At 43.5% G+C, this 144,179-nt stretch overlaps 2 protein-coding genes across 5 annotated transcripts; one reads left to right on the forward strand and one right to left on the reverse strand.

Moving 5' to 3' along the window:
• The first annotated feature begins 15,810 nt into the window (after window positions 1-15,810).
• PFKP (phosphofructokinase, platelet) lies at window positions 15,811-77,393 on the forward strand. Of its 4 annotated transcripts, XM_053409459.1 has the most exons (24): window positions 15,811-15,927; window positions 21,198-21,680; window positions 34,555-34,628; window positions 41,829-41,906; window positions 44,340-44,529; window positions 46,323-46,488; window positions 47,744-47,788; window positions 47,877-47,985; window positions 49,180-49,275; window positions 51,117-51,209; window positions 52,128-52,253; window positions 53,048-53,112; window positions 54,167-54,236; window positions 59,399-59,545; window positions 61,709-61,779; window positions 62,426-62,513; window positions 63,420-63,572; window positions 68,026-68,178; window positions 70,845-71,009; window positions 71,704-71,765; window positions 73,239-73,350; window positions 74,130-74,229; window positions 75,816-75,921; window positions 76,815-77,393. In XM_053409459.1, exons 1-24 carry the CDS (start codon window positions 15,918-15,920, stop codon window positions 76,951-76,953), a joined length of 2,901 nt encoding a protein of 966 aa, XP_053265434.1. In that variant the 5' UTR covers window positions 15,811-15,917; the 3' UTR covers window positions 76,954-77,393. The 4 variants fall into 4 exon arrangements, with proteins under 4 accessions (XP_053265434.1, XP_053265431.1, XP_053265432.1 ...); XM_053409456.1 differs by lacking the exon at window positions 68,026-68,178; XM_053409457.1 differs by lacking the exon at window positions 63,420-63,572.
• An 851-nt stretch (window positions 77,394-78,244) lies between these two features.
• On the reverse strand, window positions 78,245-108,616 carry PITRM1 (pitrilysin metallopeptidase 1). Its single transcript, XM_053409455.1, has 27 exons — window positions 108,484-108,616; window positions 106,496-106,604; window positions 105,221-105,327; window positions 104,715-104,866; window positions 103,261-103,375; window positions 103,067-103,163; window positions 101,459-101,619; window positions 100,410-100,536; window positions 98,794-98,882; window positions 97,394-97,522; window positions 95,919-96,032; window positions 95,640-95,736; window positions 93,821-93,955; window positions 93,459-93,597; window positions 92,834-92,950; window positions 91,669-91,801; window positions 88,871-88,991; window positions 88,517-88,593; window positions 86,728-86,893; window positions 86,274-86,374; window positions 84,938-85,058; window positions 83,437-83,508; window positions 81,986-82,098; window positions 80,879-81,004; window positions 79,934-80,079; window positions 79,420-79,522; window positions 78,245-78,808 (listed from the first exon to the last, which is right to left on the reverse strand). The coding sequence occupies exons 1-27, from the start codon at window positions 108,612-108,614 to the stop codon at window positions 78,715-78,717; spliced, it is 3,192 nt and encodes a 1,063-aa protein (XP_053265430.1). The 5' UTR covers window positions 108,615-108,616; the 3' UTR covers window positions 78,245-78,714.
• Window positions 108,617-144,179: the final 35,563 nt, after the last annotated feature.

Here is a 144,179-nt window from a genome sequence, read left to right on the forward strand (position 1 = left end):
TTATTGCTTATTTTATTTCTAGTATACTGTGTTTTATCGCATTAGAATTTGAATTCCATAGAGGCCAAATTGTAATAATGTAAAATTCAAAAGAAGAAATAAAAGCAGCAATAAAAATACAATTAAAGACTCAATATGAATATTTTATGCAATAGATGTGGTGTCTCCACAATTTTCAACCACAAATGCACAGACACATCATGGACCACCAGAATGAAACTCATGGACCACAGACTGGGAAGCTTTCACTGATGTTTTGCTGCCACCTCCCACTATACTGCCTCATCACCAGGGTTTTCCAGATGACAGCTCATTGTTTTCATATGGGGGCTGGGGGCAGGGATAAAGTGTGCCTGTCCCTATATCTGCATATGAGGTCCTTTAAAAAGAACAGGATTGTTGTTATAATATGATTTTATCACCCACCCTTTGCCATAAGGATGTGTTATAACAATTTCAAATACAATATTTAAAGCGGTTTTAAACAAACTACAGTCACAAGGATAGAGTGGGTCCTAAATATATAATCCTACCTGATTTCAGTAGTGTACCTGAAATTCCCAAACAAAAATTAGGAGGGAAATTGCTCTCCTAATCAGATCCCAGCCTTGCAAAGCCATGCAGGGCTGGTTTGGGGACAGCGGTGTGAGCATTGCACCCCCCAAAAAAAATGCATTTGGCAGCCCCCCCATGCTACACCCCTGCTCTCAGCCTAGCCTACCTCAATTGGGGATTCAGATGGGAGGAGAACTATGTATTGAGCTCATTGGGCTATAAGTACCAAAAATAAATAGCAAATGAACCCAAGAAAACCTTTACCATTCTTCCTTGTTTTTAGACTGTTAGCGGTCCTGGGAAAGTAGGATATAAATGTTTTAAATAAATAAATACCGTATTTTTTCCATGTATAAGACTACAATGGTACCTCGGGTTAAGAACTTAATTCATTCTGAAGGTCTGTTCTTAACCTGAAACCATTCTTAACCTGAAGCACCACTTTAGCTAATGGGGCCTCCCGCTGCCACCATGCGATTTCTGTTCTTATCCTGAAGCAAAGTTCTTAACCCAAGGTACTATTTCGGGGTTAGTGGAGTCTGTAACCAGAAGCGTCTGTAACCCGAGGTACCACTGTATATTTTTTCCTGAATTTTTGAAGTTTAAAATAAGGGATCATCTTATACATGGATAGTGCCTGGTGCATTTTCTTAATTTTGAGCCCCCCCAAAATAGTCTTATACACGGGGGCATGTTATATACAGAAAAATGTGGTAATACCTGCAACAACATATTCCACCAGATAACTAAAATGGACCCTTGACTATATGGGAGTAAACAAACCACCTGCCAGAGAGCAGAACAGTATATAAAGGGCTGTAAAGCGGGTAATAAATATAGAAACCCATTAACGAGGATTCCTTTTTTGTGTGTGTGTTTGCCTCGCTTGAAACAGGGGAGCAGTCACTGCACTTGGCAAGTGGCTCGCGAAGATGTCATGGTGGTTTTCCAACAACTTGAACTTGACATTTCAGCTTCACGGCATCGACAGCGTAGAACTGAGGTGAAGAATCTTCTGCTTCCATGAGTCGGCCAATGCTGCCGCACAGCCTTGTAGCATTGAATATACCTGTACAATAATATTTGTTTCCAAAACTAATTATAATAAATGTATTTTGAATAGAACATCAGGTGTCACTCATTTGCTCCATTTCAGGGCTGGGGAAATGTTTTCATCTCAAGGGCCGCATTCACTTCTGGGCAATTTTCCGAGGGCCACATGGCAGTGGTGGGTGGAGCCAGAGGGGAAAGTGGGCAGGACAACAAATGTGCAGTTTACCTTTCTGCAGTACGCCAGTTTCTACACAAACTCTGATTGGCCAGAAGATATACTGGCAAGCTCTTTGACTATTTCTTACTTGTGTGCATTGAATTTGTTTGCAAACTACTTTTCCCAGCAGCAGCATTAGCAAATTTTCAAGCAACTTGTTGTTACTGCTGCTGAATTTATTTGCAAAATACTTTTTTTCTTTCATCATAATTGTTAAGTTCACATACAAAATATAAAAACTACCTTTTTTATTCGAAGTGCACAAAGTGATGTACAATCAACTCAAGTTAAAACAACGCACACATGCACAACCAGAAATCCAAATGGAAGAAAAATGTATCCTAATGTTATAAGAAAAAAACTGCTCCCTTTCCCTTATGGGGTGTTCCAGAGCCCTTATAGCGGGGTCAGCAACCTAAGGCCAATGGGCCACAAGAGGCCCATGGGGGTCGCTTAACTGGCCCATAAGCTGCCCTCAAACCAAGCTGCCCACTTGGTGAGTCCCCGGGTGCTGCACTAAACCGGTGCGGTGCAATGCGGGGACTCGCTTTTGGGGTGCTGGAAACCACAGGCACGCATGCGATCTGGCCCATGGAGTGATCTCCACTGGAGTGAACCAGCCCAGGCAAGGTAAACCTTGCTGACCCTTGCCTTATAGAGTCCTTAAGTGGGTTCCCTATCAGTAGGAGAAAAATAACAGAGGCCAACCAGAGTATATTGAGAAGCAAAGCTGCTAGTAAGCCTGATCTTTATTGAAGGGAAATAAGCTGTTGCAACATGGTCCTCACTCACCACACGCAGGAGTATCAGCAACAATATGAAAACAAAGCAAGCTAAGTACAGTGGTACCTCGGGTTACAAATGCTTCGGGTTACAGACGCTTCAGGTTACAGACTCTGCTAACCCAGAAATAGTACCTCAGGTTAAGAACTTTACTTCAGGATGAGAACAGAAATCGCGTGGCAGCAGCGGGAGGCCCCGTTAACTAAAGTGGCACCTCAGGTTAAGAACAGTTTCAGGTTAAGAACAGACCTCTGGAATGAACTACGTTCTTAACCAGAGGTACCCAAGAAAAGCTCATTTGAAACAGCCAAATTGTAATTCAGTGGGGGGGGGGAGCATAAAATGATGGAAATAAGTTGCACATTGCAAAGCTCTGTCACTGTTGTTACTGGTTTATTGCTAAAATGTTCAAAGCAGTTTCTTTGTTGAGTAAATGGTCCTAGCTAGGTCTGTTAAATATCTGCTTTGTTATGTAAAAACTAAATAGTTGGGAGATAAACAGAAGGGGGTATGCGTTTTCTCCTTCCCCTGGCTGTGGTCATCATGGGTGCGAGTGTATGAAAGGGAACAACAGGCTGGTAGTCTTGTCATGGCATCGGCTTGGAAACAGAGAGACCTGATTCTCTCTCTGTAACCATCCAGTGCCATGACATTGGGGAGTCCACTCCTTAGACACCTATTGGGAGGTATCTGCTGTAGTGTCAATGCTGTGAATCTTCCACCTTATGTTCAGCCCATAGATAAGTGTAAACAAGCTATATATCACAGGAAAACCCCATCTACCTCCAGTGACCTCCATTCCAAGGAAACCCAACCCAACATATGAGCTTGGACTCTTGAGATCTCTCACCGCTTAGAAATTAGGGTACACCCAATTTTATTTTGGGAAATTAATTAATAGCACTTAAGGCATATTGGTAAAGGACAATATTAGGCTAAGTGGGCAATCGGATGGAGATGGTGTAAGTAAGGCAACTCATAACTTTGTTTGGAACACTGTCCTTAACACTATGCAAAGATTTGTTGGCTCCCAAAACTTTTACTGAGTTTGACTCTGCAGAAATTGTTGTGCTCCAACTCCCATGGGCCCAGCTAGCATGCCAGGGAAAGTAGGAGCTTAGTTCAGCACCTTCTATCTAGAGGGTCATACAGTTTCCCTAACCCTGCTCTAAGTAAGTAATTTTAAAAAATCGGAAAGCATAATTTTGTACAATATGACTTGTTGTAATGCATGTCTATTGATTTTTCTAGCAAGGCCAATAAAATAACATTCCAAACTTGGCTAATGTGTGTGAAAATACGGAAGGGGGTCATGAGAAGGAAGTTTTGACCAAATAAATCAGAAATACAACATCTACTGGACTGCAGATTACAATAAGCTCATCTTTCCTGCGCCACCATGTGGTTTCAAGCAGGAGGGAAATCTGGAAAAGAAACCAATGTCGCTGTTTCAGAGCCAGGCTATATATGAAATTCACCACATGAGAGCAGTCTGGAGCTGTCTACTGAGAATGACTTCCCTGCTGAAAGAGAAAATGAGAGGAGACCACAATAAAATACCAGGATGGGAAGAAGTCACCGGCTGCTCTGTTCTTTCTTATACAGTGGTACCTCGGGTTACAGACGCTTCAGGTTACAGACTCTTCAGGTTACAGACTCCGCTAACCCAGAAATAGTACCTTGGGTTAAGAACTTTGCTTCAGGATGAGAACAGAAATTGCGTGGCAGCAGCAGGAGGCCCCATTAGCTAAAGTGGTACCTCAGGTTAAGAACGGACCTCCAGAACGAATTAAGTTCTTAACCCAAGGTACCACTGTACTGCTCCCCAGTCCCCCCCAACATAGCAATTTGAATTCTATAAACAACTCTAAACCAAGAAAAGTGTAAAAACTATTAAAAGTGGGCTCATATATTAAACAGTTAAAAACAACTCCATATGCAAAATTTTAAAACAATTCCACATAAAAAAAGCTTAAAAATAAGATCCAATACTATTACGCACCACTCTAAGCTCCAAGTGGTGTGAGGTTCAGGGTTTCTCAAACTTGGGTCTCCAGCTGTTTTTGGACTAAATCTTCCACCATCCCTAGCTAGCAGGATCAATGGTCAGGGATGATGGGAACTGGATTCCAAAAACAGCTGGAGACCCACTAAGCTGTGACAACATTCACATGAACTGCTAACCGTTTCTTACATTATCTTTTTGGCAGTTTTGTGTCCTCAGTGGTATTTCTCCACTTCTTCCTAAGACTGGATTTTTCCCCCTCCCTCTATTGATGATGCTTCACTCTTCAAAAATACTGTACTTCTTTTGACGAATTAACTTTCTCTTGCTTTTATCCCCTCTGACATTTCTCTTCTTTGCGTGTGTGTATTGCATATATCTCAACCAAAGGAAATTTCCATCAATTTGTAACACTGCTTGTCCATTTTTCTGAAGGCATTTGCTTTTATAAATTACGCATTATCTCCTCCTATACTATCTGATTCCCCTCTCTGTTCTTCCTGCTCTTTTCCAATTGTGTCATGACTATTCTTAGATTGTAAGCCTTGAGGCAAGGGAACAGTCTTTCTGTAGTATTTTGTTTACTTTAAGCACCATCTCCTGCCAACCTAGCAGTTCGAAAGAACAAAGTGCAAGTAGATAAATAGGTACCACTCTTTCCGTGCGCTGCTCTGGTTCACCAGAAGCGGCTTAGTCATGCTGGCGACATGACCCGGAAGCTGTATGCCAGCTCCGTCAGCCAATAAAGCGAGATGAGCACTGCAACCCCAGAGTCAGTCACAACTGGACCTAATGGTCAGGGGTCCCTTTACCTTTACCTTAAGCACCATCTAGGGTCCTCAGCCTTGTTGGGTGGCAGGGGGGGCATTTTGAAATCTTAAGGAACTGTAAGGGGTACCACAAAATACCCATTTCACAGAAGGGAAGCAGGCAATGCTCAGATTCCTCTCCCCCCACCCACCCAAAACAAAACCCCAAGAGGAAGAACTCCTACATCACCCACAAACAACAAGTAAAATACAAGGGAAAGATTACTGTATTTTAATATTTTGTTGGAAGCTGCCCAGAGTGGATGGGGAAACCCAGCCAGATGGGTGGAGTATAAATAAATAAATTGTTGTTGTTGTTGTTGTTGTTGTTAAATAGGCAAGCCCTCCAACAAAACAACAACAATAAAATTAAAAAGAAAGACAAATAAGAATAGGGGGTTTTGTCAAGTTCCAGTAGTGTGTGTGAGGGCACTGTGGAGCCTATGGTTGCCACACTTGGGACACCAGCACTATAATTTGGGTTGCCAGATCAGGAGCATCCCAAACCCTGAGACTTGAAGGCTCAACCCTAAGACGTGAGGAAGCTCCTAGCAATGTCATGGGGTGGGCCCTGGAGATGGAGGTTAATTGGGAGAGGGGAGCAGAGTAGGGCAGACTCCTCCACCAAAGTGTCTGACAATGTAAGATGCTATTTATGGTGTCAGTTATAAATTATGACAAGGCATTTTTCTGACATGTTTAAGGGCAATGTTTGAGGAGAAAGTGCTGCTGGGACAGCAGAAACAGCATTGAAAAGAACTGATGTTATATACTTAGGAGTCTTCTGGGAGAACTACATGATTCAAAAAAGAAGATAAAGTAGCTTGAGCTCAAGTATAACCACATCTTCCTGCTCAGGAGTCTCACAAAGAAAACCGGAAGAGGCAGGGCTTCCTGCTTCCTAAGTAGTTGACATTCTGACACCCTTATCTGAATGGAATAGGAATAGGGATAGTAGATTTCTTTAAACAATTTACTTGTTGGCCTTTAACCAATTAATCACTTACATGCAGACAAATTTACATGCAGTACGTATCACGTAACCTAAATAACTGTCTTTTCTAAAATCCTGACAGAAGGGGACAGCTTCTGTTACTAGTGAGATAATATTCAAATTTAACAAAAAGAACTACACTAATCTTTTTGAAGAACAGGGCATCTTTATAATGATCATTTGCAGTTATGAGGTATTTTAGTGTTTTGATTTCTTGTTGAGACTAATAGCCACCTTATTCTTTCTTATTTCTGATTCTATTATATTCCTTGAGGCAAAAGGGCCTGAAAAATAAAACAAAGTCAAGGTCCATCATTGTGAAAGAGGGACATTTAAATGGCATAAGAGAACAGGCAGCTTCATCTACCTGAAGTTGTTATAAGGAAGGAAAGCAATGGCACTTTTGCCAGGAAAGGCAAATTACATTCCACCCTCTCTAAACCGGAAAGGTGTTTTGGCACAGAGCAGCTGGAAAGAACCAGCGCTTCTGGCTGATTTCCCAGGATGCAACTGTGCTCATGGGGAAAAATAGGTCCTGGGAGAATTCCTGTGCTCCTAATTGTACACGGTACCATCCAGCAAGGTTTGTGAGGAGCTATCTTCTTGATGTACCCTTTAAAAGGAAAGTTCATGGTCACTTAATGGAGAACAGGTTAGTTGTCCTCAACACACTATAACAAAACTTTTGTGGTCATATAATTGGGGTGGTGATCAATCCATGCTAACAGGTGAAGTAGGGAGTCGAGTATGCCTTCCTGATTGTGAATATAGAACCAAAAAGGTATTTGCTTTTTCTGGCCAAATATACTGGACCTGATGTCTGTGGTGTAAGATTCGGTGAAGCTGGAATACTATGAGGAATGCTATCCCTTATTAAAGAGGTAATAAATGTTTAAACCACAGAGCCTAGGACTTGCCGAACAGAAGGTCAGTGGTTCGAATCCCGGTGACAAGGTGAGCTCCCATTGCTCGGTCCCTCCTCCTGCCAATCTAGCAGTTCAAAACACGTCAAAGTGCAAGTAGATAAATAGGTACTGCTCCGGCGGGAAGGTAAACGGCGTTTCTGTGTGCTGCTCTGGCTCGCCAGAAGCAGCTTAGTCATGCTGGCCACATGACCTGGAAGCTGTACGCTGGCTCCCTTGACCAATAAAGTGAGATGAGCGCCACAACCCCAGAGTCGGTCACAACTGGACCTAATGGTCAGGGGTCCCTTTACCTTTACTAAACATTTCAGAAATCTGCTGAGCCATACATTTCTGTCTGTTTCACTCTGCATTTCTAGACATGCAAGCGATTTGAAATCTTTGCCTTGTCTGTGTCACAGAGGCAATCATATTTTTTGGCATGCTTTTTTAAAATTTAAAAACTCACCCCATTCATGAAGGCTGATGTTTGGAACAAAAAAAAAAATGTAACACGGCACATTAAGTGGCCTGGCTTGTTCAGCAGCACAGAAGGCAAGCTTAAAATAGCACAAGATCTTAAGATGCACTTGAATGAACACATCCCCCAAAGGGGACAATTTTTGAAGTTTTATTAATAAGTGATGTGGAATATTTAAACGACCAATGCTGGCATGATGATGTGTCTTAGTGAAAGGGATTTCAGGCAGCATTTATAATTTGCACTACATTGTAAAAGTAGGTGTGAAGAGAAAAAAATAGTAGGATAGGTGGGTAATAAGGACCAAAAATGCCCCAATTAAAAAGACCAAAAAGGACAATCAGGTGATTTTTGAGGTTGGTCTTGAAATTTACTGGTAGATTTCAGATTTCTTTGATGTTTCCTATTGTGTTCTTCATCATCTAAGAGAGCCTTTCTCAGCCTTAAGCTGCCCAAATGTTTTGAAACTACAATTCCCTTAAGCCCCATCCAGCATGGCCCATGGTGAGTCGTGATGGGAGTTATAGTCCAAAGCATATGGGGGGCACCAGTTTGGGGAGGGCTGAGTTAAGCATGAATGGTATATTATGTCCTACCTCTGCAGGGAGCAAGGGTCATTTGGCACTGGTTAGCCTTATCAGGTGTCAGGCAACAGGATGCTAGATTCCAAATAGCAGGAGTTTGCAGGACCAGGGAGGGAGAGATCTCAGTGAGAGCATCTCTGCAAGACAGATGATGCTTCCACAAACAAAAGCAAGTCTGAGATCAAATAGCTGAATTACAATGGAGACCTGCTGAGTGTCCCTTAGATGCAAGCCAGCAGGAATTTAAAGAGACTTTGAGCTGTGAACTCAAAGATTGCTGGGCTTTTCCATATGCATGTCAGGAAGATCTTTCAGAAGAATGAGGGTGGGGGACATTTAGTGAGGTGGTTCCTCAGTTGAATCTGAGCCTTGGGTAGACTCTGGTGTCACATCCTTTTCCACTGGCTTAGATTCTGCACAGTAAACATTAAGGCAGACTCCTGCTGACCTCGGTCAGATGTCTTTGCTTTGCTCACTGTCCAAGCATCCAGGAATTGAGACATGCAGACACTCAATGTTCACTGCATTTCCAACATTCCACAATGTGATAAAACATATTGGTACCCCCTATGGGTTTTCACTGATGAAAATATACTCTGAAAAGTGCACTGTGAGATGCAGCACAGCACATAATGTAGATTTCACAGGCAGGATGCCCAGCCGCAAGCAAAGCTCTTTATGCACTTGTCTGTGCTCTCTAGATGCCTCAGTCGACAAGATGTCTCTCTCCTGAAGCTGAGTCATCGCAGATCCTTCCTTGAACTGCCATGAATGACTCTGAAGAGGTCTTCAGAAGCCTTGCCAAGGATGCTTTAAAAAGCAGTAAACAAAGTAGCAAGACAGTGTATTATTGATTTGATGAATCTTGACCACTGTTTCTCTTCTGGAGAACTGACCATTACTAAATGATAGGTGTGATCAGAATGGAGCATTCCAGCAAATATATTGAAAGCTAGGAATTTCAGACTTCACATTTTAACAAGTCTAAAATGGGGCATTTCACATTGTTCACATTTTATTACAGAGCAACAAACGTCTTATGGAGAGGCTAATGTTATCCAGTCTTGGCTATTTGTGTATTTCATACATCCATGATTGTTCCACTTAAATGCAGAATCTGGATACCGAGAATGTCAGCTTTCATTTAGAGAAAATAACGAGATTCAAGCCTTTGTGTTATGGAGATAAGCTTGTAGACATATTGGTTTGCCGGTGCCTGATAAAATCTCAGAAACCAGGGAAGAGCTTGGCAGGACTTGCATTGAAAGGGGGATTAGGCTAGCGATAAAATATTGTGCTCTCCAGATGTTGTAAGGTGATGACTCCCATCAGTTCCAAGCAGTGTTGCCAATGGCTAGTGCTGATGTGAATTGTGGCCTGCAACACCTGCAGAGCATCATGTCAGCTGGATTTCAAATTCAGTGCTTTGGCACAGCCATAGCACCTTGCTGTTTGTCATGCCTAGGCAAATAACAATACATTGTGGAGAACAAGTGTGCATAATACACAATTGCTTAACAACTCAGCCTTGCATTTCTTGCTCATCATTCTGGCTATTATTGTTGTTGTTGTTGTTAATAATAATAATAATAATAATAATAATAATAATAATAATGGTAATAAATGTATTTCTAAATAGCTCTTCATCTCATGATCTCATGCATGGCATTCAACAATGCAGGAATATGCAGCTGTCCTTTACCTGCAACCTTGGTGTTGTCCTATTTTTTTTCAAAAGTCCTTGCATTCATAAGGACTAGAAGATTGCTCTTTTTTAAAAAATGAAAGTGGACATGGTCACGCCACCTTTTGTGCTCATGAAAATGATGGCATATTCACAATCCTCTGTATGAGTAACAGCAGCCAAAGAAATATTTCCTTGGGAATGATGTGGATAGATGACTCCCCCCCCCCACTAGTTAGCTGATAGGTTCTTGGCCTCTGTAGTGACATCTGTATGCACAATTGAATTGCAATTGTGATCGTAATTGAGTATAATAGATTTCCCCCTGACAGGTGACATAATAAAAGTAACCTTCTCATTTGCTGTTGTTTCTGGTCAGTGCAAGACAACATAATTTATTATAAAATGAACCTTTCCATTTGCCTTACATAGGATCAATACAAGATACTACTATCCATTCAGGTTTTCGTTGCCAGTTGGAACCATTGTAATAATTCCTTCCTAAACCGTGGGAGCAGCATCTTCATTCTAAAAAGTTCCAAATCCTTTGCTTTGGAAGATCTCCAGTAAAGTAAACCAAAGGGTTGCCTGCTTATTTTTAAAAGGTGATGAAAGGCATAAGCATCATGGTTGTTTTCCTTCACTGTTATTAGGCTGTTACTTGGTCCTTTTCTTCACTGAGTGTTTTTACCACTAAAAGGATCTGGAAAAGTCATTTTGGAACAATGCAGGTTGGCTTTTAAGAGCCAGCTTAAAAGGAATCTCTGCTGATAGCACCTTCAACTGTCAGATACTTTCTCTGATTCTACAAGTTAAATGTTTAACGCCTTGATTTTTCACTGATGCTCAATAAGAACTATGAAAGCTCTAACACTAAACAGAGAAGAACAGCTACACCTGTTTTAAGATGCATTACCTTAATTATTATTTTCTTGAGGAGATCTATATCCCTCCTTTCGTTTTCTAAAAAGAAATACTCAAGGCAGATTCTCGAGCAAACCTTATAGTTAAACAGAAAATTACCACTGGGTTCCATACAATGCCTGCAAAAGTTATGGGCATATCTAGCAGGAAATGAAAGTGCAAATGTAACTTAGACTAAGTATTTTTTAATACTAGATCAAATTAAGTACTTGACATTACTCAGAGGTAAACATTGTGAACATGGAAATCCAAGCCAGTGTGAGACAAGCTCTAAATATTGTGCAGACCGTTAGTCAGGTAAAATAGATATGCATTCATAATCCAATAAACATTCAAGGGATGCATACTTTGATATGCAGAACCTCCTCTTCTATCATCCATGTTCCATTATTATATTCTATAATTCAACCAGAAAGCTTAGTCTTGTTGCTGCAGCAGATTGGTGGATATGTGAAATGTGTTGCGGCCACATTGTGCTCTGAGGGGCTCTTATAGTTCAATGTCTTCCACTGAGTTGAAGGTGCAGAATGAAAATAGTAAACACAGACCAAGTGTTGATTACAGGTTTTGGACTCTAAATATTGGGTTAGTTTTACCTCAAAATGTTTGCTTTGAATGACTGTTGTGAAAATGATAGAACAGAGAGTTGTTTGTCCACTCCCTCCCAGACTCTTTTGTTTCTACAGCAAGCTGATAACACTCAGGCTGCAGCAACAGTGAGTCTTAGAGGATGTTGTTATATGTAGCTATTAAAAAACACAGAAGCCACAACTACGTCTCAGAGCCAGACTCAGGGCAATATTGGCCTAAGTGCTTTTCCTTATGATTATATATAATTGAACATGGAAACCTCGGCTGGTGCCACTTTTTATGATTCTAAGATCGTCCTTCCACTGCAAATGGTTTCTCAGTCACTGATCTTCAGAAGACGTGTTTCTCAGTCTCAGTGTGTCCCTATAATAAACTTGCCAGACCGTTTAGAGAGCCCTTTGCCTGGCGAAAATGCGTCCCTGGACTCTTTGAATGGAAGACTGAGAGGGCTGTGTGAAGACAATAGGTATTGCTGTGTAGAGATGAAACTTACATTTGTTGCTCTGATCACCGCTGGCAAATGACCTTGATGCTCAGGCCTCAACAGCAACCTGTGAACCTAACAGGATATTATTATAAATAGTTAGGAGAGGAGAGGAGAAACCACAACAAAAGGGGAGGGAACTTTTTCCAGCCTGAGGGCTATATGGAAAATATACGGAAGACATGTTGGGATCACAAGGAGAGAGCTGGCATTTCAATGGGTTTAATTTTTGTGAGCCGCCTTGAATCCTGGTTCTGGGGAAAAGGTGGGATGATGATGATTTCATCTCTCTGAGGCCTTATGCAGCTAAACCCCAAACTAAGAAAGAGCTAATAATAGACTCTTGCATCCTACATAAGTTGTGTAGAAATGTGTGGTCTTCTGAGGAAGGGATGTGGTGTTCTGCTAAGACCACAGTGTGAGAAAGTGCACTCATAATGGTGGTGTGCTCCCCTCAGAGACTGCCAAGATAAGGCACCAGAGAGCTGCCCAGGCTTCACTGATGCACGATGACAGCGTAGAAGTAATGAGCCACCCTCCTTGGCCACTGGCCAGGCCTCTGCAGTCCCCTGTCGGGAGAGTGGGAAAGCTTGGTGATATCGTCATAGGATATTTAAGAACAATATAAAGCCCAGTAGTATCCTTGCTTAATTGAAGATCCTACTGCCAGCTGCAGTGAAGGAATAGGAAGACATGCTGCTGTTCTGGAAGAGCTTTCCCAGAAACTCAGAGGGCTGTGAGATCTCTTCTTTCATCCTTATATGCTTCTTGTTTAGCAAATAAACCCTGTTAAAGTCTCCGCTTGGTGTTCCCTTTCTTGCTTGCCCTGGTGTGAAAGTCTCTCACACAGAGTACAAACGGTCAAAAGGAAGCAGCTTGCTCCTCTTCAGCAATGGATCAATTTTTTAGGTCCCATTGGAATTTTTGCACATTTGAGATAAATGATATCTGTATGCACACTATGTCCCCTGTGAAAAGGAAGGACAGGCAACATCAGGGCCTGCTCAGGTTCGACTGTTCCCTCCTAGAACACAACGGCCGACTTTACATCTTATATCCTTTGTTTTGGTATTTTAAAATGGTATACCTCCTTGGGTGCCTTGGCAGAAAGGTGACTGGCAAGTGCAATAACTACTGAAGTAAAATGTCTTTGGGTATATAAATTATGCTGTTGGAACTTGCTACATTAGGGGCCATATCTTGTGGCCTTCCGTGGGCTAGAAAATTCCCTCTATTCTCCTGTCCCAGTAAGGGAAAGCAAAAAAAAGGAAAAAGGGGGGGCACCAGTTGTGGCAGGTGGATTAAAGTCTTTTTGGTGGGTTGTACAAGTTGTGCAGACCCTGTATATCTTCACATATCCAAAACAATCTCATGGGAAAATTAGCTAGGCAGAAGCTTAGGTGCAATGGGTTTTAATAAAAGGTAGATTTATATTAAACATCAGGGGGGAAATGTCTAAACTAGGAGTTAGCCAATAGAAAGAAGATCACTGAAGCTTTTCCCTCTCTTGAGGTTTCAGAGGAAATGTTGGGCCACAATTGGGGCCCACCCAACTCTAGAGTTTGGCATATTTATATATATGCAACACATTATTTCAGTTCAGTAAACACGTTATACAATGATTACACCCCCCCAAAAGGCAAGAATTTCTGCTGTCTCAGGCTGAGTGCTCTTATGTAAGCGCCAACATTGCCTTTCACACCCACTCTGTGTGGATGGGCCAATTTTCCACACACACACACACACACACACACACACCCTCCCTGCATCATGCGCCCTATAAAAAGAAAGCATTGTTATGTGAATTTGGGTCTCTGACTTGCAGAAAACCAAAGCTTTTCCTCTGGTTATTTTGTAGCAAACTGGGGTGGTCATTTGCTTCACTGTTTATATTGTTTTTAAAGAAAATATATAAACCAAAAGTCACAATTCTCAGCTACAACGCCTCACTATCTGTAGTGCAAGGCAATACCAAACAGAATTGTTGCAGACATTTCATAGTTAATGTATGTGATTGCCTGTACTGTATGTAACATTTAAGGAGGACAGGAGGCAAATGATCCTTTGGACCATTTGTAATTATTCCCCAGGCGAATGCTAATATAGCCTATGCAGCTTTTTAGTAGTGCGCTTTTGAACATATCCAAAACAGCCTTTTGGACCTTGCACCTTAAAGCTGTCATATAAGTATACATGTATAACTTCATTTATACTATCATACTGCTCCTTTATTAACCTGGGACTTAATCCCTCACTTCCTTCTCCCAAGGGAGTGTTTATTTTCATTTTTAATTAATTTCACCCACCGTTTTTTTACGCTTAAAGCATGACTCAAGGAGCCCAAGTAAGCAGCAAAGGCCTTGTAGCTACGTCACAGTAAACTATAGTTAGCAGTTTGCTGCAAGCACACTGAACTAGTTCAGTTTGCTCCTCTCTGCTAGCGTGACAAAAGAACCATAATGGCATTTTCCTCCCTCCCTCCACCATCGTTTTTACTCTCCAGGAAAACGGCTATGCAGACCATACTCCTATCATGCATGCTGGATGAAGCCCCTTCAGATCCTGTCCCATGGAAGGCAATAGCCCATTGAAGCTAAGGAAGGCTGATTCCTCTCTTTAAAAGGCCATTTCAACCTGCTGCACAAATGACAAAATAGGGTTGCCAACTTCTCAACCTGCCTCCTGTAACTATGCCTGCAACACTAACCTCATCTTGAGAGGCAGACAATTAGCAGGTGGATAATGTTTATTTCCATGCAGAATCAGCTGCTGACAACTGGCCATCAAGCTGCAGTTCAAGAGAAGGCCAGGCTAAGTGCCCTCCTTCCCCATCTGGCAACCATATTTGCAAAAGGGCTCCGTGGAACATATTGCAGTCTGTGAGCCAAATGAATTTCAAACAAGACAGCAAAGTTTATGCTGTATAAATATTTGCTTTCCCTTACAGCGTTATGGTTTCATAAGTGAGACACGGAACAATCCTATCCACAGTCTCCAAATTTTGATCAATGAATGCTCAGGTTTTGTAGTTTTTTTAAAAATTTGGTGTGAGGATAGGCCTGGTATCCTGCTATTTATTACATTTATGCCCCATCTTCTCCCCCAAGGAGCTCAAGGTGGCATGCACAGCTCTCCCTATTTTATTCTCACAACAAACCTGGGAGATAGGTGCGGCTGGAAGACCAAATGACTAGCTGGAGGTCACCTAGTCAGCTTCAGGGCCCGAACCACTACACCCCATTGGCTGTCAATGTGCTCAGTGCTCGTTCACACCATGAACAAGACACACATATAATATGAATGCAAACGAATCCAATGGAGTAAATTAAAAACGCTTAAAAATCTCCCCTCATTGGTGACCTTACGCACCAACCACCAGCCACTGCAAGACAAGTGGCTTTTGTTGGGTCAGCAGACTCCCTAGATAGGCAGAAAAATGCTGTGTGTTTTTTTTTAAAAAAATGCAAATAATAACTATTGCTAACACACACATACATACACACACCTCCCAATGAGGGCTGCCCATGAGAAAAACTCCACATGAGCTGAATATTGGAAACAGTGTATTTTTATTTTATTTTATTTTATTTTAAGGCCTGGTTTATGCTCACAACAAGCCTGTGAGGTAGGTAGGTCAGGCTGGAAGACAGTGATTGGCCCAACGTTCACCCAGTGATCTGACAGGGATGAAATGGAGGGAGGGCGAGTGAGAGCAGGGAGATGGCAGTTGTGACAGTTGATGGCAGTTGGTCTGGGGGTGAAATCCCAGCAGAGCTCAATAGGTCTTGTAGGGTTTTGGAGCAAGGAAAGGTATATACAGCAGCAGCAGCAGCAGCAACAACAGCAGCAAGATGTCGGAAAGTAAGTCCATAAGGAAAGGTTTTTAAATGATGTAATTGGAAAGGAATGAGTGATGGAGTGCAGCATTAGAAGAAGGAAGGTGGGTGACATTGTAGCACAGAGGAAGAAAACGGGGCCCTGGCGGTTTCAAAGCCATAGATATGGCACCTGTGTTTGGGGAGCAGTAATTGCTCGGCGTTAGAAAGGAAACCAGAAACCCAGGTAAAGGAAAGGTATGGATGCAAGTGGCAGAACAGAAATTTTGTGAGGGGGAAAATGAAGGCAGTTGTGGAACAATTAGGTATTATACAAAGTATGAACTTGTATATGTGTGTGCAAAAAATAAAAAGGGTTTTGTAAACAACTCCACTCCAACATATAAAGGCAGTGTTGTATAGTGGTGAGAGGGTCAGACTAGGAAACCCGGGTTCGAATCAGCAGTCAGCCATGAAGCTCACTGGGGTGACTTTGGGCCAGTTTGCTGCCCGTCCGCCTAACCTACCTTACAGGGTTGTTGCAGGGATTAATTGAGGAGAGGAAGAACCATGAAATACCACATTGAGCAACTTGGAGAAAAATAGCAGGATATTAAGGCAAACCCAGTGGGAAAGAAGAAGACCAAAACCAAAACGGGTTTAGTTTAAGTTCAGTTACTGGCCGCTAATAATAGTCCAATAAGATATTTCTGGGGCCCTCCCGGAGATTTCTAAAACAGATCAAAGTGATATTTGAGAGCAGATTGTCAAAACTACACCCAGAATCAAAATAATAATGGTGAATAATTTCAGTTTATTACCTGCCTTTTACCATAAGGCCCCATGGTGCGCTACAGTAATTTAAAATACAATATTAAAAGCAGTTTATAACACTAGCTAACTCTATGTAGGTTAGCAGACCTGTTGCCAGTTTAGTAACTGTAAGACAATGCTTTACTCAGCTGTTTAGTATAGCAGCTCTCTTTGTACACCTGAAAAGGAGATGCCTAATTTTGGCCCTGCTGTAAGGGATTTAAAATCGTGTTTCCACTTCTACTCAACAACTTTTGGAGTGTCCTGGTTTTTACTTTTTGAAATATGGAAATCCTAAAAATGCCAGTTGTCATATATTGGGACTTGGACTGCGTATGGCTTGGACTGCAGACTTTTCTGCTGTCAGCCCAATCATAACCATGCAAATTCTCCTGAATTCATTGAGGCTTGCTCTCAGGTAAGTAGGGTTAGGATGGCTGTCTTAATTCATGAGTTTTTCCTTTGCTAACTTCCGAAGAAAGGATATAATAGCAAAGTGACCATAATCATTTACTTTACTGAAAGAAGATTTAATTTGATGGTAGATCTGATGTTACTATAGTATAACTGCAGCTCTAAAACGTACAAGTACATTTGCTATCATGATAGGGGAGAGGCATGGAACGGAAGGGGTGAAGGACATTGCATGCATTTCCCTTCATGCTCCCTGGGGTCAATGTCCATCCTGCATTTACTAACTTATTCTAGGGACTTTTTGGCAGGGGGGCTGAAATCTGAAGAATCACAACTCTAGCAACTCACATGAAGAATTTTTTTGGAAGAAAGGCACCCTCAAATTTATCCATAACATAAAATATGGACCAAGCAGGTATAATGATTTATCAATACAGGTACCAGAAAACAGGGACTCTTACCTGGTAAAGGGATGATACAGATCATAGACTCCAATCTAGTTAGTCTGGACGAATCTCTAATACTTAATTGGGCTATCATGCAAGGCAGGGAGTGGAGAGAAGGTTTGCAGGCTCTAGTAAAACATATAAGCCCAAGCTTCAACATATTTACTAGGGACGTGGGTGGCTCTGTGGCTTAAACCACAGAGCCTAGGGCTTGCCGATCAGAACATCGGCGGTTCGACTCCCTGTGACAGGGTGAGCTCCCGTTGCTCGGTCCCTGCTCCTGCCAACCTAGCAGTTCAAAAGCACGTCAAAGTGCAAGTAGATAAATAGGTACCGCCCCAGCGGGAAGGTAAATGGTGTTTCCGTGCGCTGCTCTGGTTTGCCAGAAGTGGCTTAGTCATGCTGGCCACATGACCCAGAAGCTGTACGCCAGTTCCCTCGGCCAATAAAGCGAGATGAGCGTGCAACCCCAGAGTTGGCCACGACTGGACCTAATGGTCAGGGGTCCCTTTACCTTTACCTTTAAGCCCCATAGAGTTCAGTGGCATATACCCACAGAAAGCTTCAGCTCAGTTTCCTCTGCCTGTCCTCATTGACTCATAAACTTGGTTTATGTGTGTCTCATAGGCACATATTTGAAAGTACTTTGTGGCTTATTTCTAAATAAACATGCATAGGACAGGGCTATGAGTGTGTTTATCTGCTTGCACCAATAATTTGATTTAATTAATATAATTAAATCCTTATCGCTTCTGCAGAGAAAACTTTGGTGTAAACAAAAAGCAACATAAATGCTTTTCTTTAAAGTGGTAGGCATACTCTCCTTACAGATCATCAATACAAAAGACATTAAGAAGATGTTAAACAAAACATCATAAAAGAGTAACAACATAAATGCATTATAGGGAACAAAATCTTTCCCAAACTTGGTTACTGCATGTGAGTGGGTTGCACAGATAGCTGCATTTCACACTTTTTTGTGTGCATGATCCAGGTAGGATTTAACTAGATTAGCTAACGAAAATCCTATTATGCACCAACCATATAAAAGCTGCTCTTAGAGCCTCTGCCACAGTCAGACAGTTCAGGCTGGCAATAAACTTAGGGTTGTAATGGTTTCAGCAAGCCGCTTTAACTGTTCCTTTAACCTATGTAAGACAGATTTGTGGATGGTGTGAGGTACAGTTGACCCTGGAGCTGGTGGATCTGGGTGACATAGTATTCCTTCTGAAGGTTGAGGTCCACAGTTTTTGGTGACATGGTAAATCCTTAATTTGTTCTGGAAACTCAGGTAGCAGTCAGACCCATGAATCTGAAGTTGGTTTGCCAGCTGTAACCAATCTAAGAAAAGGGTGGCCTAACTATATGACACACTTCCTGGCAATCTCTGGGCTAGACTACTGTAATGTGTGGGGAATTGTCACTGAAGACTGCTCTGAAACTTCGGATACTTCCAAATGCATTGGCCTCTGTTTTAGTGGGAATGACTTGCTAGTAAGAGCTGTGCAATGGTTCCCAATTTGTTTCCAAGCAGAATTCAAAGAACTGATTGTAACCTTTGACACTGTAAATGGCACTGTATTGGTCCGGAATGTCCTGTACAGTACTGTGGGAAACTGCTCTCTGTGTTACCTTTTTTGGAGGCAAGACTAATGAAAGCAGGGCATTTTTTGGTAATGGAACTTCCTCCCCAAAGAGACCCAGCAAACCAGATTGGTTTTCATTTTAAAAGCTTTGGGTTGTTGCTGTTTCACTTAAGAGTGCTTTCTTGGGCCTTTTTGCAGGTGACACCTGCTGACCAGCTAGGATACATCTTGTTAACTTGCTCTGCTGTTGCTGACTATAGATACAAGAGAGGTTGCTTATGGGGGCATTTAAACCTAACTTTACAAGTGATCATGTAAAGTGATCATGCCATCCCTTGGCAACATGTCCCCCCTAGCCCTTTTCAACCTATTTATTTATTTGGGATACTTGTTTTCCATTTTACAGACCCAAGAAGCTCTCAGAAAGGGCATACAAAATATGTTTGCAATAGAAATCACATTCAAGTCTGGCATAAGGAACAGAACCAAAGTCACGAAGGAAGCCTATGCCACAAAACCTTTGTTAGTCCACAGTGGGAGGCAGTAATGCTTCTGAATGCCAGTTGCTGAGGTCCAGCGCCGAGGGCCTTCTGCCAGTTCCCTGACTGCGAGAAGTGAGGTTACAGGGAACCAGGCAGAGGGCCTTCTCGGTAGTGGCGCATGCCCTGTGGAACGTCCTCCCTTCAGATGTCAAGGAAATAAACAACTATCAGACTTTTAGAAGAAAAATGAGGGCAGCCCTGTTTAGGGAAGCTTTTAATGCTGGATGAATCATTGTATTTTAATACTCTGCTGGAAGCCGCCCAGAGTGGCTGGAGAAACCCAGCCTGATGGACGGGGTATTAATAATAATAATAATAATAATAATAATAATAATAATAATAATAATTGCTACAAACCCCAGGAAGGGAGAGTGCTCTTGTGCTTGGGATTCTCCTCCTCTGGTTTCCCACAGGCATCAAGCTGGGACTAGATCAGGGCCAGATTTAGGTTTGATGAGGCCCTAAGCTACTGAAGGTACAGTCATACCTCATGTTACGTTTGCTTCAGGTTGAGCGTTTTCAGGTTGCATCCCGCAGCGACCCGGAAGTACTGGAAAGGGTTACTTTTGGATTTCGCCGCTCGCACATGCGCAAAACCGGTGAATCACGACACACACAGGCGCAGGCTGCGTTCTGCTCATGTTGTGAACGGGCCTCCGGAACGGATCCCGTTTGCAACCAGAGGTACCACTGTAATGGGGCCCTTGGTATTTCCAGCTGTCCTTTGTCAACAACAAATTGTCCGTTTTTTGTGTTGAATATATGCTATATGGCAATTTATGGACCTAATAGGGATCTAAAGCCATTGCACATGTTGCCATGCAACCAGTCCATGCAGAATGTAGGCACCCTATATATAGAAATGAGCAAACCAGTGATATTTTAGGGAGCAGGCTAGCAGGCGGGGCCCATTACTTACCTCATAGGCGCCTACACAACACAAAACACTGTTGCTGTATGTAGGTTTTATTTCATTTGCTTTTTATCTTATATTTTGGAAATGTACATCCAGTTTTTTTCCCTTTAATTTTTTGGGGAGGCTCCCAAGAGAGTGGGGCCCTAAGCTATAGCTTGTTTAGCTAATACCTAAATCTGGCATCTTACTAAGGTGCCACTAGACTCCCCGCAGACCCTCTTCTTCCCTCCTCTCTGCTCTCCACGCGTTATCCTCCCTTCCACTCCACCTAAGCATCTTTACACCTCCGAGCCCAACGTCACTCGCAACCCGACGCAAGATCTACCTCCCGCCCCTGCCTGCGCGTCGCCATTGGCTCTTTCTTCCTGCCGGTCAAAGAGCCGACAAGCGGCTTTCTCCGGGGAGGAGGCGGGGCTGCTGCTGCTTGGCGTAGAGCTGTCACAGGAGGGAGAGAGGGGAAGGAAGAGTCTATATCGTGTCGCCACTGCAGGAGGGGGGACTCCTGCTTTGCGCCGCCCGGTTTGCACGCACAGCATCTCTCTCTGCCGGGTTTCATCGTTTCTCTTTTTCTCCCCCCCTCCCTCCTCCCCGTGATCTAGGAAGCAGCCAGGTCTATTATTCCTTCAAAATCCAAACTTTGCGCGTGGAGTCCGTGCACAGCCCTCCTCCGGCCGAGGGTGCCGTCCAGCAGCAGCAGCACTCCGAGGCGCCGCGCTCCGCCTCGCCGAAGGAAGCAGCCGTCGCTTCACCCAAGGAAGGAGCGAGACCCAAGGAAGGGGCGCCCCGCAAGGAAGCTCCGTCACCCACCGAAGGAGCCAGACCCAAGGAAGCCGCTTCGCCCAGGGAGGCTCGTTCCCCCAACGAAGGAGCCAGACCCAAGGAAGGCGCGCCAGTAAAGCAGGGCTCGGCGCCTGCGCTCCAGCAGCTCCTTTCCCCCGGCGACAGGGACAAAGCCGCCCGGGATCCCGCCCCGAAAGTCTTCATCCCTTCCTCCAACAGCATGCCGGACAAGAAGTTCTTTGAGAATCTCTCCGGAAAAGGGAAAGCCATCGGGGTGTTGACCAGCGGAGGCGATGCGCAAGGTAAGACAGTTACCCACGGTTTTATTTTATTTTTTGTTGGGAGGATTGGGTAATGCTATGCGCACTCCCCAACCCCACCGAAGGGGGGAGCTCATTGCCAGATGCCTCTAGGGGGGTGGTTTGAGGAGCAGGGAACGACCTGAAAGGGGACTGGACGTGGTTTCCGTGCAGGGAGGGTTCAGCTGCGCACGCATGGCTCCGGGAAAGAAACTGGAAGCGTTACAGGTGGAAAGGGAGGGGTCCGTAAGAAGGCATAGGGTAGTGGACGTGAGACGGCTGGGCCAGAAAGCAGTGGGGATTCATATATGCAGGAGCAGGGGGGAAAGGGTTGGTGGGGGGTGCTGACAGGTGAAGATTGCAGGAATAAGCATAGGTGGTAGAGGGATAAAGTAAAAGAGGGTACGAGCTGCGTAGCTAAGATTATTATTTTTTATATTTTTCTGCTGGTGGTAAAGTAGCTAAGAACTGAGCTCCAGTTTAACAGAAGAAAAACCCAAACCTTTTTGCAAAGGTTGAGTTAAAAATGTTCTTGGAGTGAGAGTGAAACAGACTCGGGGGGGGGGGGAATTGCTTCTGACATTCCTCCTCCCTCTCCCATCACATTCCCAAACGTGTGACCTTCCTCTTAAAGGACCAAGCACCGCCAGGCTCTCTGGGAACTCGGTTATCATTCAGATGAGGATGCCTTTCCCCTCTCTGGCAGGAGAGGGAAGACCAGAGGAGGGGGAAAGGCCGAGGGAGGCCTTTGTTGTTTGGGCTGGTTTTGGAAGTGATGGGGCTGCCTGCTACAAGAGTGAAGAGGAAACCCACTGGGTGGTATTCAACTAACTTACTCATTTCAGAGCTGTTGAAACTAAGGGACCTAACTTAGTCATGTTCACTGATTTCACTGGGTCTGCTTAGTCAAATACCACCATCTGTGGTATTTGGTTCTGCCAGACCTGATATCCTCAGGCTTTCCCTTCACTTTATATAACACATAATTGATCCGGAATAGACAAAGGGCTCTCCAAGACTGCCTTATATGGCTAAAAACAACAAGCCACTTACTGGAAATAGTAGTGTGATTTGTGTGTTTGGCCAAAGAGGAAATCGATTTTTAATTCTTAAGAATTTAACAGGCTGCTGGATGAGGCCCATCTAGTCCAGCATCCTGTTCTCACAGATGCTTGTGGAATACCAGCAAGCAGGACCTGAGCCCCCTCCCTTCCTGCGGTTTCAGCAACGAACGCGTTAATTCTGGACAGTTAATTCTGGATTTACTTCCTTCTGCATTCATACAATTTGAATCATGCACTTCAGAGGGCGAAGACAGTGGCGGTTAAGTGAACTTGACCATGTACCCTAAGAGGAAGAAATGGCGGTGGCGCGGTGGTAAACGTGCATGGGAATCACGCACGTGTCTAACGAGGGCCAGGATAGCATCCTGCGTCTCATTCATAACTTCCCCCAACAGTTGCAACCGGTGACTAATAGGGCTGCATGGGATTTCCAGGGGGTGGTAGAATCGCGTTGCAAAACGCCTGGCTCCTCCTTGGGGGGCAGCCAACTGGGGTTTGTTCTTCGCCTGCTCCTGTTGCCATCTGTCTGTCTCGGCAGGCAGTGGAAGATTAACACCTCTGGAATTTGCAACACGATCAAGAGCCACAATTTCCGTTAAGGGCTGAACCGGCTCAAGATCACTCCCCTGCGGCTAAATGAGTCGGTTGTTTCCGTTGAGATTCCTGCATTGTAGGGGGTTGGACTAGATGAGACTGCCCTGTGCAGCGGGTCTACTCAGAAGTAAAGCCCACCGACTTGATTGGAGGTTTCTAACCGGAGCTTGGATAGGCACCTGTCAGGCATGCTTTAGCTGTAATTCGTGCCTTGCAGCGGGGTTAGACTGGATGAGCCTTTGGGGTCCCTTCCAAGTCCACGATTCGGTGATTCGATTATTCTATGACTCCGCTTGCAGCTCGCGGCCCCCGCGTGCCCTTCTTCCCGGTATCCTCGGAGGCAGGGCTCTTCTGGCCGGCGCAGGCTCCGCCTCCAGTGTGTACGTGATCCTTTGCGAGTCGCTGCGGATTGTGCCTCGGTACGTCACGCTCGCATGTTGGAAGCATCGGCGGCACATCTTCTCCCCGTCTGCCTTGCTCCATCGGGAACGTTGCCCATCCATCAGTTAGTGGCTGGACCAGGGCTTGCTTTGAGACCGGGAGCTAAAGCCTGCGGGTTCTCCTTGAGTACACGCGAAGGAAAACCGTTCTCCTGAGAGTGTGCAGAGGGCAGTCGCCTTGCCAGTGCTGTGAAGCTAGCGTTCCAAGCGCAAGGTTCTTAAGTGGTATTATTAAGTTGCACAGAAGCAATTTCACTGTACTACTTGGGGTCAAATAATATTATTACCCCTCCCTCCTCCACGCGTTCTCTCTGCTTACTTAAGCTTTCATCATGTCATGCCGGCGGAAGAACGTGACTAGGTAGCAACCCGAGTAATCCACACTCAAGTGCTGCCTCTGGGAAGTAGGAGGAGGGCAAACCCTAGTTTTTCCAAAGAAATAAACTGCATCATTCGGAGGGCGAGCCCTGGCACTCATTCCAGCGTGACTGGGGCTTATATAATAAAGGCAACAGCGGCGGGGCGGGGGTGAGAGAGACGGAGAGGAAAAATACATTTTTGCCACAAGGCAGTCCATTGCTACATTTAAACCTTCTCCTGAAATTGTGTCTCGATTTGGTTACCTAAATGGCCCGTTGACAACTGTAGCATGTGAACAGCCAAGAGGGAAGAAGAAAAGTTTGCATTGCAAAGGCTGTGGGCATCAGCCAAACCCTTTTGTTTTCTTCCAGGATCGGAAGAGCACTGGCTGAATCCAGCCTAAAGACTTGGAATGATTATTTTTTCTGGAGGGAGATTAAAGAGACCCCTCTGGGAAAAGTAGGTGTGTGTGTGTGTTTCTGTTTTATTAACCTGCCAGGGAAACAGAAACACAGGCAGGGTTCTGTATCCACATCCCGGAAGGAGAGAGTAAGCATGCACTGGTTGCCTTTGAGTCATAATCTTTCAAGGTCATTGAGACAAGGTGGAGCAAGTGCAACTTCTGACTAAAAGTTGCAACCTTGGAGGTTACAGAGGAAAGCTTATGCAAAGCAGCTCTTTAGATCCACTAGTTTTTCCTCGTTTGCTGGTCCTTCAGTGCCCAAACTTTTTCTTTAACAGGCTTTATAGTTGGAGATATGTCATTTGTACGCATCATTAATCGGAACTGGAAATTTGAATGCACATTCTTGTTCTGAAAGTCAACCGCTGATTTAAGCTTCACATTTGCACATTTCTGTTATATCAAGTTTCTCCTTATTTGCTCCTGTATATTCATACAATCCTAGAATTTTAGTTTTGTATGTGTGTCGAACTAGACTGGAGAATACATACAGATATTACTACTTCATATTTTAAAGCGAGGACTAAGAACGTTGTCATGAACACAATTACTTAGGAGTAAGTCTCGCTAACTTTGGCAGGACTCTCAATTACGGATGCATATGATTTGGGCTGCATATTTTCTAAGCTGCACACTGCTATGGCTCCTTTTCAGTAAAATAATTGCCAATGTCTTGTCTGAAAGTGAAGACAGTACGCTCATGATGTGTGAGACATTCCAAGGCTGCCTTTTCAGGCACCGCAAAAAAAGTATCTCAGGGCAGATTCCGGAATTGTACCAGCTCCGGAATTGTACCAGCTCAGGGATATATTCACAGTGGATAGAAATCAGCATCATCATTCTGATGTCAGGTGGCAAATGGAAAGGGTCTAGCATTTGAAGTCCATTTGCGGTTTTGGTACAAGTTCTTACACAAACTCCCTACAAGAGATGTCTCAGTGCCCATCAACTGATCAGAGATGAGAGAGGTCCATTTGCAAACAGTTTATTATTGATAGGTGGCTCATATTGGGGATAGGGCAATATTTATGACAGTTGTCATACATAAATACTGTGGTTGAGGATGAAATTTCTTTGTAATTCACCAAACACCTACCGTATTTTTCGCTCGATAACACGCACCTGACCATAACACGCACATAGTTTTTAGAGGAGGAAAACAAGAAAAAAAAATTCTGAATGAAACAGTGGATGTATCATTTTTGTGCTTCATGCTGCGGCCACAGACATGTGATTTGACGGTGAGTTTGGGGTAGCCCAATGCAAAGATCCTGAGGATCCATGTGGATCCATGCTTTGTAACCACATTTTTGCACCATTGCAGCCCCAGGCAACAGTGGGTGCGTGATTTTTTTGGTGCAGGCTGTAGCCATGGACATGCTATGTGATCTGATGGTGAATTTGGGGTGACCCAATGCAAAGATCCTGAGGATCCATGTGGATCTGTGCTTTGTAACCACGTTTTTGCACCATTGCAGCCCCAGGCAACAGTGGGTGCGTGATTTTTTTGGTGCAGGCTGTAGCCATGGACATGCTATGTGATCTGATGGTGAATTTGGGGTGACCCAATTCAAAGATCCTGAGGATCCATGTGGATCTGTGCTTTGTAACCACGTTTTTGCACCATTGCAGCCCCAGGCAACAGTGGGTGCGTGATTTTTTTGGTGCAGGCTGTAGCCATGGACATGCTATGTGATCTGATGGTGAATTTGGGGTGACCCAATGCAAAGATCCTGAGGATCCATGTGGATCCATGCTTTGTAACCACGTTTTTGTACCATTGCAGCCCCAGGCAACAGTGGGTGCGTGATTTTTTTGGTGCAGGCTGTAGCCATGGACATGCTATGTGATCTGATGGTGAATTTGGGGTGACCCAATGCAAAGATCCTGAGGATCCATGTGGATCCATGCTTTGTAACCACGTTTTTGTACCATTGCAGCCCCAGGCAACAGTGGGTGCGTGATTTTTTTGGTGCAGGCTGTAGCCATGGACATGCTATGTGATCTGATGGTGAATTTGGGGTGACCCAATGCAAAGATCCTGAGGATCCATGTGGATCCGTGCTTTGTAACCATGTTTTTGCACCATTGCAGCCCTGTTTTTGCATCAGATCATTGCTATGTGATCTGATGGTGAATTTGGGGTGACTCAATGCAAAGATCCTGAGGATCCATGTGGATCCGTGATTGGAACCACGTTTTAAGTAGGGAGGGAAGGAAAAACATAGAAGCGACAAGGAGAGGGGTGTGCAGAGAAGCAGCTGGCTAAGAATGCAGGAGAGGGGTTTTACCGGAGGGAGGAAAGGAAGGCAAAAGTCCCCCCCCCCACAAGCCAGCCAGCTCTCTCTCTCTCCCCCCCCCCCCAACCTGCATGTTGCCTTCGAGTCCCAGACGCACGGAAAGGAATTGCCTGGAGGGGAGGGGTTTTCTCTGCTCTTTGTTCCGTTTGAGCAAACACAGTAAGGAAACAGAAGCGGGTGGGCAGTAAGACCCTGAGGCAGAATGCAGGAAAGCAGCAACTTCCTCCTTTCCTCCCTTCTCCGGACGATTTGATATTTGCCTGATTTATGCCTTCACTCGCGCTTGTCAGCTCCAGGGACCACACATTCGCTCAATAACACGCACAGACATTTTCCCTTACTTTTTAGGAGAAAAAATCTGCGTGTAATAGAGGGAAAAATACGGTACCTATACTAAAATGCCACTATTTCTGTAAAATCCACTGTATTTACTCCTGTATTTGTCCTGCTAAATTAAAGGGGACAAGTTGTTGTAAAAATTGGTAGTACTGAATTGTAAGTTATTTTGCATTATCATGTCACGCGTCTAGTAGATCTATCTATTCATCAAACAAACAAACAAACAAACAAACAAACAAACAAACAGTATCCATCTATAAACTCCTTCGCAGCCAAAATAAAAGGCTCAGCATACTCATAAGCTGCTGCTAAAATCTGATGTCTGTGGCTGTGCAGCAATGACTGAGCACTGTTAATGCTTGAGGATAGTTTTCTGTATATGAGAAGATAATTACATTATTGTAGATATAATTGAATTTCTATTACGGCAGTGAAGAAACCAAAGGTAATAAAATAAAGCCTTGCTTTCCATGGCCTCTCATTAGCCCTCTAACTAAAATACCATTCCTCTGTCTCTGCATATTCTCGTTGCCTGATTAGAAGTTTCAAGATTAAATTGAAAATGTGAACGGTGACAAAAGTCTTAGGTTCTCTGAGAAGTAACAAGACATTTAAAAGTGTTGAGAGCTGACATTGGATTGGAGTTAATTGAATTTAGGTCCCATTGAAACCAGCCTGACGTTAGTCATACCTAACCCTCTTAATTTCAGTGGGAACAAAGACTAGATCCAACCCAAATGGTTTTGAGAATATATTTGGTAAAAGGAGCCTGTAGAAACAACCACTTAAACATTATTTTTGCCTAACAATAAAATACAAACTGTGTTTCTTGCAGCTAAAGGTCAGAGCAATCTGAAAATAAAGAAACATTTCCATGTGATATATACAGAAATAGAAAGTAAATGTGCAAATATTGAGCCTTTTTAAAATAGGGAAGCACTTAAAGCAGGCACCCCCCAACTTGGCCCTCCAGATGTTTTGGGACTACAGTTCCCATCATCCCTGACCACTGGTCCTGTTAGCTAGGGATGATGGGAATTGTAGTCCCAAAACATTAAGTACTTAACAAATTAAGTACTTAACCCGAGGTACTACTGTATAGGGAATGATCCTGCAACCTTAGCATTATCAGCACCACGCTCTAACCAGCTGAGCTATGCTGATGACAAACTATAGGACCATTACCCTTGTTTCCTGGTTGTGAACTTCTGGAGGCCTGTGGTTAGCTCCTGATGGACCTTGGTCTGACCCAACACGTAGCACATTTAAATGGTCCTGAATTTAGCACCTCTTGTGTTCCAGCGGGTGATCCAACACAATGGTGCTTTATTTCTAAGCAGGAAGGTGTTAGGGCTTAAGCCATATCCCATGGCCTAGAAATCTTGTCCCTAGATTCATACGCATAGGAGTCAGCTGCAGTCACTCAGAAATGACACCCTGGTTTTCTGCTGCAGGTCCTCCATGGCTGAGCAGCGGAATAGAGGATAGGGCCTGGTAACTAAACTATAGCTCGGAAATAATAGGGGAGGGGAAATCAAGTTGCAAGGAAACAACTCGAAGATCTGTCCGGACACCTTCATTTTAGTTGAAAATGACATGTTACCTAACGGGAGCAATCAGCAGCCGAGCTTCATTAATATAGAAGGCATGCGGGGGGGGACCCCATTAACCTACCTATTCCGTTTTACTTTTCTAATTTGGGAGAAAGCTTATTATAGAAAAGGATTACCAGACAAATTCATTAAAGTGAGGACACTACTTACTAAGAAAGGCAGATTTTGGGTTCCCTTTGGGAAATATAAATTATGCAGCTTTAATCATGGTTTATGAGATTATCATGGCTGTAGGATATCTGATACTATTTTTATTGAAATACAGCATGGCTTTGATTAAAGCACCTTATTAGTTCTGTTCAAAATGAAACAATAAGTGTTGTCTCATTTTATTGGAGACCTGCAGGTACTGTCCGAGAGATCCAGCATCACATCAGCAGGCATGGTTGGGCTTTTCCTTCTTTCCTCCTTTTGCAGCCTTCGCATTCTCAGTCTTCTCTGGAAAATTCTTCAACCTGCTGGAGCAGATTTTGGGGGATGGAGTAGGAACTGTGGCATTGGGGCAGAGGAGAGGAAGGGAAAGCCCCATACATGCTAGTGGAAGTCTGTTGTACAAGTGGGATCCTGCAAGTGGATATAATTCAGTACATTGGTACCTTGGGTTACATACGCTTCAGGTTACATACGCTTCAGGTTACAGACTCCGCTAACCCGGAGGTAGTACCTCGGGTTAAGAACTTTGCTTCAGGATGAGAACAGAAATCGTGCTCCAGCGGCGCAGCAGCAGCAGGAGGCCCCATTAGCTCAAGTGCTGCTTCAGGTTAAGAACAGTTTCAGGTTAAGTATGGACCTCTGGAACAAATTAAGTACTTAACCTGAGGTACCACTGTACTATGGTGTGTCATGCTGTTGCATTATGCAATATGGCCGATCCTTTCTTTTGACTTTGGTGTGGGCTGATTATTGATAGATAATGAACATCAATGAGCAATTGATTATTTTGAGCTGTTGAAATTTGAGTTGTCACCATCGATCAGGATAGAGACTGAAACCGTTTTGTCTGACATGGTTTGCATCAGAAGGGCTAGACATCAGCAGGTTTTAAGTTTGGTTTGGAGAGAATTGATCTGTATTCTTGCGAATAGGGTGATACCGCTGAATTCAGTGCTGTATTTTCTCCTACACCCACACAGTGAGCACTCAGAATAAAGGCTGCACTTGACTTCCCCGGGGTTGGAGGCAACATGAAACTGCATAATCCAAGCTGTCTGGATAACAATCAGATCAGATTCAAATTACTATAATTGAGGGTTCAGGAAGAGGACTAGGGAAGAATGCATTCACACTAGGCCAAAGACAACAAAGAACCCTGTGGTGTCTTCAAGATTATCAAATTTGTTGTTATTGCATGAGCTTTCGTGGACTGAGGCCCAATTAGCTACTGTGCAAAATTATCCTAAGACTTAATTATGTCATCTACAACATCAGGTATTCTTTCACTTGTTCATTTTCCAGGGTGATTTGTGCTATGCTATCATCTGCTCACAAGGGATGCGGGTGGTGCTGTGGGTTAAACCACAGAGCCTAGGACTTGCCGATCAGAAGGTCGGCGGTTCGAATCCCCACCCGCGACGGTGTGAGCTCCCGTTGCTTGGTCCCTGCTCCTGCCAACCTAGCAGTTCGAAAGCACATCAGAGTGCAAGTAGATAAATAGGTACAGCTCCAGTGGGAAGGTAAACGGCGTTTCCATGCGCTGCTTTGGTTCGCCAGAAGCGGCTTAGTCATGCTGGCCACATGACCTGGAAGCTGTACGCCGGCTCCCTCGGCCAATAAAGCGAGATGAGCGCCGCAACACCAGAGTTGGTCACGACTGGACGTAATGGTCAGGGGTCCCTTTACCTTTACCTATAATCTGCCCACACTGCCCTGCTTCATTCTGCATAGGCCAGACCAGTGTTTGAAACTCCCATTTTTCTAGACGCATTTTGTGACAGGGAATTTCATTAGCGTGAGCAGTTTCTGAACCCTGGGTGCAGTATGGCACCTAAGATTTCAGATGAAAACTGCAACATCCCCACTTCCAGCTACTCTCTGAAACCCTCCTAAGAATATTATGGGGGTGGGCAGGGGAAGGACTAGACCATGTGAAAAATGAACATAATATTTTAGCTGCAGTTCATTCATTTTCAGCTTTGCATTCTTGTTATAAAAAAGCGTGCCTAGACATTCTGTTGTGGCGCCTATAACCTAGGATTAAGGTGCTATTTAGCTCCTGCTTTCACATCTCAGTTTCTAACACTGGGCCAGATAGGTCAGTCTCTATGCAAAACAATGAATGGACATCGATTTCAGAAATGACAGTATCTATAACCCAGTGGCAGAATGTTTTGGTGTCCCAAGACACTTTCTAACTGATCTTAATTCAGGCGGCTATTCTGCAATGAAGGAATCCACATAGAAGAATACAGCATGAAACAGCTGAAACACAATTTATCAAGAAGTTCAGTGCCGTCACTTGTGGGTTAAATACAGACAAAGGATTTTTAACACACTACATGTGTTAATATTACCAATGCCTGGACATCTGTGCTATCTATAACTGTAGCTTCTGATTAGCTCCATGCCCAACTGCAGGTGTTAATTCACTCAGCAATGCTGTGGTTGATTGCATTATCACCAATCTGCTTCTGTAAAAGGTTAAAGGTGTGTTTATTTAACATACACTTAAATTCTAGTTAACACTGACTTCAATCCATGAAAGCAAAAGGTGAAATGCATGAAGCGAAATCTTAGGTATACAAAGCAGAACACTGACAAAGTGGACTTAAGTTCATGAAAGCTTATGCTGGGGTTGTGAGGATTTTGCCTTTCAGGTGTTGTTGGTACACCTGTTGGAGTATAGCAGTGCCTTGTGAATACCACATTGGCTAACCCTGGCATATGCCATAAAATTTAGCTAGTTCTTAAGGTACCCCAATATTATTTTGTGGGTTTCTTGAGGGGGGTGACTGCAAGACTTCCCCTCTGGAAATTTTTACTAGGTTGTGATTTTCAAATCCAAATGTCAATAGTGGCTTGGGAGATGACCCTCCTAAGCTCCGATGACTATCAAGATCCAGAAACTCCTGAGGCGTATGCAACTCATGAATAAGTAACCTAGGTTCTGACTGTAGTCTTTGGCAGAGTGAGTATTTTCTGGCAATTTTCTCTAGAATTTTGATGAGGCTGTTGAAGCAGAACAATAGTCAGTCCGCTCTCTTCATTTAGCGCTGAGAGTGCGAGGAGGCCGTTAACAAATACAAAGCTACCTTATAACGAGTCAGGTGTTTCCAAATCTTGCTGACTAGAGATGCCTGGAGCTTCCTTCATGTGAGACACGAACTTTACAACTGAACTGTAATACCACCAAAGGAGGCATATGCTGGATGCTCCCCGATATCTTTGTTTCAGGCCACATGTGGTTACTCCTCTCTGGTCAACTCATTGATTCTCAGTGGATTTTAGAATAATTGAATGTGTACTAGCTATGCACTTGTGCTGAAGGCACATAATAATAATAATAATAATAATAATAATAATAATAATAATAATAATAATTTATTATTTATACCCCGCCCATTATACTCTGGGCGGCTTCCAAAAGAATATTAAAATACTGTGATACATCAAACATTAAAAGCTTCCCTAAACAGGGCTGCCTTCAGATGTCTTCTAAAAGTCTGGTAGTTGTTGTTCTCTTTGACATCTGGTGGGAGGGCGTTCCACAGAACCATTTGCTCCCCAGATTATGTGAGAGAATTGCTGCAAGAATAGTCTTGCCATGGCACATGCTGAAGTTTAGATCTGCTCACACATGTCCAGTTGATCATGGCATTTAAATAGTCATAATTTTAGGGTTCTCTACATGTACCAAATGACTCAGGGAAGGGAGGCAACCGACTCATATCATACTTCTGTCTGCGTCAGTTTTTAGTGTGACTCTACCCCACATTCTCTGTGAACTTATGTGATGGGCACTGTGTACTGCTGGACATGCTGCCTTGCCAGGGCACAAGGGGCATTTGTCCTTCACAAGCTGGTATTGGATTCTTGAATATCTATTTTCCGCTGTTGTGGGCCTGTGCTCCCAAGCCATAAATGATCTTCAGTGCATAAGATCCCTTCAGACAATTAAAACCACAGCTGAATGTTCAGGAAGGTGAATGGATCCATCTACCTATTTGGCAACAGCACGTTGCTGTCATACAGGCAGTCAGGCCATATTAATGTTCATCATCAGTGATGGGATTAGGTATTTGGGTCATCTTGTTCACTGGTTTGCGCAACTGGTTCCAATGATGCCATTGGTTTATCTTTGGAGCCTTGTGAGTGGGTCATCAAGCTGTTGGAAAAGGATGTTGATCCAGGGAAGAGGACAAGAAAAAATTTTCATTTGGGGCAGGGGGTTACAATTCTGTTTACAGACCCCTTTGTAAAAAAGCTTGGGAGCCACTAGCCTATGTTTGTCTTATGCTTTGTAAAACAAGAAGCTTTTAAAGTATTGAACCCTAGTTTTTGGAACAAGGATATAAGCAAGTAATTTATGGTAGCTTGCACAGCCTTTTGTTACTAATCAGTGACACTTGCAAACAAAGAAAGCTCTTATGAACCTAACTGGGTCTGTACCATCCACACAGTAAGGCTGGAGTTTGGAGTGGTGTTCTGGAATGCTGCCAGACAGGACTACTTTTTCTTAAGATAACTGGGGGGGGGGGGATTTTGGTGTAGATTTTACAGTATGACCACTGCCACTAGCTCTGTCATCTACATCGTTCCATTTCCCGATTTAGATCCCTTTGTGTTCCATTTACAAATTCCTTGATATGTAACCCTCATACCCAGTAGGGTAATCCTGCACTCCACCACTTAGAGATTACTGTGTGCTATCCAGGGCAAATTAAAGCACATCACAGATATTGGAAATTCTTTATTGTGACATATTGCAATATCTTTATACTGCCTTACACCTACCCTTCAATTTATCCTTAAAGGAAATTGCTGTTCTTGGAAATTTGCTGTCAGGACTACTCAAACCCAAATTCTGCAGAGCTCTGTGGTTCACAGTTGAGCCCTGGGGTTATTCAGCAAACACATGGTGACTTGTCACACCACACGCAGAACACTTTTCAGTTTACTGAAGAAAATAGGACAATGTTGAAGGAGATCTTGTTATTTTGTTCATATCTTGCCTTCCCCCATGGAGCTCAGGGTGACTGATGTACATGAAGAATTCAACTATTGGTTGAAATAGTTCAGGTGAGAGGTAGTAATTGGCTCAGGCTCATTCAATGAGCTTCATGGTCAAGTAGGGAATTGTCTCTCTTGTATCTCTGTCCATGCTGGCACTGTGCAGGCCCAGCGGTGTGATGGCTTCCTGTTGGTTGTGATGCGTCTTTGGGACATCCTGGAATTTTGCATCAACAAATGTTCCACCATTCCTTGATGCCGTGTGAATTTCATGGGGAGACTGCATATTTCTACATGGGCTTCCTGTGCCGGTCATCTGCAGTGCATTGCTTCAAGCATTCATTAATCTCTCTATATATGTCAACAAAGCGTATAATTACAATACACAGTGTCCTTTCTCCAGACACAATCAGAATTAGTTTTGTAACGTGCCTTTTCATGCTAAAAATTACAGTTTGTTTATCGTTAAAGACACTTCAAGTTACTGTTTGTTTGGTAACAATGTTAACCTTGCCTCTCTTTGCTTTCTCCTTTCCAGGTATGAATGCAGCAGTCCGTGCGGTAGTGCGTATGGGAATTTATGTTGAAGCAAAAGTATACTTTATCTATGAGGTTGGTGTTCACATTTGTTATATGTATGCCCCCACGGTCCATCTTTTGGTCTATGCAGAGAGAGAGAGAGAGAACACTCCTTTGGAAAGTGCGGAATGACAAGGGGAAAAGCAGGGACAAATTGGGAAATGCAGCCATTGTCTCTCAGTACTACATGCTTGACTGAAAGTATAGGAAACAAAAAAAGGTAGGAATTAGAAAAATACGGCAACACAGAGAAGGATTTCCCCCCTAATTTTATTCTCCTCCTCTGCTCCACACCTTTGCTCCCCCCCCCCTTGATCCAACTAAGGAGGTCCACACATGGAAGGAGCCTTCTCTGTGTGTGACACTTGCTCGATCTGAAGCCAGGAGCCTAAACTGGATGATCATGTTGATGCTGTCTGTCCATGCCACATAAATTTATTTATTACTCTTTTTCATAATCTTATAAACTGCTTCACTGCCTGAAGCCACCAAAGTGGTTTACAGTGAGATAAAAACGAGCTAAAGTACAAAAATACGAGTTCCAAAAGCAATGAAAAAAGGCATACAATTATTATTCCATTAATGACTGGGTCACAGCTCAGTGGAAGCCTTTTTAAATGAAAAGGTATCTCCTGTAGGTACCTAAATATCATGACACACAGCACCTGTCTAACTTGAACTGGTAACTGAGGGCTGGACCTGCAACACTAAAAGCCCAATTTCAAGTACAAACAAAACACCTCTGGGGCATGTGGTACTCTTTCTCGATCCAGCTCTGTTACTGGAGGCTGAGGTAGTCTCAGTGGCCAGAAACACCTTTTAGTAGCTGTTTAATAATATTTGGCCTCCCAGCCCATGTCTCTCACTTGGGATGTAATGACAACCACACAAATAATGGTTCTGCTCCCTGCTCCCCACTGCAGTTCTCACCCTATGAAGGCACGGTTTTTTTCTAGTACGTTCTCACCCTGTAGGACGCACACCACTTTCTTTCTCCTTTGTGACAAGACTTTGTACATCCTCTGCTATGTCAGGCAACATATATCGAGCCCACAGCAAAAGTAACAACAATGAACAAACCTCATAAAGAACACCAGTAGCAAGGGAATGGCACTTTCATGACAATCGGAAGTATTGGTGTTGCCCCTCTGAGGTGACCCACAAGTGCACCATAACATGGCTTAATTCAAAATAATAAGGGCTTCTCTCCACCAGTGAGAAACTTGGCCACAGGTTTTCTGGCTCAAACATCACTGCTGCCTATGCAGCTGACATTCAGGCAGCCCAACCAACACAAGGCTAGTGGTTTATGAGGCAGCAAGGAGGGCAGATGACGTTATTTACCGCTCCGATGTGCCATGCAACCTGCTGCCAGCAAGAACAGATTTGCACTTGAGTGTGCATCCCTATGAACATGTGCATTTAGGTGTACATTCAGTCGAAAGCCATGTAATGTGGATTACTGATACCTGTACACCCCACACTCCTTTCAACTTCAAGGGAAAATCTCTTGTGATGTGGAAGGTAGACTTTGTTTTATTTTGTAAACTAACTTTGGTGATGGTGTCTATAGGAACTTAAGGGTAGAATATACATTGGAAAATTCCCCTCTGCCCAAGTTCATGAAGCTCGATTGCTGGCCCTAAGACTTCATTCTGCATATCCATCCAAGTTGTTTTTATAGTGGGTGGTATTCTTATTGTAGGACGTAATATATATTTGAATCTATGCATGCTGAACGTTCATTGGACTTCTTCCAAAGCCACACAAAGAGCCTATTGTCCTTAAGTTTATAAGCTAATAAAGCATTCAGCTCTTGATAAAGTTGCATCTGAATTGATGTGATTATAGAGATTCAAAGTGCATTAGGAAGTGTTTTTATACGGAAGAGTATTTTCTCCTGTCTGGCTCTTTGTCTTTGCTGGCCCATGCCTGTCTACTTCCGTAACTTGTGAGTCGAGGAACTGTAAAACATATGAATATGCAGGCAAGCGGAAGTCGGTGCACCACAATCCTTTGTAGCATTGCCACAGCAACTAACCAAGTATTTGTGTGTCATGCCAGCGCTGGAAGTTCCTGTTTTACTGAAAAGTATTTTGCCACCTTGCTTGAAAGAAGCTGGGTGCTTTTATGGTTGGAAATATTTTTCTTTCCCTTATCTCTGCAAAAAGTTATCTCAAATCTGCCCTCTTATAGTGCTGGTTGACTTGGGGGGGGGTCACATTCTGAACTGAACACTGGCTCTCCACAGAATCCCTGAGCTGAGGTTCAGGCAAAGGGCCTCTTAAGCCCCACAGGCCCCTCTGATGACCCACATTACATTTAGCATGAGATACATACTAAAGAAAGTCTCTCTAGCTGTTCACCCTGGAGGAGGGTGTTAAACAGCCTGTCTCTTTGCTCAAATGGCAAAAAGCAACTGATACATTTACTGTAACAGGAATATGGAGACTATGCAGGTGGGCAGAGTGAGTCACTAATGATTTATCCCTGGCATGATTTCATTGGCGTTCTGGATGCAATCTTCCATTTTCTGTATGCAATGCATTTGGAGTGCTGCCTTTTTTTTGTTCATGCAGAAAACTTACTCTATAGTGGAAGTTATTTCAGACCATTAACATTCTTTTAAGCAAATACTTCAAAAAGACTCTTAAAACATCTTAGTAGCTAAAAGATAATTTCCTAAAGTTATGAAAAGATAAACTTCATGGTACAGCACCCATTTTGCAGGGAGGAGTTCCCAGGTTCAGTTTCTGACATCTCTAGGTAAAGCTAGTCAGACAACTAGATGCTGCCACTCCATGTAGCCTGTATTGTATAGATGTACCAGTAGCTGACTTGGTAGAAGGCAGCATAATATCTTCATATCAGTAATTAACCTAACTATGCTCTGGGACTCTTTCCTCTTTAGTTCCAAAGGTCAAAGGAAAAACTTGGGAGGTAATAGCTAACTCCTGCTTGCTTCCAGTGTTTTGACCTTTGAAGGTGGGAAGGTTGGCAAATGTTTGATACCTTTTTTAAAGTTTAATTTGACTAATAGCACAGCTTACTCCAAAGTAAGTCTCACTGATTTCAGAGGGTCTTACTGCCTGCTACATAGAATTGCAGCCTATTTGTGTTTAGGATAATTGTACCCTGATTAGAGAGCCAAGTCGTGGAGTTTCTGGTCTTACCTTGATGTGCTACAGAGTTCTAGTTCCTGGCATCTTTATTCTGCTTCTTTTTTTATCCCGTTTCCTCCCAGTGAGAGTTTTATTTGTTCAGTGAAGTAATTATGCGTTGAGGTTGTGGGGAAAAGTAGCCCCCATGTCAGCACTGCCACCGTTTTGTGTCAGCTGTGCATTCCAAGCTGCGATAACCTGGAAGTTGCGCTGACTGTAACTTAGCAAAGGCAGAAATGCAAACGGGCTGTGGACAAGTTGTGGGGTGGTTTGTCTTCAATATCTCTTTCTGTTTAAACACACAAGTGCCTATGAGAAAACTAAGTTTACTCTAAGTGTCTCCTGGAATGACGGAAGTGTTTGGTGTGTAAACCTTTTTTATTAGTGATGATTAATAGACTGGAATCCCATCTTGGCATAAAATAATCTAGTAAAAACACCTTGAACTATTTATTTTGATACCACTTTTCTGGTGAATCTTACAAATCTTACCAAAAAACCCCAGAAAGTATTAAAAGTATATGGCAAAACAACTTTAATTTTTTTTTTAACATTCTGGTGGCTACATACCAGCCAGCAGTGGGTGAGGATCCAGAGGAATGGAATCATAGATGTGATCTTTGTAGGTAAAGGTAAAAAAAGATAAAGGACCCCTGGACAGTTAAGTCCAGTCAAAGGTGACTATGGGGTTGTGGCACTAATCTCGCTTTCAGGGCAGCATTTGTCCACAGACAGCTTTCTGGGTCATGTGGCCAGCATGACTAAACTGCTTCTGGCGCACTGAGGACCGTGATGGAAGCCAGAGCGCACGGAAATGCCATTTACCTTCCTGCCGGAGTGGTACCTATTTATCTACTTGCACTGGTATGCTTTTGAACTGCTAGGTTGGCAGGAGCTGGGACAGAGCAACAGGAGCTCACCCCATCACGGGAATCTGAACCACCAACCTTCCAATCAGCAAGCCCAAGAGGCTCAGCCACATGAAAGCCAGAGGTTTCCACTCACACAGCCACATTCAGGCAAAAGCACTTCTGTAGAGCTCAGAGCAGGATTAGTAAGGGGAAGAATCTAGTAAGGGCTACATACAGTAAGGGCTACATTAGTAAGCCCTTGGAAGAATCTAGAGGGCTACATACAGTATTGCATTTACCCCCACCCCAGATTCCCCCCCCCCCGTGGTAAGGTTTCGGGATACAATGTTTATGAGGAGAAATTATAATTATTGCTCATTAATATGGATGAGCAGGTTATTGAGTGGCTAATAGTCTCTAGGTATAAATCTTTTTTTTTTCCAAGTGAATTTTTATTGTTTTCCTTACATATTCTTTTCCAACAAATTGTAATAGCACCATACATTCCCTTTGACTCTACCGAGTCGCGACCCCCCTCCCTCCCCACAACTGGTATATTTATCCTCTTTCCATCACGCACATCATTCTCATATTAGTACTATTATACATTGGAGGTATTATGTCAATCCTGCTAGTGTCTTGACCTCTTTACAATTCTTCTTTAAATATTCAATAAATTTACTCCAGTTATTTTGGTATCTTTGATCTCCCTGGTCCCGGATCCTCCCTGACAGTTTGGCAAGTTCTGCATATTCTGTCAACTTCGCCTGCCACTCCTGAATAGTTGGTATATCTTGTACTTTCCATCTTAGGGCCAGAAGGGTCCTCGCGGCAGCTGTAGCATACATGAACAAGTTTTGATCTTCTATTTTAATTTCTGTTCCTATTAAGCCTAATAGACATGCTTCCGGTCTTTTGGGGAAGGTATATCTAAATATTTTTTTGAGTTCATTATAAATTGATTCCCAATTTTTTTTTACCTTATCACAGGTCCACCACATATGGAAATAGTCGCCATCTGCCTTTTTACATTTCCAACATTTTCTTTCTTTTTTCCTATACATTTTAGCTAATTTTACTGGCGTCCAATGCCATCTATACATCATTTTTAGCAAGTTTTCCTTTAAAGCCATGCATCCTGTAAATCTCAAACCCTCCTTCCATAATCTTTTCCACGCATCCAATTCAATGTTATGCCCAATATCAATTGCCCATTTTATCATTGATTCCTTTACTTCTTCGTCTTTTGTATACCATTCTAGCAATAAACTATACATTCTTGATAAAATTTTATCTTTACAGTTTATTAACTCGATTTGGAATTTCGATTTTTTATCTTCGAACCCATTTCTCTTTTTATTTTCCTTTAATAAGTCACTGATCTGGTGGTATTGCAGCCACCCTGTTAACATCTTTTCAATTTGGTTGAAAATTGAAAAGTCTCTAGGTATAAATCAAGAGAAATTAGATATCTGGGAATTTGTCAGATTATGCCTTTATTAAGCATAATATTTTTCAAGTATATGAGAAAGTATATGAGAAAGTATATGAGAAAGCAACATTAGATAAGAAAAAGTGGGCCACTTTAGCTCAGCAAGTGTGTGTGTTGTGATATATTCAAGAAGAAAAGGATGCTGAATATATTTAGACTGCAGCAGTTAGCTTGTCCTAAATGAGAAGTTTAATACACTGCTTAACCTCACAATGGATCAGGATTTACTATAGAATAGATTTAATTCAAACACATTCAACACCATCTATTATCTGGATAGAAGGGTGTTGGGGGAATAGAGGGAGAAGTTTATTTGCAATTCTGTCCCCCACCCCACCACCCACAAAAGTCTGGCCATTGGTTTTTCTTTTAAGAAGTGTGTGATATGAGATTCTGGTAACTAGAAAACCACAAATGCCTTCTAGCATTATAACCTTACCAGCTACAGTCTGTGAAATAATCTTTGCTTAAGAAGTAGCGTGCATCTGCTTCTAGAGACTTTGGGGATGGTGCCGAAATGTAACAAATGGAAAATGTGCATATTGTACCAACTTAAACATTAAAATTAAGGTACTCCCCATCCCAAACCTCAAAAATCAAAAGAGTGAGAAAATTTTTAGGAATAGGGATCAGAAATTCAGGACTACCCTGGGAGAACTGGAGCATATGATGAGATGCAGTTTTGTTTTTTTGAATGCTTCATTAGCTGAAGAATGAATCATAGCCAACATCTCTTGAATGCATGGGTCTGCCACAAAGAGGTATTTGTTGTCGGTACCAGAATATAATCAGGCAAATCCAGTGCCATGGCACGTAGTCTGGGAAATTCCAAAGGATATGTTGAAAGGACAGAGATTTCCTCCGCTCCACTTCAGAAACCATCATGAGCACAGCAGCTTCAATGGACATTGTTGTTCTGGTGATTCACCCTCTGTCTGCAGTGGAGAGTAGCCATGGTTGCTGTAACATGCTTGTACTTGTAATTAGTGTAGAATTTTCTGTGTTTGTGTGTGAACGCCTTTGTCTCTATGCTTACTCTGTCTCTGTGAACACTGCAACATTCTCAGGTTTATCAGCTGCAAACTTGTTTTGATTTACATTACCTCAGCTGGAAGTACAGTCACATTATGTAGGGAATGGATACACAGTAAACATTAAGGCTTCCAACAAGCAATCAGCTCTTTTAAAAGAAAAAGCAACAACGCTTTAGAGAAAATTATAGATGAGAGACTTGTTCTGAAATGTGTATTCAGAGAAAGGGACAGGTAGCACTTAGGAGTTTTGCAGATAATCACAGTGCCCTAACACCGTATACATAAACCAGCCTTTTTACCCAAAAGGTTTATCTACACTACAAATGTATAGTTCTTAACATGCTTATGCTCTCATAGCTTCCCCCAAAGACTACTTGTGTGTGGTTCTGCCTTTTTCCTTCTCCTGCAGCAATGGGACCTCTTTGAATTTGCCCTGACTGCATATAACTGCCCCTAAGAGTTGGCTCTTGTGGTTGCTGATATTATAAACTGTTTTAGCCTTTCATTTCAAATCTTCTTGCTTGCAATGGTGACACCATTCTCGTTCTTTCCTATCCATCTTACTTTACTTGATCATAAACTTAGCTAAGTTTTATCATAAAAACACTTTTATGTTACAATTGTCTTTTATCCCCTCTTAAATAAATGTTCTTTTTTATATGTCAGGTTTCTATAATGTTTCTCTCTTGTCACAGGGTTACCAGGGCATGGTTGATGGAGCTGAAAACATTGTTGAAGTCACATGGGAAAGTGTTTCAAGCATCCTACAAGTGGTAGGTCCTGAATTAAGAATCATTTTCATGCAAGTGTGTTACTTTTCTAAAAACCATCCCTAAAGAGCTAATGAATAAAATGTTTTAGTAATTAAGCAAAATGCTTTGCACTAAACAGCTTTGTGTTTTGGTCCCAAGCCTGTTTATTTGAAAGTAAGTCTTAGATACACTTACTTAGAATTTTTGCTTCTGTCACCATCCAACATTTTCAGTGCACAAATATCTGGGCAGCCTTGTTCTCTCTTTTTTTTACTCTCAGAGAAGAGAAATGGAGCAGCATCCAAGCAGAAGGATACCAGCAGAGCTCGGTGTCTCTCTTTGCTTTTTATTTCCCCCTCCTAGTATGAGTCAGTATAAAAAATGTTCTTATGTTGCCTTCAGGATTTAATAACTGTTTTGTGTTGGCTTGAGCTTGGCTCCTCTTGCAGAAAAATTCCTTGCCTGACGTGACTTGCATCACGAATGGGTATGGTAGTGCCAAGAAACGATTTCAGCGTAGATGAGCCCTGTGCCACAGTAAACTGACACCATTCTGAGAGCAAAATATGGACATAGCTTTAATTCTTTTTCCTGCATCAAAAAAGAGGAATTAATGTTGCGTAATCAGCAACTAGCATGTTTTCAGCAAAGGAAATTACATAACACTTTTCTCTTATATTGACACTCTTCTAGTATGCAAAAAATACTTCTGACCAGTGGCAGAACTTCAGTCAAGGATAATAAATGTGATTTAAACCTTGACTGAAGGGATTTATGCTTTTGAACCATATACTATAAAACTAACGGAACAGATTATCTGTTTCATAAGATTCAGCTGAAACACTGATTCTTCCTGACTTTTAAATCTTGCACAGCAGCAGTTCTGAAGGTGTGGAGGAACAGAATACCAAGTCCAGATTGAAAAATAGATAAAGAAATAAAGGAAACTGTTGTGCAATGATAGCAGGAAGGCAAAAAAGAACCTGGCTGAAATGCCACTTTGTCCTATAGTCATGAGTAACAGTAATGTGTGTGTTACTTACTAAGGAACTTGTCATTAATGTTGTTTATTCCCCAGTAGCAATCACTTTATTATCACATCTGTTATCCATAATTCAAGTTTATATATAACTGACTACCAGCCATCATTTTTAGTCACCATCTGTACCAGACGACCATAAATGCTGTGCTTTGTGCGTAAGCCAAGTAAAGAGGATTAAATGTAAGATATTGGATCTTCTGGTCAATGTTGTACTTTCACACCTGCATCCTGCCCTTTCTCCGTGGAGTTCAGTGTAGCATGCATGGGCTTATCCCATTTTATACTCACAACATTGACCCTAGTCTCTCCTTCTTGTTTCTTGCTCCCTCCCCCAAATATCCAACTGATCTGAAATGAAATGACCTCTGCAGAAAACCAACATACTGTTGCTACTCTGTGTCAGACAAGCACTGCACATGGTGTAGGGAACCATGGTGTATCAATGCTTTCTGTTTTTATTTTAGCCTGGATCTCAGGCACGAGAGGGAAGCAGCAACTGCTGAGCTCCTCTCTCCCCACGCTCTCTACTGCCCTCAACATTTTACCAGCTGAGGCTTCCAGGACTGATCCTTCTTGTCTGGTGCCTAGCTGACTTATGAACAGGTTTGACAGGAAACCCACCCTTAGCTACACACCCCCTGGTCACCTCCAGGCTTCCTGGCAAGAGAGGAACCGTCTCTCTCGTTACGGCAATTGAGTCAACTCTCCCTGGCACCTTGCTCTCCCTCTCTGCCATCCTTAGTTCTCAGTTCCCTGCTAATAAAGGCATTGCTATGCCAAGTAGCAACCATGTGTCAGAGCCCTCGTGGGTTGTGAAGGTGACCTTTGGTCTCATCATTGGTGTTGTTGTTTGACCTCTAATAATGAATTTTGTCCCTAGAATAAAAGGAATAGTTTGGAACCAGTGAGCTACAAAATAAGCGCAATAGCTTAAAATCATTTTCAATCCCCCAAGGACAAGGAAATGTATATGTGTTGCATATTTCTTTAACCAAGTAGTGTTTACATCTGACAAGAGACGTAGGAAATGTATACAGACTATATCAGGGGTCAGCAAACTTTTTCAGCAGGGGTCAGTCCACTGTCCCTCAGACCTTGTGGGGGGCCAGACTATATTTTTTTGGGGGGAAATGAATGAATTCCTATGCCCCACAAATAACCCAGAGATGCATTTTAAATAAAAGGGCACATTCCACTCATGTACAAACACGCTGATTCCTGGACTGTCCACGGGCCAGATTTAGAAGGTGATTGGACTGGATCCGGCCCCTGGGCCTTAGGTTGCCTGCCCATGGACTATATACTCCATCATACTTCTGCCAGCACCAGCTTCTGCATTAGTGTTTATAGCAATGGAAGTAACATCTGGAGAGCTTGTTCCCTCAACCAGATTCTTCTCTTTTCTCTTGAAGGGAGGAACGGTCATTGGCAGTGCCCGCTGCAAAGCTTTTCGGACCCGGGAGGGCCGCTTGAAGGCAGCCTGCAACCTGGTGAAGTGTGGCATCACTAACCTTTGTGTGATTGGTGGGGACGGCAGCTTAACAGGGGCTAATCTTTTCCGTGAGGAGTGGAACGGCCTTTTAGAGGAACTGGCACAAAATGGTAAGTCGTGGTTAAGCTTTTGGGACATTAAGCACCTCAAGTTCTATGTCATTTATTTTAGTATTTTAAAATTGCAAACCACCTTTGGTACATCAGCAGAAAAGTGCACAGAAAACGTATTTGTTGTGCTGTACAAGTGCTTAATATTGTATAAGATTTATATCCTTCCCTACATCACCATGATCTCAGAGCATTTCACAATTAAATAAAAACCAAGTAGAATATACTTTAAAGTGCAACCTTCTCCCTTCTGTTAAATATATCTGTCAGATTAGACATGCACCGACAAATATCACTCAGACACATGACAGCCCATTTAAAAAACCCTTTGTGGAATAGCAGAGTCTTCAGCTGTTGTTAAAATATAACCAAGGTTTGTGCTGGTCAAAGCTTGGAGGGGAGAGTATTCCATACCTGGGGAGCATTTACACTAGGATTGCAAGTGGATACAGAGGCGGAGGTGCTTGGATTGAGGTACTAGTGTTACACAACAATGCAGTTTGTCACTTACCGTATTTTTCACTCTATAAGACGCACCAGACCACTAGACGCACCTAGTTTTTGGAGGAGGAAAACAAGAAAAAAAATATTCTGAATCTCAGAAGCCAGAGCAGCAAGAGGGATTGCTGCACAGTGAAAGCAGCAATCCCTCTTGCTGTTCTGGCTTCTGGGATAGCTGCGCAGCCTGCATTCGCTCCATAAGACGCACACACATTTCCCATTACTTTTTAGGAGGGAAAAAGTGAGTCTTATAGAGCAAAAAATACGGTATTTCCTTACTGATTCCAAGAAGGCATCTGAGAGACAAACTGTACCTAGACGGTTCTGTTCTCCCACTTGCCTCTGTAACAGAATTAGGCTCTTAATCCTAGCTTTTGTCCTTAAAAGCCAGTACTGATAGCCACTGCTGTGTAATTTTTACCCTGGTTGAGAGTGCGTAGCACTGTGGTAACATCTTATTTGGCATTAGAGGAGCTATAATGGCCCTTGATACAATTAACTGGTTTTGTGAAACTCTTAATAACAAATAAAGAGCATATGGCTGCTTTGAAAATGGCCGGCATTTGTAATACATGGATGACAAATGAGAATTTGAGTCACTATTTCAGGCTGGCCAGCTACTGTATTCTGCAATGGGTGCTCTCTTGTCCAGCAAGTGCTCTGGGGAACAGAAGTGTATTTTGCCTCTCAAGCAGTACTCAGTTTGGTCAGACTCTGAACTACAGTTAGTGACATCTGGCAATCATTTTTTCACACCACAAAACCTAAAGGGATAAAGAGTTTTAAACCTAAAAATTTCAGTGTGAGCTCTCTTGTGTGAAAACAATTGCTTTTTCTTTGGAGTGAAACTCTGAACAAGCATTCTACCTTTCTAAACGTTACTTAGGGGGCAGAAGTGGCTCTGAGGCCACGGGTTGGACCACTTTGTGTTGCATTAAGCACAACTGATTACATTTAAAGGTTAATAGTTGTTGTTGTTTTTTGTCTATTCATACAAGCACAGTCTTATCAAAACTTCAGTTCTATGACCCCAATAAAATGAGGACGTCTTTGGTCTCCTAGCCCACTCCCCATTCTTTCCCAATAACTGATGGCAGAAATAAAACTCCCATTCACTGGTGAAGCTTCATGCAGCATTAATTTACTTAATCCTTTCTTCACGAAGAGCATTTTCTTGCCTCTTACACACGCCAAGCCAATAAATGCTAAAGCTACATTGGTTTAAATTCACTGGAGGGGTGTGGTGTTTGTCAGACATTTCTGGATCTATTTTTCTCTTGCTTTTTTGCCAGGTGAGATTGAAAAAGGGGCTATCAAGAAGTACGCTTACCTCAACATTGTGGGAATGGTTGGCTCCATCGACAATGACTTCTGTGGTACCGATATGACCATTGGCACTGACTCTGCCTTGCACAGAATCATTGAAGTTGTGGATGCCATTATGACCACTGCTCAAAGGTACTTTGAACTCAGGATGTGAAATTTTAAGATGGCCACTTGGGCAATGGCTAAGAGCCATGGTTCTTTTATTTAGCAGTATTAAAGTGCACTGAAGTTGTATTAATTTCATCCTTTTGCCAAAGACGGAAGGGTGGTTATGTGCACACGGCAAACCCGCCTGCGTTACATTTTATGACAAAGAGAGCAGCTAGATGAGAATCCAAACAAGGATGTCAAAAATGGCATCCCTATCTTTCTTTCCTGTAATGTGTATTTGTGGAAAGATCTGGCAGTCTTTGACTGCATCCACTATTATTTTTTACCCTGCCACCACTGGCATGTGCAGAATGCTGGCCTCAGGACAAAAAGGGGTTATCACTCTCAGTTTAAACTAACTGGAGCTCCCAGTTCTGATGGATTGAGGAACTGCTTAGTTGAAACTAGGAAGCACATACAGTACCTCCAGTCTCCTCACAGCAGTTCCAGAGGAGGAGCAGGGAGCAAGAGAGGTCAAGGCTTACAGTTACTCATTCACACAATGCTAAAACACAGATTGGCGTTGCATTCAAACTTTTGACCGTAGTCTGCTTAAATACTATTGAAATCAATGGCATTTAAGCAGCTTCTGTGGAGGTTTGCAGCCTTCTGCATTGTGTAGCCAGAGGAAAATGGCGCTCTGGAAGGCATTTCTGGATTCCTGGGAATGGCAGCTGAGTCCTGTCACCACTTGGGCTGGTATTTATCACATCATCAGACACATGCAGTGGTATGAAAACTGCATGTGGAGGTCAAAAGAGGGGGAAAGCCTCTTGCATAGGTCAGGGGCTTTTAAGTTGGCTTTGCTTTAATATTGCTTTTTTGTATGTAGTTTAGTTCTGTGAACAAATGGGGGGGGGGGTTGAGATTTGATTGTGAGGACTTGCCTAGTTTTGCAGTTTTTCAAATAGTAGGCATCACTGACAGGCAATTAAGATTTGAGGAATAACCTGTACGCTCTCTTAAATGGCATGACTTCATTAAATTTAGTGTGACACAGTGGTCTGCAATCTTAGTTTGGGAGGAAAATAAGAATGCAAAGAATAATGGCAATAAAAGAGGAGTATGCTGCAAACCAGAAAGTTAAGAAGTGCCTGGGGGAAGACAGAAAACGCAAGCGCAAATGTAGTTTCTGCAGTGCCAAACAATCGTCTGTCTTCTTTCTGTGCATTTGTACATATCACTTCATACTTTGATGCTGTTGTGATGCTATTAATATTTATTGTAATTGTTACAGCCATCAGAGGACCTTTGTCCTGGAGGTGATGGGGAGACACTGTGGGTACGTATGTCTGCCAACACCACATTTAGTTAAAATTGCTGAAATATATAGTTCACACTCTCATTTGGATTTTCTGATTCTGTTCTAGGTACCTAGCTCTTGTTAGTGCCTTAGCCTGTGGTGCAGATTATGTCTTTATTCCTGAATATCCACCTGAGGAAGGATGGGAAGATCATATGTGTTCTAGGCTTTCTGAGGTAATTATTTTCTGCAGTGGCTTTCAAACTCTGTCCTGGGATCTCTTAGTCTTCGTTGAAAGCTTACGAGGTTCCTCAATGAAAAGATCAGGGATGGCCGGAAAGCTTTCAATCCTGCAGTGTCCTAGGTAGAGCCAAAATGGAAGAAGTGTTCCACAGCATTGTTTTCCTACTGCAAAATTGTCCTCCTTTTTCATTATCTTTCCATTTCCACCTAGTAAAGACCACCCACCCCCATGGGGCAGTGTAGAGGGAAGGCATATCCAGGCAAACTCAAAACATTTTGGCACCTGAGGTGAACCACAAAATGATGCCCCCTCCCTGCCAGGGAAGAAGGGGTGGGTGAAAAACTACATCAGGAACAAGGGGGGGGGATAAAGATCTACATTGGAATCTGCTGCCCCTGTGGATGCTGCCACCCGAAGTAGTCACCTCGCCTCACGGGTGGGCCGGCCCTGTCTGTGGAACATGTTCAGGTAGCAGGCACCCCCTTGCCAGCAGGCACCTGGCATTTAGGTGACCAATGACAGCACTCCCTTGTGAACTGCTTTGTCGTCCACCTGACTCTAATCTTTGGTGCTAATGTCCAGAATGGAAGATATCGCTAGTGTTGAGGATTTAGACCTGATCGGCTATATCAGGGATCAGCAAACTTTTGCAGCAGGGAGCTGGTCCACTGTCCCTCAAACCATGTTGGGGGGCCAGACTATATTTTGGGGGGGGGGAATATGAACAATTTCCTATGCCCCACAAATAACCCAGACATCCATTTTAAATAAAAGGACACATTCTACTCATGTAAAAACAGGCTGATTCCCAGACCGTCTGCGGGCCAGATTTAGAAGGCGATTGGGCCGGATCCAGCCCCTGGTCCTTAGTTTGCCTGCCCATGGGCTATATGATGATGTTACTGTTGCAAGAAGGAAGGGTTATTTGCCAACAAGGCAGTCCACAGCTGGCTGGAGTTGCCAGCAGTAATGTGGTAAAAATGTGTTAGAAAGCATTATTTTTATCCTGGTTTAGCAAGGTCTGTGGGGTGATTAATGTTCATTTTCGAAACGGCAACAACACAATAAGTAGTTGCAATAGTCTGAGAAGCTTTCAAGGTACAGCCCAGCTTTGAACTTCAGCTATTTGCTGTGGTCTCAGACCATGAGGCAGATTTAATGACTTTTCTGCATTTTTTTACCCTAGAACCGTGCACGAAAGAAAAGGCTGAATATCATAATTGTAGCAGAAGGTGCCATTGATTGCCACAATCAGCCTATAACTTCAGAGCAAGTTAAGGATGTAAGTATCAAGCTGACAATCAAATCTTCTACCAAGGATATATGTAACTGAATGCTTCTCTTCCACATAGCGTAAAGCGTGTATCATTTCTCTATGAACATAATTAGCCTTTCTTTATATGGTTGATTGCATTTTAATTATTTCTGGCAATACAATAAATATTATATCTGTGTCCTTTAGCAGTAATGTAATCTCAGTAATTATGATTATAACCTAGTTGCTGCCTTTTAAAAGGCATAAAACAAACATACAAATACAAATGAGTATACTGTGTTATTTGGGTATTTTGTAGGACCTGGTCAAAACATTCAAAACAAGGAGGATGCCTTCAGTTCTCAGTGCTGAACTCATTTTTGTTATCAAATTATATCCATTATATGAACTAAGTTTGGCACTTATCAACTTGGCTACAATCTCGGCAATTTGAGCCTGCTCTTTCATCAAGGCTTCTCAGAACAAACTGTTACACTGTTCATCCGGACAGTGACCCAGAAGTGCTATAAAAGGGAAGAAAAATCTTCACTTTAATGTGGATTGGAAAATAGTTCCAAGATGAGTAAGGTGCTGTTGCACAAACCACAAGGAGGCCATAACTTACCTTGACATAGTATGGGTTTCTTCAGTGTTTGCAAGTGGGGGTGGGGTGAGCTTGAACACACAGCCTTTCAAAATTGTGTGGCCATTCCCTGCTGCATATGCTTTACCTTTCCTTCTGCCGCCAACACATTTATACTTGTAAAAATTCTTTGAAACCACCTCTGACTCAGATGTAGAGCCTGGACTGTTCGACTTTACTTTCTGTCACCTCAGCACACTGCAAACTTTCGAGTGCTTTGTGTGGTTCCTTACCCCTTCTCCACTCCCTCACAACGTACAAAAGGGAATGCCAAACAGGGAGATCCCACAGTAGCTCAGATAAAAGATCTCTCTCTAACTCCATATACCAAAACCCCTTTCTGTATCACTTTCTGCATCCTGGGTCTTGCATTCAGGCTTTCACTTCTGTACCTCAAGGCCTTGTCCTAAAGTTACCATACATGGAGGTAGGTGAAGGGTTAATAGCCAAACAGTCCCACGAAGATGTCCAGTCAAAGTCTGGGATTACAGGGTCACCCATTGTCAGGTTGTAATTCTTAATTTTGATTGGAAAGAGGCCAGATTCTCAAGGAATCTTGCCCCACAAACAGAGCGGACTATTCCAGTCTGTTTGTTCAGAAACAAAAGTTTTCACAGATCTGGAGTTAGGAGAGTACAGACTTGATTGTAACAAGGAATAGGACATGACTGGGTTTTTTCCTTGCTATTACTCCTCTGTATACAATGGTAGATATTTTTACCTCAGCCTTGTAAGATACATCAGAAGTTATTCTTTTGTTAGTGTAATATTTGTGCACTAGAGTTCAGTAATTTCAGAATGTTCTTCTTTAATTACTATTGGAAACAGTCTTTCAGGATGAAGCTAAACAATAGTTTTTCAAAGACTTGAAGTGGGAGTAGTGGTGACATCGTTGCCAGTGCTGTACACATTTTTTTTTAATTATTCTGCTGTTGCTTCTAGTCAAACTGGTTCTGAAACCTTGCCACCTTCACTTTTTAAAAATACTTGCTTACATAGGGATCAATTTTGCTTGCCTTAAGGTTAAAGGGATTTGAGAGCATTGCTCCATCACTATTAAAGAATCTTAACTCTTCATAATCTTTGTATTGTATGCATTCTTAAAGTTTTAAACTAGGATTTCCACCTACTGTTCAGGCACAATAGTACCCCAGTGTGTTTCTGCAGCTGTTACAACTCATAATCCTATTCTCGTCTTTAACTTGACACTTTGTCTTTTTTGCAGCTTGTGGTGCAGCGACTAGGGTATGACACTCGCGTGACTATCCTTGGCCATGTGCAAAGGGGAGGCACTCCCTCTGCATTTGATAGGATTTTGGTAAGTAGCTGCAGGCAGCTTGTGTGTTCAGCGCCGCTGTTTAGGGTGTTACATAGTTCCTTGTCCTCATTCAGATTGTAGAACAGTCACAAATGCCACTGGCTCTCTAGTATGTGGGGTAGTGAGAAGAAGGTCATACATAAATGAGCAAGTCATGGATTAAAATTTGTACTCAGCCATTATGTTCTCTGGCTTTTGGACAATAAGTCTCAGCCAACCTTTAGGATAAAACAAGGTAGAACCATGTATGTCACCCTGACCAAGGAGGACTAGGTAATTCTGTAATACACATACAGCATCTAACACTGAAATCTGTCTGTCTCATAATTTCCCGTTGCGACATTCCATCAAAATGGCTGGTCCAGAGTAAATGAAGCAGTCTGCACCTGGCAGCCCTTAGCACAGAGCTAGCCTTCTGAAGGGTGCTATCTGCCTACTGCTCATTGTCTTCTCCATAGGAAAAAGGGGAGAATGGATAAGCAATATTTGTGGCAGTGGGGATTGGACTTCTTTTTGCCTATTTCCTGCAAGATTTGACCTTCCAGCACAATGAGTTGCTGATCAGGGAATAGCATCGGAACTTCCAAGGCCGTATATAGGTGCTTAGCAGAATGGAAGTAGAGGCCATATAGATAAAGAAGTAGACTCTTGATCGGCTATGGAATTATGTACATGATTTAGGGGTTCTTTGCTTTCTCATCTGTTCCGCGATAGATTTTAAAGCAACCTGTGGTCATTTGTTCTTATAGTATTGTAATAATTATCCCTCCCTATTTCTAATTCTGTGAAAATGCTCTTTACAAAGAACATTCTGTAGATGCTTGCTGGCATGTATCAAAGTCGGCATAGCCTCCATGCAAAATGTTCACGTATGGTTAAAGGTTTCTTATGGATTTCTTTTTTTCTTTTCTTTTTCAGGCAAGTCGCATGGGTGTGGAGGCTGTCCTTGCCCTTCTAGAGGGCACACCTGAAACTCCTGCTTGTGTGGTCTCCCTGTCTGGAAACCAAGCTGTCCGCCTGCCTTTAATGGAGTGTGTGCAGATGGTGAGTTGCTGAAAAGAAGCAGTTGTGTTTGTTCATTGACACTCTCTTGTTGGTTAGCCATCAATAGTTGGTTGTTACTTGGAGCCTGGAAAGATGTGAGCAGAACTCTTATCCATGTTGGGCACAATGAACTCCAGTCATTCCTTCAGTGACAGTAACTGGGCTATTCGTTACTGCCCCATGAATCTTGACAGCAAACAGCACTGCTTACCTTTTGTAATGCAGATGCCTTTAACATAGTAGCTGCACATTTATATTCACAATGAGTCTCTTGCTATCTAAACTCTCATTTCTTGTGGCTAGTTTAGTTTAGTAAACAACCACATACCATAATACACATACATACCAATGAGCTGCATGCTGAGATTATTCTGGTTTCCCAAAACCTTCGCAATAATGTTCAATTGAGGCATTCTGTATGTTGCAGTCTTATAATGCATGATTTGAGACCATGAACCTAATAAAATATAGTCCTTTCCTGTTTATTTCTGATTTTAAAATTTATGCTTTAGCTTTCCCAGGCATTGAAGTAACATTGGCTGAAGTGCTGGGCTGGTTAAGAGTCCAATTATATACATGTCTACTGAGACACCAGTCCCATTGAACTCAATGGGGCTTATTTCTAAGTAGACAGAATGCATTATAAATCCCACTGAAATAATTTGAATTTACTAACCTGAGCAAGGCTATAGCGATTGTCACCATTCGGATCTACTTCATAGCCTTCTAGCATTGTGATAGATAATATCATTTTCTAATAAATGATGACCTTTTTTCTTCTTTATTTCAAAAAGACCCAAGATGTACAGAAAGCCATGGATGGAAAAAGATTCAGTGATGCTGTGCAACTTCGTGGAAGGTACTCCTCTGTTGTTTATTTCTCTGCTGGCAGCAATAACTTTTCCAATAAATCATAGCTAATTGTGTTAAGGCAGGCATAGGCAAACTCAGCCCTCCAGGTGTTTTGGGACTACAACTCCCATCATCCCTAGCTAGCAGGACCAGTGGTCAGGGATGATGGGAGTTGTAGTCCCAAAACATCTGGAGGGCCGAGTTTGCCTATGCCTGTGTTAAGGGATTATTTTTCATGGCTAAGGAACAGGGGGGAATAGATTATTTTACTCTAGTTTCTAGTGTACACATTTTAGCCCCCCAAACCCTCCAAAGTTATATGACTATTCTAGGCCAATTCTATACCAGAAAAGGAACTCTACCAGTATTATCTCTGCAGAATTTAAAATGCCATTTCATCAGAAATGGTGCTTGCATTGCTTTTCGCAGTTCATAGAGCACATAATATTGAATGCTAAGTGGGTACCAGTTGTGGACTTGCACAGGGAGGAGCAAATGTAATTTCTGAAAGATTCCCCCAAATGGCAAATCATAAGTGGTCATTTGCCTGTCTTAAATGTATATGAGACATTTGTTGTTGTTGGCATCTGTCTATCTCAAGAGACATGGGAGTGCGCCTCTGGAGGTGAAATCAAACCATTGAAAGCAGAGTGAAGATATTTCCCATTCAGTCCTCTCCAAAATAAAACAAGTTGCACGAGGGAAAAGGGCTGATGATGGAAAGCACTGGTGGAAATGGAGGAGTCTACCAGCCTAGCCGGGAAACGGGGAATTTTTCACCAGTTCCCCCTTCCACCTTCAGTCCCCTAAACACATCTCACATTGTTCCATTGGTTCCCAAGCCAACTAGAAGCGGAACTGGTGACTCTGTCAGCAGAGTGACACCAATGGCTACAACCTATGTCTCAAATACAATCTACCAAGTAACAAGTAAAGATATATAGTTACTAAATGCTCTGAGTGACACTTTAGGTTAGAAAAATACCTCTCGGTATTCTCTAACATTGTGAAATAGCTTTATTATTCAGACAACAGCGTGAAAATACCATTTTCTGTTGCAGGAGTTTTGAGAACAACTTGAATACTTACAAGCTGCTGTCTACCAAAAGGACGGCTGCTGACCTTCCCAAGGTACTTCTTAGATAGTTGTCAATTTGTCTGGTTAATTCCTCATTCCTGTGCCCTTAGGGTGGCCAATTAAGTGCATCACCAAGAAAGGGCATGCCAATCTGCATAAAAATTGAAAATGCTGATGTATATGAATTTAAAAATAGTTACTACAGTTTAAATAGAAACATCCTGCCATTGTGGGGAAGACCTTTCTCCTTAGCTGTCCCAAGAGCTAATAAAGGGATGGCTTACAGCAAACATGCCAATCTGTAGATTGGCCCTTCCTCTTCCTCCTTATGGTTCTTTATACTTTCCTTGCTTTTCAACTGCTTTCAAATAGAGGACTGTCCTCTGTGTAGTAGAAGACGCTACGTGTTTTGTTGAGAAAGCATCTAAACACACACAGCAGGTTGTTCAGAATTTTGAAAACGGTCTCCATGGAAACATCTGTGGACTATGGACTTGTATATTGAGTTGAAGCCTGGCAGGCAGTGATCTAAATTTTGTAAATATAGCATTTTGTAAACAGTCTAAATTTTGTAAACATTGCCATGTCTATTTCCTTGTTTAAACTACCAAAATACCATTTTTCCTGAAAGGTCTAGGCCTTTCTCAGATACCAATTCCATGTCTAGTTGTGAAATTCAAAGGTGTACCTTACGAGAGGTACTGAATGCATCTATATACCGCAAGCTGTGTTACAGTGGTCTACCAGCTGGTCAGCTGAACAGTTATTTTAAAACAGGGTTTTTTGCCCAGTGCTAATGTATGTCAGGAGAAATGTACATACTGGTTTTGCAAAATGGCTCAATAAGTGGGAAATATCTGCAGCTACAGTTTTACTTTTAAATCTTTCTGTTTTCTTTAACAGGATGATATCTCATGTAGCGTATGTAAAAAATAAATAAATAAAGTGACTAACCTTAGCAAGGTCTTTTGCTTGCTAGGTTGGCAGGCGCTATTATTTTTGCATGGCAATGGGATTTGCTATATAGTTATTTTTGTTTTTCGACTGTGCACTTTTTTGCTTAAAGCTGGACGCTCTTCAGTTTTGCCGCAACTTTGATTTACACCAAGCGTAACTTTGCAGAAGCTTTAATAGAGCGAATAAGACGTGCTTCTTGTGAAGTTGAAAGAATTCTCCAGAAAATGCGAAAGGTCCCCATTTATTGTCATGGTGAAAAGGTAGAAAAATGCCATGTATTTCAAGAATCGCTTGAAATACCACATGACTTTTATACCCCTCATTTTCAGTTCCGCTATTTTTATATGACTTGGCATAGGCAGACATGGTCCTCTGAAAATACCCCTTGTTGTGAGGCCTCCTCATTTTCCATACAAAAAGTGACATAAATGGCTCCACATGAGGCCTGGCATACTACCAGACTCTCCAATAGGGCTGCCATTTTTGTGATTAAGAAGGTAGAACGAGCATGAGCAGGTTGTGTTTTATTTTCTGCTTTCTGAGACTCATAAGAGGCAGATCATACATTAAAATGGCCTTGAAGTGGCTCTCATTTTTCATTTATGCCACAGAAGCTGGCAGGCTTAGGAGAATTCCAGCCATTCTTGCAACATTTGGAAGCATGAATTAATTACCAGGGACCGTGAGAGCTATAGGGAAGGAGGGATTATAAGGGAACCAGATTTCCAGGGAGGCACTGCCAACATAAGCTTCTTTCTTAGAAAGTACAGGAGAAAGATCCTTCAGAAACATGCTCTTTGCTGAAATGCTGTGCAGAGGTGGGAATAAGGCCTCAGTCAGAGGGGTGAAGTATAGGCCTGTGCTTTCCAAGAGCCCAAATTTTCTCTCAAGGGGGCTGGTAATTGCCAATTTAGTCAATTGTCTAGATAAGAGTAGACTAGCCTCCTTAAAGACATGCTCACATTCCCGTGCTGCTATGAAACAAGATAGCAAATGGACAGTAGATAACGAAAGGAAAAGATCATGGAGACAAGTGGGCGGTCATGGCTTATTTTGATCACACATTGGCCTGCTTCTCACAGACAGTTCATAAGGAGGCAAACTTCTTTCTGCCTTTGTCATTTCAGGTTGGAGGCTCATGTGACAATGTGCACCTTAAAAGCCCTTGCACAGAACTTTCCATGTGCAGGAAACTTTAAAGAAATGTGAAGTGGCATTCTGTCACATGAACATAGTCCTGTTGTCTGAACTCTCACAGTCCAGACATAGGTTTAGGGGTACTCTCATTTTGACTCAAGAAAATCACCATTTTATAGTACAAATCAGGAAAAATAAATACAATAAATGAACAAAAGTACATATATTCACAAAATGTTTAGGGGTACCCCTGCACCCCTCCCCAGAATAAAAGCACTGGGTTTAGCACTTCATCTGCTGTTTACGAGAACTAGGTCATAGTTGCTATTGGAGACAGGAGGTATATTATATTGCCTGTGAAAGAGCTTGGGGAACATTAACTGCATGCCAGTTGTGCCCCCAATGCAAGTAAACTTCATTAACTCAGAACCACAAATAGGATTTAGAATTATTTTATTCAGGGATGATTCATCACCCCTTGTCTGTGTTTAATGATACTATGTAGACGGTCCTTTAAATGACTTGATGTGGTGGCTGTTGCCATGTGAGCTATTTGTATAGATCTGCTTTAGAGAAGCCATGTTTCTCCACATCAGTGCAAATCTTTCCTTCTCATACATTTCTGCTAGCAGTTGGGGTTTTTTTTTGGGGGGGGAGATGCCCCAAGCACATGCTGAGTTGTCCCACATAAGTGGCTTGCCATGTATTGACAGGCAAGTCTTGCAAGCCACAGAGTGGTGAGCAGTGCAGTCCTATACATATCTATCAGATGTAAATCCCACTGAGTCCAATACAGCTAAGTCCCAGATAAATGGGCACAGGATTGCAGCCTTGAAAGTAGCTATGACATATCAGTCAGCCTTGATTCTGACATCTGAGTTATGAGATCCAACTGCATAAATAAAGTGTATTGTGGATAGGATTACAGTGGTACCTTGGTTATCAGACTTAATCCGTTCCAGAAGTCCATTCCAAAACCAAAGTGTTCCAAAACCAAGGCACACTTTCCCATAGAAAGGAATGCAATATGAATTAATCCGTTCCAGACTTTTAAAAACAACCCCTAAAACAGCAATTTAACATTTTACTATCTAACGAGACCATTGATTGGGGTCAGCAAACTTTTTCAGCAGGGGGCCGGTCCACTGTCCCTCAGACCTCGTAGGGGGGGCCAGACTATATTTTGAAAAAAATATTTGGATGAATTCCTTTGCCCCACAAATAACCCAGAGATGCATTTTAAATAAAAGGACACATTCTACTCATGTAAAAACATGCTGATTTCCGGATCATCCGTGGGCCGGATTTAGAAGTCGATTGGGCCAGATCCGGCCCCCGGGCCTTAGTTTGCCTACCCATGCCATTGATCCATAAAACGAAAGCAATAAACAATGTACGGCAGTCACACAATCAATCAATCAGTAGCTGAACTGGGTTCCACACAGCTGCAAAAACAAAAAAGCCACAAAACCGCAAAATTAATAGCAAACATAGACAGACCTCAAAACGGAAGTGTGGCACTCAAAACAAGCAAGTTCGGCTTCCGAAAAAAGCTTGCAAACTGGAACACTTACTTGCTTGGGTTCCAAGTTGTTTGAGTACCAAGGTGTTTGAGAACCAAGGTACCACTGTACAGGAGAGAGAGGAAAGCAGGCGGAGATCCCCCCAGTGCCTGCTCTAGCTGCACTTTCTCTGCCCCTCGTCGGGCTATCTAATAATGTAAGGGCCCATATTAATTGAGTCAAGCAGCTTTGACAAGATCCAGGATGTGGGGAATTTTAATGTGAGTAAGAAGCCAGAAAAGAGTGTCGCTTGCTTGAGAAAAGATTTCTACATGCCACTCAAAATTTCGACATTTGTAATCTCCTCCTCCTTCCTTTTTTCTTATTTGCTTCTTAGTTTGCTAGGATGGGGCAGTATAGTTCATGACAATTTATCTGAAAGCAAAAGAGGGGATAGTGGTGTTCTGTCAATCAGCATTTTGAGTACTTAGGTTACAGAACTACAACCAATAATTACTTCATTAAATTTGTTTCCAAGTGTTAGATACATGAGGAAGCAGCATCTAAATGAAAAAATAGATGTTATTATTATATAATAGCTCTTCCTAAGCACAGCTACATTAAATTTATATATTCTGTATGTGAGCACAGAATTGCTAGATACAAGTGGTGCTTCCAGATGAAGAAATTAAACATCAATCTGAAAATCAAAATCTTGTAATACAACATTTTGTGCAGCATATAACCCATTGTGACAGACCGTATTCTCCTCAAGAGAATTGCTTGTGGTAATTCTGTAGTTTGAAGTTTGTATTTTTACGTTGCGAACTGCCCTGCGATCTTCGGATGAAGATGGTATACAAATTTAATAAATAAAAATAAAATTCATGTTCTACCTTATGTACACATCAAAGGTGCTTAAAAGGTGCTAGAATAATGTTATATCCCACACTTGAGCAAGCTAAAGGCAGATAGTATGGCAATAGTTTTATAACGCTGAAAAGAGTGGTTGTCAAATGCCAAACTGATAGGGTTCTCACATACTTTAAAACGTTGTTAGGTGCTGGCAATAATGAATCATTCGCTTGTGCCATAGCTCAACACAATACGGCATGTGGCATCACATACTTTGGTTGCAGTGGGCCAAGGAACAACATTGCACAAAAGCCATGTATGCATGCATATGGTTATTTGGGTTACAATTCCTATTCTGTATAAATTTGATTCTGTATGCAATGCATGTGCTTGTTTCTCAATGCTGGGTTATTGTTACGCCAGCATCTGGACTGCATAGTTCAATGCCTCACATTTTAATTTGGACCTGCTGCTGAGTGCAAATAGCTGAACACTCCCTGAGTACTATGAATGGTTGACCCCACAAGCTAAGATTAGTGTTTTCTAATGTTTTAAAATTAAGTTTTCTATAATGTGATGGGGTTCAGAAGGTAAGGTGTGTGTCTTGCTTTCTTTTGATGCACTTTTATATATTTGTCACTGGATATACGGTTAGCAGCAGGATAAAAAGGTAAACTGGATGTTCAGATTTACCGCTTGATGATTCCTTTTTCCTGCCATGGGGTTTATGTCCCTGACTATATTTTCTCTCTCTTCTGCTGCAGACTAACTTCAATGTAGCTGTTTTAAATGTTGGTGCTCCAGCAGCTGGCATGAATGCTGCCGTTCGCTCTGCCGTGAGGATCGGTATAACCGAAGGACACAAAATGTTCGCTGTCACTGATGGATTTGAAGGCTTTTCTAGAGGGCTGGTTCGTATATCCCAAAGATTGTATTTTTTAAGAAATCTCAATACTATGGGAAGTGTTATTGTGCTCAGGAGGGAGAAGAGTTATTGTGCTCAGGGTCTTGCCTGAAGGTTTAACACAGGCGGCTACTGTGAAAACAGGATTCTGGATAGGCCACTGGCCTCATCCAGCAGGCTCTTCTTATTTTCTTATTCTTAATTTTGTTTTAACTTGCCCTCTGGCAGGCCCCCAAAACTTAATTTTCCAGCTTTCAAAATGCACTTTCATACAAAGATTGGAATTCAAAGAAACCAGAGCTAGGTTTTGCACTGATAGCTACAATGCAATGGGAATGGAGAAGAGAGGGTCCTCCTTGGGGAGAACATATGTCGACTGCAGAGATAAATTTAGTGAAATTTGTTGCGGGAGGGGTGTTTGTGAGGTATTTTTAGAACACTAAGCACAAGTGACCAACACCACCAAACAACACGGAGCAGGAGTCTTGTTATGACAGATGGATATTGTGCATCTCCCACAGGAGCTCTCCTCATAGAGGCAAGACCAGTTTCAAATATAGTAAAAGCATAACGGTTTGATCTATTTTTGCTTGGATTGCAGCTAATTCTACCCCCGTACGTCTAAAAAAAATACCCTTAAAATCTTCTTGAAGAAGAAATGATTAACTATGTTTACATGAAGCGTTTGCTTCTTTGATACTTCCTGAGAAATCTTCCATATCAGATTCAATATATTGGGTCTCAAGGGTAGCTTTGAAGTGACCTTCGCAAGAGGCCATATTTGGCAGTTTGCCTATCCCGGAATAGCCGTGGGAGTATGAAATCTATGGAGATAAGAATACACGCTAGATAACTATTTCTGAAATTATATCACAAAATCTGTTGTGTTTGATTCTTGTTTCTCAATTGTGGTGGTGTTTGTTGACTGCTATATTTATAGTGTGCCCAGTCCTGGGACTCCTGATGCAGTCTATAATATATTATATATGTTAATATAAATTGTTCAAAAGAAATCCATATTGCCTCTTCATTTAACAGGTAGAAATTGGCTTGAACGTTTCAGAGCATCCTTCAACTGCATCACATTGTGACACTTGTTAGGACTGCAGAGTGGTAGTCAACTTAAGTTTTACTCAGAGTAGATCTATTGAAATTAATGGACCTATCATTTCAGTGTGTCTTCTCTGAATAAAACATAAAGTAATACCACCTGCAAAATTTCATTCCCAAACCATTGACGAGTTTAGGCTCAGTCTGCTTTCCACCATAAGGAGAGACCATTGCTCAAAAGTACTAAAAATATAAATTTATCTGCAGCTTTTATTATTATTTTTATTTATTGAATTTATATACCGCCCTATACCTGGAGGTCTCTTATTAGAATGCATTTGGACTTCCATTTTGTTTAACCCATTAGATAAAGTTAGAGCTGAGCCAAAATTTTTCTGAGATTTTTCTTTTTCTGAAACCCTCTGCCCCGCAAAAAAAGAAAGCCACTCCAAATGTTCTGTGCCATATTTTTGTTGGAGTCACCGTTCTCTGTCCCTCCACGTCCTTGAATGTCACTAGATCTGGGGCTTTGTGGAGGACACAAAATGGTGGCCAGACTACCAGCACAGTTAGCACTTGCAACAACAGCAAAACATACACCCCCCCCCACCCCATTGTGGGAGCGGAGAGAAAGAAACTGTGCTTCTGCTATTGCTAATACCGAGCCACATTGCGGAGAAGCTGTCACCGTCTTTATCTTCCCCCTAGAAAAACGTGTTGATTTCCCCAGTTTCTCTGCTCACAGGGTGGAGAATATTGAGAGGCCATCTGCACACGAAAAACATCTGAAGGAGTGCCAGAGCCCCGTGCCACATTCTGTGACCTGCCATTGTTTTTGTTTCTCTTCTCATATTAAAGGAATGCAATGTTTTTGTGCAATTGTTCAGGACAGAAGGTGTGTAGGCCTCCCTATTTCATTAGATGGTACCCTGGTCTATTATCCTCTCTGGAAAAGTGGAAGTTGAAAACTGAACTGCAAGAAACATTGGTTTGGACCCGCTGTACAGTGTAGTGCTGAATGAAGTTAACTTTTGTATCCATTGCAGAAATGACCTAAAATGTGTATCTAAACTAGGGCTTAGTAATTCAAAAACTATGTCTTTTTTGTTTTGAATTATAGATCAAAGAAATCAGCTGGGGAGATGTTGGAGGTTGGACTGGCCAAGGCGGGTCAATTCTTGGCACAAAACGGTAATGTGATCTTTCATATTAATATCTTTGAGAAAACTGACTTTCACACACGTGTGTGTGTAATTTAGTGTGAAGATTTATATACAGACTTGATGCAGCAGTCAATAAAGGGGAATTTTTTGTGAACATTGCCTATGCAGATTTTGGAAGATCATAGGGGCTGCAGAGCGAGAGAAGAGGACTGTGAAGTCCCAGTTCTTGAGCAGATCTGCTTATACAACATTGGATTCTGCCTCATAGTTTTAATTAATGCTTATTATAAAAAGGAAGAGAAGACTTGCTTAATGGTGTGATAGAAGGAGCGTCTATAACTTGATCCTGAAATTTAAATGTTTTTACCTCTGCATGTATTACAGATATTGTAAAGGGAAAAATAGAATTTTTTTTAAGGAACATAATTGATTTTCAGTTACATTTTTATGAGGCATAAAGTGTGTGTAGGTCGGACAATGTCAACCAGTCATCACAGGAAGCAAAGGCTTTTCACAAAGTGCTATAACGTAATAGTTTAGAGATTGGGTGTAACCTTCGAAGCTAAGATGTGGAAAAACACTTAGTGTAAAAAAGTAAAGAGTGTCTCTTTTAATCATATAGCCTTAAGTGCCCTGCAAAAAGCCTTTTTAACAGAGATGTGTATATATTTTAGTGCACTCCCTGGAAAGTATCTGGAGAAGATTGCAGAACAAATGCGAACTCATAACATCAATGCCCTCCTGGTAATTGGTGGATTTGAGGTATGTCACTTTGTTTTGTTTCCCTTGTGAATTCTTGTTAAATGAGCATGTAACAGCTGAAATATTGAAGTCAAGGATTAATGCTAGAATTTAGATTCCAGTAAGACCAGCAAGATTATTTAATTTAAACCATATCAATCAGTCTACAAGGTTCCAATATGTTAAATGTCTAGATATTAACTAAGTTACGTTACAGTTATGTAGTAGGAGTTGGAACTCTATGCGGGGTTTCTATTTTCATGTATCTTATTATGCTTAGAATTATGCAGTGGGTATTTTTTTAATGAATTGCATTTAATTAATCTTCCCACAGCATGGTGCCAATTCTGAAAGCCAAACTCCTGTTCAGGAGTCCAACTTTCCTAAACATGGCTTTCGTAATCCTGTTATTTAATCAACATTATTGAAATATTGATGTCATCCATGTAGGATTGATGGGGGGGGACCTTAAATTTGTAAGATTTTATTCTCTGTGTTATACAAAACTTGGAGGAATGCTTAGATGTATTTACAGCATTATGCTTGTCTGTTGTCTTATATATTCTGTTTTGGCCTTTCCTAGTGTATCTCTGTGGCTGGCAATAGATAGTCGTTTTCAAGTGAGTTGAGAGAGAGGCTTCACTTCCCATCTAGTACACATTTGTTTCTGTTCTACTAACATCTGTAGTGAAACAGAATTTTGAAACATTGCGAAAGCCTGTATACCAAATGTGTCATGAGCAGTGATTCCCTCTTTCAAATCACTTTTGACTCTCTGGAAAAAAACCAAACAAACCACTATTTCCAGCATGTGCGTGTTTGTGATACAGTAATCAAACCCCTCTGTCCAACCCCCATCCATGTTGCAAGCCTTTTCCTCTTGTTGTCCCCTCTAATTCTGCATTCGTTACCACATGTGCCCATCAGGCCTACTTGGGACTTTTGGAACTGTCCGCTGCCCGGGAGAAATTTGACGAGTTCTGTATTCCCATGGTTATGGTTCCTGCAACCGTATCCAACAATGTACCGGGTTCTGATTTCAGCATTGGTGCAGACACTGCTCTGAACACTATCACTGATGTAAGTTTCTCTTCTCTTGGTGCATGCTCACTAACATAGCTATCCCAGGTGCTGCTGACTACGGCTGGAGCTGGAGACTTTTGTGAACCAGAACGCCCCCAAAATATGATTGTGGCAGAAACTAGGTGTAAATACATGTGCGTGCATGCACACACACAGAGAGAGAGAGAAAGAATTTTTTTTTTTAGCCCATCGATTTCAGAAAGTTTGAAAACTACGTTTTTACTTTATTCATTCATACAAAAACTATATCGCACCTTTCCAAAAATTTGATCTTCAAGGTTTTTTACAAATACTTAAAACAATGTAAAAACATATATAATAACGGATCCAGTCAGAAAATAGCAGCAAAGACAGATAACCATTAAAAGCTCACAGTTAATTTGGCATTTAAAAGATTGAAATTATGAATTGGGGTGAATGGTTTTAGTTAATCATCACTCTTTGGCTATTTACTCTCTGAGGATAGAAAGAAGTCTGTTTATTTTCATCACACCTCCAATGTGCTTGTGCACATCTGTGTGACTTTAATTCATGGCTAGCATGCTCAGGATTTCTGATGGAGGATTTACCATTTTAAATAGAATTTTCTAGATTATTGCAAAGCAGATTGCTGTCGCAACACTGAAAAATAAATGCACTGCTGCTTCTCCATCTCCAAGGACACTTGTTGTAGTTTTTCCTCAAGCAGCCTCTTTTCTCCATTCTGTTTGGCAAACTGCTCTTTCTGGTGTCTCCAAAACATTTTATGATTTGTCATAAATCTGCTTTTACATGTGTTGAAAGGCAGAGCATCCCTCAGCGACATGCAATGAGCTATATAAATCTTTAAAGAACCCTGTAAAATTTACATGTTTGATTGTAACAGGTTTCATAGGTGCAAGCCTGCTTTATTAGGTGCAAAAAGAGAGACACCGAGAGCTCAAAGCAGTTCTGCTTTTTCCTGCTGATGTCATTCTTGGCAATTAAAGTTTTCTTTCTCACAAGACACTTAACGTATTTCCAGTTCTGGTACATAACATTCTCCACCTCTAGTTTTATAGGCAAACTAAGGTGAGTAATGGTCTCCTGCATGTTTTTTTGTTATCCTCTCTGCTTCATGGATTTTCTTGGGACCTGTAGATTGCTTTTCTGAAAGAAATGGTTTCTCCTTCTTTCGCATTATTCTCAAAATGCAGGTGTCACTAAGTTGGACTAGACTGTAGGTAGATGGTAGTTTCTACATTTCTTTCAGTAGAAGCTGAACCATCTTAGAATCGCTGTGGCTTCTATACGAGGGAAGCTGGTTTAGCATTTGTTTTCTTCAGTCAGTAGTTCTCAAATGGTATTCCGGTGGTGGTAAGGAAGAGAGGTTTCTCACCACTGTGATCTTCTGCTACCACGTTCAGCCACTGAGGATTATGGAATGCATACTCCGTTTCCAACAGGTACAGCTTGCTCCACACAGGAACTGACCAAGTGCCCTAAAGATACCTCAGAATCCTCTGCAACCTGGAAGATGTTGATGAAGAAAGGAAGTTCTAAAAACACTGGCATATATATTGCTTCCAGATGGAGGTTTAGCTTTCAAGCTTTTATTTTGGCCTTGGGCATCTGCCCATCAGGCTGCCGCCTGTCGTCCGAAGACAGGAAGTGCAACATAGTTGAGAATTGCAATGCCGTTACCTGTTCTCACCTGTCCTTTCCTGTCTTCATCTGAGAGTGTTCTCTCATAGTCCTAGCTGTTACATTTGATTTTGTGAGATCTTAACCTTTCTGTCCTTTTGTCCATTTTTCTTCTCTCACCATTCTTTTCCCCTCAGTTTCTCTGTCCTTCATCTTGTTTCCTTTCTGCTTCCCTCTCTGTCTCCTTTTCTCATTCCCTGCAGCCATCTTGGGCTCAGGAGTGATTGGTTTTGTGCTTTTTAAAAAGACAACTCTAGTTTACAGCCACCTCTTTCTGCTCATCTGCCTCCTCCACTGTGGTGGCCGCTCTGTTGAAGGCCACTCCAGGCCACAACTGATCGCCAGTTGAGCAAGTCTTACTGCCCAAGTGAAATGGCTTGTAACCTTGGGAAGAAAGTTACTGCATCATGTTGGAATTTGTAACAGTAAGCAATGTGAAAATTATGTGTATTTGGAGGTGTACCCTGAACATTAGGAAGAGCTCAGATTAAAATTGAGTACAATCCCATGGCCTGAAATTTTGAAGGAGAACAATATTCAAGGGGGATGAGAGATTCTGTGTTCAGAGCAAGAAGGTCAAGAAACAAGCAAATTGCCTGTTTAGGAAAGGTGTTGAAGTGTTAACAGAGGATGAAGAGAAGGTAGAACTACTCAACTCCCATTTCAGGAAAAGTTAGACAAATGATATATGGATGGATTTGCAGTCCAGGATAGGTAAGGAAATAGCTGGAGAAGAGAACACATAACAACTTTAAATAAGTTGATGTCTCCAGGGTCAGATGAAGTACATCTGAAAGTGCTGAAGGGGCTTGCAGAGTTTATTTCAGAACTGCTCTCTGTGATCTTTGAGAATTCTTGGAGAATGTTTGAGAGCCTGGACAGAGACAAATGTACCTATTTTCAAAAAGGGGGGAAAGGTGGATCTAAAAAACCACAGACCAGTTGGCTTGATGCTGATACCTGGCAAAACTCTAGTCTAGAACATATTATTAAGCAGTCCATCTGTGAGCATCTAAAAATGAATGCACTGATTACTAGGAGCTTTCACAGATTTATCAAGAATAGGTCCTGCCACACAACCATCTCTCCTTTAATGATAGAATGACTACTTTGGTAGATCATGGAAATGCCATGGACATAGTATATCTTGATTTCATTTTGTTGGCTGAACAAAACTACTGTTAAGTAGATTCACAACTGGTTGAACACTTGTACCCAGTGCACGCTTCTTACTGGCTCTGTATCAAACTGGGTATCAGTATAGTGATATGTGTTAGCGTTGGACCTCGACTAGGGAGGCTGGGCTCAATTCCCTATTCAACCATCAGGCTCATTGACAGTGCAAAGGATAGAGACTATAAATGTGAATAAGTTTTTTACATTTAATTTGCAGATTTATAAATCGCTTCACAACCAAAAGTTAACAAGGATAAAAACAGGATAAAATAAGATAAAATGCAAAAGGCACTCTGTAAACCAAAGACAACGAAAGCATTTCTAAAATCACACAATTAGTAAAATAAAATGACTGAGTCAGAATTCATGGAAATCCTTCTTAAACACAAATATCTTGATTAGCTGCCCAAATGTCAAAATACTCAGGGCTGTCTGATTCCAGTTAGTAACTCATTCCAGAGGGCTGGAGATGCAACACTAAAAGCCTGCTTTCTAGTGAATACAGTACAATGCAGGAGTGTAGTTGACAGGCACTGATATTTGGGAAAGGCAATCCTTAAGGTCACTTTGTCCCAAGTTGTTTAGGGCTTTTAATGCTAAAAGTAAATCCTTGACTTGTGGTAGGGTTGCATATTGGCACCCAGTACAGTTCCCTCAGCAGATGTTATACGGTGTGAATGGCATGTCAGAGCCAGCGACCTATTTCTGCACCAGCTGCAGTGGGAGATTTAGTGCCTATACTTCCGGGAGAAACTTCTTTGAGAGGAATGAATGAATAAAATAGAACCACACGGCCAAAATCTGAAGATTTTCATCACTTGATAGAACACTGCTATATAAAAAGTTCAGTTCTGTTAAGTTAGTGGTTGCATCATTCAGAAGTAAGAATTTAAATGCATCTTGTCAGGGATAAATGCATCTTGCAATAGTGCTGCTCTTGACAGGCGTTCACCAATCTGCTTACCTTTTGCTTTGGCCCTCTCACGTGGCCTGAGTTCAGCATTACATGAGAAACACCCTGTCCCCTTGACTTTGAAGATAGAAGAAGAGTTGTCTCATGTCGTGCTTTGCTTTGGCAAGCCTTGGCCTTCTCCACAGCCCAGTGTGATGATATGGCTGTCCCTAGCCTCTGTGGCATGTACAGAAAACTGGAGAGGAAGATTAGTAGTGCCCACAAATGATGGCCGGCTACTAAGCTGTGCCTAGCTTCTTCCGTGCTCCTAATCCATTTTGAAAGCTGAGTTTGACAAGCAGGGTATAAATAACCTCAATGGTTATTTTCCTCAACCTTTCAGAAAACAAAACTGTTGCTAATTTCCTTTACTACTAAATGACTTCAGTCTCTCTGTGCTTTCCACGTTCTGCTTGTTTCACCTTTCTACTAACTTCTGCCGATCTTTCTTCTGCACCAATGCAAATCCAGCAACCTTTGGTGGGTCTACATGAACGAAGCCCTTCTTAAAATCACCAGCTTGGGAAGCCTTTGCACCCTCGGAAAGTCAGACCTTCCATTGCCACGCACAAAGAGCCACTAGCATAATGCCTAATCAGTAACTATGCAAAGCCAGGGCACCAAGCGTGTTGCTTATCATTCCTTGTACCACCACTTCAGGCCTTCGATGGCTGTCTGCAGTTATTTGAAGCACGGCCCCGTTTTGAGGAGTTTTGCATTCCTATCTGCATTGTGCCTGCTACTATTAGCAACAATGTGCCCGGCACTGACCTCAGTATCGGTGCTGACACTTCCCTGAACGCCATTGTGGAGGTAAGACGGAAAATACTTAAACCCATGTCTGCAAGACGAAAGAGAAGAAACGTTTCCCTTTGTTTTTATGCGACTAGGTTATTGGTGCTGAATCAAAATTGTGTTTTCAAATTCTGAAGGTCACTGCATCGAAACTCCTGAAATTTAGCCAGGATCCCATGCACCAGATCTCTTCAACAAGATCAGCCCATAAAATGCAGGTGCTGGTGGACAGGAACAAGTAGGATGTGCTAGAAGATTGCACAGAAGGAAGTCAAAATGCCAAGTTATGCTCCCAACCGTCAATCATTTTAGCTCCCTAAATTTTAGTTGCTTTAACTATGCATTTTTGGAGCAGAAAGGTGGCACGAGCATTTAATTGCAACAAATTATTATTATTATTATTATTATTATTATTATTATAGCATCATCATCAGTGATTTTTTGGAGGGGAAGGTGCTGGTACTCACCATGAAGTTGTTACAATAAGTGCCACACTTGTAACATTTGGAGAGAAAAAAGGTGCTGGTACTGCATATAATAAATAATAATTATTAGATTATTATTTTTACCCCACCTATTTGGCTGGGTTTCCCTGGCCACTCTGGGCGGCTTCCAACAAAAGAGTAAAAATACATTAAAACATCAGTCATTAAAAACTTCTCTAAACAGGGTTGCCTTCAGATGTCTTCTAAACATCAGATAGTTGTTTATTTTTTTGACATCTGATGGGAGGACGTTCCACAGGGCAGGTGCCACTACCGAGAAGGCCCTCTGCTTGAGTACCCCTGGAAAAAGCTACTGTTGTTGTTATTAAAGATACTTCCTTTGTGGTTGCTATCCTGCAGGAATTCAGAAGAGTGTTGTAAGATCAAAACAGAGATGTTAGAAAGGCACAGTCTCCTACAGCTGAAAGCAGTGTTCTTTAACCTTTGGTGGATCACAACTCCCATCATCCACAGGCCAAAGATGATGGGAGTTGGGTTTCCATATGTGGGTGAGTTAACAAGGTTGAAGAGCACTGATCCTAGAGGCTAGGGCTGCCAGCTGTGCATCAAACTCCCTCCTTATGGAAGAGTAAAGATGAGCCAGCACAAAGACAGGTGCTTTTGATGTTCTAAATAAATGGGCCCCGTGGTGCCAGGTTGGGGGGGGGGTTGCATTCTAGGGACAATCAAAACCATGAGATCTTCTCCAGGTGGAAGAGAAAACTCTGACTTCATAGAGGGCAGTTCTGATGTTGGATTCCCATTGTCTGCAGTGCGAAATTTTCCAATGTCACAGCTCCAGATGGTGATGGGGTGAGAAGGATATGTGTGCTGAGGTCGACCAGAGGAAGGCTGGATGATGATGATGATGATGATGATTTATTGAATTTATATACAGTGGTACCTTGGTTTGCAACCGTTTTGGATTACAACCACATCAAACCCTGAAGCGTGTGTCCCTTTTTTTTGATTACAACCCATTTTTTTTATTACAACCCAGTTTTTTGGGGGGAGGCCCCATTGGCAAAAGCGCACCTTGGGTTACAACCTGTTTTAGTTTACAACTGGACCTCCGGAACAGATTGTGGTTGTAAACCAAGGTATCACTGTACTGCCCCATGCCCGGAAGTCTCAGGGCAGTTGGATCTGAAGGACCCAACACTTTGCCACTCCTCCAACTCTTTCAAGCTAGCCCTGAAGCTGGTATAGCTCAGTCTCTTTTATTTACTTGGAGGGAAACGTTTTGTTCTTGAAACGTAAGAAGTAGGGATGTGCCCAAGAGCATTTCCACTCTGCTGCAAGAATCTTTCAGAGCACTGGGTATGCTAGGTCGACCACCTTCAGTTCTCTCCCTTCCCTGCCCAAGACACATGGTCCTATAAACTAGGCAGTTGAAGAAACTGTTAGTTAATATTATGACAATATATATCACATGTCAGACTATTAAGTTACCCAACTGATTGCTTTAGAAGGTAGTAAAGTGTAAGTAACAATTCTATCCGGATCCATATATTATAAAGTATATAACATCTGTTTCCTTGCAAGTTATATACACTTTATTTCCATGAATGGAACAGTGTTTCTAGAATGGGCCTTTCTTGCTTTCCTTTCCTACATTTACCCCCAAAATCAGATCTGGAAGGTTGGGGGATATATTGTATTTTGGGGAGGGGGCTGCAGATGAAGGGGAGAGCAGTTGGAAATGGTCCTCTCTCTTATATGTACTGAAGAGCAACTTTGGATCTGGCAGCACAATATTAGCCATGCTTACTCAGAAGTAAGTCCTGTTAAAGTCAGTGGGACTTACTCCCAAGAATGTGGGGTTAGGATTGCAGCTCAACCCCGTATCATTAGAGGGGAAACCATCTGACTGATAGCAAAGGCTTGATCTCGGTCACAGCTTATGTTGAAATCTAAGAATCAAGAGGAGTCATGGATTTTTGTTCCAGAAAAATGGCATTTGTAAGATTTTCTGAAAAAAACTACTGTTTTTTTATGCCAAGTTTCACCTAATATTGTGTGAAGCATTGCAGATGACTTGTGGAAATCTCAGATAAATGTTTTTGAACTAATTATTTTTAGTTCTCATGGTACATGATAAAAACGAAGCAGTTGTGGTCCGAATGATACTAAAATATCATCCTTAAAGGGTGGTGAGCATTTTGGTTTGAAAGTCACTAATAGACCATTCTTTGCTAGACATGCGACCGAATCAAACTGTCGGCAAGTGGGACAAAGCGACGTGTGTTCATCATTGAAACTATGGGTGGCTATTGCGGCTACTTGGCAAATATGGGTGCCCTCGCAGCAGGAGCTGATGCTGCGTACATCTTTGAAGAGAAATTTGATATCCGAGAGCTCCAGGTATGCAGATCCTATATTTTACCTATTGGCTACCTTGGGCTCCACTGGGAGGAAGGGCAGAATGTGGACTGAACTCAATAAGTAATAATATGTAAATTCAATATCTGTGGAGCAGGTATATCAACAGATTTTTCACTGGCTAATGGCTCAACGCTGCACATGAGAACTCTTCTCTCTTGACTAGAGTTGCATTAGGGGTGACATAAAGTAATGGGATTTCTGTCTGGCAGGCCACCTTAAGGATGTGCACAAAGCAAAGGTTAAAAGGTACCCCTGCCCGTACGGGCCAGTCTTGACAGACTCTAGGGTTGTGCGCTCATCTCACTCTAGAGGCCGGGAGCCAGCACTGTCCGCAGACACTTCCAGGTCACGTGGCCAGCGTGATGAAGCTGCTCTGGCGAACCGGCACCAGAGCAGCACACGGAAACGCTGTTTACCTTCCTGCTATAAAGCGGTACTATTTATCTACTTGCACTTAAGGGTGCTTTCGAACTGCTAGGTGGCCAGGAGCTGGGACCGAACGACGGGAGCTCACCCTGCCGCGGGGATTCGAACCGCCGACCATGCGATCGGCAAGTCCTAGGCGCTGAGGTTTTACCCACAGCGCCACCCGCGTCCCTGTATAAAGCAAAGGTTAGCAGTGGGCAAATTTACATCACTTGACTCACAGTCATAAATGATGCATTCTTTTTAGGCCAACGTGGAACATTTGACTGAAAAGATGAAAACCAGCATTCAACGTGGTTTGGTGCTGAGGTAAGCTGACTGCTCACTTAAAGTGCACTGTAAAAGGAAGTTAATTTGTTCTTGGGATGGTACTTTGGATGGGGAGAGGAGAATGGCAAATGTCACCACTGGAAAGTGCTGTAATTCACTGACAGAGTGCAGGTTCAATCCCAGAGTGCAGGATCTCGGATGAAAGGAACAGCAGAGACTTCTGCCTGAACTTTTGGGAGAGCTCTTGCCAGTTATAGGAGACCAGACTGGAATAGTTGGACCAATAGTCTAGCCTAGTATAGGAGCAAGCATGGACCAATGGTACCAAATAGTATGGGAAACAGCCTTACTAGAAAAATTAACCAATAAACTAAAACTGACACGGGGACAAATGGAAGAAGACACCTTCATCCCAGTATGGCTCCCTTTTATCACATATACAGCCCAACAAGACAACGACAAGAATCCATCAACAGCATACGAATCAATATGGCTAACCTGATTCAAAAACACCCACCCACCCCACTCACACATGTAAACAAGTATCACCACAGCCGATCACAAACAAGCAACTGCACCCTAGGCCAGCCCCAGTTTCTCTTACCACCAAAGGAACACAAGCGAATAGCAAAGAGAACCTGCACAAAGGACACTGACACAAAACCCCACACATACTTAAGTAAAACAGAAACATTACCACCCGACCCCACCCCTACCCACCATGGCCCCCTCTACCTCTTCCCCCCTTTTCTTCCCAATGTAATAGTAATGTCTCAACAAATGAAACTGACCTGTAGAAAACGTAACTTGAAAAAAGAGACATTGCACATACTATTGTAAATCAAAAAAACCGAGAGAGAGAGCCTAGCATAGTATAGTATAGACAGAGCCATCTCCACGTCCAAAGGGGGCACCCTTGAAAATTATGTTGGCTGCTAAGTCAGTTCACCCACCCCCCATACCCTGGTGAGCTTGTGGTGGTTGGCAGTAGCAGTGCAATAGCCCACCATGGGCAGTGGCTAAGTCCTTGCCATTTGAGATTTCACTCCAGGACATAACAAGAAATTTCTGGAATGGCAGGCAGCTTCCAGCAGCCACACAAACTTAAGAAAAGGCCAGGCTGGGACTACAATTAGACCCGAGCCAGCTCAGGTGTCAGTGCCATACGCCAACACTGCGCCTCATTAAAGGGCAGTTACATATGCTCAGCCATTATCTCTTTCCCTGTCCTCACATTGCAGCTGGACAGCTTTTTTTTAATGTAGTGTCCTATTTCAGTTTTGAAGGCGATAAGCTGTAGGGATTAGTACTGACAATTCTCTTCAGTTGTATTTGCACCGCTGTTATCGTTACTTGTTTGAGAGTCAAGTTTAGGGGCACGAAATTCCCTCAGGATGTTTGGGTCTGGTCTGTGCCTGTGTGGAAGACTTGGGTTCCATAACGAAAGAAAGGCAGGATATACATGTAACTCGATAAATATAAGCCAACCACACTTATGCTTGTGTTGTACAGGAATGAAAATAGTAGCGAGAATTACACAACTGACTTCATTTACCAGCTCTATTCCGAAGAAGGGAAAGGAGTCTTTGATTGCAGAAAGAACGTATTGGGTCACATGCAGCAGGTAGGAATACCTTACAAATTCTCCAGGATAAAGCAGGAGGCTTAAAATGCTATTCTAAGTGCTGCAGTTGTGAATGCAGGAGCTGGTTTCATGTTTCCTCCTGGACTGGAAACCTCCCAGGACAAATGCTGCAGGGCACATGGCTTCCAGTACTTAATTTCTGCATCCATCACCTGGGACAAAATCTGCCATAGATGCACATACATCTACATAGCTTGAAAGGGACCTTTTTGCCTACTTCAGTGTTGCAGATAGTATTACGTAACAAATAGCTCTGTTGGCAGAGCAGGAGACTCTTAATCTCAGGGTGGGTGAAAGTTGCCTGCCTTGCAAGGGGGTTGGACTGGATTGGCCTTTGTGGTCCCTTCCAACTCTACAATTCTCTACTTCTAAGTTTAATAGCATTTAACTAGTTTTAATACTAATTCATTGGTAACACGGAGGTATAAAGATATTTGCACTGGGACCACAACCATTGAATTGAGGTCTCGCAGCTCTGTATGTCAGTACGACTTAAATTATAACTATCTGATGCTGCACAAAGAACTGTATGTAGAAGCAGTCATTTATTTATGATGCTGCCTTTGTTCAGTGGAGACCAAGTTCACTGCAAGTGCAGGTAATCTTCCAACCTGGATCCCTAGTTGATGTCCACGATTATGGGCATGCGGCAATGCCTCAGTTTCCCCCTAAGTGCAAGGCAGGAAGTCTCGTAATTGCTTTGTAACTCTGAACAGAGTCTTAAAACTTCAACTCACTGTTAACGTTGAATTTCACAGGGTGGCGCTCCTTCGCCATTTGACAGAAACTTTGGGACAAAAATTTCAGCAAAAGCTGTACTTTGGCTCTCCAAGAAACTCAAAGAATGCTATCGAAGAGGTAAGGAAATGCTGATGGCATTAAAAAAATAAAAATTAACTAGTTTAAAGTGTCAGCTGCTGACATCAATAGGAAAGTGCCAAACATGTGATACTGAGTCTGTGAGGCACACCTGTTTCTTCTCTTGTATGTTATCACATCTATGAAAAAAGGCTTAGCTGCCCTGTTTTATTTTTCCTTAACTTGCTGGCAATATTGAAGCCAGGGACAAGTGAATTGTCTATTTCCAGTAATGGCACCTCATTTGTACAGTGCTCTTCTAGTTTGAAGACTGGAGTCTTGAATCACTGTTGGCCTTTTGAAAGCAGGCTGTGTTTTGATGTGCTTTTACAGTATCTAATCCTGCTTGCTTACATTTTTTTCTTGACTTTTAAAAAAAAGATTTCATAGTTTATATTGCTTCTAAACTGCTTTGCAGGCCCACTTCAGGGCAGAAAGACAGCATAAAATTATTAAAAGGTAATATAGCAAACATTTACAAGCGGCCGTTAATATTTCTTAACCAATTAGGCCAGCTCCCTTTCTTCTTTTGAAAAGGCATGTTAAGGACCAAGGTTGTTTGCATTATCAAGAATATTTGAGGCTGATAATTCAGAAAACTTAATCCACAATTCTTTATTTACAGGGGCTAAAGTATCCATGCATGTTAGGTATACCTCATGGTATTCTATATATCAAGCCACATTCAAGTTGTTGCAACAGAACTAAGTAAAAACCCGTCAGTTACTAAGGAATCCTTCCACTTAACTGACTTCTAATTTTCTGAGCAAAACTAAGTCTAGACAAGCTTACTCAGGGGGTAAGATCCACCAAATTCTAATGGTACATTGTTTGAGTAAACCTGCATAGGATAAGGCTTCAGATTTCTTAGAATATTAGGCAAATTACCAAAGCTTGCCATGATTTGGTCATGCTGATTGATATTTTACTTCAGGGTAGTCAACTTGGTGCTGTCCAGTGTTTTAGACTACAGCTTCCATAATTTCTGGCTGGTTAAGCTGATGGGCATTATAATTCAAAACATCTGAAAGGCACCATGTTGGCTATCCCAGCTCTACTTTTTTTGATTATGACAGACTCCTCAAACTGTGCTAAAATGTGTGAGTAATCTCAGAATTCCAACCCCAACCCCCCAAGACTTAAAAGTTCCTGACAATAATTTGTAAAAACATAGGAATGCACCGCGTGAGTTACATATATTCTTCCTTTCTTGTTTTGTTTTCTTGGTTGCTGCACGGATCACAGACGAAGGTAACATGCTTCATTCTTGTGCAATTTTATCAGGTTTGAGGAACAGTTCCTACTGTAATGATGAACAATTTCTAACAAAAATTAACTATGGCCAATGACACCAGTTATTCATTCATTCTCCTTCACTCTAATTACCAATTTAAAAACCATGCCCTCTAACACAGTTCCAATCCCTAATTTTTGTTGATGTTCCTCACTGTAATATTTCAGTTAACCAAATTCAATTAAAACCCTATGTGGAATTCTTTAACATTTCATTCCCCCCCCCTGTACACTATTCCCATATGTTACTCTTTGTATAGCTAAAACGAGAAAATGTATATTTTTATTCAAAGGAAGGGTATTTGCCAACACTGAGGACAGTGTTTGCCTCCTGGGAATGCGCCGGAGGAACCTTATTTTCCAGCCTGTGGTTCAACTGAAGGATGAAACAGACTTTGTGTAAGTAAAGACAGTGCAGAAAAAAACTACAGCGTCCACACAAAAATTAGAATTAAGAATTGGTATCTCTTTGGGGACAAACGGTAGACTCTAGTTCAACTTTAGACTTGAAGTGCCCTCCCCCCCCCCCAAAAAAAAACCTCCTGGGATTATTGAAAGGAGAATTTCTCTTTTAAAAGGACCTGGCAGCGCTGAACCAGACACAATCTTCTTTCACCCCCTTTTTAATCTTTTAATAGCAAATGCTTCCAATGTACTGTTGCTGTTGTGGGTGGTGCCCAGCTATTGGGTAGCATGGCAGCTGCTGAATTTTTCAAAATTCTCTTAATCCCTGCATCATCTCTACTGGGTCTTTTGCCCAGCCAAGCTTGGATTTTAAGAGAAGCAACATGCCCCAGTGGAAGAGCATAAACTTTGCCTGTAACATTTTGCTTCTGCAGTATTATTTAGTGGCATCTGTAAAGACCTCAGCCTGAGCCATTTGACTGCTTTGGCTACCTGCACTAGACAAGCCAAGAGTCTCACTGAGCCCATGGTAATGTTGGCAGACTTGCGTTAAACTGCTTGTCTAAGCAGCAAAACCAGCAAATTAGAATCTTTGTTTTAATGGAGGAAGGGGAGTGTGTTTCCATGATCTAATGGCTCTCCTATTGCATAGCTTGTGCAAATAGGCAGCTAGTTTATCTGCTGGGCACAAGTTGACATGACAGCATGTCACTAGCACTAACTCTCCATATAAACCAGCTATTTATATAAGCAGTGTGACAAGACCCTATTGCAAAGTTCCTGTGTCTTGTTTCAAGTTGATCAGCATTCTCAGTTGGTGTTTCTTAAAGCCTGCCTATAAGCTTAAATGAGTTCTAAAAGCATTTCCCCTCTTTCTTGCTAAACAGGCACCGAATTCCCCGCGAACAGTGGTGGCTGAAGTTACGGCCCCTGATGAAAATTCTGGCCAAATACAAGACCAGCTACGATGTGTCAGATTCGGGCCAGTTGGAGCATGTGCTCAGACCAAAACAGGCAGAAGCGTGAGCCGACGGGTCCAAGGTGTCCTACTGTTAAAAGGTTGCAATAGCTCTTCATTGTGTGTCAACGATGCTTTAGAATACTTGTTGCAGCTTCGTTTTGTAACATCTAAGTTATTGTACCAGCACTTTATGTGGAAAAACAAAAAGCCGCCATCACAGACACTCTCTACCTGGTATTGTCCTAGGCTTCTTAAAAAGACACCACACAAAACACCCTAGAGCCTAACTTAACAACAAAAAAACCCAACTTACCAATGTGTTCCTTACCAATAACCTGTGCAAAAATGGTTCTATGCACTCCGTGTGACGCTATTCATCTCTTGCACTTTTACCAGATAGTGTTTACACTTAAAGAGTATGTTACAGAGGCTTAGTTTTGTGTCAAACTAAAAAAGGAAACTTATATATGTCCCCCAACAGAATAAAATACTATATTAAAAGTAAGCTCTGGAGTCATTTGTTCTGTACAACCTGGGACAAGCTTGCTTCATCCTACCCACTGGCTAGAGCTTCTCAGGGCTACCCCATGTTACCAGCCCTAGCTAATGTGACCAATGGTCAGAGGTGATAGGAGCTGTAGTGTGGCAACATCTGGAAGATGCCACGTTGGCTAACCTGCACTAGCTGAACGTGCTCTTAAAAGGAAAAAAAACATTGTATTTCAAGGCCTACAAATACAAGGCAATTTCTTGCTTGTGTAGCAAGTTTTTTATGTAGTGCAACCAACTTCATTCCAGCTGCTTGGGTATCTAAAGAGCAAGAGCAAAAGTAGCAAATGAAGGTTATGATTTTTCTCTGCTGTAATTCCAAAGAGAGGCCCCAGCTTCAAAACTAATGTTTGCCACAACCCCTGCAGTGGCTTGGATTCCAAAGCAGATGTAAAGATAGCTTGTTAGATCTGCTCTGGAAGAAAAATGACTTCTCCCTATGCTTAGAGCCCTCAATCGGTGTGGTTAGCAGAGCAGCCACATGGTACCCAAGTAGGCTGGGGCCAAGGAGCAAGACAGCTGGAATGCATCTCATGTGTAAAATCACCACCTGCTTGAGTTGCATATATATTAAGATGGTAGGAGCAACCCTGTATTCAAAATTCCCAGTATTGATATGAGTGCTTCTGCCAGTACATCCTTTACTACCTAAAACACCAGGGAAGAAAGGAGTAACCTCTCGCCAACTACATCACTCAACAAAATGGGGCAGGCACAGACTTGCCTTCTGCTGTGATGTCTCTAAAGATGAGCTACCTGATGCGGGAAGAAGAAGTCCCATGACAAGATACTAAGCAGAACAACTCATCAGAGGCTGGAAATATTTAATGGCACAAGGTCGAAACACACAATATTCAAATAAGAGTACTGAAGATGGTCAATGACCGTAATCTTAAAAAAAAAGGAAACCCTAACTCTTATTAGACATGATTTAAAGAAAACAGAAAACTTAATTGTGTGCTTCTACAAAGTGCTAGGTACCATCTAGTTAAACGTAATCATGATCAGCTAGGCAGAACCAACAGTAGTTCCGGTGGGAAATTAGTCAGTTATTGAGCTAGTTTGGGACCATAATCCAGAGCTTCAGCTTGGCAAATAGTGAAATATTGACAGAGGGTGACATCCTGCTTGAGAAGTAAGCACCACTGTGGAGTCAAGCTCTTTAAGATGACACAAGTGTATTGCTGTCCAGTCCTGACAACACTGCTCTAGAGGACCCCAAGTTATTTTGGTATCTGTCACACACGATTGCATCTAATCTGCGCCGGCAGCAAATATCATCGTATAACCCACGAAGGGTCTTTGGCAGTGTGTGGGTTTTCTGGGCCAAGAATAGCCAGTCCTTTTGTTCTCTTCCCAGTGGCAAGATATCTGAAAGTCAACAAAGCATGCACCATTAGTCTACCGTTCATTTGCAATTGTCTGTTCAGCGGATAAGTGTAGGGAATATTAGGAGTCTCCAATTCTCAGGACTCAATGGGCAAAAGTGATGCTTTTGTTTTAAACTGCACTGGGATCATTATTGATAAAGGGCAATTCAGAAAGTGAACAGCACATGTCATTCTGAAAAACATTTTAATTTTAGACAGCATCAAAGTCTCTGAAGCTCCCTTTCACTTGATGCTGGAGGGTTGTTCAAACTGGAGAAGTAGAGCATATTTGTATGTACGCATTGCTCAGTCCGCAATTCATGCTTGGCTTGCTTATGAGTTATTCTAGGGCTTCACCACAGTCCCAATGACACCTTAGCATACTGCCATCCAACTAGCTAGATTTGATTCACAAATCTAGGTTCTGTGTAAGTTTTACACATCCAACTGTTTTGTCCCATTATCCCATTCAATAGCCCCATGCCTCAGGAAACCCACAATCCTGAAAATTAAAGGGCTGTGTGGCAAACATCAGTTCCCCCCACTCCCCTTTTGGGTTTTGGAAAGCTATCTGAGAAGTCTCACACTTCCTGGTCAGGCACACAAACTCACTTGTTGGCTGCATCTATGAGGTTATCTTTGGAGACTGCGAAAAGATGCTCTCTGTGCCTCTGCTTCATCTCATCGGAGATCCCGTACAAAAAGGTATTCATCCCTACAAAGAAGAATTCACAAACGTTAAGAAAACTAACTTGATTCTTAAGAGTGAAAGCAGCAGGTGGCAAACCACACCTCCATCCTGCAGCTCCTACTTTTAGACATGTTTCATAATGCACTGAGATCACTCTCAATTCTTCTGGAATGGCATATGTAGCCAAGAATTATGCAACAACTTTTAGATAATTTCTCCATGTTGGAAATGCCTGATAATGTCAGAAACTCTTTTTGGCTGCAATTTAGACATATGAAACTGGGTCCGCCCCCCCTCCCCCACTGAAAAGAATCAAAGATAACTAAAATACGTGCAAAATCATATTTTGGCTTTCAGACGGATGGCTCTTTTGATCCAGGAAAGGCTATTCACTCTACTCATTTGGCTCAATCCCAAGGTGAGAAGTCAACATACCTTTGTCCGATGGTGCTTGGGGAGCATCTACAGATGCAAACATGGCAAGCTTGGCTTCGTCGATGTCTTGCTGCGTGAATTTTCCTGCCTTGGCCCATTCAGCGGCCTTTTCAAAAGTAGACAGGGTACCCATTGAATTTGGATCCCTAAAATGCAAGGAAGGCACAGGTAAGTTTATACAGCCAGTTTTTTTTACAGAGAAATGCTCTTGTTCAAGTGGTTGCTTTTTCTAGCTTTGCCTCACACTGTGATCACAGATAGATGAAAACCCAACTGCTAAAAAGCAGTGTTGACTTCTGAAGGGTAATTCTGTCCCAACGACATTGTATTGAACAGGTTCTTACAACAAATAAATCTGTTTGGCTCACTGAACTTAGAAAGCTTGAAATCATAGGAACATAGGAATGTGTTTTAAATTGAAATAGACCTTTGGCCAATCTAGCTCCATATTGTCTACACAGACTGGCAGCAACTCTCCAGGGTTTCAAATGGGGGCCTCTCTCATCCCTACCTGGAGATGCCAGGGATTGAACCTGGGACCTTCTGCATGCAAAGCAGATGCTCTAGCGTTGAGCTACAGCCTTTCCCTGCCACTGACCTCAGGACCTGATCCATATATTCAGTACATCCCAACACTTACAAGCCTTACAGTGCTGGCATTCTGTTCAGCACTGCAAAAGTGGAAAGCAATTAAGCAGTTCTCCCACCACTGACGTGTTCGTGCTTTTTTATGTTATGGGATTTCCTCGCAATTTAAAAGCACTGATCTGAGTGCTCTGGGGCAGATAGCAATAATCTACTCTCCCTTTACCACTCAATGACTTGTACAATTCCAGTTCCTGAACTCATTTTATTTGGCAGAGAATGCTGGTTTACAAAAAAAACCCCAAAAAACCAAGAACAGTCAAAGGAAGACATTGTGGTTCCACTCAGTCAACTAGTTACCTATAGGAGTAGAAACTGAATATGCCATTACTGGCAAGTTGCGCACCACCTCCATATGCACCTCCTTTCTCTCTAATTTCCGTATGCAGAAATTTAGCCGTCATTAGCCGGGCGAGGATGCGAAGGCTAAAAAAAGAGAGAGATCGTTGGTGAACAAGAGATTCCTGCATTGCAGGCGGTTGAGGCTAGATGAACCTTCCAACTCTTCAATTCAGATTAAGATGCTCTCTCCCCAGCCCTTTTTTCATTAATAATAATAATAGATTTAAGTCTGCATGAACAAATGTACCTAATTGGCAAAATTTCAGACTCGGTAAGATTTCATACCTTGTCTCCCCACAGAAGTCAGGATCTCCACATTTCCATACCACATTTTTTTTCTCCTTTTTAAAAGCACGAGACTTATGCATGTAAGGGAATGTGCTTCTCCAAGTAGAAGTTTTAATGCACTTGCTAGATCATGGTGTCCTCTAGCTGCTGCCAAGACTGCCAACTCCAATCAGCCCCAGTCAGCAAGGCCAGGTAGGGACGATAGTAGTAGCAGTGGCTACCCCTGTCCTAGACATCCCTTGGGGAGAGTGAACTGGGGACCCTACAGGCAGAATCAGTGCCAGCTACCTGGCTCCTTCTTGCTGCTCCAAAGCAGCGCCTCTACCTAATGAGTGCCAGGAGAGCGCAGGTGTCATTAGCTCAGAAGTGGTCCCTTATCAGCTGCCGTTACCTTGGCAGCAATGCCCCCTGAAGACACAAATGGGAAGCAGTGTTGCTGAAGCCACACCCCCAAGCAAAGCTTGTGAGCCAAACCCACCTGTGCCCCACAGACGCTCTCCTGAGCTGAGAAGCAGGCAGCAACACAGAGCAAACAGGGAGGGGGAAAGAAAGCCTGATTTTGTGCACTGTGGGTCACCCTGCCTGTGAGTCCAGACATAAATGCACTACTTGTAGCAGCCTCTAACTCAGAAAACACCCCAGTGTTTTGAAAGCAAACGTATTCCCGAGAGCACCGTCGGTTGTTTCTGAATTCAGTTCTCAACACAGCCGGAACTGGATATTTAGTTTATTCAATTCTGATCACGCACTATTTGGCAGCACTTCCCATCATCCTACCTTGCGTGATCTGGGGCTGTAAAGGGAACTGTCCGAACGCAGGCGCCAACGTAATTGACAGGGAAGGGCAGAAGGAAATGAGTCTTCATCTGGCATGGCTGGAAAGTGGGATCCTGGAGGAAAAGTCACATTGTGTTTCGTTTAGATCACCTCTGGCAAAGAGTGTGTAGAGAGAAGAACGAAGGCACTCAATTTTAGGTGACCGCCTCTTCTTACCCATTCAAGAGCATCAAAACGAGTCCAGAAAGGTTAATAGTCAACTCTACATTTGGTTACTGGGAGAGAGAAGGAAGGAAGAAAATGAGACCACAAAGTCTCAATGTGATTGCTTGAAGGGCTCAGAACAGCCAACAGCAAGGGAAAAGAGGGAAAGCATTTTAAGAATTTGATGCCCCCTATTATTGTTTTTTAAGGGCAGTAGTTGTCAAAGGCAAGGAACAGCTCAGCACAGCCCCACATTTGAAGGGGGCACAGTTTGCAAAGGGGATGTGCATTCCCCAGGCGTACAACAGAATACACTTTCACTTGGCATGTAACTTAACTCTCTTCTCCCTCCATCCCTAGCCTAGCGTTGCCTTTTATAAGCAATGAAGGCAGGGCTTGGGTTACCTCTAATTTCTGGACACAGCCCAGCAACGTTAGTAGCTTTAGAAATATAACTTTATGAAGGCCCAAGTGGGGATAAATCAGGAGACAATCTTTGGAATACAAGAGCAGACTGTTTATATTCCATTCAACTTTTTTAAAAAAGATCTTGTATGCCACTTTGAAGAACTTTCTGGAGGCAAAAAATGTTTCAGAGATGGGTCATAGCTAAGTCGTCGCCCTCCAACCAGTTTGTGGGGCAAAAATTGCACCCTAGATGCACCTGCCATTGTTGAATTTACATAGAAGGAGGTCTACAACGAAATCTTTCTTGGGTAGGGACAGAAAAGTTACGGCTCCAAGAATCTGCTGGACTCCAACTCCCATCAACCCTGACCACTGGGCTATGCAGACAGGGGCTGATGGGAGTTGGACACCAACAACAATAGGGCACAGGATTGCCATTTTTGTTCTAAGACATTTTTCCTGTGCAGGTGACAAACAACATCCTCGATTGCCAGCCACTTATCACTGACCGTTCTTCTTCTCATAAATGAAGAAAGCACTCAAACAAAACAACTCTAAGAAATCTTGATTTTTGCCACTGGGGTGGTTTTTTCTTTTCTGTCCAGCCAGTATGGAGAAATATTTCTAAAAGAAAAACCAACTCACAATTGTTTTTTTGGGATGGGGAACATTTTACTTCCCCAAGCTTCTACCCGATTTTAGCTTCCTGCTAAGGCTTCAGGTTCCCCCAAAAAGTGACCATAAAGGAACACATTAATCTTCAGAGCAGTAAGGCTCAATTTGGGGAGTAGTGACAAATACTGGCAACTTCGACCTAAGGCAAATGAGCTAAGACTCACCGTAATGAGCTTCCTGGTGATCTGGGAGCAAGCAAGCGCCTCACTGCCATCGGTTTTGGGGTCTGAAGGTTTCTACAAAGAGAAAACTTGGTTGAAACAACAGAGATCCGATTGGTTTCTCCCAAGTAACCAGCACAGCTTCCCCAAGCATTTCCTTTCTGCTGTGTCCAATATTTTGCTGCTGATCACACTAAGGGTTGCATTCAAAACATGTCCTGCAGGCAGTGCTAATGTTGGGGTACCCTGTGAGGATTACAATGTAAGACAGGGGTGGGAAGCCTCCGGGTCAGGGGCCAAATGTGGCCCTCCGTGTCTTTCTATCTGGCTCTCCAAAAAACCCCTCTCCCCAGGCTGAATCCCTCTAGGGCATCTGCTTTGAGCCCCCAGTGTTTCTGCCTAACTTACACTGTAATAATACATGAATGGAGAATGGGGATATGACTCTCAAGAGTCCCATGGACTGCAAGAAGATCAAACCTATCCATTCTCAAGGAAATCAGCCCTGAGTGCTCACTGGAAGGACAGATCCTGAAGCTGAGACTCCAATACTTTGGCCACCTCATGAGAAGAGAAGACTCCCTGTAAAAGACCCTGATGTTGGGAAAGATGGAGGGCACAAGGAGAAGGGGACGACTGAGGATGAGATGGTTGGACAGTGTTCTCGAAGCTACCAGCATGAGTTTGACCAAACTGCGGGAGGCAGTGGAAGACAGGCGTGCCTGGTGTACTCTGGTCCATGGGGTCACGAAGAGTAGGACTCGACTAAACGACTAAACAACAACAACAAAAGGGTCACGGCCATTGCTCTGCCCACACCCAACTCTGGCATGTGGCCCCCAGAAGGTTCTCTATAAAGGAATGCGGCTCCCAGGCTGAAACAGGCTCCCACCTAGGCAATGAGAACAGCCAAAGCAGAAGTGGCATGGGCTATCAGAAGTGACACCCCCCAGCCTTCCATCCCTCCTCTGGCTTTAAAAAACTGCTGCAGGGGGCTTCATACATTATTGGAGCTCTGATCTAAATCCCCATCCCACTCCCAGAAGCTATCTGGCTCACTGGGGAGAAATACAAGCACTGTTGGGGTATCTCCCTCTACGAGCTAACAGCATCTCTGGAGGGAAGCAGTCTATGTCTTCTCTCCCTCTCAATACTCCTCAAATTCTATTGCACAGATCAAATTTGGACACCATCAGCAACACGTAGAATTCAGCTGTAGTATCAATGAACCAAAAGGCACTGCCCCTTCTCATCTCAGCCTCAGCTCCCTCTGGAAGGGATGAAAGAATAGTACTTGAAACATGCTAACATTTCTAGGAACCACAGCAGGAAGGAAATGTGAGAGAGCAGGGGGAGGTGCTCTTGACAGCCCATGTTGCAGTATTTGTATTTCCACAAGCTACAGAAAAATGCACCGGATATGTAGCCAATTCTGCCTCTCACTTGCATGAGAATTGGAAAGTCACCTGCAACGCAAACGCTTTCTCTGCTAATCTTCCTTTACCTCAATCACATGGGGGCGGACGGGCTTGCGTTCCTTTTTACTCCGGGCGATGCCCTTTATGAACCTTTCGGCGGCTTTCGCAGCGTGTGGCATCTGCTGAGGGGTGGCGTTCACTGAACACCTAGGCAGAAATAAAATTGCATCTAGTTGCATGCACAAACACACCGTCTGCGAGGAACAAACTGTGCTTTTACACCTTCTCAATTTTCTGAGTCGAGTTCTGTTTAGCCATCAAATATCACCGGCTTTAAAAAATGCTGGGTGGACTTTAATTCTGGTCTCTGAGTGCTCTGCGTGGCGAGGGCAGTATGCAGCCAGGCTTCCCTCCAACTCTGAAGCTGAAGAGGCTCAGCAGGGAGGTTTCGGTGGTCCTGGCATCAGTGCTGCAACTTCCCCAGCTACAAAGCTGGGAGATTATTTATTTACTTTATAGCCCACCTTTTTCGCTCCAAGGTGGTGTACATGGTTCTTCCTCAATCGCCATGCCCTGCCCTGCAAGGTAGGGTCAATCTTAGGGGCAGTGACTGGCCCAAGGTCACCCAGTGAGCTTCACTAGTCAAGCAGGGATTTGAACCCCAGGCGCCCAAGTCCCAGTCCAACACTTTAATTGCTACATCACAACACTCCCCTCATTGCCACGCCTTCCCAAGCTAGGTTGATGCACTTGCCACTGCCTGAAATCAGGAGCTGTGTTCAAACTGCAGTAACCGAAGCAATCACACTCCCTTCTTCTCCCTGCTGGTAAGAGGGATGGAGACCAGAATTTTTGGTTTGAGCAGCCAAAAGTTGTGGACTCCCAAGGCCACAGTCTTGAGAAGTGGTATATTACTTACCGACTGCATTTATACAGAAACTTCCTGGCCAAGGAACTCAAGGCAACGAACAAGCAAAGAGTGGAACACAGAGTAACAGTGTTCTCTCGGGTGAATGGAGGGAGGGGTGCTCAAGAATTCTCCTTTGTTGCTGATGGTTGCATCAGCAACAAAATTCATGTATTACCCCACCCCCTCCTGCATACCAACAAGTGGTGTTTCCAAACTATGTAAAACTACAATTAATTTTTAAAAATCTTAATTTATTTCATGCTTTAGTTTGCCACTAGAGTTTCGGACTTCGGATGCTGTAATTCCTGGATGACGCTCGAGAAGGCAGACCAATGCGCTCTTAAATGCTGACTGCCTGATAACTGAATGCTCTGTAGAATACCTGTCTCTCACACGGTTGTGTACCTGCAAGATTCACCATTAGGAGGTATGGGGGGAAGCCAGCAAAGGGCTTAGAAATCCACTCGGGGCTAGCTTAGGGTCACATCAGACGAACATTAACAGAGCCTCACCGCATGTTGTCGCTGTTTAAGAGGTATTTCTTGATGCGTGGCAATTTCCGCAGCACTGGCTTAATGTCGGACATTTCTGCAATCCTCTTCATCAATCTCACCTGAATGGGATTGGGGCAGCAGGGAGGAGAGAGAGGGAATGAATAGTAAAGCAAAAGCAATGAAACCCACCAAGCAGACCCGAGACCTTAAAAGGTGTGACTATAAACAACCGGGGGGGGGGGCTTCTTCCCCACATATGGCTGCTGGGAATTGCTCCCAGCAATTTCTTGTTGGAACAGAAACAGCAGTGTGCAGAAGAGGCTACTTGAGAGACTGCTTCAATCTCTGTGGAGTTGCTACTGTTATGCAGAGAGCACAGCACTGGGCTGGGTAGACAAATCAGACATCTTCATCTAAGCCAGTTCTCCTCTTCCAGAATGATGGAAGCCTTCTCCTCTCGGCTGCCCCTTACCTGCTCCATGCCGTTAAACATTTCCTGCAGCTCTCCAGCTGGTGTCAGGGTTCTGCTGGCTCTAATCGAGGCGTACATGTGCCCGGAATCGGGAATCCCGTTCGAGAGCTCTTGAGCCGTCATCTTGACTAGAACCTTGAAGTGTTCCTCATCTTCAAAGTGAGGGCTGCAGAAAGTGGAGAGAGGAAGCAGAAAGGCATCAGTTGTGTGTGTGTGTGTGGGGGGGGGAAATCACAGCAGAAAAGGACTGAAAGGGCTTAGAAGCAGCCATCGCTGAAGAGTTGGGCAAAAAACTTCCAGCTATAACCACCAGCCCTGTTCATTCCGCTGGAAGGTCTAGAGTGCTTTTCAAAGATGCTCTCAGCTGCTGCTTAGTTTTTAGGGCAATTTCTTCTTATGAGCATTAAAGTGGCCTGGCTACTGTGTTCTGTACCAGCCATGGCTTCTAGATTAAATATACAGTTGTACATTGGGTTAAGAACTTAATTCATTCTGGAGGTCCGTTCTTAACATGAAACTGTTCTTAACCCGAGGTACCACTTTAGCTAATAGGGCTTCCCGCAGCTGCTGAACAGCCGCTGCACGATTTCTGTTCTCACCCTGAAGCAAAGTTCTTAACCCAAGGTACTATTTCTGGGTTAGTGGAATCTGTAACCTGAACCGTCTGTAACCTGAGGTACCACTGTAAAGGCAACCTATTTCTGGACTCAGATAACCCAACAAGCTACGTTTGAATCAAAAGCTTCTCAAGTACTCCATCCAGCTACACCTGATGTGACTCCCACACAAGGAGAGCACTGCTGGATCAGGCCCACAGTCCATCTAGTCCAGCATCCTGTTTGCCAACCAACGCCCTGTGGGAGCTACACAAACAGGGACTGAGCAATGAGAGCACTCATTCCCAGACATTGGTGATCAGGGGGCATACTGCCTCTGACAAGGGCAGCAGTTTGTTCACCCAGGTTTGTTCACATCACGCTGAACGATGGCTGCACATGACATCTTTAAGTGCTTGTGGACTGGGCTCATACTTTGTTGGCAGAGTACATGCCTTGGATGTGAGAAACTCCAGTTTAAGTCTGTTAAAGGTGAGGATCTCAGGCATTCAGGGAAACTACTTTTCAGCCTGAGACTCACAAGAAGGACTGCCAGTCACAGGAGACAACAGGCTGCCCCATGGACCAATGGTCTGCTTCAGTAGAATGAACCTTCTTATATTCACGGAGAATCTTGAAGTTGAAAGGGACCACAAGGGTCATCCAGTCCAACCCCCTGCACTTTAGGAAACTTTTGCTCAACGTGGGGCTCAAATCCATGACCCTGAGATTAAGAGTTAGGCTCTACTAACGGAGCTACATTCTTCTCTCCCTCTCCCTCTCTATTTTTTAAGAAAATATGTTGCTTTGTTATGAATTAAAGTTATACACTGAGATTTGTGAAGGGGCCAAGAAGAATTAGCAAGCATAGAGGAAAACTACCAAATTGCAAGAAAACAAAACAAAAACCAACAGCAGCAACAAACAAAACAACCTATGCTTGATCCTGTGCACTTTTAGCTGTGTACTTATTTCACTTTCAGGGAGATATGAAATGAATGGCCACATTTTGGGGGTGTTATTCTATTTTCTAGTATCTCCAAGCTTTGTGACATGTATCAAAAGCAAGCCATTTAGATCTTTTAGCAGGAAAGCACACATCTGCAAACAAGAAACACCCCCACCCAATATCTATCTATCTATCTATCTATCTATCTATCTATCTATCTATCATCTATCTATATACACAGTACTTGTTGAATATTTCACTCCAGATGTGCATCATGTCAGGCAGATTTCGATCCAGGCAGAGAGAAGAAAAGAGCACACCCTAAAGGAGAAATTTAACAAGAAAACTCAGATCAGTAGACAAACCAGTAAGAGATCCTCAATAATTACTTAAGGAATAACAGCTATCTGCTCAGTTGTGATTCCCAGACAGTTATTTACTGTGTATGGTGCCTTAGAAATAGGAAGCAACACTGCCAGTCATTAATTAGGTTTGCATCTCATCTGCAGCAAGGGAGGCGCTCACATCTCTAGCCAACACAGCCCCAACACGAAAGAGCACCAGGGTCACGTGACACCCGACCTGGAGACTGACTTACCTGCTCATACACGTCCAAGTGGGAGTCGTCCACGGTGATATGAGGGCAGACGGAAAGGCCCCCTGTTTTCAGCTCTATCTCTTGAGCCTGTTCTCTGTAACTGAGAGCGCCACAGCCCATTCTGCAAGAAGGAGAGAGCAAGTAGGATGTGGACAGCAGGCCAAGGAAAAGCCTGCAGCATTTAATTATCTTCTCTCCTGGCATTTATTTTGCACATGTTGGAAGAAGGGTTTTGGAAGCCGAGCCCTAAGAGGAATGGCAGAAAGAGCTGGGAAAGAGTAGCCTGGGGGATGGAAGACCTGAAGATTTAGGCAAAAGCCCAATGGCAGCATTAGAGGAGGACATGCCAGGTGTCCTCTTAAAACCTGCTGGCCCAAAACAGCAGCAAACAGGAAAAGGGACTGCTGGAGCTTGGAAGGACGCTGCAGCTTCTACGCGTAGCATAGCAGATTTGGGGGGCAGCAACACTAAACTTTAGCAGCCAAGAAGAAATTATACCCAGCTCTGCGCGATCCCAGGGATGTAGCTCAGCAACCAAGTCTAGATAGCAACAGCTTTAGGGTTGTTATTTCTGTTACTGGATGCTGCATGTTGTTGAAGTAATCTTGTTGCATTTTTAGTACTGAAATGCAGTTTTTTGGTATGTTATTATATTTCTGCTTGCTGCTACTGTGAAATGGTTTTGCTACGTTGTTTTGAAATTGTTACTGTGTTCTTGTTTTGCTATGTTATTATGAGACTGCGGTGTTTTGTTTTGAGATGTTTCTTTGTTGCAAGCCACTTTGAGCATGCAATAAAATGAATGAATGAATGAAAGGTTCCAAGGTTCAATCCCTGGGCATCTCCAGGCAGACTTGGGAGAGACCACCGCCAGTCAGTGTAAGGAAGGGATGGCAAAATCACTGGCCCTCCAGATATGGTTTGACTGCTGCTTCCATCACCCTGACAGACGGCTGCAGCTGATAGGGGCTACACCTGGAAGGCTGCAGGTAAGGTAAGGTAAGGTAAGGTACCCCTGCCCATACGGGCCAGTCTTGACAGACTCTGGGGTTGTGCGCTCATCTCACTCTAGAGGCCGGGAGCCAGCGCTGTCCGCAGACACTTCCGGGTCACGTGGCCAGCGTGACAAGCTGCATCTGGTGAGCCAGCGCAGCTCACGGAACGCCGTTTACCTTCCCGCTAGTAAGCGGTCCCTATTTATCTACTTGCACCCGAGGGTGCTTTCGAACTGCTAGGTTGGCAGGCGCTGGGACCGAGCGACGGGAGCGCACCCCGCTGTGGGGATTTGAACAGCCGACCTTTCGATCAGCAAGTCCTAGGCGCTGAGGCTTTAACCCACAGCGCCACCCACGTCCCTATGACTAAGCCGCTTCTGGCGAACCAGAGCAGCGCACGGAAACACCGTTTACCTTTCCGCCAGAGTGGTACCCATTGATCTACTTGCACTTTAACGTGCTTTCGAACTGCTAGGTTGGCAGGAGCTGGGACAGAGCAACAGGAGCTCACCCCGTCGCGGGGATTCAAACCGCCAACCTTCTGATTGGCAAGTCCTAGGCTCTGTGGTTTAACCCACAGTGCCACCTGTGTCCAAATGTAAGCCACCTGTGTCCTGTAAGCCACCCCAAATGGTACAAGGCACCTTCCTTTAGAACTACAGGATCACAGAACTGTGGCGTTGAAAGGGACCCAAGTGGTCATTTACTCCAACCTCCTGCAATGCAGGAATCACAGCTGTGCTCTTCTTCTCCCAAGAACTTGGCACCCCAAGTCACCAGCCCCAGTACCAGAGGGCCTGCCCCACAATTGCTCGGAGAACTGTTTAATAACTTTCTTGGCCAAGGATATACATATTTCGTTCAAGCTCATTACACTATAAAGATAGACTGTAATACAGGGATGCAACAACAGCGGCAAGAGTATTGTTGGCTCAGAAATGGAAGCAATGAAAGAAGAATGGCAGACAAAATTAATGGACTACGCAGAACTGGATAAAATTACAGGAAGGACTCAAAACCTGTGGGACCAGAGATTTACAGAAGATTGGAATATACGAATTATTTGAAGAGCAATTGTAATCAACAAATTACGCTAGTAGGACTACAAGAAGTTTTGTAAGGAGAAATATATGAAATATTGCAAAGAAGGGAGATATTAGTTATGAGATTTAAATGTAATGGTGAAAATAAGAAATGTAAATTAAGTAAATAGATTTGAAAATTTTCAGATGTGATTGATGGAAGTCAAAAAAATTGTATAAGATGTAAATGTTCAATTATTGTTGAAAATGATATGTTGAAAAACTAATAAAAAATTATAAAAAATAGACTGTAATACCATTAAACGAGCAATATTCACAACCTGCACCCCAATAGTCTTCCGGCAAAAAATAATAATTTGAATTTAGGTCAACTCATCAACCCCAAAAGAGGGAAGAGATAGTGTTCATTAACCACCTTTGCTGGAATGAAGTTTATTGCAGAGATAGCCCATGGGGTGCCCTGCAGATGTTCACAGAATCTTAGAATTGTACAGGTCCACGAGGGCCATCTAGTTCAATTCCCTGCAATGCAGGAATCTTTTGCCCAACTTGGGCCAGAACTCACGACCCTGAGATTAAGAGTCTCGTGCTCTACCAACTGAGCTATTCCAACCAAGCTGATGTGATGCATCACATCAGCCCAAGGGAGTATGGTCGGTGCTCAGGACTGATGGGGAGCTGGCAGTCCAACATCTGGAGGCACCACATGGGCTCTCTCTGGAATAAATCCCCAAAGCACAAATAGAAAGCTCCTCCTTACTTGGTGATGACGTTGCAAAAAAGCGGGACGTAAGGCCGGAGCTCTTCCGGAAGAGTGTTCAGACTGGAAACCGCTCTGAAATACACCATGCCGTTTGTGGGCTGAGCGCAGTACTGGACCGGGACATCCTCAGCTACAGACAAATGAGAAGAACTCATCAATATATGGTGGCAGAATTGGAGAGTGGAGGGAGCAGTGTTTCAGAAACAAGCCCGGCCTCCTTCGGAAATATAGAGCGCCGTACAATTCAAGCCCAAATTCTTCTCTTGCCTCGTATAAAAGCTTAAGACCCACAGACCCATTCCAAGCTGCCCCACCTCCCAGGTTCGATCCCTTACATCTCTAGGTAAGAGTTGGGAGAAACTCCTTTCTGAAACCCCAAAGAGCTGCTACCAATCAGTGTTGAAAATACTGGACTAGACAGACTTGTGGTCTGACTCGGGAAGAGACAGTTTCCTCGGAAAACATGGGAAATGGAATGGAGCACCCAGAATAATGGACTGGCTGGCTGCAACCCTGGACAGGAGCACTCACTGTGCAATGTTACGCAGGATCCTTTAAGACAGCTGCTAAAACCTCCCTGACCCACCACAGTCTATCTGGATGCAAAAATCATTTATGTATACAGTGGACGCTCGGGTTGAAAATGTGATCCGTGCGGGAGGCAAGGTCGCAATCCGCAGCATTCACAAACCGCAGCGCCGTGTCTGCGCATGTTGCAATTCGGTGCTTCTGCGCATGCACAAAGCACGATTTAGCGCTTCTGCACATGTGCCAAAACCCAGAAGTAACCCGTTCCGGTACTTCCGGTTTTGGAGCGGTGCGCAACCTGAAATCACGCAACCTGAAGCGCCTGCAACCCGAGGATTGACTTTAAATTGCAGTAATTTTATCTGTATGTTATTGATAATTATTTTACTGTCTCGAGACTTTTTGATTAGGCCATTTATAAAATTTACTATATCCAGCAAGCATTACGTTGCAGAGCCCTCTCATACTAAACTGACGGCTGCCTGCATTTCCATCTGGGAAGGAACCCAGAGTGCTGTCAACAGCCTGTACCTCTGAGAAAGAGCTGCTATTCCAACACAAGGCTAACTACGTTCACAGGCTCTACGTTTTTTGTTTCATAATGGAACATCAGCATTGAGTGACTCTGTCTTACCTGTAAGTGACGTCTCCAGCTCAGTAAACACAATCCTAGGCTCAATATCCGAGACCTTCAGAGCCGGGAGGCAAGATGTGTCTTGAGGCTTGCTTTGCAGATCAAGCAGTTCCAACCCTAGAAGGAAAAGTGGAACGTCGGTCAGCGGTTCTGACAAAAACTATCCAACAGGGATTCAGGTTCAGCGGCAACAGGAAGGATTTGACAAGGTTCTCCTGGGAATTTAATGAATTTACTTCCCAAACAGCTCCTGGTGGTTTTCAAAGCTAAGTCCCCTGCTGCCAGATTTTGGAGAGGCAATGGAATACAAATGGATACAAATCTCCCCTCACTTATTTATTTCATTTAAAACTTTTATACTGCCCTTCATTGAGGGCACAGGGTGGTTCACAATATAAAAACACAAAAATAAACGTCCGTTTACAAAGTGCGCGTTGACCTCAAATGGGAAACCGCAACGAATGTGGTTTAAATTTCTGTTATCTTTTAATACAGAAATGGGGAAAGGGGAAAAAGAAGTGTGCAGAGATCAACCACCAACTCAAGTTCACATCCTCTGTCTGTCTGTCCATCCCTCTATCCACATAAACGTAAGAGAGTCAAAGCAGGCAGAAAAACGGCCCACCTTTTTCATATGTCAGCTTCTTCTCTTCTTCAGAAAGGGCCTCAAGTTTTTCTTTCAGCTTTGCCGCTTCCATCGAGGTTTGCTTCTCATAGAAAGCCCCATCTGGACTCATCGACAGTGTCAGCCTATGGGGGTTACCCTAGTTGCCCAGGACCATGGCGAAGAAAACAGAAAATGGAGTGCCCATCAGTGCAAAGAACAGCCTGCTATTTTAAGACCTATCCTGGCCGTCATGGGAGAGGAGAGGGGTGGTCTTCAGCCTGGGGCACTTGGCTGACCACTGTCAAGAGACAGGGTGCTGGACGTGATGGACCTTTGCAAGTCCAGAGTCGTCGTCCCCTGCCCTGTAACTGGGTCCTTACCTTAAAGTACTGCTTCATCTTTTTCTGAAGAAACTGGGGGTCCTCCTTAAGGCACTGCCTGAACCGAGCCACTTTCTCGGCGATCTTTAGAAGGTCAACGGGGTCTCCTTCATGGTTCCAACAGGAGGCAATATACTTGAGGGATGAGAAGAGGCGAGGAATTAGAAGCCAGCCATGGAAGGCAGGAGGACTGCTGCACAGAGCAACCCTTGAAGAAGCGGCCATTTTGCCATCTACACCTGAAGATGCCTCTGCTTATGGAGCCCAACTTACAGGCCAGGTAAACACCCGAAAGGTAGGCCACAGGCCAGGCTCTGCATGAGGAGAATGAGCCATAGTACAGCCACAGGACTTGAATGCACTGGTCTATTCGTCAGTATCCCCAGTTAAAAGAACTTGAGTGTTTTGGAAGACCTCTGCTTCAGGTTTTGGATAGCCTCTGTCATTTGGAGCAGGAACATAGCCTGACGTGGCAGAAGAAGGTTTGTTCATCTACCCTAGTTCTGTCTACTCTAAGCAGCAGTGGCTCTGCAGGGGCAGGGAAAGGTTTTTCCCACCACCAGCTGCAGAATGATTTAACTGGAGATTGCCATGGGTTGAATCTGGAACCTTTTGAATGCAAAGCATGTTCTCTCTACCCCCCGTTTCCACTTGACCTGCCCTCCAAAAAGGTACTGAGCTCAGGTCTAAGTATGGAAGATATCACTATCTAGCAGCTATCCAAACTTTATTCTGAAGCGGTAGAGCCCCCTAAGAGAGGCTGTTCCAGAACAAAAAGACAAAAAAACCCCACACCATTTCATGCACATATGTAACATATAGGAAAAAAAGGAAAAATGCATAACCAGAGTGGATAAAAATCAATGATTTTTTTTAAAAAAAATAAAATTGGATTATTTTGATTTAAATTGATTTTTTAAAAAAAAAAAATAAATCAGATTTTTTTTTTATTTAAATCAGATTTTCAAAATAAAATGCTTTTGGATGAAAAATCTTTCTAAAGGTAGTTTTCTGATTAAGTTACATTATAGTCCAAAAAGGCTATTCATCAAGAAATAAGGATTTGTTTTAAGTTTTTCATGTGTGCTAAAATTCAGTTTAAGTGTTTTTTTAAAAAGTTTAACCACATCAGTTAACAAACATAGATACACATGCTATAATGTTACTGCTTTAGTTAAATACATTGTTTAAATTGTTATTAAGGAAATGATTATTTTTCTCCTTCCAGTAAAGTACAGCAGAAAAGTTGCCCAATATAAACAATAATTTCATAATTATCTGTCTATGTATTTCTAATAGCATAACCAAATCAGTAATTTTTGATATAACTTTAAAAACTACTCTGAAAAATTATTATTCCAAAAATGAAACTTTCCTCTGGTTGTAAATATTAAGATTATACCAGCAAGAATGAGTCTTTCTGTAAGAAAAACGATTTAAATCTAGTCTTACTGACTCGTGATTTAAATTGTGGTTTAAATCGTGACTTAAATCAATTTGATTTAAATCAAATCCACTCTGCACATAACCAAAGAAATACCAATGCCTGCAGGGGAAATCTGACAAAAAGATGATTTAGTTTAAAAACCAATGGCAAGATGGAACTCTTGACGTGATTATCCTGAATAAGGAAGGTGAACTTTAAAAGCTAACTGGACTTGGAACTGGCGAAATGCTGTCATTTCTACCTTGTGATCAACCCATTTCCTACCCCATTACACAGGAATATGACCAACGTATTAAAAGGGTATTGTTAAGAAATGCTGTTAACTCGAGAGGAGACAAGCCATGGACCCATCAAAGGGGAAACAGCACTTACTGAAGTCAAAGCAAGTCCAAAGCTAGTTGACTGATGCTTCATCTGGATTTCAATCTTGTGAAGCAGTGCTTCAATCCTTTCTTCCTCAAACCCATTCCTTGGGAGAAAACAAACCAGCAAGCGGACAGTTAATATTGCTCTAAAAGCACACACGGAAGGGAGACTTCCATTCCCACAAAGACATTAAAAAGCAAGGAAAAAGAAAGACTCACACACTCAATGTCTCACATACTCCCCAGCTGCTACTAAACAAAACAACCCCACACAGCTTTTACTTACTCAATAACTTCATCAACCGTCCTGGAAATAATTTGTTTCACAGTCTCAATGTTCTCTTCGGCGATCCCTTGAAGGCCAACGCTGAAATAAGCCTCTCTTGTGGAGCCGTTAAACCTGCAGAACACAGAAAATGAAGGAAAAAATGTCTTGGCTGCTCACAGCAGGGGTGGGGAGACATGTTGCAATTCAAGGGCCATATCCTTTCAATTGTAGCCTCCTTGGGGCCACAAGACAGTTATGGGTAGAGCCTGAGAAAGTGGGCGGGGCAATAAAGGTGACTTTAACTTTGTAGAGAAGGCGACGTACCAGCTGTGCGCTATATAGGTTTGTACAAAGAGAGAGATACTTATTCTCTCCATCCAGGCAAGGAAGAGGCACCATCGCAGTTGAGGCATGTGTCCCAGCCAGGCAAAAGCACCCAAAGAAGGTGAACAGCAGGACTACCAAGGGATGTGGCTTGCAGAGTCCCAAGGACCACACGGAAAGGCTTGGAAGATTCACATTTTGTCCCTAGGGATTGAGATTCCCCACTTCTGGCTTTCGGCCTTCGCTCTTGGGCAGCTGAGTCTTGAAAGAGTTGTGCCCCAGGAAGGGAAGGGCAAGTGGGAAAGAAGTGGCACGCTGCATTAAATTTGTTCCAGTGGCAGAAGAACAGCAGAGCCCAGACAGGGTGCATAAAGGTAAACAGCAAGGGTAGAAACACAGGCAAACAGCCCATTCGCCAGAAGGAAGCTATAACACACAGCTATGAAGGCTAGTTCTAAAATTTCAGGAAGTCAGAATGCTTTTAGTGCATTTAGCACTACTTAGAAGTGGGAAGTCCAGACATTCCACGAACTGAGATCCAGCCAACCAGGAATCCTGAGGAGATGTGGGTCTGATCCGAGTTCCCAGGAGATTTTATCCATGAAATTACAGTACAGGTAATTTGCAACTGACACACATTTAACTTGTGCGCATTCAGCTTTATGCCCTTGGCAAAAATGTTTTAAAAAGTTAAAAAGGTGGGTAGGCATCTGGGACAGACTTTGGCAGCCCCATCCGCCACTGAACCCAACGTTTTGACTATACGTGATTCTGGCTTTGCATGCTCTCCCTCCCAGAACATAACCCCAAATTGAGAATCGCCTGTCGTTGGTGTGTTTTCACTTACTTGGCTGGTCTTGGCCTGAACTCTTTTCTGCCCCGCAAAGTCAAATCAGGAAACAGCAGTGTGAAATATTTCATTTGTGTCAGCCTCGTGTGACTGGCCTGAAGTAACTCTGTAAACTTTGTGGCATGAGTGGGGATTTTGAACCCAGGTTTTCTGGATCCTAGTCCGATACTCTGATCATAACATCACATTGCCTTGTTGCAACCTTACTTTATGCCACTTAGAAGTCACAGTGTTAAGCAGCATATAAAATGGTTGGGTGGGGAGTGAAATAAAGAGCAAAGTGTAGTCCTATACTGCTGCACGCGGCCAACACACTTACCCAACATCTGGCGAAAAATCTGAACCGAGACCAGCCTCGATTAAAGCTTTATAAAAGGGGGAATTGGGGCCACCAACCAACAGCGAAGACAACAAGTTCAGCGTGAAGGATTCAAAATTATCTGTAATGCTAAAAAGAGAAAAAGTTTACAATAGTACCATGGGATTCAGCACACAAAGGACAACGACGGCAGTTAAGACCAAGTCAAAACCTGAATCCAGGTGCAGAGTTATACAAGGCTGGTCAAGTTATTCTGGCAAACAATGCAGAAAATGGGAGATATTCCTCTGAGACATTTTTATAGGTTCCAGAAACATTCTTAGTAGCTGTGGATTATAGACAGGAACCTCTATGGATTACGTGCCACTCCCCACATTTGTTGTCATAAAAATACGAAATCAATAAAGAAAATGGCCAAATAATTTGTCCTTTCATGACTCCTGAAATCAGGTAGCTGAGGAGCCACTTCAATCTACCCCAACAGACGGCTGACCTACTTGATCTGGCTGTGGTAAGTTTTATAACAAAGTAACACATGTGAATCACTTTCAACCTTCTAAAATGCTAATTGCTAAGGATTCTACTGGTAATTCCACTGTGTCCAGTGCTGAGTTAGCTGTGGATTCACGGAGCATTATGAGGGTGGGAAAGTGGCAATGGTGCCACAAGCCTATAGCTTTTGTTTTCTGTTTTTGCCCAAAGTTGTTTGCAAAAAAAGCCAAAATCACCAAAATCTACACTACTGGCATGGACGATTTCTGCCCAGACACTGCTTAAAGGGGCTGAATACCAGCTATGTCCAGAAAATTCCAGACGTTTGGCAACTCTGTTCAGCCATATTCTGCAAATGTGTAATCCCAGCTCATCATATAACTGCAGGGATGTAACCTTTCATCGCTTTTAATTGTCAGAGGACTGATATCATGGCAAAAGACAGCAGCGCCCCCTGGTGACAGCTCCACATCACTACTCAACCACGAAGCCTAGTGACTTTCTATCAGTCATATACTGCCTGCCACTGAGTCTTAACTACCTGGTAGGATTGTTGTTGGGAGACAAAGGACACTGCCCCAAGCTTTTGGGAGATGGGCAGACTGCTTTATAATGGAATCAAGATATGCAAGTTAGCCCTCTGAAAAAAACAATGACCATTGCACCCCTTTCTCAGCTAAGCCTTGCTGAAAAGGAAGTATGGGGGGTGGGGAGCCAGGATCCCAAGGAGCGAGGCTATGCATCACCAAACTAGTCATTTTATGCTTTTGGTGGCTGAGGTCAATATGCACTGAGCGCAACTGGAGAAGGCAGAGATGATGGGAGCCCAATGCAATGCATTTCAGGGTTCCTTGTTCAGCAGGTAACGGCCAGCTGTTTGAAACTCATCCATTTCCCATTCCACATACTCTGATAGGAGGTAGCTGACGCTGACCATCGTCTGCTTCTTGGAGTCTGCAGCAAGCGAATCAGTCCCGCAGGTCACATGGTGTTCCCTCTGTAAAAGAGAAACCGATGATTTGAGAAGGCAGGGGAATGCAGCCCTCTCTCTCTCTGCCTCCAGTATATGGAAGCGCCAGAGTTAAGCCCACTGGCAAGAGACGCATGAGAGTGGGATGCTGTAGCTGAGCATGTGCAACCTTACACTGAATCAGAACCATCAACCCATCGGACATAAGATATACCAGTATATTCAGTATACCTGAAGGAGTGTCTCCACCCCCATCGTTCAACCCGAACGCTGAGGTCCAGCTCCGAAGGCCTTCTGGCGGTTCCCTCACTGCGAGAAGCAAAGTTACAGGGAACCAGGCACAGGGACTTCTCGGTAGTGGTGCCCGCCCTGTGGAACGCCCTCCCATCAGATGTCAAGGAAATAAACAACTATCTTCTAGAAGAAATCTGAAGGCAGCCCTGTATCGGGAGGTTTTTAATGTTTGGTGCTTTATCGTGTTTTTAGTATTCTGTTGGGAGCTGCCCAGAGTGGCTGGGGAAACCCAGCCAGATGGGCAGGGTAATAAATTATTATTATCTAGTCCAGCATCCTGTTCTTACATTGGTCAACCAGGTTCCTGTGGGAAACCCAAGGAGCAGAAAAGCACCCTCCCCTCCTGTGGTTTCCAGGTATTCAGAAGCACGACTGCGTTCAACTGTACAAGCAGAGAATTGCCCAGCACAGTCAAGGCTCAGCTAGCTGTGGATCCCCAAAGCCTCAGGTAAGGGTCTTTTTCCAGCTCTGCTTCCCCAAGATCTATTCACTGAAGATAGGAGCCTTTCAGAGCATTTGCACTGCATGCAGAAGGTTGGAGGTTCAGTCAACCAAACAGGCATCTTCAGGCTCTGGCCTGAAGCACTGAAGAGTTGCTGCCAAACAGTGTGGACAATTCTGAGCTACATGGACCAATGGTGTGACACAGTGTAAGGCAGAGCTGCTCATGAACCCAGCCTCTTCCACCTGAGGTAAAACAGGCAGCTAAAAAAAAAATAGAGACAGGGCCTTCTCTGCAGTGGGGCCCATACTGGGCAACTCCCTCCCCTATGCATACCTGTCTGGTGCCTTAATTAACCTTAATTAAACAAGGCCCTTGATCTACTTCAGAACCTAGGCTGCACAACCCTAGATATTATCTCTTTTTCTTGTGCATTGTTATTATGCTATTGTATTTGTTGTTGTTTTTTAAAAAAGGGCGCATTCCTATGCATTTGTGGGAAATATGGCATGTAAACAGACTGAACTGCGACTAAACATTTCCTAGAAATTTTTCCACATTCAAAATGTACCAGAAGAGCTACAGTGGGAGGAGATGAAAAAGCCAGGCAGATTTTCATCTTTCCTCAATCAGGAACTATTCACAAGATAACTAGAAGCCACACTTGACTTGACTGTGGCTGTTACAGTCATCCCTGCTAAACATTTAGGCTGGAAAGTGTTCTGTGGGAAATGACCAAGGACAAAATGGCCTCTGTGTGGGTCTCAAGAGTCACCTATGATCCAGAGTAGAAATCTTGTGGTCAATGACATACTCACAGGTTTATCCCAGAGCTGTTGTGTTGGGACAGCAGTGTTCGGCTCAATTTTCTGGAATTTACTCAGGGCATCCTCATGGATCTGTTCCAAGTGTTGTTCCAGTGGGAAGTTACCGTAAGTGAAGAACCTGGAATTTTATTTTTTATTATATACTACTATTAACAGGCAAAATAAGCTTGCATATTCAAAAGCCTAGATCCCAAAACTCCCATTTGCACATATAGATGCCACAAGATTTATGTTCCATGTTTTAGACCATGGTCAAGCCCAAAGGTCCATCTCTGACTCACAGAGGCTGGAGGATCATCTGCCACGTAAGATCCAGTTGAGATTCCTGCCTTGCAGGAGGTTGGACTAGATGATCCTTGGGGTCCCTTCCAACTTTATAATTCTATGATGCTATTATTCTGCACATCTTTCACTTTTGTTTATACTTTCCCAATGCTAATGATACACATCATTAATCCTAAAATGACAATTCATAGAGCAGTATACCTCAGCATCACTCCTAAGCAAAAAGCAATTATTTCTACATTTAATCTTAGTCGAAAGGCTGCAAAGCTACTGAAAACCAGTGATTTTTGCATTCTTGGAAAAGTCTAGAAAGCCATAGAAAAAATGGGCTAGAAAGTGAAGAGAGCTCCCTCACTAGAGGCACAGAGATAGGAAGTTGGGGCATGTGGTTGGGCAGAAACATGTACCTTATTTTAAAAAATGGCTCATTGCTTTCTCCGGCCACAATGAAGCACTCGTAGAAAGTGATAAACTGAGTGTCTTATCAGAAGAAGGAAGCTTTGGCCTAGTCAGCCTTAGCCGGCCTCCAACATGGCAGAACAACTTTGCGGAGCCCCACCTGGGGCAACCTCGGGCCCTTAAAATTCCCTGGGTCATTTGCACAGGAAATGAAACACACCCAGCCCCCACACACCCAGCTAGGATTGACTTATTTCCTGGCTCCCCAACTGAGAGCTGAAGCTGCAATAGCTGTGTTGGGCACACCCGGGATTATTACAAAGCACCCCTTTCCCTTTCAGACGCACGCTTCTCACCTTGCATTACTCGGGTGGTAATGTGTTGCGTGGAATTGCTTCAGCTGTTCCCAGGAAAGATCGGGGATCTTCAGCGGGTCGCCACCGGACACAACTGCGTACGTGTGGTCAGGGAGAATCTTGTTCTGAAGGTGCTGGGAGAATACTCTCTCGTTGTCTGTCTTAAAAGAAATCGTTTAGGTAGGAGTAAAAAAGCTTCAGCAAAACTCACCTGCAACAACCACTGCTACTTCAGGGAGCACGTCAGGTAATAGCCACAGTTTTCCTGGAGAACCCAATAATCCCCAGAAAACAGTGGAAGGAATCACAAAACTGTAGAGTTGAATGGGTTCCTGAGGGTCATCTAGTCCAGCCCCGTTCTTAACCAAGACTCAGGATGGAGTTAAGAGTGCATGTGGCCCTCAGCAAGTTTCCCAGGAGGGACAGCGGCCCTCAGGCTAAAGAAGCTTCCCCATTTCAGCATTAAATTGTGGAAAAATATATAGATTGATAGGAAAGGACTGAATTATGCTGTGAACGCACTGAAACATTGTGATGAGTGAGTGTCGCTGGCTTATTATGGTTTGTTGTGAAGAAGCATCATACTGGTACATGCTGCCTGATCATTCCTGCGTTACTCCTCTGACATGAGAAAGAACTGATCTTACCTGAAGTGCAGATTTAGGAGTGGCTCCAGCATCCAGTGATGTAAATGGCTGCGCCCTACAAGCATGGATGACCATCCAGACTTAAACAATGGTTTGTTGACACCTTACAAATCCTGGCTTGTTAGGGATTCAGGATCCCGTATTTGGGCCTCACAGGAAGCCGAGCTAAACCATGGATTCTTGGTTTGTTTCCCCAGCTCATGTCAGGGAGAAGCGATGCCAGACTGATGGAGCTGTGTGCACTAATCTAGTGCTTGTTTCACAATAAACCACAGTTAGCTAGAAACACTGGTTTCCTACAAATACAGCCAATAGCTCAATTGGACATGTTGATGATTATGTTTTTATTATTTATACCCTGCCCATCTGTCTGGGTTTCCCCAGCCACTCTGGGCAGCTTACAGCACATTAGAAATTGTAAAATGTACTATATATATATATAAAATGTGCTGTATATATATAAATATACAGGGCTCATCCAGACTTCTGCATGTGCTGTGCATAGAAAGCACATGTCCTGGCTGTTTTCCGCTTGACCCACGCTTTCTACGCATGGGTCCAAGGAGATTTTCCCTTGCCCTGCTCCTTTCCAATGGAAAAACAGCTCTTTAGTGATATATTAGAACAAATGGCAATCTAGGGAAAACCCAAATTCCTGTTAGCTCTGACTGAGCACTAAAGAGCAGTTTTTTTCCAGGAGGGTGATGGAAGCAGCAGAGCAAAGGGAGGAGTGGATAAGCCAATCTGTATGCATGGTTAGGAAAGCTTAACTATGAATGTCCGCTGCTGGGAATCACAAGTAGAGAGTGTGCTCTTGCACTCAGGTCCAGTGTGTAGGCTTCCATAGACATCAGGTTGGCCACGACAGTACAAGATGCTGGACTTAGATGGGCCTTTGGCCTGATCCAGCAGGACTCTTCTTACGTTCTTAAATTAAAACGATTTTGAAAAAGGAACTTACAAATGCTCCCTTCATCTCATTGAAGACAACTCCTTTGAAGACTAGCGGTGTCTGAGGGTCTGCTGGATCCTCATGTTCTAATCTCCAGCCTTCCTGCCTGTGCAAGATGAAGACACGCAACACAGAGGGGTCAACACTCCTTCGGGCAGCACCACCACCTGTGTGTATATGTGCCCAAAACGTGAAAGTCTTACCAGAAGTCAAGGTGTCTCAAACAAGGGAAAAACACGGCGTCCAGGTATACAGACAGAAGGTTCTGGAAATCTTTGGGATTTTGGGTGGAAAATGGGTAGAGAGTATAGTCGCTAGCTGTGGGGAAAGACAACAAAATAAATATTAAGAATTTAATGAAAGTGTTCCAGGGACAATGCGATTCCATGGTTCTACCTTTCAAGGAGGGAGGCCTGTCCTCTGAAGACCCTTCCTAGCAAGGATTGCTACTGCAACCCCCCTCCTCTGTTGCAATTCTGAGAAGGGTGTGTGTTCTAGGGCGAGGTTTTAGATCCACTGGATCCATGCTCCCAGGATGGACAGGAGATGGTGGGGCTATTGCTAACCTTTCGCTCTAATAGTCTTGCTCATCTCGTTTATGAACAGAGCTCCTCTCAGATATTATAGTTAACAGATCAGGGTGGCAGGTTTTTTTTTGTAACTCGCTCCCCAAGACTATGATTCCATGGCTATCTATGCCCAAAGCTGCCTTACACAGAGTTGCAGCCGTCCTCCATTTACCCCACTACCATCTGCAACGACTGGGAGGGGCTCTTCACGATCCCCAGCTCTGCCCCCAGAGACTCTTAACTGCAGATGCCAAAGGGTTAAACCCAGAATCTTCTGCTTGCAAATGATATACTTTGCTCCGCCCTTGAACCAAACAGGGCGGGCACATTATCAAGGGCAGCAATCGTCCCCAGATCTGAGCCAGACGTTAAGCGGAAAGTTTTGCAGAAGCTTCCCAGCACTGCACTCTCGTCTCCCTTTTCCAAGTCAGTTTTCTTTCCGTCAGTAAACAGACACAAAGCATGTATTGATGGGGATCTTGGGGGCAGGAGCAACCTTGCCGACATCCCAAATGGGCTGTGCATCAAAATGGAGCTGCTGTTTGCATTTTTCCAAGGTCTCAATGCAACGTGCAGAACTCCAATTGCTGCTTAAGGAAAACGCTGGGTCTCTCAGTAAGTCGCATAAGGCTCCTTCCACGTATCTGAACCAGTGCTACAGCAACTGACATGTAGGTGAGGCCTGCAATAAAATGTTGCTGTATTTTCTCCTGCCTAAAGGGAGTTTAATGTTCCAGGAACATTCCAAGCAAGGCACTTCATTCTTCTCCCTCCCTACCATGTTATTTTCCAACTGTAAATATACATTCAATATCTGCAGAGCATGCTCAGTCCTGATTGGTGGCTTTTTTACCCTCTTAGTTTTCTTTTCTTTATTTTTGCTCTTGTGCAATGATACACACCGCCCCAAACATGCATTTACCTCCCCTCTTATTTCTCAGCAACCTTGGTTTGGCTACAGTCCTGCCAGCACTCTCCACTCAAGTTTGGAATTGGAAGGAGCGACAGGCACCATAGATTTCATCATATGAGTAAGTTGCCGTTTGCACGGGAAAAACGCAAGAGGCTGCTTGTTCCCGTTTGCTCACCTGTAAAGGCATTCATGAACGTGGAGAGTGACCTGTTTAGCATTTTGAAGAAAGGATCTCGGACAGGATACTTCTGCGAACCACAAAGCACAGTGTGTTCGAGGATATGGGGGACGCCTGTACTGTCCATTGGAGTGGTACGGAATTGAACACTGTAAGGTGATCAGGGAAAGGTTGGAGAGGTTAAAATACAGAAATAAAACATCACTGTACACATGAAAATAATTTGTTATTCCTATAATGCTGGACCCCAGATTTCCCCTCCTTTTCGTGGGAGCTGCATTCTCAGTGGCACCTTAAGAAGAAAGGAGTAGAAACTCACGAATTCTTATACTGACCTCTGACCTTCCAGGGACCTTCCACACAAATTGATGGCAGAGGGCCCTCTGATGCAGCTAGGAGGGTCTCAGAACATACCTGCAAGCTCTAAACGGCACTCCCATAAAGTCACGATTCTATCTCCATCCCTAGCGAGACTTGTCAAACCCTGATCCCAACACACCTACCTGAAGAGATTGTTGGAATCCTCTCTTGCCACATGCAAATACTTGGCTCCCGTCTGATCATGGCTTAGGTTGACAGTAGTTAAGAATAACTCAGGTACAGCTGTCACCTACAGTGGGCAAGTGCACATACACACATTTATTTCGGTTAATACAAATGGCCACAATCATTTTTATTATCGTTAAGCTATTTGACTCACACTAACAACGATCTCAGAAGCTGAACAATGCACAAATAAATAAAGGCAAAGGTAAAACTTCAGGGTCTCTCCAGTGAGCACAAGCTATTCTACCAAGTTGCCTGTGCACAATTCTTACAGAAGGCAGGCAGGCAGTTAGTTAAGCACCAAGCAAAAAAATAAAAGGTAAATGAGGGGTTAGACATTAAATAAGAGGCGTATGAAATAACGCACGGTGTGTAGAACGTGGATACAGATAATTTGTTCTCCCTCTCATAACATTAGAGTCTGGAGTCACAGAATCAAAAACATGTAGGGACCATGAGGGTCCCTGCAATGCAGGAACCTTTCATCCAACGTAGTGCTCGAACCCAGAACCTCAAGATTAAGAGTCTCATGCTCTACTGAGGGATGGAGCTATCCCTCCTATACCCAATGCTAGTAATTCTCAAGAGCAGGCACCCTGAAATCAATGGACTTAAGCAACCTCTCCATTGTTTTCAGCGGGTCCTACTCTGAGCAGACCAGCATTGGTTATCGCCCAAAGCAGCCGCATGGTAGGAATTTCGGGACAGACAAGAGGATGTGCACAGCTTGAACTACGGAATTTGCTACCGCAAAATGCAGTCACAGCCACCAGCTTTAAAGGCAGATTACATGGGAAATATACGGATTATGAGGCAATCCAGGGTTATATATCACCCCGACTAGCAGAGGCAGGATGCCTCTGAACCCCTGTTGCTGGGGAACCTTGAGCAGGAGAATGCAACTGTTCTCATGCTATATTTGTGGGCTTACTACGGGCACCTGGCTGGCCAGTGTGAGAACAGAAGGCTAGACTAGATGGGTCTTTTAGTCTGACCCAGCAGGGCTCTCCTTATGCTTTTAGCTGTTTATAAACTGACTGGTTGTGCCCCCAGAATCAGCTGCAAAATGCAGTGTGTGTGTTCCTCAGCCGAGAAGCTGATGCGGAAAGGCCTTCCTGAGTTTCCAAGCTTTTTTTTTAACAACAGATCAGACAATACTTTCTTGGGAGACCCCAACTTTCTTGGGAGAAGACAGCCAGAGCCCTGAGCGACCAAGAAGACCAGACAAGTACCTGGTTTACTGTGAATCCATGGATGCGATCTCCAGTTTTGTACTGCAGTGCCCTTTCGTTGGCAGAAGTACTCTTCCATCTCCAGAGTCTCTGATTAAATGGCCTGAAACTATATACACAAAAAGAGAGGGGAAGAGGAGAAAGCAAACAATGAGACTTCCTTTAAAAAATAATAATTGGGGTGGGGAACCTCAGGCTTAGGAGCCAATGCATCAAGTTAAGCAAATGTGTGAGCACAGGGCAGGTGGCACCCATTTATTCAGTTATATAATTAATACAGCTTAGACTAATTAGGGCACAGGAAAATGGAAGGGGGAGGGAGTGCTAGGAGCCAAATCCTGCAATAAGTACCTATAACTCAGGAGCTAAATTCCAGGGATGTGAAATCTCTAAGAAAGCTGGTGTTTAGGGCCACACTAGTAGGATACCTTAGTAAACAAGACTTTTAAAACTCCCAATTTTGGAGGAGTAAAAGGGAAGCTCCACTGTTCACACACTTCCACACAGCACAGTTCTAGCTAGTGGGAGAATCAACTTAGTTTTAAGAAGGGGAGGCCTAGCCTTCTTTAAAAACACCACTTGACTGGAATGGAGAGCGTTGATTCAGGACTTAAGAGTCAGAGTTGGAATGGGCTTTTCTAGAGAACTTGGAGGTCCTCCACTCCAATGTAGGCTCTGCAGTGTGAAATGCAACTACAAAACCCCTGGCCCAACCTCTGCTCAAAGTATCTGCAGGAAGGGAGAGCCCACTATCTCCCAAGGCAGCCTCTTCCATTGTTGGACAGCCCCTTACCGCACGTTTCTCCTATAAAGTTTAGCTGAAATCTGCTTCCCTTGCAACTTCAGCCCATTTGTTCTAGTCCTGGACTTTGAGAGCACCAGCAAACAGGTGAGATGCAAGCGCAAATCCTTAACTATATCAATCTTAGCTCAGCCCAAGTGTAATAAGGCAAGGCCTTAAAAAATCAAATTATGCAGTCCAGGCTACAGCACAAAACCATTAAAAGAGTCCTGCTGGATCACACCAAATCTTAAGATAGGGAAACCTGTGGTCTTCCGGTTCTTGGGACTATAACTCCCACCATCCTTGACTGACTGTTTTGCTGGCTGGAGCTGATGGGAGCTGGGGGTTCACAAACATCTAGACAGCCACCCTTGATCTGGGTGCAATGTCCTGTTTCCCAAAGTGGCAAGTCCGATGCCTCCATCCAGGAATACAACATAGGCAGCAGGCCTTGCAGCACTGTGGATTCCCAGCATTTGGTGTTTAGAGATAAACTAGCATGACAGCCAGAGTCAGAAAGTTGGGCTTCTCACCCCTAAATAAGACCACTGCTCCCAATACTTCACAAAACCCAGCCGCCAAGAATTCCAGGGAGAAATGCGGGATGTTTCACCAGCGGCTTCCACCCACAATTCCTCTTTTCTTTTATTAGTTCCAGGCAAGCGGAGGAGGTAGGTGTGGCAGCAGGGAGAGACAGTTAAGACAAAACAGCCTCCTTCAGGGACAAAAACGTCAGAAAGCAAGCTTTCATCCATCAGATTTTCCAGAAAGGTTACAGGTGGCCAAATACCTGAGCTACTAAAAACAACAAGTGCTGGGGTCAAAGACAACCATAAGAAGAAAGAAAGAAAGAAAACCTTTCCCCCAGATGCAGAAAGTGGAAGGCATTCTGCACATGTTCAGAGCCTCCCTTTACATCTCACTCTCCAGTAAGAAACTAAAATAATAGAAAACGGGAGTTCTGGGCGTCGGTTCCCCAGGGGTTCCTCCTAACACCCTGCAAGCAGTATGACCCATGGAAAAGGATGAGCCCAACCACTTCTAGGGAGTGCCCCACGGAATGAAACCCCGCCTCGGAATACGGGGCTTCATAACCGCGGGAGAAAGGGGAGAAGGGGAGCCTCTGAGCACGTGCAGAGTGTTTCTTCGCCCCGCCCGGAGAAGCCCCCACCCCACGAGTCGACCAGCGGCGGATGCTGCTCACCGGCCGGGACTCGTCCGCGCCAGCCGCCGCCCCGCCGCGCAGAACCGGCCCCACATGGCGCAGCGCGACCACCCCGGCGGAAACCGCGGAAGAGAACGGAAGAGGCGGTCGCGCTGCCCCGCGGAACGCATGCGCGGGGCCCTTTGCGCGTCGGGTACCAGATGGAGGCTAGCTCCGCCCCTGAGGCGGGGCCTCTCGGGCGAGGGAGGGCTTCGGAGCTCCGCCCCTTTCCCTAGCGAGGCTGTTTCCCCGCCCGCTCTTCTTCCCCGTGAAGCTTTGCGACGGGGCTGCCTGGCGCAGCCGGGCGATTCATTTGTGCCCGCGCTTGCTGGGAGCTGCTCTTTCCGTCCTCCCTTTAAAGGGAACTGGAAGTTTTAGTTTGCTCAGGGTGCTGGGAACTGTAGGTTTTTTTTGGGGGGGGGGGAGAGGAGTACAGCTCCCAGGATTCATTTGCACTAGGTGGGTGCAGTCCCAAATTTACCTATAAGCTAAACAACCTATAGGGTGGCGCTGTGGGTTAAACCACAGAGCCTAGGACTTGCGATCAGAAGATCGACGGTTCGAATCCCCTGCTCCTGCCAACCTAGCAGTTTGAAAGCACGTCCAAGTAGATAAATAGGTACCACTCTGGTGGCGTTTCCGTGTGCTGTTTTGGTTCGCCAGAAGCAGTTTAGTTATCCTAGCCAATAAAGCAAGATGAGCGCCGCAACTCCAGAGTCGGCCATGACTGGACCTAATGGTCAGGGGTCCCTTTACAAAGAAGCTATAGCTTAGGGCCCCACTCTCTTGGGGGCCCCCCAAAAAAATTAAAGGGGAAAAAACCTGGATGTACATTTCCAAAATATAAGATAAAAAACAAATAAAATAAAACCTTCATACAGCAACAGTGTTTTGTGTTGTGTAGGCTCCTATTTGTTATGTGCAAATGGCTCTGGATACCTATTAGGTCCATAAATGACCATATATTCAACACAAAAAACAGCAACAATCTGTTGTTGACAAAGGACAGCTGGACATATAAAGGGCCCCATTACCTTCAGTAGCTTAGGGCCTCATCAAACCTAAATCCGGTCCTGTTTTCTGGGTTCATAGGATTGCAGCCTTATAGAATCATAGAATCTTAAAGAGTTGGAAGGGACCCCAAGGGTCATCTAGTCCAGCCCCCTGCAATGCAGGGATCTCAGCTAAAGCATCCCTGACAGATGGCAACCCAACCTCTGTTTAAAAGCCTCCAAGGAAGGAGTCTTCTCCCATCTCTCGTGGTAGTCTATTTTTTTTATTATTAATTTATTTAACATAATTATTGCAAAATATAAGCAAAATATTGCAAATACATACATAACATATATATTTCAGATAAGTACACATATATCTATAAAAAGAACAAAAGAGAAAAAAGGAAGAAAAAGAGAAAATAAAGATAAAAAGAAGTCTATTCCACTGCTGAACAGCTCTTGCTGCCAGAAAGTTTTTTTCCGTGCTTTTTATATCGGTCCTGGAGGTCTTGCTGAATATGATCAGAAGGGACTGGATGGTTAAAGGTATACAGGTCGGAGCTAAACAGTATAAATTGAGAGCATTTGCAGATGACCTAGTTTTGACACTACAGGAGCCAGAATCTAGCACTAAAAGAGTTTTAGAATTAATTCAAGAATTTGGTCAGGTTGCAGGGTTCAAATTGAACAAGTTAAAAACTAAGGTTATTGAGAAAAACTTAACACCGATTGAAAGAGAGAAGTTTCAGAATGAAACAGGACTGACTGTGGTTAAGAAAGTGAAATACCTGGGGATTAATATGACAGCTAAAAATGGGAATTTGTTTAAAGATAATTATGAAAAATGTTGGGTTGAAGTGAAAAAAGATTTAGAAATTTGGTCAAATTTGAAGCTTTCCTTGTTGGGTCGAATTGCAGCTATAAAGATGAATGTATTGCCTAGAATGTTGTTTTTGTTTCAAACATTGCAAATTGTGGACAGGATGGACTGTTTCAAGAAGTGGCAGAAAGATATTTCTAGATTTGTCTGGCAGGGCAAGAAGCCTAGAATAAAATTTAAGATATTAACTGATATAAAGGAAAGGGGTGGATTTGCCCTGCCAGACTTCAAACTCTATTATGAATCAGCAGCATTCTGCTGGTTGAAAGACTGGCTGCTTCTTGAGAATACAGACATTTTGGATTTAGAAGGTTTTAACAACGTTTTTGGGTGGCATGCATATTTGTGGTACGACAAGGTTAAAGCACATAAAGCATTTAAAAACCATATTGTCAGGAAAGCATTGTTTAATGTTTGGATTAGATATAAGGATTTATTGGAAAATAAAACCCCAAGGTGGTTGTCACCAATGGAGGCTAAGGCTCAGAAAAAACTTAACATGGAGGCCAAATGGCCAAAATATTGGGAAATTTTGGAGCAAGAAGGGGACAGACTGAAATTGCAGAGTTTTGAGAAATTAAAAGATAAAGTGCGAGACTGGCTTCATTATTATCAGATAATGGAGGCTTACAATTTGGATAAGAAAGTTGGCTTCCAGGTGGAAAAATCTAAATTGGAAACAGAACTGTTAGAACCCAAAACTAAGACTTTGTCAAAAATGTATAATTTGCTGTTGAAATGGAATACTCAGGATGAGACGGTTAAATCTGCAATGATTAAATGGGCACAAGACGTTGGACATAATATTATGTTTGCTGACTGGGAACAGTTATGGACCACAGGTATGAAGTTTACGGCATGTAATGCCTTAAGAGAGAATATTATGAAAATGATATACAGGTGGTACATGACCCCAGTCAAGCTTGCAAAAATCTATCATTTGCCCGATAATAAATGTTGGAAATGTAAGGAAAACGAAGGTACATTCTTTCACCTTTGGTGGACGTGCCCTAGGATTAAGGCTTTCTGGGAAATGATATATAATGAATTGAAAAAGGTATTTAAATATACCTTCTTGAAGAAACCAGAGGCCTTTCTCTTGGGCATGGTCGGCCAATTGGTGCCAAAGAAGGACAGAACGTTTTTTATGTATGCTACAACAGCAGCAAGAATACTTATTGCAAAGTATTGGAAGACGCAAGATTTACCCACTCTGGAAGAATGGCAGATGAAGATGATCGACTGTATGGGATTGGCAGAAATGACTGGCAGAATCCGTGACCAGGGAGAAGAGTCGGCGGAAGAAGACTGGAAGAAATTTAAGGACTATTTACAGAAATATTGTAAAATTAAAGAATGTTGAATGATGTTGGATTGAAATTAAGGGGTTTCCAGCTGTAATATTTTGAGATAAGGATTTGCTGAGTAAATAATTTGAATTGGAATACAAGAAGGGGAGGTATGAGGAGGTCAGGGAAATATGTCGTTGAAAATTAAGGATTGAGAACTGTATGTGTTTTTTTTTCTTTTTGTTTGTATAAAATTGGAAACTTAATAAATATCTTTATAAAGAAAGAAAGAAAGTTTTTTCCGAATGTTTAGTTAGAATCTCCTTTCTTACAACATGAAGAATATATCTTTTTAATAACGTTATAAAGGCCAGTGTAGATCCAGCCCAGGTGAGGTTCAGCAAAATGTATCCTGATTTGCAAAGAAGCCGAATCATCTGAGGCAATGCTCCGGTTGCCCAAGTTTATTTTAATTAGATTGCAAAGTGTGTCCTTTGACGCAACAAACGGAAAGCTTACTGCAAAATAAAATAAAAATAAGATTGGTTGCCAACCGCAGAACGGATTCCTCCGAACAACAAAGGCTGGCGTAACTGCAAAGCAGGAAGGCCTTGATGCTTCTGCTCTTAAGTGGGCAGCTGGTAGGTCGGCATAGGTCAGTCTTCCTCTAAATCATCTCCCAAGTAGGAAATGTGGCCCCTGAAGCCTCAAGACTGGCAAAGAGCTTGTCAGCATAATAATAACTTGGGGGGAAAATAACCCTACCCACAGTCAATGGATTGAAGCTCTGAATGAACACGTCCAGAATGCATGAATATTCTTGTTTCATCTTCCCCGCGATACCCAAATGAAGGGAATGATATCACGTACTCGGGTGCAGAATGAGGTTCATTATGTTCTGCAACATGTCTTTCCTACCTTCCATTGAAGCAGAGGATTCTCTTTCATCTCCGCTCCTAATGAAGACCTGCTACCTCTCGCTGCTTAATTATTAAAGGCACAGACTACTGAGGAGATATTCTGTCAGATTCTTGGCTGGATTGGTAAATGGGGAGGGGGGAATTCTAACTATTATTTCTGATCCATCTGGAAGTGAAGCTGGAGGAGTAGATGGGAAGGGGCAAGGGCTCAAGGATCTCTTCTCTGCAATATATATATATATATATATATATATATATATATATATGCAAAAAACACAGTGCTACTGCCTGACTGCGCAGCCCTATACACGGGGAAGTGATGTAGCTCTGTGGTAGAACATCTGTGTTGCAGGCAGAAGCAGTGGCGTAGCGTGGGTTGTCAGCACCCGGGGCAAGGCAAGTAATTTGTGCCCCCTAACCCGTGGAGCCAGGTAGGGGCAGAGAGCTGCGAGTGCGAGTGCACCCCCCACGCTACGCCACTGGGCAGAAGGGCCCAGGTTCAATCCTTGATGTCTCCAGGTAGGGATGGGAGAGATTCTCCTATGTCTACTCAGAGGTAAGGCCACATCTGCACCATATATTTAAAGTTCACTCACTCCCATCTGGAGATTCAAGTCCTCTCTCTGGTACCTGGAGGGTGCCAGGCAAAGCTGGACTTCTTAGTTGACCCCCAAGCTCAGCGTGAGTCAATAGTGTGACTGCAGCAAAAAAATCTAGTGCTATTCTAGGCTGTAGCAATAGAAGTCTAATGTCCAGATCAAGGGAAGTAACAGTACCACTCTATTCTGCCTTGGTTGGACCACATCTGGAGTACTGTGTCCAGTTCTGGACACCAAAATTTAAGGAGGATATAGACAAGCTGGGACATGTGCAGAGCAGGGCAACCAAAATGGTCAAGGGTCTGGAAACCAAGCCTTATGAAGAAAGGATGAAGAAGCTGAGTACAGTGGTACCTCGGGCTACAGACGCTTCAGGTTACAGATGCTTCAGGTTACAGACTCCGCTAACCCAGAAACAGTACCTCAGGTTAAGAACTTTGCTTCAGGATGAGAACAGAAATCGTGCAGCAGCGGCGGCAGCAGGAGGCCCCATTAGCTAAAGTGGTACCTCAGGTTAAGAACAGTTTCAGGTTAAGAACGGACCTCCAGAACGAATTAAGTTCTTAACCCGAGGTACCACTGTATGTTTAACTTGGGAAAGAGGAGACTGAGAGGAGATACATGGTGTGACCGGAAGGTTCGGTGAAGGGTCACAGAAATCGGACTGCAAGAAATATGCAAACATACATGCCTTCAATGTAGGCCCCCTCTGATACAATGCACCGTTGACAACATTCGTAGAACTGTTGGAAACTTCTGGAGAATTCCTCTTTTCATACTGCTTTCAGTTCCCTTGTGAACAGCAGCTTGGACGTGTGAAATGTTGGGAAATCTGTGCCCTTTCAGTGCAGATTTCAATTTTGGAAAAAGAAAGAAATCTGGTGGGGCCAGATCGGGAGAATATGGAGGATGGGACAACTCAGTAACCTCAGTAACAATTTCACGTGGAATATGCATTATTCCGTCACCATTTGGACGGACAAACGCCAATCCTGCACCAATAATTCACAAACTCTGTTGACACTTGCCGCCATTTTGCTCATCGACGGTCTGCCAGACTGAGGGCCATCTTCGATGGTTTGCCGCCCTTCACGGAAACGCTTAAACCACTCAATACAATGTCTTTTGAGTTACTGCTTCATCTCCGTACACAACTGTGAGCATTTTGTGGGTTTTCGATGCCGATTGTATGTGCAAATATTTCTCGCTGTCCGATTCCTGTGACCATTCACCGAACTTTCTGGCCACACCTTGTATCTTCAGATATCTCAAGGACAATGGAAGATGGAGCAAGCTTGTTTTCTCTTGCTCTGGAGGCCAGGACCTAAGAAACCAATGGATTCAAGTTCCAATAAAGGAGATTTCGACCAAACATTAAGAAGAACTTTCTGACAGTAAGAGCTATTCAGCAGTGGAACAGACTCCTATGAGAGATTGTGGACTCTCTTGGAGGCGTTTAAACACAGGCTGAATGGCCACCTATCATGTATGAGCGAACTGAGATTCCTGCATTCCAGGGGTTTGGACTAGATTACCTTGGGGTCCCTTCCAACTCTGCAATTCTGTGATTCTATGATAGGTCAGCCCTGAAGGTCAGGCAACCCTGGTCTTTATTGTTGTACTTTCTCAGGACTGAAAAAAGAGAGTCACGAAACAGATGTGCCTCTGCAGCATTTTTGACATTAGATCTCCTTTAATCATTTTCTACTTTAGTTAAGTGTCACTAATGAGGTCATGTTTGCATGTTGTCCTTTGATCTATGGTTTCCTCCATCCATTAACTTTATTCATTCCAACACTCATATCTTCAACCCCCCCCCAAAAAAACCATCCCTTTTTCTTCTTGCAGGAAGATCTTTACTGTATATAACTAACTAAAGTTCTTATCTAAGGCATTGTTCTTCCTTTAACTCCTGGTGAGATACACTGCCATTGATCCCTGGATGCTGACAGCAGGAGAATGAAGGCAAAAGATCACTCGGACAAAGTTGAATCAACCCCTTATTTTTCATCAATATCTCTGATAATTGGTATATACAGTTTGGGGGTGGTAGCTACAGCAAAATACAGTACTGCAATCTTGCAAGCTTTCTTGTATATAATTCTCTCCTAACCAAGTCATTTCTTTATTTTTCGGTATTAACTGGTAAGGACAAGGTGTGGGAGAAAGCAGAGAGCAATCAATATATGTTTTTTAAAAAATTCTATTTCTTGTTTTCCAGTGTCTATGCTATCAGTAGGAGGGGGAAAAAACCCACAAAAGTTTTTTGAAGCCATCTAACCAACCTTCACAAGGTTGGTGTGGGTTTTACAAAAGAGCTGGGTTTATCTGAAAAATATGTGTGTGGATGTATATAAATATATATGTGTAGATAAATATATAAAATCAGACCTAGATGTTCTGCACATGTAGGTGAGATTGTCTGAGGCAGGGGCAGGGTGGTTCACATTGTACAGTGGTATACCTCAGGTTAAGTACTTAATTCGTTCCGGAGGTCCGTTCTTAACCTGAAACTGTTCTTAACCTGAAGCACCATTTTAGCTAATGGGGCCTCCTGCTGCTGCCACACCACCGGAGCACAATTTCTGTTCTCATCCTGAAGCAAAGTTCTTAACCTGAAGCACTATTTCTGGGTTAGCGGAGTCTGTAACCTGAAGCATATGTAACCTGAAGCGTATGTAACCTGAGGTACCACTGTATATAGATTGTCTGCGCATAGGAGTCAACTCCTGGGGGGTCAGAGGTCTTTGCCCCCACCATAAAATATTTGAGGCTCCGCCCCAAGTTGATAGACATTGCCATTCAAATGGTGTTTGCGCGCCGAGTCATGTGACCGATTATGTAGGGCCTGGCTTACCTGCTCCCCCCATATCTGGGCTCCACTTTGTCTGTGTTACGTTCAGTGTGTTAATAGCTTTTAAGTAAAGGCAATTTTGATCCCCCCACCCAAAAAAAAAATCCTTAGCATCACCATCAGCACAGATGGAAATTAGGTGTTTGCCTTTTGGCTCTTAGTCGATACATCTCATCAATATGAAGAAACAAGGAGATATTTCTATTTTGCTACCAGATCTAAGGGCCAAATCATTTGCATAGGGGGCAGGGGAAAGCTCTGGTTGAATCCAATGGAAGTTTTTATTCCTATGCAAATTGCCAGTATGCTCCCCAGCAGTCCAATTCAGGACCACAGCAGGAGATTGTGGCTGCACACTTATCTGGGGGGTAAGTCCCCCTACTGAATTCAATGGGTCTTATGTCCCACTCAGCTTATGTAGCAAAACAGCCATGCAGTCCATTGGGTGGCGCTGTGGTCTAAACCACAGAGCCTAAGGCTTGCCGATCAGAAGGTTGGTGGTTCGAATCCCCACAATGGGGTGAGCTCCCGTTGCTCGGTCCCTGCTTCTGCCAACCTAGCAGTTCCAAAGCACAAAATTACCTTTACCCAGAAAGACATCTGGGTAATCTAGGGTTGCCATATCTTGTAGAGCAAAAAAGGATAGCTTGAGCTACTGCCAGCCCAACCCATGGAAAGAGGCATGCAGGTGCATGGGGCTGCCATAATGCCCACATGCCTCAGACATTTCCTTTAAAACCCAGATATTTCCTTTGAAGTGTAAAAATCTGCCCAGATGGGCAGATTGGCCCCACAAAAGAGGACATGTCCTGGTTTTCCCAGACATATGGCAAGTGAATTTGCTCAGGATTGGCATGTTTACTGGGAAGTCAACCCTGGGAAGTTCAAGGCAGCTTGCTTCCAACTTTGTGAGCCTGGGATCGCTGCCTTCTCCGTTTCCAAAGGGAGCAGGTGTGAATTGGGTCAGTATCCTGATCAAGCTTAGGTAGCAAGGCCAGAGTGTGCATCTCTCAGTGCAGCCATGATTCCAGAGAGAAATGCCTTTTCTGAGGCCTGGAAGGCAGAATGCCATGACAGCATAAGCCAACTTAATCCTGTTTAAGAAAGAAAGAATAACTCGAGGATTCACATTGGTTAGATGGGATATTCTTGGGCTTTGCTCTGGTTACACTGTACTCTGTCAACATCTATTGATTCCAAGTGGCTGTTCAGATTTTCCTCACTGTCTCCTTAAATTAAATTAGCCTTGCTTTGCTTAACACGCTTTGGAATCCAGGACTGTTATTTGAGATATAGCATGTGTGTGTTTGTGTTTTAGAAAAGGGAAAGTGATTGCTCCAGCCTTGGCTGTTCCCAAAACCCACAACCTCAAGTAGCCTTTTGCCCCCCACCCCCAAATTATAGCAGGGTATGCAAACCTTTCTGGGCCTGCAGGCAGATTTACAAATTAGAGAAATTGCCATGGGCCACACACCACACTGCAACCAAGCACACATCGCAGCTGAGTTTTGTTGAATATAACAGAACGTTGGTACCAAGCCTAATTTCAGCAGGAGGAAGGAAGAGAGACAGTGAAGGTCTCTAGGAGCGCGTGTGCTTCTGCGGCCAAATAATTACAATTATTTCAGTTATGCAGTGCTTCCCATGGGGCGTCCTGAAGCTATTTACAACTTATTCATTTGTTTCATAAAGTTTATAAATCACTTGATTGTTTTTTTAAGAAGCCCTCAAGCAGTTTACAAAAAGAATAAGGCAATAAAATTATCAGGTTGTTTTTTTTTAAAAAAATGAGCTCAGCAATAAACTAAGAACAGATTAAAGCACATCTCAAGATTCTACATCTCTGGGTAGGCTTTGTCTAAACAAAAATGTTCTTAGCAGGTTCCGAAAAGAGTACAGTGAAGGCACCTGCCTGGTATCAATAAGCAGGCAGTTCCAAAGGTGCCACTATACTAAAAGATCGATTTCTTGCCAATGCGGAATGGACAGATCTCAGTTGGATGTAAAAACAATGATTCAAAAGCAAGGGAATAAAGATTTTGTTGAAAGTAGAATGTCTTTAGCGGGCAACAGAGAAGGCGCCTGTTTGATACGCAGTGGGAGGGAGTTCCACAAGGTAGGTGCCACCACACTGAAGGCCCTCTCCCACAGAACTTAGTGGTTGGCTGGGGGTGAGTCAATCTGTCAGATATCCTGGTCCAAAGATGTATAAGGCCAGCTCCTTGAACCTAGCTTGGTAGCTAATTGGCAACCAACTGTAGTTCTTTTCACAGCAGCATATGATGGCGATGTTCTTCCCGGGTGAGCAGTTGAGCCGTTGCATTTCTCACAAGCTGCACCTTTTGAGCCAGCTGCAAGCGCAGCCCCATATAGAGCGCATTGCAGCAATCTCACCTGCAGCTTACTGGCAAATGCGCGATTGTGGTAAAGCTTTCCCAGTCATTTCAGCTGCATAATATGGAGAGCGGTGAAGTGGTACATTTTGAAGTACAGTGGTACCTCTGGTTATGAACGCTTCGGGTTATGAATTCCGCTAACCGGGAAGTAGCTGCTCCTGGTTGTGAACTTTGCCCCAGGATGCGAACGGAAATCGTGTGCCAGAGGCACGCATGCAGCAGGAGGTGCCATTAGCGAAAGCGCGCCTCAGGATAAGAGCGGTTTCAGCTTTAGAACGGACCACTGGAATGAATTAAGTTCGTAACCAGAGGTACCACTGTACATCCTTGAAGACCTCATTGGGACAAAAGAGGCTCGGGACAGGTGTGTGTTGGTATGTGCAGGTATGGTCCAATTTTGCAACTTAGCTTGGGTACTGGTGGGGTCTTGTTGATCTCTTCAAGCTGTTGACTGGGTGCTGGCAGTCCAGGGATGAGCATACATGCTGGAAGTAGTTCACAGTGTGGTATCTTACTGAGATAATGTGTTTTTTAAAAGCTCCCTCCTTTGCCAGTTTGAGATTCCAAACCTCGCCAGCCTCTCCTCCTGCGACTCTCATTGATTTCAATCTGTCCCACATAACTGCAGCATGCTGGGCTGCCCATAAATTTCCATTAAACAGAATCATGCGTATTAAGTTGTAAATATGAATAAAAGGGCTTTAAATAAGTAGATTGCACAGCTATATTAACCCACCATTTGGTTTGCCAACTTTATATTAAAAGCATATTTTCTTGCAACGATCGAGATGCTAGATGTGCAAAATAAATAGGCCCTAGCTGTTTTTTTCCTGTTGAATTAATATTAATGTTTGCTTTTCTTTATTGCCACATTTCCCAGCTGCATCAAATGCTGGCAGGGTTGCTAGGATAATATGTTTGAACGGGTATAGGAGGTTATTGTAAATAACCTCTCACTGGTTTTACCAGTGACAAGCAAAAACCACTACGGAGTACAGTGGTACCTCGGCTTTTGAACATCTCCGTTGACAAACATTTTGGTTTTTGAATGCTGTAAACGCGAAAGTAAATGCTTCGGTTTTCAAACGTGCCTCAGAAGTTGAACATGCCACGTGGCTTCTGTATTAAGTTTCCCATACTGAGTTTTCTGTATTGAGGCTTCCGTACTGAGTTTTCGAATGTTTTGGAACTCGTACGGTCTTCCGGAACGAATTACATTCAAAAACCGAGGTACCATTGTACATTGCACTACCTAGCTGCAATTTCCTTCTTGGGGAGGAGTGGAAGAGGAGGAGCTCAGGCATGCACAGCGGGGCATGTAAATTTAGTTTATTAAATTTTGCCCTGCCCTTATTTGATAGCACTATTTATTTTCACGACAACCTTGTGAGGTAGGTGTATCTGAAAGATTGTGACTGGTTTGAAACCTTACCTTTAAACTGCTGATATTACTTTAAACGTCATGGCTCCCCCCCAAAAAAAAGATTCTGGGAGTTGTGGGGTTTTTGTTTTTTTAGGATGCTGAGATTTGCTAGGAGACCCACAGAGCTACACTTTCCAGAGTGGTTTAACAATCAATCCCTCTTCCCAGGGAACTCTGGGGATTATAGCTCTGGGAGAGGAATAGGGGAATTTTAACAAGCAGCAGCGGACAGCGTTTTGGTCTGGAGGCATCTACACAAGCTTTCCAGCTGGTGAGCCACTATTGGTTATCGGGGGGGTGTACGTTGAGGCTTTGGTGAGGTTGGTGCATACACCATGTCCACAAGGAAATGCAGTCCTTGGGCTTAAGGAAAAGTCCCCCACTCCTACTTTACAACAAAATCCAGGCCAGAGGTCTGATTTGGTACAAGCTAGCTTCCTATGGAGAGACGCGGGTGGTGCTGTGGGTTAAACCACAGAGCCTAGGACTCGCTGATCAGAAGGCTGGTGGTTCAAATCCCTGCGATGGGGTGAGCTCCCGTTGCTCAGTCCCAGCTCCTGCCAACCTAGCAGTTCGAAAGCATGCCAGTGCAAGTAGATAAATAGGAACCGCTCCGGTGGGAAGGTAAACGGCGTTTCCGTGCGCTGCTCTGTTTCTCCAGAAGCGGCTTAGTCATGCTGGCCACATGACCCGGAAGCTGTACACTGGCTCCCTCAGCCAATAAAGCGAGATAAGCACCGCAGAGTTGGCCATGACTGGACCTTATGGTCAGGGGTCCCTTTACCTTTACCTAGCTTCCTATGGCTTAGAAAATGAGCAGCTCTTTCTGATTTTGGGGTGGCGGCGGTCTAAAGTAGCTTATTTTGCAAGCCAATCAGATTCCAGCCTGGGAGACGCTTCTCCATCTTTTAAGAATAGTAGGAACATTGTACAAAATCTAAATAAATTCACCTGCATTTTATTCAGAATGGTTTTCGCTTTACACGGTCATCTTCCCTGCCCTCAAGAGGCACAGAAACCACAACTCTTCTCATAAAAATGGAAACAATAAGGAAAGGCCTACACGCTCCCATATTGGAAACTGGGCACTTCCTGGGATGGCTCTGCATCTGACTCCAAACATATATAACAAATATCCAGAATCCTGCAAAAAGAAACCTTATTGCAATTTGCAACTAGCTCCTCTGGGAATTCAGTTAGCTCCTGTTTACTATCTAGCAAAACAGTTGAAATCCTGTTAACTCAGGCATTTGGTGACTAAAAGATAGTGTTTCTAGCAACCTTGTAATTATCCACTGTGAGTGTAGGTGATATTTTACATGTTTTTATATTGGTATTTTTTTAAAGTTTGCAATTGTTTTCCAATGTTTACACACACGCTATTGTTTTATCACTTTTGTTTTTTTCCACCCCAGGCTCCTTTGGGAGGAAGCGTAGGATATAAATGAAATAAACAACTATTGGGAAAGCTTAGTTGGTAGAGCATGAGACTTTTAATCTCAGGGTCGTAGGTTTGAAACCCGCAAAAGATTTTTAGCTGACCTTCGTGGCCCCTTCCCATTCTACAATTCTATGATTCTATGAAAACGTGTTTGTGGCAAGCTGCTCTGAGGGCAAAACAACACATGAGGGCAGCAGAGAGCAGCAAAACAAACCTCTGGGGGGGGGGGGAGAAGAAGCAAAACTTCAAAGACTGTGGAATATCAGAGAAGTCCTTGTACACTGTGCAGTGTTGTCTACAGTCCATTGGTTTCACATGAGATGGCTTTGCACGAAGAGAAGAAGGTTAATTATTTACTCTTTTGGGGGCAAGGGATATGACCGGTCTTTTCCGTTGGCATCTGTGCAAATGGAGAAGCATTCTCCATTCATATGTTGCACAGTTACTGATTCCTGCGGCTCCCTGAAGACTCTTCAACAGCAGGACAGAATCACAGGAAGCTCGCTTGCACAGATTTACTATGTACATTTAAAGCCCACCCAATGCACACTTAAAACATCGCTTTCTCCCGAACAGTTCTAGGAACTGTAGTTTGCTAGATGCACTGGGAATTGTAGTTCTGAGAGTGGGAACCTACAGTTCCCAGCATTCTTCGGGGGAACTTATCTGCTTTTTCAAGCACAATTCAAAGTGTTGGTGTTGACCTTTAAAGCCCTAAACGGCCTCGGTCTAGTATATCTGAAGGAGCGTCTCCACCCCATCGTTCTCCCCAGACGCTGAGGTCCAGCGCCGAGGGCCTTCTGGCGGTTCCCTCATTGCGAGAAGCAAAGCTACAGGGAACCAGGCAGAGGGCCTTCTCAGTAGTGGCACCCACCCTGTGGAACGCCCTCCCATCAGACGTCAAAGAGATAAACAACTACCTGACATTCAGAAGACATCTGAAGGCAGGCCTGTTTAGGGAAGTTTTTAATGTGTGACGTTTTAATGTATTTTTAATCTTTGTTGGAAGCCGCCCAGAGTGGCTGGGGGAACCCAGCCAGATGGGCGGGGTACAAATAATAAATAATAATTATTGTTATTATTATTATTACTATTATTAAATGTGTATTGAATGAATGTGTTTTAAATGTAGGGTGCTGTCACAGAGTGCGCCGGACAGTAAATCACAGTTAACTCTTTATTAGCAAAAACACGATCTCCACAGACTTGGCTGAGCGTCAGTCAGGCCCCATGAGCACAGCAGCTCATTCCCTGTGGGCCCTACTCCATGAAATCAGTTGCCGAGACTGAAAGTCTCCGCCTACCTACAGCTGCCTAAGTCCCATCCTCTCCAGCGCTTTCGGAGATTTTGCCTGCTGCATTGACTAGGGCAAAATGTGCATGTTGAATGAATATAAATTAGTGAAAACAGCATAGACAAATGTGCCTATTCAGATGAATGCTGAGAAACACAGCTGGATTTTCACGAGAACCTTTTTGGAAATGTGGAGAAGTGAATTTAAGATTGGTGGGGGGAAAGAGAAAAAAGGAGAGAATCTGAACCTGTCATATTCACCGATCCGTCACAAGATCATTTCTCAGGGGAAAAGTGAGGACCATAGATAAAGGTAAAGGTAAAGGGACCCCTGACCATTAGGTCCAGTCATGGCCAACTCTGGGGTTGCAGCGCTCATCTCGCTTTATTGGCCGAGGGAGCCACCGTACAGCTTCTGGGTCATGTGGCCAGCATGACTAAGCCGCTTCTGGTGAACCAGAACAGCGCATGGAAACACCGTTTACCTTCCCACCAGAGTGGTACCTATTTATCTACTTGCATTTTGACGTGCTTTCGAACTGCTAGGTGGGCAGGAGCAGGGACTGAGCAACGGGAGCTCACACCGTTGCGGGGATTTGAACCGCCGACCTTCTGATCAGCAAGTCCTAGGCTCAGTGGTTTAACCCACAGCGCCACCCGTGTCCCAGGCCCATAGGTAGAGGCGTGCAATAAGATAACAGAACTCTGGGAATTGATCTGTGCCACCTAGACAGCTCCCTGTCTCCCAGAAAGTAACCGTGTTCTTCAGAAAAACTCCCCAACCCCATTCCTATTGATCCACATAAGGAATAATGGCCAGGCGTGACACATCAGCAGAATTAATCCAATCTCGCTCTCCTCAATTCCATCATCACCCTGTCTTGCCCTCAAGTGAAAAGTATAGATTTCTTTTACCAATCGGCTCATTCATTTACTAGTGTGACAGTGACCTACTTTTGCTCTCTTCCCAATAAAAAGGAATATGAGAATCAAAACATCAACCCAAACCATCCCCGGGCGCGTTATTTAAAACGCTGCTAAAGGTTACCCTGTGACACGTTAAATGTTTAGGGATCGCAGGATGCAGTTTTCAGACCCTGGGAGGCAGCTGCAAGCACGATCCAAGAGTTGGGCTACATATCCTTCACTTGCTTTTCATGCTTTTGATCCCCATCCTGGTGATTTTGCCCTTGGAGAAACAGTAGCGCTTGAACTTACAGCTGTCTGCAAAAATAACTGCTCCCCTGCTTTTCTCCCCTCTCTTCCCTTCCTCCACCCTAAGACCCCCCCCAAAGCCTCCTCTGCCTCCTCCATCCTCCGTCGCTCCTTTGGCCACTGCAGGAGAGATGACGATCACTTGTACTGGGCGCAGATACTTACTGCTATGAAACAGCCCCCTCCTTGCTCCAGGGAGGTGGTCAAAGAGGTTACTATAAAAGCGAACACATTATTGCCTTTGAGTCATAAAACTGTGTCTTGGGGAAGTATTGCAAGAGCAGGCACGAGGCAACCATCAAACAGAAATGAAGCTTAAGGCAGCATTCTGCGATGATGTTGATGACAGGGCAGTGCATCACAAAAAAGATTTATTTATTTTTTTGGAAGAAGATCCATTAAAAAAAGAAACACAAATCTGTAAGTCGCTTTGTCATAGGAACATAGTGTCATATTCAACTTAGGACCTTGGGGTGAAGGGCAGGTAATAAATTAGAATAGACCCATTAAAATAATAATAATAATAATAATAATAATAATAATAATAATAATAATAATAATAATTGTTATTATTTATACCCTCCCCGGCCAGAGCTGGGCTCAGGGCGGCTAACACCAGTAAAATTACAGTAAAAACATAATAGGGGAAAAAACAAACCAATTTAAAATACAGGATAAAATGCAATTTAAAATGCAGCCTCATTTTAAAAGTAGCCCATAGAGCAAAACCATAAGGGGAGGGAAACATAAGGGTCAGACTGAGTCCAAACCAAAGGCCAGGTGGAATAGCTCTGTCTTGCAGGCCCTGTGGAAAGATGTCAAGTCCCGCACTGCCCTAGTCTGTTGTGACAGAGCGTTCCACCAAGTCGGGGCCAGTACTGAAAAGGCCCTGGCCCTAGTTGAGACCAATCTAACCACCTTGTAACTTGGGACCTCAAATTTGTGGACCTTAAGGTCCTCCGTGGGGCATATCAGGAGAGGCGGTCCCTTAGGTATGTGAACAACCCTGTTAGTTATATCAACATGTGACCCCTCACCTCATCAGTAGTGCTTTTGGAGGCAGGGGAGAAGTCATCTAAAGCAGAACCCTCAACTGTAATGACTAAATTGGGACATCCCGTTTTTGAGCGCGGTATCTTGCAAGGGTCATGTGACTCGTGGGAGCATGGTTGGGAAGATGCACGTCCCAGTTTTCAGTCTGAACATGTTAGGGGCTTTGCTAAAGGGCTCTGCTCCATTGTCTCACCCCCTCTTCCTCCTCCCTTTCAGAGTCTCCTTCCTCAAAGGTCTCATACCTGCTCTGAATCAGAGCACACAAATGTGCATGGTGGAGGACTCTGAGGCATGTTGAACATTGCCCCATGTGAACATGGCTTCATATTACAGAAGAGGGCGGGGAATTGTGGGCAAGTTGTCTTTATGCTTATCTGGGCATTCATGAACTTTGAGGGTCCGCTAAGAAGTTCCCAGAGGAGTTCCCAGATTCCTTGGAAAACCCAGTTTGACATTCACCGGCAAGTTGAAAAATCTAGGGCGGTGGCTTATGCGTTGTAAAAAAAAAAAAGGAGGACGCCGATTTGCATGAAAATTGCAAATGGTAATTCATACGTAGGGACGCACATTTATAAATAATTGCTGTCATTTAAATAGAATCACAATATATCTCACTCCAGCTGGGGTAAAGACCTGCACGCTCAGATGCTAAAAACTGTTGATGGGTAAGTTCAAGGTTTCCAGTTGTTCTGATATTTGCACTGGACAATATGAGATGCCTTCAAACAGAGGAGCAACAGCTCTTCAAAACAGAGGGCATCAAAGTAGTGTCCATGGCCACCCTGGAGCAAACATGGCATTAGGTCACAGCAGAACTACCTCAGGAAATGGAAACTGTTGTCAAGGAAGTCTTGCGATGCATGGAAGCCCTTGATATAGGAAGCTTTACCAAAGTCCCACAAGCAGTGCCCTAGACTGTACAGCCTTCTTCCATGTACTCTGATGATTCGAAAGAGTTTTTTGGGACTGGAATAACACACAAAAAAGCAGTGTAGGATTCTTGGTGGATGGACTCCATTCATCAATGACTTATAGCCTGCGTGGAAAAATGCATATCACAGCTGCCCACACAAACAAGAAGAAGTGTTGAGTCAGAAATACGACCAATGCCGGGAGATAGTGGCCACCTTTGCTACATTTATCCCTTTATCTGAAATCAGTCATTTTATCTGTAGGTTTCAGGCGCATGGTTGGTGTATATACTAATCCACCGACGTTGCACTGGCTGCCTTGGGTGAGTGAGAATTTGCCAGCTCAGCAAATTCTATAAATACGAACTGCTTCTCCTCAGCCTCACCGGCTTCAATGAGTTTCCACTGGTTAAGTTGGTCTCGGACTGAATGCTGGATTTTAATGTCAAACACATGTGCAGGGCTTGACTCACTGTTCCATTGTCATGCCGAGAGAAGTCCTTTGATTTTCTCCTTTCCAAGCCCCACAATATTTAGGATTTCTTCTTGAAAGTCTCCTGAGTCATTCAGTTTCACTCAAAATGTAATATTCATTTAGGAAAAGGAATGACGGGAGGGGAAACCGCAACCAGGGCTGCTTTGTTGTTGTTTACTCTCTGCACATAGTTACATAGCACCACTTGAAGAGCGTCTGCCGCTCTCCCTGATACCTCAGAAACCAAAACAAAGCAGGAAGAGAGACACATGCACTTCAATTGGAGGACTTTTCAAGAAAGACTGCTGACCTCAGTTGCCAGTTGGTTAATTACAAGCTTATAAAAATATTGTGGAGCCACTTCACCAAGGGGAAGGCAAGGCTTCTGAAGATCAGGCTTTGACTGTCTGTTGCTTCCAAACTGTTCATGAAGTACCCTAAAACCAAGCGGTTTCTGATTCAAGACTTTAGAAATGTCTGAGACAAGAGTTGATCTTAGAGATGCTCAGATATTTTATCGGGTCCACTTTCTGAAGTGAACCAGCGTGATTCACACTTCCCAGACTGCTATTGTTCAGAACGTTGCTGTCCTTCAGTTCTTGCACTTCTTCTAATTTTGCAATACATTCCTCAGCTCAAAAAAACCAACAAAATGCACATAAAAGTGTGCATTTTAGGTTAAAGTGGATTTGTATACATTTCAAGATAAAATATGTACATGATGCTTATCTTAGGAAAACACACACAAATCCTCCACCAGAACCAGGGCCTTCTCAGTGATGGCTCCGACCTGGTGGAATGCTCTGTCCCATGAGACCAGGGCCCTGCAGGATTTAAATTCCCGTGAGACAGGGCTATTCCGCCTGGCTTTCAATTTGAACTTAGCCTGATCTTTTCTTCCCCTTCCTTCCCCCCTCCCCTTTTTATGAAGATTACCCACTCTGGGATCCCACAGCTAATTCTCCCCTGGTCTCCTCGCTGCCCCAAATAGGACTTATTTAGCCAGCTAGCCCTGGTGATCATCTAATGTTTATTGGATAGTTCCCCCCCCCCAAAAAAAACCTGATTTTTGAATTCTGAATTTATTGTTATTCATGTTTTATACTGTATTTTATGCTGTTTTTTTGTTGCATCAATTAAGTGTTTTAAATTTGTTGTTAGCCACCCTGAGCCTGGTTTTCTGAACTGGGAAGGGTGGGGTATAAATAAAAATTTATTATTATTATTATTAAAAATGTGTATTCTGTGGGGGGCGGAGTCCCAAAAACAATTTTTCAAGTACTTTGAAAATAATAATGGCATCAGTTGATGCTGACTGACGTTTGGCATGGACTTAAGAATGTGTCATCCTTTGAACCTATGTTGGAAGTGTCAAGAGAAGGAAGGCACCGTTTTCCCACATGTGGTGGACCTGCAAATAGGCTAAATGATTTTGAGAGACAATATATATTGAATTGAAGAAGATGTTTAAGACGACGTTCCCCCAAAGGACCAGAAGCCTTTCTTCTGGGAATAATGGAATTGGATATCCCCAAGAAGCTACTTAATTTATTCCTGTATGTGCCGAGAGCAGCAAGAGTAACATATGTGCAAAAGTGGAAAGAGAAAGATATACCAACCAAGGAAGACTGGCTGAAGAAACTGACAAGAGTATGTGGTGTTGTCAGGTTTGACCACAGAAATCAGAGACCAGGAAGAATCTATGTTTAGAGAAGAATGGAAATCCTTCACGGAATATTTGAAGAAACATAGTAATAGTCAGAGTAACATGCAAGTAGGATCTGAACTGGAATCAGCAGTAAAACAATTTAGATACAGTGGTACCTCGGATTACATACGCTTCAGGTTACATACACTTCAGGTTACAGTGTCCGCTAACCCAGAAATAGTACCTCAGGTTAAGAACTTTGCTTCAGGATGAGAACAGAAATCGTGCTCCGGCAGCGCAGCAGCAGCAGGAGGCCCCATTAGCTAAAGTGGTGCTTCAGGTAAAGAACAGTTTCAGGTTAAGAACAGACCTCTGGAACGAATTAAGTACTTAACCCGAGGTACCACTGTATTAAGTTAGGCTGAAGAGGCATGTCAGGTATAATACGCAGCACGATAAGGGGAAACAAGGAAACCATGGAGGGGTGAAGGGGAAGTTTACATTTGTTAAAAATATGGGGGGGGGGGAAGGACCAAATATGTAATTAACTTTTGAAAATCAAAATAAAATTGTAAAAAAAAAGGACAAGAATGATCACATGCTAAGCTGCTATGGTGAAAAAGAAATAGCAGTCCGTTCCTGGTGTCACTGTGGCTTACCAAGAAGGAGAGAGGGAGCAACTGGAATTCAGAACCATTACTGATTGCGTGGATGAGGAGCAAACAAAAAATAGATGATGAAGAAGAGTTTGGATTTGATATCCTGCTTTAACACTACTCTAAGGAGTCTCAAAGCAGCTAACAATCTCCTTTCCCCTTCCTCCCCCACAACAAACACTCTGTGAGGTGAGTGAGGCTGAGAGACTTCAGAGAAGTGTGACTTGCCCAAGGTCACCCAGCAGCTGCAGGTGGAGGAGCGGGGAAGCGAACCCAGTTCACCAGATTATGAGTCCACAGCTCTTAACCACTACACCACACGCATAAATAAGGCCTATTTTTTTGTTGGGAGCGTTCTTGGTGGGCATCCAAATTGCCTACAGTCTCTAAATCAGGGCCTCCTCTTACCTAAGTCCTATGTCACATAAATGTAACATGGCAGGAGGCACCCAACGTCATTTGCTCCCTCTATTAACTTCACACAACAGTCTATATCGCAATGGATGATTGTGATGATCTGCTGACAATAAATCCTAAAACTGATAGTTTATATTTGGCGGGGGGGGGGCAAACTTACTGCTGACTTTCTTTTCTTTTCTTTTCTGTTCTGTTCTGTTCTGTTCTTTTCTAACCACCCTGTTCCTGTTGCTAACAGCTTTTTATTTTTGAGCCAAAATTGCACCACTCATAACCCTCCATCCGCCCAGCCCAGACAACGGCCATAAAACCTGTCTTGGAGAGAATGATGTCAACCAATTTTTGAGACAGGGCACGGAAAGGAGGCTGACCAGGGTCAAGCTGACATGAAGTCAACAACGCCTTTGCAAATCGCCATTTTTTATATATATAAGGGCTGTATATTAGTCTACGTTGGACCGTCCTGCAGCCAAACCCCAGGCTTAGCGCTCATTCCCAAATCACCGTTTGGAGTGCCAACGTAATAAAACAGGAATTAATACAGCCTGCTTTCGACATGTTTATGCGTTTGTGGTGCACTCTTCCTTCTGAGGCTGAAAGAGACATTGAGGCGGCAGCAGCAACAACAGTCTCTGAGACCAAGCAGCAACAACAGTCTCTGAGACCAAATAATGGTGCAGATTCAGAACTGTAATGGCTGCCAGCCAGCCTTGGCCAGCACCAGTGCATTCTGGGAAGGGAACATTGTTTGGAACACCCTTCTAGTCTTGATACAAGGCCTTTCCACCCTTACCATTTATAGCGGCATAGTTGCTGTTTGATCCAGTGTTTCTAAGGGTGAATTTGGAGCCGATTGTCTGCACCTTTGGTCACTTGTTGCTGTTATGGGAGAGTGAGTGTCAGATTTTCCTTTCCTCGCTAATGCATAACCTCCAACACGTCAAGACAACAAACCGGGACGCCATCTTCTGGGGCCACCTAAATAACACCCACCAACTCTCTCCACACAGAAACCGGGAATGTGGTACCATTGCGTGGATGTGCCAAATCAGCATTTCATCTTGCCAAAAGATTTCACCTTGTAAGCAGGGCTTGTTCCTTCAGTAAACAAGAATTTGAGAGGCTTCAGTAGATTTTCTGACACCGAGTATATTGCTGGATTGTAATTGAATGTGAGATTAGTGTTTACAGGATTATCGTTCTCGCTCCTCCTGACTCTCCTTCCATCTGTTCTCGGTGGGGGGAAGTAGAAAGGACATGTTATTAAAAAGTAGTCACCTCTAATATCCTGGCTGCAGCTTGCTGTTTACACAGATAGCTTATATATAAAGTGAGTTCTGCTCATGATTGGATTGAAGACAGAGTAATTCACTCAAGGGCTTGACTCTCCTTCGAGCTGTGAAGTATATTGTTGCGTACACCTCGTTCAGCAGCAGAAACACAGGAGTACATTACAGCCCTTTCTAGTCAATCACATTTGCCTTGCTGTCATTTCTGGTGTAAAAGGACAAGCTGAGAGCAGGGAAGAGTTCATTGTGTGTGGGATTCTTTTCAGGAACAAGATTTTTTGCCGATGTGTGCCAGCTCTGCAATGGGTCTTTTCTGCAGTTGACTAGAGTTTGGGTTTTTATCTTTAATGCATTTCTATTCCACAACAACAATTCCATCTCTGAGGAACCCAAGGGGGCATATATGGTTCTTCCCCTCCTCAGTGAATCCCCACAGCAACCCTGTGAAGTAGGTGAGGCTGAGAGGAGACAGTGACTGGCCCAAGGCAGTCACCCAGGCAGCTTCATGGCTGAGTTGGGATTTGAAACCTGGTCTCCCAGGTCCTAGTCTGGCACGTTAATTGCTACACCACTCTGGCTCAGGGGTGGGGGAAGGCATTCAATTCACTTCACATTTAAAGGTGTACCTGCCAGCACTTTCCTGAACAACAGGACAGCTATTCTTCAGACAACAAGCAGCTATCCTTCATAAATTGTGACTTCTTCACATTTTGCAATGCTGTTCTCCAGCTGAGTAGTGCACACAAGTATGCATGTTGTTGTTGTTGTTTAGTTGCTTAGTCGTGTCAGACTCTTTGTGACCCTATGGACCAGAGCACGCCAGGCACTCCTGTCTTCCACTGCCTCCCGCAGTTTGGTCAAACTCATGTTGGTAGCTTCGAGAACATTGTCCAGCCATCTCATCTTCTGTCGTCCCCTTTGCCTTGTGCCCTCAATCTTTCCCAACATCAGGGTCTTTTCCAGGGAGCCTTCTCTTCTCATGAGGTGGCCAAAGTATTGGAGCCTCAGCTTCAGGATCTGTCCTTCCAGTGAGTACTCAGGGCTGATTTCCTTCAGAATGATAGATTTGATCTTCTTGCAGTCCATGGGACTCTCAAGAGTCTCCTCCAGCACCATAATTCAAAAGCATCAATTCTTCGTCAATCAGCCTTCTTTATGGTCCAGCTCTCACTTCCATACATCACTACTGAGAAAACCATAGCTTTAACTATACGGACCTTTGTTGGCAAGGCAATGACAAGTATGCATATACTGTGGTAAAATGCCTCTCTCTCTCTCTCTCTCTCTCTCTCTCTCTCTCTCTCTCTGTGTGTGTGTGTGTGTGTGTGTATACACAGTGAGAAAACTGCTCTCTCTCTTTGTATGTGTAGGGCAAAACCATGTACAAAAATGGAGAAACTGGCACTATAATGCTGATGATATAACTGTGGGGAACTGAATGAAAGATGAGAAGCTGAAATTCAAAGGTTTACCCATCCTTAGCTTTGCAGCTGATTTCAAATCAATATGCAACTCCTCACATTTGCAGATCTTGACTATATGCAGAAGCTTTCTCTCTCCCCCTCCTGATTCTCAGTTTCTTTCTGATTCTCTCTCCCAGTCTTCTTTCCCTGCTTCTCTTCTCCTTTCTGACTAGAATATCAAATGCTTCTCTGCCCTGCCAGTCCCCTCAAACTCTGAGAGAATTCCTCTGAGACTCAAAGCAAAGGCAAGGAAAGCGTGAGGCAAAGGCAGGATGGTGGTGGGAACCCAATGACTGGGACTGGAGGATAAATTGCTGGGGAGGGAGGGTTGCAAAGCAGAGCCCACCAAACCATGGACAGCTCCACAGCGGAGGACAAGTTGCTCTGTACTTGGAGATGGCAACGTACCTTATTTCATGGATTTGTTCACCTAGCCTAGGACTTTCTGCCCCAAATGGCAGCTGCTTTCCAGAGTCTCAAGCAGAAGTTCTTCCCCATTGCCTGTGTCTTGAGCCTTTAAGAAAAACTCCCCACAACCTTGGAAGTAAACCTGTTATTTTTCTGCAATTGATTCATTCTGCTCTGCAAAGCCAACAGTCAATCCAACTGGGTTTTAACAGGGTTAAACACAACTTTAATCAACTTTTAAAAGAGTAGAGTAGGATAAGGTGGTTTGATACATATATCATAAGCATGAATGTCCCTAACAAGCATTACTTTACTAGCTTGCCAAATACACAAGTCAGCCCCAGTACTTCTGCTGATTAGGGTTGCCAACTACCAACAATCAAGCTCTTCGATTCTGGTGCATGCGCTAAATGCCTGGTCCACATTGCACCACTCAGAGGACGATGAACAGATAATGATCATAGAATTGTAGAGCTGTAAGGGACCCCGAGGGTCAATTTAGAGCAAATGTTTTCCTCCTCCACTTCTGACCAGTAAAGAAGGGGGAGGGATTCCCTCAGTTAAGTCTCAGCCAGACAGGATGAGCCTTGCATCCTTCCACAAGTTCACCTCAGGACCTGCAAGATATCTGCGCAGGCTGACATAATTCTCTGGCTGCTGCGAACAGCCTGTCTCCCCACAGGACTCTCAGAAGCGAGTAAGGTCCCGGAAAAAGATGTTGGAAACAAACCTCCAATGGTTTGGAAGACAGCCAATCAAAGTTTGCAGATAGAGGATGGCAACCCACAGGCAGAAACGACTTAGAAAACAATCGCCGTGCTTGTCCTTATCTGAGGTCACAGGAATTATTCTGAATGTGTGTGTCCCTTCCTCAAAACAGCCCTGCTTTCTTTCTTGTGATCTGGTATTCTGACAAGGACCCAGGGCTATATGATCCATTAGCAGTTGCGAGCGGAATGCTCAGAATGAAGATAAATGAATCCCATTGACATCAATGGGGTTCATTCATCTTCGGCTCAAGTATTCCAGCTCAACCCTTTTGTGAACCAGGCTGTAGTCACCTCTGCTGAAGAGGGGGCAGTGGATTGATGACTGTCTCCTTGAAGGGGGGAAAGTGAGAGATGCATGAATTTGAAAACAAGCAACCTGCCCACCGCCCAGCCAGCCCATTGAGTCAGATGAAACCTCCTGAAACCCAAACATGGACGGTCACATCTGCGCAATCGGCGATCTTCACAAAGATTAACACAGCGCACCAGGCCTTGTAAGGTGACCCAACAAGGTTGCTCCATAAATTGTAATGGTTGCTTGCCCCAGACTGCAAAACCAGTGTTTGCCTGTCAGCACACACAGTATGCTCAGGCAAAGGTCGTGGCTCACAGACCTCAGAGTTCTCACTCCAGATGCTGCTGACTTATTTATTTATTTATATTTATTTTAAAAATCAGTCCCCGTCATGAGGGGGGAAAGGAATGTCATGCAGCCAACGTCTGGACTCCTATGCAGTGTACATTAGAGGCAGGCCCAAAGGGAAATGAAGATGGCGGCTTCAGCTGCCTCAGAGGGCCTTCTCAGTGGTAGCACCTGCCCTGTGGAACACCCCCGCATCAGATGTCAAGGAAATAAAGAACTATCTGGCTTTTATAAGACATCTGAAGGCAACCCTGTTTAGGGTAGCTTTTAATGTTTGATGTTTCATCGTGTTTTTAATATTCTGTTGGGAGCTGCCCGGAGCGGCTGGGGAAACCCAGCCAGATGGGTAGGGTATAAGTAATAAATTATTATTATTATTATTATTATTATTATTATTATTATTATTATTAGATGACAAGCTAGATAGCTCAGTTGGTTAGGGTTTGGTGGTGATAACGCCAAGGTTGCAGGTATGATCCCCATATGGGATAGCTGCATATTCCTGCCTTGCTGAGGGTTGGACTAAATGATCCTCAGGATCCCTTCCAACTCTACATTTCAGTGATTCTGTTGCTGAGTACCGAGTGACTGGTGCTTTGGTGCAGGTGCCTCCAGTGCCGTTTCCAGTAAGAACACTGGAAACTACCTTAGAGCATTGGCGAATTGAGTTTAGTACTGTCTACTCTGACTGCCGGTGGTTGTCCCTGCTCAGACAGGGGAAACATTCCAGAGCCAGTGTGGTGTAGTGGTTAAGAGCAGTGGACTCGTAATCTGGTGAACCGGGTTCGATTCCCCGCTTGTCCACATGCAGCTGCTGGGTGACCTTAGGCCAGTCACACTTCTCTGAAGTATCTCAGCCCCACTCACCTCACAGAGTGTTTGTTGTGGGGGAGGAAGGGAAAGGAGATTGTTAGCCGCTTTGAGACTCCTTAGGGTAGTGATAAAGCGGGATATCAAATCCAAACCCCCAAACCCCTAGCCCTACCTGGAGATGCCAGGGATCAATCTTGGGGCCTGTCTGCATTCACAGCAGATGCTCTGCCCCAGAGATGTGGCCATTTTGTCAGCCTGCCCCTGTCAACTACAGGGATTTGGTCCACTTTTTGGCCCACCCAGTCCGATGGCTCAGATCGCAAACTCCCAATCAGATCATGTCCTCCTCCAGATGTCGCAATGCATTTTTGATGTGCAAATATACTTATTTTACATCAAAGATGTGTACAGAATGCATGTTTTATGGAAGAGTGCATTAAAAGCTGTGCATTTTATGTTTGTGTGCGTTCTTGCGAAGAAAGAGAAATGGCACACAAAAGGGAATGGGACAGAGCAGGGATTGAGCAGCAGGAAGACTGAAAATGGGCAGCATTAGATGCCCGAGACTCCGCTTGATTTGAAGTCTATTGCTCCTAGGATTAGTTCCATTTCGAAGTTTCCTGCTGACTTAATGGGCTTCACCTAGATTTAATTGCATGTTTGTATATGGATTATCATATTACAGACAATTGATTAGACCGAATCTGTTTCTATAATTAGATTGACCTTTCAGTGATTATATTGCTTCTAAAAATGCTTGTTGACACTGCTTGGGTTCTCTAGGCTTAATAGAGAGCTTGTGTCACATAATAATAAGATGCAAAGCAAATTAGAGGGTCATTTTATTGGAACGGCATTAGTACACGATGAAAGAGAAACCACTTCAACACACATTTTATGGACCAATATAGACATATATATACAAACTACTGCTGTGTCAAAATCGGTTGTCTGAGTTCTCAAATGTTTTCTCCCCCTATGAAAGAGGCTTTTGCTTGTCTGCCTCTTTCTTGGAGCACTTTAGAAAAAAAATGGGGGGGGCAGGTTTGGACTTGTTGTGACCTTGTGACATCTTCTCTTGAGATTTATTTGAAACATGAGCAACTGGGGACACTGGCTAATGATTGCTTTTAAGGGAAGTCCAGGCCATGGCAGAGATAATTTTGTTGAACAAAAGAGGGGAGACTCACAAACACTCATCAACCCCTTTGCAAGTCAGATGTCTCCAGCCCACCCATGAGAATGTCTACCCCCAAAATACCTCCCCTTCCAGGAATTTTGAATCCAATTTCTTTTCTCATAAATTCATGGAGAAATTGGGAGGTTTGAGGGGGGGGGGTAGAGGATGTGGGATGGAAATTGGTTTAGCACTACCGCAGAGTGTCAGTGGGCCCTGGATTTTGTCTTGCAGACTCAGCACTGAGTGCTTGCATCGGTCAACGAAATTAAATCAATAATGAAAACACTTGTTTTGGTTGCTCTTTCTCCTCCCAGTTCAATTCAAGGTGCTGCTTTAAAGCTTGAAAGACCTCAGTAGCTTGGGACATATATATAGGTTCCTTCCCCCATGCTTCGTTTGAAACCTGAGGCCCTGCTCCAGATTTTTCTGCCGTCCGAGGTGCAGCTATGAGGAGTAGGGACTTCTAAGTGGTGGTGCCCAGCTTGCAGAATGTCCTTTCAGGCGAGATCCATCAATCCCTGTCACCGTGTGCTTTTGGGCAGCTGACTAGCTTCTTCTTTGGTGATCACTCGTAGCCGAGTAAGATTTTCTTCCATGAACATGGTCTTAACCGTGAGTCCGTAAGTGACTGTGGAGGCCAATTCTGGATCCACACGTCCTTCCACAGTGGGGACATAAGTTTCTGGGTGGGAGTCGATCATGGTGAGGGTTTTCCAAATGTGCCTTCCTCTTAGCTTGTTTCTCCTTTTCACCCTGAGTTCATGCTTCTTCAAAGTCCATGACACCTTTGGTAAAGGCTGTTCTCCAACTGGAACGCTCGCAGGTCACATTGAGTGCTCCAGTGACTAGCACATAGTCCCAAAAGACCTTTGGCTCACTGTGTCTTGATCCATTTCTCTTTTGACTGCTGTTTTATGAATTGCTGCTCTCGCTGCTTAACAGAGTTCTTGGCCCCTTGTGTTAATGATTACTGACTGGTATAGGGTTGATGTGTATGTTCACTTTTTTTTGGCATGATTTTATTTTGCAAATAGTTTCCTGTTGGGTAGGAAGGTGGGATAGATGCTTTCGAAAACAAAACATTGATGAAAGAAACATGCAAGGAGGATGCCTTGGAGAGAAGGCAAATGGTTTTCTGGGCTTACGCTGCCCAACAAAAGGAAGAGAGCTTTGAGAATCCCATTAATGCCCTCCCGCAGATGAGTCTACAGCAGATGTAACACAATCTTTGCTCCGGTGGCTTCAGTGAGATTGAGTCACTCGGCTGCAGAGGATCTGGTCTGGAGTGCGGCACGTAGCTTATGGTTGCGAAGGATTTATTAAGGCAAAGGTTACTCGAGGCAAATCCATCATGTAATCTTAGATCTGACAGGGTGCTGCCATCTGTAAGAAGCAAGGGACTTGTAGCAGTAAGTGCTACTTAAAACTGAAGGGAGGAGGGACTCCCCCCCCAGCATGATAAATCGGGTACCTGCTACATGTAAAGTACGGCAAAAGGCAGAGTAATCGGACGTGAAATGGAATTAGGCGAGGCACGAGGTGATGATTTCCCACAGACTGCCTCTGCCATGGAAAGAGAGGAAATGTTTGTACTAAGTCAGCATGTTAAAAAGTGCTGCATTTTAAAAAAAAATCATTGCTGCACAACACAGAGGTACCACTAAAGCCACACATCCCTCCAAAAGTTCGCCCTATGGTCTTGATCCCCACAGTCAGGTTGACCAATCCTGGGCCAGATCAAAGACCACTTGTCCCAGCCTGGATCTGGTCCCAAACTAGTTCAGGGGTGGGGCTGTCCAGAGCAGCTGTTTACCAGCTCCATCTGGTATGCAGGCTGAGACCCTACCTGCACGCAGACTGTCTGGCCAGAGTGGTGCATGTTCTGGTTATCTCCTGCTTGGACTACTGCAATGAGCTCTATGTGGGGCTACCTTTGAAGGTGACCTGGAAATTACAACTAATCCAAAATGCAGCAGCTAGACTGATGACTGGGAGCGGCCGCCGGGACCACATAACACCGGTTTTGAAAGATCTACATTGACTCCCAGTATGTTTCCGAGCACAATTCAAAGCGTTGGTGCTGACCTTTACAGCCCTAAACGGCCTCGGTTCAGTATATCTGAAGGAGCGTCTCCACACCCATCGTTCTGCCCGGACACTGAGGTTCCAGCGCTGAGGGCCTTCTGGTGGTTCCCTCACTGCGAGAAGCCAAGTTACAGGGAACCAGGCAGAGGGCCTTCTCGGTAGTGGCACCCGCACTGTGGGACCAGATGTCAAAGAGAACAACAACTAAGACATCTGAAGGCAGCCCTGTTTAGGGAAGCTTTTAATGTCTGATGCATTACTGTATTTTAATATTTTGTTGGAAGCCGCCCAGAGTGGCTAGGGAAGCTCAGCCAGATGGGCGGGTATAAATAAAAAATTATTATTATTATTATTATTATTATTATTATTATTATTATTATTATTAAACAAAGAAACCAATTGAACCATACAGCTAGAAGGTAGGTAGGGAAAGGAGAAGTTGTGTCTCCTTCTGCTCCTGACACTCCTGACCGAGAGCAGTGGGGTCCATTTCGTGGTGTGCTCCTTCGTGAGGGGCTTCTCCACAGGGAAGCAGCTTGCAAAGAAACACCCTAAAGCATGCATGATCGGTGCCTCTGCTGGCAGAGCTGTCAATCCTGTGTGGTGCTGCTTCAAGGAGGGGCATCAGGCAAGAAGGAGTATCAAGTGGCTGCTACCTTCTCCTGGGAAGACACAGCCAGCCGTGGGGGTAGGATCTGGCCTTTTCGTGGGGTTTCCACTCCTGGTACCTGACTCCTCTTTTGACCTGCTGCCCTAAACACACTAACAGCTATGGATAGCTCTTGGCCAGACACCTCAACCTGGATCAATCCGCAACTGCCTGTATACAACTCATCTGAGTCCCTCCAGATATGCCCAGTTTGGCTTGGGAATTGGCTGACTCTGGTGCACAGCCCTAGTTCCCTTACCATCCATGGTAACTTGGACATGCTGCAGAAAAAAGGCCTTCAAGAAATGCGTCTTTCCTGGACTACGCAGAATTGGATAAGGTGACAGGAAGGATCCGAAACCGGTGGGGACCAGAAGTTCTTAGAAGACTGGAGTAAATATGTGAACTATTTGAAAAACAACTGTAATCAACAGATTACGCTAGTAGGACTGCAAGAAGTTTTATAAGGAGGACTATATGAAATATTGCAGAAAAAAATTATGAATAGAATTATTATTTAAGGATTCTTAAAAGTAATAGCAAAATTAGTGAAATGCAGATTAAGTGATAAAGATTGAAAAACCTTCAGATGTAGTCGATGGACATCCAAAATATTGTATAAGATATGAATATATGTTATATGATTTATGGAAATTATATGTAAAATTGAATACATATTTATTTTAAGAAAAGGAAAAAGAAAAAAAGAAATGTGACTTGCTTAAATCGGAAAACCTGGTGGCTTGGCTTTTTTCCAGCCTGGCCAAGAAAGCCACAGGAGCATGCCCAGTAAGCAATTTGCTCTGAGAAATAAATGGTGGTGAACTGGAGCCTTTCTGAGCCTTTGCCTCCAATCAGTTTTTTCCAATGCTGTGCTTCCTTTTTGGAGAATAAGAGTCTTTTAAAGGGCCATGACCTGGCCTGAGAGCATGCCCTTTTCCTGCACCAACTGCCTGGTACAGTCTCTGCACCACTAGACCCATGAATTAACGTGGAAGTGATAATTACTCAGTTTCAGTTCCTCATTTTCCCAGTCTCCAGTTCTCCACATTTCCACATAATCCTCATGAAAATTTATTAGTATTTTAAAGTGATTTGCTCCTAATATACACATTTTTGTATGCAATTTCCTCCGATATGCACTTTTTTTTGGGCAAAGAATATTGTCCCAATTATAATGAATTTTTGTATGTTTCCTCACCACTAATATATGCATTTTAATGCACACTTTGCCTTGGTTACTAGACAGAAGAACTGCATTGCAAAATTCAGAGCAGTGTGAATTCAAAGCACAGCTATGTTTCAGTTCATACAGTGGTTATGGAAAGTGTAAATTAGGTAGATTTTGTTCTAGATGTGAACTGAATCTAATTTCTCCCCCATCTCTACTTGGGAAGCAACTGGTTCCTTTGGCCCAGGATTCCTTGTATCTGTAAGGTGCCTGCCTCAAATTCTATGGGCCCTGGAACTGTGGATTCTGGTCCAGCAGCCTCCTGGCTGCTATTCTCTGTTTCAGCACCAGACTCAGAGACAGTGGAACTATAGCCTCTGGCCCAGTGACCTAGTCATTGGCAGAATTCATGTTCATGATGCAGCCATTCCGAAATCTGCAGTACTTTTGGCTAGGGATGGAAGGAGGACCTGTCAAATTCAGTTGTCTCTGTTTCTCATTTTTCCTATCATAAATTCAGCTCCACACCTGCCTGCAGCCGCAGCCATCAAAAAGAAAATTCCTTGTGAAAACTCACCAACATTTCAGTGCAAATTTCTCCTAATAATCACACAATTTTGTAAGCAGTTTCAACAAGTGTTTCGCAAGGACTTTCCCCTAATGGAATGTGTGCTTGTATGTTATTTTCACAAGTATATTAAATAATAATAATTAAAAATATATGCACAGTTTCCTTAAATGCATGCATTTCTGTAAACATTGGTTGGAGAACTGTGTCACAAAATTCAGATAGGTGTGAATTTTGAAGGCTGGTCTCACATCCTTTGAGAAAGTGCAGAGTACATAAATTTACCTATAAAAAGTGATCCAAACTGTATTTCTCCCACATCCCTCTTTTTGACAAATCCTGCTACAACATTGGAAGATGCCATGTTTCAAGACAGACCATTGGTTTTTCTCACTCAGCCTTCCCTCAGCTTGGCGCCTGTCAGATGTTTTAGATCATGGGTAGGCGAACTAAGGCCCAGGGGCCGGCCCAATCACCTTCTAAATCTGGCCCACAGACGGTCTGGGAATCAGCGTATTTTTACATGAGTAGAATGTGTCCTTTTATTTAAAATGCATCTCTGGGTTATTTGTGGGGCCTGCCTGGTATTTGTACATGAGTAGAATGTGTCCTTTTATTTTAAATGCATCTCTAGGTTATTTGTGGGGCCTGCCTGGTGTTTTTACATGAGTAGAATGTGTCCTTTTATTTAAAATGAATCTCTGGGTTATTTGTGGGGCATAGGAATTCGTTCATTTTTTTCTTCAAAATATAGTCCGGCCCCCCACAAGGTCTGAGGGACAGTGGACCAGCCCCCTGCTGAAAATGTTTGCTGACCCCTGTTTCAGATCATCAAAGGTCCAAACAGCCCTGACCCATATGCCCAATAATGAGGGATCTTGGGAGTTGTAGTCCAAAACACCTGGCAGGCACTAGATTGTGGAAGAATGATGTAGTCTATTCTGATTTCCAAAAAGTCTTCCCCAAACCTTTACCACCTGAAATTGGGACCTTCCACATACAAAAAACGTGCCTTTTCACTGAGTGATGGGCCCTTCCCCACAAGCATAGGTACAAAATCCCACAATATCTGCATCCTTCCAATATTTTAGCTCATTTCCATGTTGCTGCTGTTCTTTCAAATGAGGTTTGGATTGGAGAACTTCCCTGATGGTGTTCATCGATGGGAAAGAGGAGGTGCTTGGAATTCCACCAGCCACCCCACTTCCAAACATCAAAAGAATCCATTTGGGCCAGCTGTAATGTCAGGAGAAACCCTACTAAGTAAATAATACTTCTGCCTTTTAATTAAAGCTCATCCTAGAAGAGATTCCATTGTCTCCATACCACCAGAGCCCACTAGGTGCCAGTATGTTCTTCGGAATTCAAACTAGGCACCAGGTAAAACAGCAATCTTGTCCGAATCTTGTTAGGAAGACTGTGATTGAAGAAATAATGACCCTTAGAATAATAGCTCAGAAACAACATTTTAAAAATGCATGCAAACGACGTTTTCTTTCCAGTGGGGGAGCCATGTGTAAAATGCTCCATGAGTCGAAAGTGAGCTTGCAAGGCACTAACTCCATTTATTGTGTGTGTGTGTGTGTCTCAGAGAAGCATGCATCAAAATCAGGTGGGGTTCAGAAGAGGGCATTGGAGATGGTCAGCGTGTGGAAAATGGGTCCTTTTAGGTAATGCGTGTGTATAACCTGAGCAGGGTGGGAGGGGTGTAAAAGCCCTCTTCAAATATCTGAAGGAATGGCACATGGGAGGGGGCAGAGACCAGTGGGGCCTGGTACCCATTGGGTCTGCTGGGGGGGGGGAGGCAGGGAACCCAAAAGTAAGTGGAGCCAGGGCAGATAATAGAATTGTAGAGTTGGAAGGGGCCACAAAGAGTCATCTGTTTCAACCCCTGCAATGCAGGAATCTGTCACCCAACGTGGGATTCAAACCCACAACCCTGGGATTCAGAGTCTCATGCTCTCCTGAGTGAGCTATCCAGCTATCTAATTGTGTCCTCCTTCCTGCTGATTTCTGCAACGCTGAGAATGAGGAGGAGGAGGAAGCTGATAAGCAATCCTATTCAGGCATAGGAAATGTTGCATTCATTTTCATGATAGTAATACTAGTATTCTGTCTCTTTTCCTAACATTCCTTTCATACTGCAGTCCTTGTTGTGTTACAGAAACTGTGCTTTTTAGTCTGATATACCAGCGTGTCACACTAAATTTCATTCACACCAGTGGGTGCAGGGTGACACAACAAACTTCTTTGGACAACATCACTATTCCCTGGCCTGGATTCTGCCCATGTGTGCATCTGTTTCCCGCATGAAAGTGGCAGGAAAGAACTGTATGCGTGCTGGTATACTGCTCCAAATTCCATCATTTTATTTGTATGTTCGCTTTTCCTCTCAAAAACCCCCAAAACACCATGCTCACAGCAGCTTACAAAAAGAGAGAGAGGCAAAAACCAAGAATGCATTTCAAACAAACACTACAAAAACTATTTCATAATGACATAGCTAAACAACAGCAAAACAATAACAGTAACACAATAACATATTTAAGAGCACAGAAAAACAGTAGAAAATATAATAACATACAATGTAACCCATATTTCAAGACTATAAATATAACAAGGTTACTTAAATGGCATGCAACACCTAATAGCAAAAATTACAAGGCAGCTTCACGGTTTCATCTTAGTCCTAGAAGCACCCCTCCCATGATGTTGCTCAGGGTCCCTCTCCTGCAGCTACTTGCAAGTCTTCCGAGGGCATGATTTTTCTGAGCTAATGGGGTTGCAAACAGATTTCTTTTCCTGGAAGCAATTAAGATGGAAATGAGTGCTAATCTTTCACTCTGCCCTGCTAGATTTCTGGCAGTAGCTTTCCCGTTACACGAAGGGAAGAAACTGCTGTGTGAATGCTGCCTGGGTGTAAGAAAGAAGGCAGGCTGGGGTCAGGCTGAGGGTGGTGGGGCAGTGCCCATACCTGCCCTGAGGAACCAACCTCCGGGGGCAGCAATCTGTTCTCTGATGCCTCAGAGGGCAGGATGGGATCTGAGGGGAATCAGTTACAGGAGAGTAGATTTGGGTCGGACATGGCATGAAATGTCATGATGGTAAGAGCGGTTCAACAATGGATCCAATTACATAGAGGATGGGCGGTTCTCTCCTTCAATGGAGGTCTTCTTGCAGAGCCTACAGAAACATCTGCTGGGGATGCCCTAGGCCTGTCCTCTCTTAAGCAGGTTATCGACAACACCGATTATCACCCTCCTCCATTTCTGTGGCACTAAGACCCGGTCTTATGCAAGAAGCAGAAAGATGAATGAGGGTGTTGAGAGGTAGAATGGGCGATGTCATTTCAGGTGTGTGTGGGGGAATCAAATGGTTGAAAGTGTATAGGGGGGGAAATGTCTGCAAGTAGACAGCTAGTAGGAGAGGGAATGGGGCTGGGATATAAATCTTTCTCCCTGCTATGTGTGTTTGATTTGGTGGCATTCTTTTAAAATTGGTAGGGTGTAGCTAAAATAAGTAACTCCCCTCCATAGCAGCATAAAGTGGTAGAGTCCACTCTAGGATTCCACAACTTCCACATGGATGTGGACACCTGCAATGGAATGTGGGACGAACAAAGGAAGAACATTTGAGACTGCTGGTGGGTGATGAAAATGTTTAAATACTCCTATACATCAAACCAATCTCATCTGTAGAAGCCAACACAGCAGGCTTTATTAGGACCATTTCTCCCATTCTGCATTGTTTATTTTTTTTACCTTGCGTGGAGGTGTTTGGTGTGTGTTTTTTAATGAGGGATTTTCAAAAATCTGCCCCCCCCAAGTGGTACAGTCCACTCTGATGCTTCCAGGATTTTTCTCCTTTCCTGATACTCCATCAGGGCCAATAGGTGGATGGGAGGGGGGGGGGAGCAAAGGAAGGGGCAGAAGCTGTCGCTACCTGGCTTGCTGCTGCTCCATTCAGCTCTGTCCAACCTTTGAAAAAGAAATGAAAAAAAGAATAGGGCATGTCAGAACCCCCCCCCCCAAATTTGGTAAGTTTGTGAAATGTGCTTGCACCTTTGCACGTTGCATTGGTCTGTCTACATGGCATGTAGTAGGAGGAAGATGAAAAAGAAGAGTTTGGATTTGATATCCTGCTTTATCACTACCCGAAGGAGTCTCAAAGCAGCTAACAATCTCCTTCCCT

Source organism: Podarcis raffonei, chromosome 12, assembly GCF_027172205.1.
Source record: "Podarcis raffonei isolate rPodRaf1 chromosome 12, rPodRaf1.pri, whole genome shotgun sequence".
In the NCBI taxonomy this organism is placed as follows: domain Eukaryota; kingdom Metazoa; phylum Chordata; class Lepidosauria; order Squamata; family Lacertidae; genus Podarcis; species Podarcis raffonei.

Excerpts from the sequence above, each read along its gene's own strand:
- PFKP (XM_053409459.1), top strand. Across the intron at positions 47,986-49,179 it reads TGTGTTCTAGGCTTTCTGAG|AACCGTGCACGAAAGAAAAG; the intron begins GTAATTATTTTC and ends TTTTTACCCTAG. Across the intron at positions 75,922-76,814 it reads AAGGATGAAACAGACTTTGT|GCACCGAATTCCCCGCGAAC; the intron begins GTAAGTAAAGAC and ends CTTGCTAAACAG.
- PITRM1 (XM_053409455.1), bottom strand. The coding sequence starts at position 108,614 with ATGCGTTCCGCGGGGCAGCGCGACCGCCTCTTCCGTTCTCTTCCGCGG. Across the intron at positions 92,951-93,458 it reads GAAGCTGACATATGAAAAAG|GGTTGGAACTGCTTGATCTG; the intron begins GTGGGCCGTTTT and ends TTTTCCTTCTAG. Across the intron at positions 78,809-79,419 it reads CTCATAGATGCAGCCAACAA|ATATCTTGCCACTGGGAAGA; the intron begins GTGAGTTTGTGT and ends GTTGACTTTCAG.